At 33.0% G+C, this 137,386-nt stretch overlaps 5 protein-coding genes, 2 long non-coding RNA genes and 2 pseudogenes across 8 annotated transcripts; 6 read left to right on the top strand and 3 right to left on the bottom strand.

The window, feature by feature from the left end:
- The first annotated feature begins 15,821 nt into the window (after positions 1–15,821).
- On the top strand, positions 15,822–16,702 carry LOC107919512 (VQ motif-containing protein 17). The gene has a single exon (XM_016848960.2). It carries the CDS (start codon positions 15,994–15,996, stop codon positions 16,441–16,443), a length of 450 nt encoding a protein of 149 aa, XP_016704449.2. The 5' UTR covers positions 15,822–15,993; the 3' UTR covers positions 16,444–16,702.
- A 16,617-nt stretch (positions 16,703–33,319) lies between these two features.
- Positions 33,320–34,852, top strand: LOC107948286 (uncharacterized). Its single transcript, XM_016882778.2, has 2 exons — positions 33,320–33,928; positions 34,586–34,852. Exons 1-2 carry the CDS (start codon positions 33,548–33,550, stop codon positions 34,673–34,675), a joined length of 471 nt encoding a protein of 156 aa, XP_016738267.1. The 5' UTR covers positions 33,320–33,547; the 3' UTR covers positions 34,676–34,852.
- A 2,171-nt stretch (positions 34,853–37,023) lies between these two features.
- Positions 37,024–42,233, top strand: LOC107947789 (metal tolerance protein C2). Of its 2 annotated transcripts, XM_016882312.2 has the most exons (10): positions 37,024–37,720; positions 38,993–39,101; positions 39,591–39,630; positions 40,288–40,364; positions 40,507–40,595; positions 41,147–41,216; positions 41,326–41,364; positions 41,518–41,668; positions 41,765–41,854; positions 41,946–42,233. In XM_016882312.2, exons 1-10 carry the CDS (start codon positions 37,291–37,293, stop codon positions 42,045–42,047), a joined length of 1,197 nt encoding a protein of 398 aa, XP_016737801.2. In that variant the 5' UTR covers positions 37,024–37,290; the 3' UTR covers positions 42,048–42,233. The 2 variants fall into 2 exon arrangements, 1 of the variants encoding a protein (XP_016737801.2); XR_005927230.1 differs by lacking the exon at positions 41,946–42,233 and having other exon boundaries at positions 37,130–37,720; positions 41,331–41,364.
- Positions 42,234–42,953: 720 nt separating this feature from the next.
- Positions 42,954–45,367, bottom strand: LOC107948287 (probable L-type lectin-domain containing receptor kinase S.5). Its single transcript, XM_016882779.2, has one exon. It carries the CDS (start codon positions 45,132–45,134, stop codon positions 43,161–43,163), a length of 1,974 nt encoding a protein of 657 aa, XP_016738268.1. The 5' UTR covers positions 45,135–45,367; the 3' UTR covers positions 42,954–43,160.
- Positions 45,368–53,617: 8,250 nt separating this feature from the next.
- Positions 53,618–60,330, bottom strand: LOC107949261 (probable L-type lectin-domain containing receptor kinase S.5; annotated as a pseudogene).
- A 15,205-nt stretch (positions 60,331–75,535) lies between these two features.
- On the bottom strand, positions 75,536–77,656 carry LOC107949262 (probable L-type lectin-domain containing receptor kinase S.5). The gene has a single exon (XM_016883992.2). The coding sequence runs from the start codon at positions 77,625–77,627 to the stop codon at positions 75,690–75,692; it is 1,938 nt and encodes a 645-aa protein (XP_016739481.1). The 5' UTR covers positions 77,628–77,656; the 3' UTR covers positions 75,536–75,689.
- A 201-nt stretch (positions 77,657–77,857) lies between these two features.
- LOC121218131 (amino acid transporter AVT6E-like) lies at positions 77,858–84,883 on the top strand (annotated as a pseudogene).
- Positions 84,884–121,703: 36,820 nt separating this feature from the next.
- On the top strand, positions 121,704–122,867 carry LOC107930470 (uncharacterized). Its single transcript, XR_001693022.2, has 2 exons — positions 121,704–122,303; positions 122,554–122,867. It is a non-coding gene; the product is annotated as an uncharacterized lncRNA (long non-coding RNA).
- Positions 122,868–134,425: 11,558 nt separating this feature from the next.
- On the top strand, positions 134,426–135,786 carry LOC107930463 (uncharacterized). Its single transcript, XR_001693020.2, has 2 exons — positions 134,426–135,094; positions 135,379–135,786. It is a non-coding gene; the product is annotated as an uncharacterized lncRNA (long non-coding RNA).
- The last annotated feature ends 1,600 nt before the right edge of the window (positions 135,787–137,386 follow it).

The following is a 137,386-nucleotide window of genomic DNA, read 5'->3' as shown; positions in this document are numbered from 1 at the left end:
CAATGAGAGAATTGAAAGGATGGAAAGAGCTCAAAAGGAATTACAAGAGCAACTGGCCAAATCGTAACAAGAGACGAGAGACCTAATGGTGAGATCTCGAGAGGAATCACTCGAGCAAAGAGATCAGATGGCTAAAATAATGGAGATGATGACAACTTTGGTCAAAGGAAAATGGCCCATGCAGAACCCCGATGTTATGGAACCTCGGTCAAGAATTCACCACGATCAGGATCCACTCTATCCCCGAGATTCACTCCACCGCCCGCATATACAATACAAAGAGGGTATACTCAAGAGGAACCCACTGGCTTGGAACATCGACCTATGCCACCTGCTCCACCCACTAATTTAGGGCAAGAAATGTTAGCGTCGAACCCAGGGGCTAGTCTGCTAATCCACTAGTTCCAGATCTCGATGACCCAGCAGAGGTAGCCAAGTTGAAATTGGATAACCATGAAGCAAAATATAGGAGTCTAGAGGAAAGACTCAAAGCAATAGAAGGCACTGAAGTCTTCTCCGCACTAGGTGCCAAGGAACTCAGTTTGGTACCTGATCTAATTTTGCCCCCGAAGTTCAAAGTGCCTGATTTTGAGAAGTATGATGGGACAAGGTGCCAAAGCACATCTCATTATGTTCTGTCGAAAAATGACCGGTTATGTGAACGAGGATAAACTACTCATACATTGCTTTCAAGATAGTCTAACAGGGTCAGCTCTTCGGTGGTACAATCAACTTAGTAGAGAAAAGATTCGATCTTGGAAGGACTTGGCGTCAGCATTTTGCGAACAGTACAAGCATGTATCGGATATGGTGCCAGATCGTATGACCTTGCAAATGATGGAGAAAAAGCCATCAGAGACCTTTAGACAGTAGCGCAAAGATGGAGAGACGTCTCAGCTCAAGTGGAACTCCCACTAACAAAAACGGAGATAACCGTTCTCTTATCATACTTTAAAGGCACCGTTTTATGACAAATTAGTGGGAAGTGCCACGAAAGATTTCGTGGATATTGTAATATCCGGTGAACTCATAGAGAATGCCGTCAAGAGCGGTAGAATGGAAGGATCAGAAGGCTCAAGAAAGTAGCACCCTTAAGGAAGAAAGAGCCAAAAGCCCACATTGTGGGAACTGGGAGTCGTTACATTCCCAATTCGTATCCTAACCAACCCCGACCTCGAAATTATCCACCCCCGAATTCCTATTATCCCCCTCAAACCCCTTACTACCAAGCACCACATCCGTCCTGCCCCGTATACGCCACGAACAACCAAGACCCGTCACCACTTTCCCACAAAACACGGTACCCGCCCAAAGCCAATCAAGGCATAATCCCGAGAGACCGTAATTTACCCCCATCCCTGTGTCGTATGGGGAATTGTACCCAAAACTTTTAGAAAAACAGCTAATTTCTCCCCATTACATGGCACCCCTTAAACCTCCATACCCAAAGTGGTACGATCCAAACGCTAGTTGTGCATACCACGCAGGGAACCAAGGGCACTCTACTGAGAACTGTCTCGCTTTCAAAGGAGAGTTCAATGACTCATTGACGCGGGTATCCTACGATTTGATAGTGCTAGTAACGCTACGGGGAACCCGTTCCCTAACCATACCGAAGGGAATGTGAGCACAGTGGGGAAAGAGGATGAATGGAAGGTCAGAAGATGTGTATCAGAAATAAGGACGCCTCTACAGAAAATCTGGGAGGTATTGGTTAAGAAAGGATTGCTCTGTCACTCTGATAGAATTTTGGAGAAGAAGGTCAAAGTTTTTGCAATTTTCATGGGATTGTTGGACATGACATTCAGTCATGTGAGGACTTTAAAAGGTTACTTCAAGACCGGATGGATAATAAGGAGATCAAGGTCCTTAACAAGAGTGAAAATGCCAACGAAAGAGAAGTATGCGTCTCTGATAGCCAATCATCAGGGCCCCCTTATAGTGCTGATCGACCGTTGGTAATTTATTACGACGCGATGAGAGAGCCATTGAAACCACAGATGGTAATTGAAGTACCATCTCCTTTCCCGTATAAGGACAACAAACAGTACCGTGGAAATATGATGTTAATATCGTTACACCGGAAGTTGAAAGTCCAAAGCCATAACTGAAGATGTTGGGGAGGTAGGTCATTTTACTCGAAGTGGACGATGCTATTCTAAAGAAGTTGAACCGGTAAAGAAAAATAGCGACTCGAAGCAAACGGGAAAGCAGTGATGCACGAGGTCGAAGTCGAGCAAGAAATTCCACCCGTGCAAGAACTAAAAAGCCTGTGAATGAGGAAGAAGCTCAAGAATTCTTGAAATTTATTTAGCATAGCGAATATAGTGTGGTGGAACAATTGAGCAAGCAGCCAGCACGAATCTCAGTTCTATCTCTACTATTAAATTCAGAGCCACACCGGAACGCTTTATTGAAGGTGTTAAATCAAGCTTACGTGGCCAACAACACATCTGTCGAAAAGCTTGATAGGTGGGTAAATAATCTGAATGCGGACAACTTCATCTCTTTTAGTGATGATGAGATACCGCTAAATGGTAGAGGTTAGATGAAAGCGCTGCATATCACGACCCGCTGCAAGGGCTACATAATACCGAACGTACTCATCGATAATGGGTCAACGTTAAATGTTATGCCATTGGCTACACTTTCCAGATACCGATGGATTTGTCCTACTTAAAGCCCTGTCATTCCATGGTAAGGGCATTCGACGGGACGAGGCGCGAAGTCATGGGAAAGATCGAAATCCCTTTAGAAGTGGGCCCCTACATCTATGAGGTCGAATTCCAAGTCATGGACATTACACCCTCTTATAACTGCCTTTTGGGAAGACCTTGGATTCATTCTGCTAGAGCAGTCCCATCATCCCTCCATCAAAAGGTGAAATTCATCATGGATGGCTGTTTGGTCGCAGTCGAGGGCGAAGAAGACATCGTCGCATCTATCTCTGCTGATGCGCCATACCTGGAAGTAAACAAGGACGCAGTGGAATGTTCCTTTCGATCCCTTGAATTCATCAATGCCACTTTCGCCGCTGAGGGAAATAGAATTCCGATGCCAAAACTGTCGAGAAATACCAGAATGAGTGTCAAGTTGACCGTAGGAAGGGGAGCTCGTGCGAGAAGAGGTTTAGGGAGACATCTGCAAGGAATAGTGAGGGCTTTAAAGCCAGTGCACCACAAGGCCCGATACGGTTTAGGGTTCCAGCCTGACATGCGCTAAAGAAAAGACAGTGGAAGAGGGATCAAGAGAGAAGAATTGCAAGAACTTTGGGCCGAGAACCAGAATGGGAACCAATAGAGTACCCTCCTTTGTCAAAAACATTTACATCTGCGGGAATGATGTACCCTGGACAAGATGATCCACGAAACATGCTGGGATTAATTGAAAGGGATTTTCAGAATGTCAGTATAAATGTCATTGACAAGAAGCTGGTGCAAGTAAAGATGTCTCGAGGATACGCCCTTGCCCTCTTGGTTTCATGTTGAACAATTGGATTGCTGAGGAGCTTCTTGTAGTTTATAAGCCTTCAGAGTAATGCTAAACATCAACCTTCTATTGTGTCCTTAGATATAATGGAATTCTTTTGTAGGAGCTTGCATTCGCTCTTTATCATTTAAGTGAATATCAATGAAGATGCATTTTGTCACGATTTTTTCGCATTATCACTAATTTCATAATCATTTTCTCATTTCATAGCCTATCCTTACATTGCCTCATTGCCATGATATAACATTTGTCTGTTGTTTCCAATACTTGGATGTCCCCCTATAGCTTCCTTTTCCATTCAACTTTCAGGTGCTCAGATATTGACGACATGAATAAGCCCGTTATGAATCTTGAAATTGATTTGAGAAGGCTGTTTGCTTAGGAGAATTTGAAGCTGAAGAAAATGCTGAAGATTATGTCTCGTCTCCTGAATTGTTAAGAATGGTGGAACAAGAGGATAAACAGGTTCTGCCTCATGAAGAATCTGTGGAAACAATAAATTTGGGCACTGAAGAGAGGAAACAAGAAGTGAAGATTGGGACTTCTATTTCAGAAAGTACCAGGCATAGTTTAATCACTTTACTCCGCGAATACAAAGATGTTTTCGCGTGGTCATACCAGGACATGCCAGGGCTAGATGAAGATTTAGTGGTCCATAAGCTCCCATTAAAGCCAGAATGCAAGCCCATCCAGCAAAAATTAAGACGGATGAGGCCCGAAATGCTGTTGAAAATAAAAGAGGAAGTCAAGAAGTAATTTGACGCTGGCTTCCTACAAGCCTCCAAATATCCAGAATGGGTGGCTAACATAGTCCCGGTACCAAAGAAAGATGGAAAAGTACGAATGTGCGTGGATTACCGTGACCTGAATCGAGCAAGCCCAAAAGATAATTTTCCCTTGCCACATATTGACACGTTGGTGGACAACACAGCAAAACATTCATTGTTTTCTTTCATGGATGGATTCTCTGGGTATAATTAGATCAAGATGGCCCCTGAGGATATGGAGAAAACTACCTTCATAACAATGTGGGGAACGTTCTGCTACAAGGTGATGCCATTCGGGTTAAAGAATGCTGGGGCAACATATCAGAGGGCTATGGTGACATTATTCCATGACATGATGCATAAGGAAATAGAGGTCTACGTCGATGATATGATTGCTAAATCTCGAGGAGAAGAAGAACATGTAATGAACCTCAAGAAGTTGTTCGAAAGGCTGAGAAAGTTTCAGCTAAAGCTTAATCCAGCCAAATGTACATTTGGGGCTACCTCGGGAAAATTGCTAGGCTTCATTGTTAGTGAAAGAGGTATCGAAGTTGATCTAGATAAAATAAAAGCCATCCAAGAATTACCTCCCCCGCGCACACAAAAGGAAGTCAGGGGATTTTTAGGGAGGTTGAATTACATTGCTCGATTCATTGCTCAACTTACCAACCAATGCGACCCAATTTTTCGACTCCTTCGAAACATAACCCGGGAGAATGGAACGAGGAGTGCCAAGTGGCCTTCGATAAGATAAAACGGTATCTGTCTAATCCTCCTGTGCTAGTACCACCGACCCCTGGAAAACTCTTAGTTTTGTACCTGACCGTGTTTGAAAACTCAATGGGTTGCGTATTGGGGCAACATGATGAGTCAGGGAGAAAAGAAAAGGTGATCTACTACCTCAGCAAAAAGTTCACTGAATATGAGGCAAAATATTCGTCCATTGAGAAATATTGTTGCGCTCTGGTTTGGGTAGCTCGGAGACTCAGACAATATATGTTGTATCACACGACATGGCTAATTTCAAAGCCGGACCCAATAAAATACATGATGGAATCGCCGACACTATCAGGAAGATGGCACGATGGCAGATCCTCTTTCAGAATATGACATTGCCTATGTAAGTCAGAAGTCGATAAAAGGGAGCGCAATAGCTGACTTCTTAGCAACTCGAACGACAGAGGAATATGAGCCTTTAAGATTCGATTTCCCAGACGAAGACTTAATGTGCATCACAAAAATAGAATCCGAGTCATCAAAAAGAAGTCATGGAAGATGTGCTTGATGGTGCGTCAAATGCTTTAGGCATGGAATTGGAGCAATCCTGGTATCACCAGACGGGATCATTATCCGTTCACTGCAAGACTGAACTTCTTCTGTACCAATATATCGCAGATATGAGGCCTGTATCATGGGGCTTCGTGCAGCTATCGAACGAAACATCGAGTCTTGGAGGTGTACGGGACTCAGCCCTAGTGATTACCAATCCGTGGAGAATGGGAAGTGAGGGACTCAAATTGCTAGAGGTGAGTGAGCCTCAGGACACGCTGAGGTAATTTCAATTTCTGTTGTCAAAAAAATCAACTCATATTGCGAGAGGTGAGTTGAGCCTCAAGACACATTGAGGTATTTTCAATTTCTGCTTTTCAAGAAAATCAACTCATATTGCGAGAGGTGAGTTGAGCCTCAAGACACGTTGAGGTATTTTCAATTCCTGTTCAATTTATGTTTTCAAAAATCAACTCATATTGCGAGAGGTGAGTTGAGCCTCAGGACACGCTGAGGTAATTCAATTTCTTTTTTTCAAAATAACTATATTGCGAGAGGTGAGTTGAGCCTCGGGGCACGCCGAGGTATTTTCAAATTCTACTTTCAAAAAAATCAACTCATATTGCGAAAGGTGAGTTGAGCCTTGGCTCACGTGTTGAGTCACTTTCAATCTCTGTTTTTATGTCTGTTTTCTAAATCAACTCATATTGCAAGAGGTGAGTTGAGTCTCGGGGCACGCTGAGGTATTTTCAATTACTGTTTGGCAAAAACCAACTCATACTACGAGAGGTGAGTTGAGCCTCAGGACATGCTGAGGTATTTTCCATTTCTGTTTTTCAATTTATGTTTTCAAAAATCAATTCATATTGCTAGAGGTGAATGGAGCCTCAGGTCATACGCCGAGGTATTTTCAATAGATGTTTTTTCCAATTCCTGCTTCTCAAAAAAAAATCTTAACTCATATTGCGAGAAATGAGTTGAGCCTCAAGACACGTTGAGGTATTTTCAAGTTCTGCTTTTCAAAAAAAAATCAACTCATATTGCGAGAGGTGAGTTGAGCCTCGGCTTCACGCTGAGTATTTTCAATTTTTCGTTTTTTCAATTTATGCTTTTCAATTCTACTTTTCCAAAATCAACTCATATTGCAAGAGGTGAGTTGAGCCTCGGGCCACGCTGAGGTATTTTCAATTTTTGTGTTTTAATTTCAACTCATATTACGAGAGGTGAGTTGAGCCTCGGACACACGCCGAGGTATTTTCAATTAAGCCTTTTGATTTTCTTTCAAAAAAAATCAACTCATATTGCGAAAAGTGAGTTGAGCCTCAGTTCACATGTTGAGATATCTTTAGTTTTTGTTTTAATGTCTGTTTTTAAAAGTCAATTCATATTGCGAGAAATGAGTTGGGCTCAAGATCACATGCCGAGTAAGAATAAAGATTGAAGTGATGAAAGACACCAGACTTGGTCTCCCTGAAGCTATAGTGGAACCGGTCAAAAGTTGCAAGTCTTGTCTCCCTGAGGTCGCAGTGGAACTGATTGAGGATATCAAATCTTGTCTCGCTAGAGTTACAAAAGAGAAGATCACGAATCTCATCTCACTGAAGTGATAAAAGAGCAGATTGAAGCTGTAGATCTTATCTTTATGAAGCTACATGGAAGCAGATCAAAGCCACAAATCTCATATCCTTGAAGTTACATTGGAGTAGATTGAAGCTACAAGGCATATGTCAGAAGATGTAGTGGATTGAATCTAAAGCTACAAGATCAATGGACTGGAAGAAGACTATCTGAACAAGAAGAGCACCAATGAAGTCAAGACTCGCAAGATAGGGCAAAATTGGCCTTTCTTTGTGTCTTTGCTCTATTCTCGTTACACGACAATGAGCAAAGAGGGGCAGCTGTAGTAGGCCAATTTTGGCCCACTAATACCAAGCCCATTTCCCCCTCTTACAACCCAAACCCGATTGATCCATTTCAATACACTAAAACCCTGCCCAAACCTTAGCCCAACTACCCAAAACCCAACACTTAACCCAGGCCCAGAAGCCCAAACTCTAGACTTAGGGTTTCAGAACCTTAGCCTACTCAGCCGCAACCCTCCCCACTTGTACTTAGCCCATACACTGCTCACTATAGCAGCCCCATACCCCACGCGTCTGACACCATCTGCCGCTGCATGCTCCTCCTCCACCACCAGCTCCTCCATACCCTGCAAAGACAGAAGCAGACCAAACAAATAGGACAAAAGATAAACAATATTTCCTATTTTGTAGTCGGCTATAAAGCTGAGAAATAAGCATTGTAAAAGGGAGATTTTTGCTATGAAAACAAAGATTTTCTTTCAATATTAACAGATTGAATACAAGAACCATTCGAAAATACATATACAATCAGGGGCTCTAACACCAAATCGGAGAATCAAACCTAAAACCTAAGGTGACCTTTTTTTCTTTTTTTCTTTACTGTTTTGAGTTTGTTTTTTACATAAAAATTCTAAAAAATATCAAACATAAAAACATATGTATTATTAAGCAAAAAAAAAATTTACCTTTTCCGGCCACCGCACGCGGTGGCCGGCGCCGGCGCCGGCAACAGTCCGGCGATCGAACCGGAGCCCTCCCCCTTGGCCGGAAATCGCTCCGGACTTCCCTCTCCCCTGCCCCTTTTCTTTTTTTTCTCTCAGCTGTTTCAAATGAAAAAAAAACAAAAAAAATTTGGCTTATATAAGGGTCCAAAACGCACCGTTTTGGACCCCCCCTTAAAGCAGAAAACGACGCCGTTTTGATTCGGGTAGGGTCGACCCGACCCGTCCGGCCAGGGTCCTCGTGTTTTTGAAGCGGAAGGGCTAATTGCGCGATCGACCCTTCCGCATTTTTTCTATTTTACAATCAGGTTTTTAATATTTTAATTTGGCCCCAGAATTTTGCCCGTTCATCAATTTAGTCCCTCCGTGTTGCGCTGCGTTTTGGTAATAGAGAATATTGCACTTTTGGTCCTTGTTGTTTTCACGCGTGTCCATTTTAGTCCTTTATTTCTTTATTTCTTTTTAAATTTGCCCTGAAATTCTGTTCTTATTCCGATTTAATCCTTTTTCGTTTATTTTCCTTTTCTTACATATTACTAATATTGTTACTATTATATTTATTATTATATTATTTATTTTCACTATTATTATTATTATTTTCATCATTATTATACATATATGTATATATTTATGTAATATTATTAATAGGCGTCCCAACATTATTATTATGTATGTATATACATTTTAATATCGTGCATGTATATGATTCTATTTAATTGTTAGTTTTGTATACTAGATTCATACGTATATTTCTCATGTCATTTCATGTATCCATTTTTATTATTATATATGTGTACAGGTAATAATTTTTCAAAACTTCGTTTTAATCTTATGCATTATTTGTTTCGTTCCCTTTCATAATATTATATATTGGTATATATATGTTCTTTAGGTGCATGTGTTCCTCAATATTTATTTTATGTACATATGTAAATATTATGAATATATATTTAACATTACTAGTTATATATTTTTATTATCTTATATATCTTTCTAATACCATTAATATTTATATATACATATTTTACATATATACTCTTAATTATTTTCATGTGTATATTCATCATATTCTCTTTACGTTCTCGTATTCAATGCTAACATTGCATTTGATCTTGCACGCGCGGTTATTATTTTCTAATATTATTGTCATGTTTGTTATTTGTTTCAAATATGCCTAGCCCTATCATTTATTTATTTTTATTTCATATCAATTTACTTTGCATTATTTCGAAAATCATATACTTGTTTTGCTAATTAATTTCAATAAACAAGGAAATGTACCGATTTAACATTAAGTCATCGAGTTCATCGCTATGTTGGGTGAACGTCAATTGACTCGTGTTAAAACGGCATACCCTTCTCAAAAACCGGAATAAACTAAAATTTCTCGTTTTTTTTCGGATCATAACTAAACTTTACATTGAATTCGCATTTTTGAAAATTAAGACAACATGTGTTTATGAGATACCAATTTTTGGGCGTCGCGAGGGTGCTAATACCTTCCTCGCGCGTAACCGACTCCCGAACCCTAATTTTCCTCTGGCTTTTAACGTAGACCTAAATCCAGCCTTCCTTTTGTTTTAAAAAAAATGAATCTAATAGGTGTCCGATCACACCTAGGAAAAGGATCGGTGGCGACTCCCTCTTTATTTTAAAATTAAACTTCAGTTTTCAAACTTTTTCACTAGATTGCCACAATTAGCGACTCGAAACCAATTTTTACGTCGCTACAATTGCCAAAAGAAAATTATCTATATGTGAACATATGTTGTATATATTTTATATATGCTACCGTATATATTTTATATACACTAAAGAGTCATATATAATGAAATTATTTTCATGAATAAATTATAAATATATATAATTTTATAATACTATTTTTTTAAAATCAATAAAAGAATTTAGATGGAGCATATATAGAATCAACATTTATAAATGTAGATGTTTTTCCATATCCCTAATTGAATGTGTTGGGTAAAATCATCAAATAAACCTAAATTTTAAATACAATTTTATCTTGACTCAAAATCCATTTGATTAAGTTGAAATTTGATTGAAAGAGAAAATATTAAGATTAAATATGAAAAATAAGAGTAAAACATTGAAATAGCGAAACATGTTAAATTGACTCAAGGCTAGTTGGTCCACAGTTGTTAAATACAAGCAATGTACAAATATATGTCTGATCAATTATAATATAGAATTCAATTAATATAATACATAATAAATAAATAAATTGAACAAAAGTTAAATTAATCTATAAATAATTAACTTAAATTTTTACCAACAATACTAAAGTTTAAAAAAATTATATAATTGATGTATTAATTAAAAAAATCCAAATATAACCTCACAAAAAATTGATCCCACAAATTTTCTTTTAAAAATAATTATTTTATAGAATAAATTAATTTATATAAAAAAATAAATGAATTCCTCCCCAATCACTAAAACCCAAAAATCTCTTCTTTCTTTTTTACTATTTTCTTCCGACACTTTACTTTTTTTCTCAATTTTTTTATTCTCTTTTTCTCTAAAATTCTTTCAGGATAAGTGTTCAATTTTCCATGTTGGTCTCCTAATTTGGTAACAATTCTTCTTTTTCTTTTCGTAATTTATTGATTAATCTCTAAAAATTTAGGATTGTGGTTTTTCTTATGATAGATTAAGATTTTATGCAAGATTTAGGTTTTTTTTTCTTCATTGAATGATTTTTGTAAGAGATTCCTAATATTGTGAGTGGGTAATAATTTTTAGAAGATGATTAATACAAATCATTGAAGAAATTAGGATTGATTAGAAATTTAACATTTTTTTTAAAAAAAATTGGTGTTGCTAGTGTGATTATCGTGAATCTTGTGTTACTAAGTAATGTTTATTTTTGTAAAAAAAATTATTAGTGATTTGTTGATTTCATGAAAACTTAGATGTGTTTAAGGTTTAGACATATTTAGCCTAAATATTTAACAGAATTAGAAAATATTTTAAAAGAATGTCTACTAATGATGTAAATGAAGAAAAGAAAAAATATTATATTTTAATTTATATAACTTCTATAACCATTTTAATTTTTCTTAAAAATTTGACCCCACGCTCCAAATTTCCTAACCCCTTCAACTATCTAATTTTATCTAAGAGCTATTTTCTCCCTTAGCCCAAGAAGCTATACTAAATAAGGTCGGTTTTGAAATAATTATTTTTCAAAAAAAATAGCAGATAGAATTTGGTGAGAATAGATTGTATGAAACTATAATTTTACGTTATTCTTATTCCTTTTTAATAGGAGAATGACAAATCAGATTTTTTTCTCTTGATTTTTTAGCATTTTTAGTTAGATTTGAATTTTTTTAAGAGAAAAAATCTGATTTATCATTATCCTACATTAGAAAGGGATAATAATAACATGAAATCACAATTTTATACAATTCTTTCTCTAATTCAGAAATTTGGTTCGAAAAAAAAAATTTATGAAAATAATTTGATTCATTATTATATAAAATCTCATATGAAAATATATTGGGTGATCGTTCAATGGTTGAATTTGAAACATAGATGATCTATGAAGTAGATGAGATAAAATTTGAGAAATAAAAGGATTATAAAAATATACAAAATTACAAAAATTAGAAGGAAGAATTAACATTTGGTTGATTGATTGGATCCGAAATTTATTGATATCTAACTAGAGAAAAATTAAAAATAATACAAATAAATTAAATCGAATTAAAATTTATTAAATTGACAGTTAAACTAAATTTTATAATTTTTAATAATTTATCAAAGTAAACATCGATGATTTGACCTATCTGTTCCCATGTTATACGGTGAGCCAAGACAGCTGCAGCTTGATTTTTTTTCCAATTACCATGCTTTTTGAATTTTGACTAATTTTTTCTTATTTCACATCATATTAAGACAAGTAACATTGAATTCTTTTCTCTCTAAATCCAGTAAATAATTTTTTCTTTCATACAATTTCATTATATTTGTTCTTTTTTTATATAATATTTAGAATTATTTATAACTTTTCTCTAACTGATAAATAAAAAGATAATGCTTTTGAGTATATTTAACGTCATATTCTCTTATATTGACAATAATATCCATACTAATAAATTTTTTTAATTCATTTTAAATCAAAGAAACAGAGGTTAATAAACATGGGTGAATGGATATTTATCTTGATTTTATTAATTTCCATAAAACAAGACCACATAAATCTTTTTGTCTTAATTAAAACAGTAGTTAACATAATTAATAGTTCCACTTTAACATTGTATGTATAAAATAACTACTACCACCACCATATATAGAATAAAATATTAGTAAGCGAATGTTGGTGTTTTACTTAAAAAAATTGGTGAAAAATAATTAAATACATGTAGATTGTTCTAGAATATGATTGCTTTTTCTTTAAGGATATCTAGAAGCAAATATTAGATACCAGCTTGAATATCTTTTCCCCAAATCTATATTTAAGTAATATCCAAAATTACTTTTCTTGTAGGGTAGTTAGAGGTTGTGTAATAAAATAAACATAAATTTACAAGTAATAATTAATTAGAGCTAGGTATATTCATCCCACTTGAGTCTCTATGGGAGCAGTTCAAACGTCCAATCTAAGGACAGCTCTTTGTTAGATATGGGTATGTAAGTACTAACCTTTTTATTATATGGTATTTTAAAACAATGTTAAGATAAGATAAAACTTAGTTAGTTACAACTTATTTTACAACATACAACGGTGCAAAAAATTAAATATAAATATCTCTTGTTATTGTTTAAATTAAATGCCAAAATCTAAATGCTATAATACTACTATTGAACACATTGAACCACCGACGAAATTGTCAAATTTAACTGTGGGAAAAACAAAGAACTGTCAAGGTCTTCAAAGCACTCGAAAACTTCAATAAATTATTTTTTTTTTAAATTTTTTCGTGCCTAGGGACTTTATATTAGTTAGTATTTATAGTGATGATTCCCTATTAACTACATGTCTCACTATCACACATACAAAAGTGTAAAAGTGGTGGGAAACAAAATATGAGCATGTGGGAGTGACCCCACTAAACGTGGGAATGTGGGAGGCTTTTCCACGAACCAGTTCCAACAATATAAATTAGTTAATTAGTTATAATAGATTATAAAACTATAAATATATAGTGATAATCAAATAGTTATAGTTTTATAGATAGCAACCAATCTTATTTATCATGAAAGAACTAAATACATAGAGAAAGATTGATCAAGACACAATATGTTTCAACTAAAGAACATATTGCTGACATTAATTCTACAGCAGCATGAGTATGTTAGCTCCAAGCTGGGAATGAAAGAAATTTTTCATCTGTTAATATAGGATAGAAGTTAACTAGTTAGTTTAATAAAGCTATAAATACATAGCTTGTGTAAATAAACATTATGCAAAATAGAATAAAGATGTATTTTTCAATGTTACAGCTTGAGGTTCATCAGTTTTAACAAAAATAATACTATGGGTTTATAGGTTTATAAATGATAGAATTAGAGAGAGTAATAGCCCACACCATTTAGCAAAGCATGGCGCATACAGGCACCGAAAGAGACGAATAAAACATACCTAAAAACACTCATCCAATTAGCATAGCATACAAACTAGGACACCTCGAAGCAGGATAAGCATATTACACCACGTTAAGAGCAAGTTCTCTGACAGAGTACTTATGCTCTCTCCCACACAGGAGCGTCAATGCTCTTCTAAGCATCCTCATTCATTGTACTCAGCAAACTTCTATATTCTTTCCATTCAATTTAATCAAAAGAGCACAAAATGTACAAGGATCAAATTTGATGTATTATTTCTTTAAATCCGTATAATTGAATTAAAATTAAAGTTTTATATATACATTTGAATTACAGTCAAAGTTCCATATGTATAATTGTATCAAAATAAAGTTCATGTACCAAGTTACATACCGCATCAAAATTTATATATAATTTTGAAATTTATCTATTTTTTTTTATTTTATAGAGACTTGGCTTTTACATAAGGTATGCAATATATAAAAAGGCTAAGCCAACATTTAGCCCCTGAGTTTGGTATTTTTTATTTCAATTTGGTCTTCGAAATGATTTTTTTTCACATTTGTCTCTAAATTTGTTAATTTTTTTAAATTTTTTTCCTTATAAATAATGTGACACAATATTTAAGTACCACATCAATACCTCATCACATGGATCAAATTTTTAAAAAAAATATTATCAAATTTAGGATCAATGTAAAAAGTAATTATTAAGTTTTAAGAAATATTGAAAAAGAAAAAAATTGCCAAGCCCCTATTGGGTAAAACGCGGAATATGGAAGGCATGACATTGGTTTTTATTCCAACTATGTGGGCGGGTTGGTACTTAAAGTAGTGATATGGTCACTTTATTAGGAACAATGATTTTTATTCTTAGTGCAAGGTTCATGACCAGATCAGCGACCCAAGATTTTCCAATTTTGATTTTTTTTTAAAAATAATTTCTTTATAAATTTTGATGATATATATATTTTTTCAATATAATACTTAAAATTATTCATAATTCTTCCCTAATTTATAAAAATGAGGATAATATATTTAAGCGCATTCGAACTAATATTTCGCTGCATTTACAACAATTCTCATGCTAATCAAATTAAAACTCAATCAACTTTAATTTTTTCAATTTTGTGTTATATATGAACAAGCATATACTATCTCCTATACAATAATCAAGATGTGTTTCAATTGAATGTAGCTAAGTGAATGAATGATTTTAGTTTTCCTATTTATTTTAGCCAGGGTTTGGGATTTGTTTTTCTTCATTTCTCAAGTGAAACATTAATGTATATACTTGGGATTTATTAATACTACTCCAAACTCAATAAAAGATATATATTTAATAGAAGAAAAAAATCGGTTTAGTCGGTTTATAGTTTAATTCAATTAGATTGTATCAATTCACAGGTTAAATTTCTTGTTTTAGACTAATTATAATTAAATAAATTATTAATTTTTAAATATTAAATAAAATAATAAATATTTGGATTTCTCAAGTTTTAATTAATTTTTAATTATTATTAGATATAAATATGATTGTAATAAAATTTAATAATTTAATAATTTAATAATTTTTTAAATGTTAAATAATCTAAATTTTTTTATTATATACAAGACTTAACTAAATGTCATTAATAGTATTTATTATTATAAATCATTTTTAATTTATTGTCTTTAATAGTTATTTTCTATTTTCATCTCTTGCATTTGAATCCAAACATACACCTCACATTATTTTTAATCCCATTCCCACGTCTCCACTGTTTTTAAGATCCTTAGAAGTGTAAACACACTGCCTATCTAAAAAAGACCTTGATGTCTCTTGAGATTTTAGATTCAAGCCTTACCTCTAAATTTATTATATATATACACAACCGGCTACAAATATAAATGTAGGATCAAAACAATATAAAATATATCATATAAAAACCAAACAAAATTCACACATGAAATATAATATGCAGATGATGAGAACCACAATAAAACTTAAACCTGGATACACGAAGCCCGGTCATGTTAGACTTAACCAAGAATTTAAGATATTATTGGTAATTAATTAATGAATTTATGTTGGTAGGGACGGTTTAAGTCGTCTATATTATTTTATTGAATCTCTTCCATTTGGAGAGACAAGGATTCATCGAGTCGTTTGTCCCCAATTCTCAAAGACAGCTTGTCTTTTTGCATTACAAAATCTTTCCCATCACTTTCTCTCCTTATATAAGATTCCCCCATCGATCTTTACACACCAACTCATCCATCCTTTCTTTGGTTTTCCCTTTGTTTTTCCTTTGTCTCAGACATTGATTTTTTTTCCATGGAGAATTTGAGGATGATGAGGAACCAAACCAGAATGTCTCCTTCAAACTCATCACCATCATCATCCCTATCCATTCATAAAGATTCGCAAACAATATCAAAGCCAAAGATACGGATCATTCACATATTTGCACCAGAGATCATCAAGACCGACGCAGCAAACTTCAGAGAATTGGTGCAAAGACTCACTGGGAAACCACCTCAACAAAAGGGTGGCAAAAGGAAACCAAGAATCGGCAGAAAAGATGACAAGCCAATGGAGCTAAAAACTGGGTTTCTTGCAGGGATTGAAACAAGAGAAAGGGTTAAGGAAGAAGAAGGAGGTGGTTTCTTAAGTGGTTTTGGAGATTTAGATGGTTTTATTCAAGAGATGGGTGAATTCCCTTTGCTTCCTTTGGATGATTCTCATCACATGCATGGATTTGAAGAAGCTCAACTAATGGCATAAAAATTGATTCTGAGTCTTTTAATTTTGTAATTTTATGTTCCATCTTCCATGATTTTGGTTTTGGTATATATGGGGTTTAGATGTAGATTTTACTGAATTTTATGATTTTATCATGCATCTCTTTCTCTCTTTCTCTGTAAATATAAGAGATTAACTTAATTTCATACTCTTTTTTTTTTTTTGAACTTTCTTGATGCCTCATTTCAATTTGGATGTAATAGAATTAATCAACTGATCAAAACATTTTCAGTTTTTGGAATATGGAATGGATTTTTTTTATTTTTTTTTAATTTCACTTTCTTCTTACTTTGGGAAAAGAATAGGCGCTGTTTGGCAGACCAAACATGAACTTGCAAAAAAGAAAAAAAAATGTCTTACTTTTCTTGGAAGGCTCTCTTTAATTTTATAAAATTTCTACATAAATATAACAAATAAATTTATCCCTTCAAGTCACCTCCCACTAGTATGATGTTTTGTGCATATCTCATAAGCATCCCAAATTTGAGAAAAAACTATTGCTTTTGATTTTGATGGAAAACCGTCTTTCAAAAATGTTTAACGAATATCGGTCTAATTTGATATATAAATTTTGATTCAGTATAATTATACATATAAAATTTTGATAATAGGTAAATATAAATTGATGTTATATCGATAATGATATTAATAATTTGGTGAATTATAAGAAGAGAATAAAGTCCTAACAACAACTAGACTAGCACAACTTGAACCCAAATCACATCTTAACTATTAAACACTCTGACCATCAAATTAATACACAGATTTAAATTTTAATTATTATTAAATTCCTGATAATTACTCAACCAAATAAGTCAACCTGTTTTAATCATTTATCAGAAAAGTTTTGGTAGATAAAATGTTGTGTCCCTTAAATTAAACATAAAAACGTGTTATGCTTTAAGAAAGACAGAGATTTACAAATCATTAGGTTTTAAATAGTAGACTGGTTTTGTGAATAAAATATGTGTAAATGGGGTTGTATTTTAAAATTAATGTGTAATTTCCAGATAAGATGTTGCATTTTAAAAGGAATACATTCATCTAATTTATTCTTTTCAATATTTTATAATTTTAATAAATCCGACTAAATAGAATAAATGTGTAAACTTCGAAGGTTAATTTTTTTAGAATTGAGACTAAATTGACATAATATGTAAATATTTAGGGTTAAATTTGTTTAGCTATTTGGTAACTAAGAATATATAATATCGAATAGTTGAGTGATCAAATTGTCAACTTTTATAGTTGGATTAGAAAACTCACCTTTTTAAAATTAAAAGCTTTAAATATCCATAATTTTCTTTTGTTATTGAAATTATATATCTATACTCAGGGGTGAAGCTAGAAAATTTTTTTAGGGGGGCCGTATGAAATTTTAATTTTTTATAATTTATATTTTTATAATTTGTAAAGGATTAAATCGAATTTTTATAATTTTAGGAGGGCAAAGTGCAATTTTACCTTTATTAATTTAAAAGTTTTAAAAATTTTAAGGGCCTAAAATGTAATTTTACATTTTAAGGGGGGCCGAGGCCCATGCCAACCCCCTGGCTTCACCCCTGTCTATACTATATATTAATTATTTTACTAAATTGATAACACAAGTTAAATGGACACTAACTTGGGTAATGAGAAAATATTCTTTACAAAATAAATTATATTATTTTAAGGGTGATTTTATCATTTTATATATTTTATATAGAAAAATACACGTATGTAATAAGATTTAAACCTATGCCTCTATAATTTTTATCAGCTTAAGGGTGTAAAAAACCCTCAAACTTTTTCAAAAAAAGCAATTAATCTCTTTTTTTTTTTGCACTCATTTGAATACTTGAACTTCAAAATGCATAAAAAAGACCCTCAAACTTTTTTTAAAAAAAACAATTAAGCCCCTGCTTTTATTAAAAATTATAAAAAATTAAAATCAATAAAAGGTATAAATATTATTAAATTTTAATAAAAAAATCAAATATTAAAAATTAGAAAAAATAGAAAAATGTAAAAAAATAAAAAGTTGCAAAATTTTATAAAAATCGTAAAAAAATATAAAATATATAGAAATTTAAAAAAAGTATAAAAATTTTATAAAGTCATAAGAAAATTATACAAAATTATACCAAAAGAAGTATTTTATAATTTTTCTATAACTTTTATTGATTTTTTGAAAAATTTTGAGGGTCTTTTTTGAAAAATTTTGAGGGTCTTTTTAATTCATTTTGAAAGTTCAAGTATCCAATTGAGTGGAAAGAAAAGGTAGGGGCTTAATTGCTTTTTTTGAAGAAGTTTAAGGGCCTTTTTGGTGCATTTTAAAAGTTCAAATACTTAATTGAGTGAAAAAAAAAGGAGGGGCTTAATTGCTTTTTTATAAAAAATTTGAGGACTTTTTACACTTTTAAACCAATTTTTATCATTTATACTTTACTATTTAACCAAAGCCTTGTTTGTCATTTATATCTTTTTTTTTTTTATAAATATATTTGTCACATAGTTAAAATATATGACACATTTATAATGTGGGTGAAAATAAAATTAAGTTGATAGACACAATTTAATAAAGAATTTTATAATGACACAATTTATTATTTAACAAAAATATTTTTATATTTTTCTAATTAAGTTACACTCATTTAATTTTGGAAACCAATTTAATCAATTACTTAATCAAAAGACATATTTTTTTTAGATTTTTGGCATAAATTAATCAAACCAAATGATTCGATTTATGTTTCAAGTCATGCACATGTGTTTTACTTTTCTTTTTTCTTAGCAGTTTAATTTCCAATCGACATTATTGCTTGGACTTTCCAAATTGCCCATGAAAGCTCCTTCATCAATACCCCATTATTCTATGTTATTATTTTGGGATAATTCTAAAAAATTATATATCAACTTTTATCTAATATTTTATTTATATATATGAATTTTATTTTTGTGTAATTTTATACATTAAATTTTGATTTAATCTTATTCTCACAAATTGACACAATTATTAATATTATATCATTTTATGTTTATATATTACATACGCAAATAATTATATTTATCTAATATAAAAAATAAATTAATGTATTTTTCTTTAAACGATTATGATTGAATTAAAATTAAGGTTTCATGTATATAATTACATCAAATCAAAATTTATATATCGAATCAGAATTCATGTATAATTTTGAAATTTATCCCAATTATTTTTCAACCGATATGTAACCTTGATGACCAAAAGGATGAAAATCATGGAAGAAGATTCATAAACTTGATATAGTGCAAAAGGCCACTCAATTAGTCGCTTTCAAGCTCATGGATAAACTCTATCCATTGAATTAACCCCTTTTGAAGCACATGGGTAAACTCTATCAATTGAATTAACCCCTAATTATTAAGCTTATTTTAGTAGCACTTGTTTGAAATTAAGGAAGAATGGGAGAATTGTAGGCAGGTAAAAAAGATGACATGATTGAATTTGATTATGTGGCGGAGGAAATTGTAGAGTATAGAATATGATGAAACTGAGGATTATATGTTGAAATTTTAGTTATAAAGTATAAAAATGAAACCCACCATTGTAGCCAAAGGCTAGCCTTCATATTTGACTTTACCCACTTTATGTTTAAGTCAACATTTTTGGTTAACTTTATCACAAATTGCAATTAATATTAATTTACTTCCTTTGGACGGTATTTTATATATAATGAACCGTCTAGTTTTAGAAAACTGGAAACTAGCAGGATGAAAATTGATGTCTGAACCACCACTTTAGTTGCGGTTTTAGTATTAATTTAATTAGCATGAATATTGTTATCACTGCATAAGGATGTGGGCATTTAAGAATTGAGAAGAGATTATGAATAATTCTAAGTATTACGTAAAAAAAATATATATAATTAGAAGAGAAAAATAAAATTCCAACCATACCATACCAACTCGAGTTGTTATATTGACATTTACTAATTATTTTCAACTAATTAATCGAACAAATAAAAATTGAAGCGTTGACAAAAGATACACTTTTTTTTTTTGACTATCAAGAACTTGAAGATTAGGGTATTATTATAACTATTTATATACGAATGTGCAAAAATTATTAGGGAATTTTAATTACATTTCGAGAGTATAAAATATAAAAATTAAAGGATAATATGTACTTAAATATATTCATCAAATTTATATATTTTTAATTATTATAATTATAATGATATTAATTGAGAATTTTTAATATAAATTAATAATTAGAATTAAAACATTAAAATAGTAGCATGTGATAATGTAGTTGTAATTTATATTTTAATCCAATTTCCTGCGTTTGAGGTTTAGGTTCCTACTTTCATACAAAGATGAATAAAAGAAGGGCCAAACTTCTCTTTATTACAATTTGATTGAATGTAAAAAGGCTGTTAGATGTAGATGTGAGCCCACCATAACTCTAAGTAATTTATTAATACCAAATATCCCACTAATCCCATCAATATGATGTGAATGTGAAAGAGGGAATTTTTTTTTATCTATTAGTTCGATTAGTATTAATATTGTCAATATATGAAGATGTGAGTTCGAGTGTGTTAAAACGTATTATTCTTCTATTTAAGGATTAGAAGGGACTATAAATGATTCTAGACAGGGGCGAAGTTAGAAAATATTTTTAAGGAGGCCAAAATTAAATTGTAATTGTTACAATAATAAAAATATAATTTAACTATTTTAATAGCCTATCTGTTTTATAATTTTTAAATGATTAAATTAAATTTTTATTATTTTTAGAGGGAGTCAAAGTACAATGTTACCTTGACTAGGACCTAAATAATTTTTTTTTCCATTTTAGAAAAATTAGAGCCTGCTAACCGCCTAACTATGCCCTTATCAAAAAGAGTAAATATGTAGATTAATGTTAAAAAAATTTATAAAAAAAATCATATAAATTCTATTATAACACATCACCACATGTTTTATTTATTTATCTACTTTTAAATATTAATTATGCATGTCTATTAGTTTCTTAAATTACCTTTGGAAACTTAAAAAAATTATATTTAATGTATGAAATAATAATCTTTATATATACTAAAGTAAAATTATATTGATTTGTTAATCCACAATCCTAAATTTTATTAAGGTATAGAATTTTTTTTCTCTCTAACTTATAAAAAAATCATTTTAATCCTCTATTTAATTTTTTACTTTTTAGCTCTTAAATTTACATTTTAATAGTAAATTACCCCAAAATGAATAGAAAAATTAACATTATTTAACTTTGCTGGTATGCTACATATATATATATGGGGGCAAAGCCAGAAAATTTTTTTAGGGGGGGCCGGATGAAATTTTAATTTTTTATAGATTATATCTTTATAATTGGTAAAGGATTAAATCAAATCTTTATAACTTTAGGGGGGTCAAAGTGCAATTTTATCTTTACTAATTTAAAACTTTTTAAAAAATTTAAAGGCTTAAATAACAATTTTACATTTTAGGGGGCCCTTATATATATGGATTGTCACATGAATAATACCTCAACATCTAATTAAAATTTTCAAATTAAAAAAAATTAAAAATTATGAAAACTATTTTTCAAATTTTAAAAAATTAATTAAACATTGATGTGTCATCTATATGGCAATCCATGTGTAAGCCACATCAGCAAACTTAACAAACGTTAACTTTTTCATCCATTTTGGGCTAATTTGACCAAAAAATGCAAACTCAAAGACTAAAAGAAATAAAATAAATAAATAAAGAGCTAAAATAACTTTTTTTTTTTTGTAAAGTTAGAGAACCAAAAAAACTATTATACCGAGGTTGGATTCTAGAATGAACTTATAATCTACATGCAGTGGTGGAGTTTGAAAATTTTTAAGGGGAATCGAAATTAAATTGTATATTTTTAGTATAGTAAAAATATAATTTCATCATTTTAATAACTTATATCTTTATAAATTAATTTTTTATGATTTTCGAGAAAAGGAGTAAAATAATAATTTAAAATTTAATAAATTATAAAAGAAGTAAACTAAAAAATTATTATTTTAGAGTGGATAGTAATGCTCCACCACTGTCTACATGACAGCAAAAATGATAAATATTAGTGATTAGTTGTTAGTCAAACATTTAGGCGGTCAAACACGTTCACATTTAGACAAGGCAAATATCATATGATTATGAGTTTGAAAAATAATATATGGACTATGAATACAATAAAATTAATTGTTAATTAATTAATTTTATAAAATTACTATTGCATGCAACTTGCTTCTTCCCCTTCCCGGGGGGGGGGGGATATTATCTTTCACAATAATCTATGTGTGAATTCAAATATCATCCAATGCCCACACACCTCTTCAAACTTTGATTTTTATTAAAGTGGACTAATAATAAAAAAATAAAAAATATATAAATATTACGTGAAAATTTTTCGAGAAAAAAATTTATGGGTAGAAAAGGAGAAATTTACTAATGTTGAAAAATAAATAATACAAGAGGAGTTTCGGTTACATCTATTTAAAAGTTAAAAAACTTTATTCTGATCAAAGTCAAATAAAAAAAAGAATAGTTATAAACGGATTCAATATGTGCTATATAGCCTGTATCGCCTCGGTCACAATCACAAATCTTCTTATGTTACCATTATATTTATTTTTTCAACAAGTGACGGGATTCAAGTGATATGATCTCTGATATGACCAAATATAATAAAATATATTTACCTATTAACATTAATTTAATTTCATACATGCATATATATGAATTTTGTTAAAAGAGACTCATCAACAAATTCTTTTAAATATAGTTGTTGCATTAGTACACTAAAATATTGCAATAAGGTGTGGAATAATTTACTTTTAATAGCGATAGTTAAATACTAAAGATGTTTAAGTAGTTTGATGATAAGTCTTAAAAGAAGCATTAATTTAAGTTGAACGAATTAAACTTAAATTATCATAAAAGAAGAATTATGATAGTTTCTATTGAGAATAAATTAGTGATTCTTAAAAACAATTAGGTGATATTTTTTATTTTACATTCAAGGAATTGTGGTTTAAAATTGATAAATAGGTGAAACATAATTGATATTATTTTTTTCGAAAATAAAAAGGAAAAAAATTTACTGCTAAAAAGAAAACAGACGAGCTGAAAAAAAGGAGAATGATAGAAAAAGTTGTTTTGCCTGCTTCAAAATGAGTATAATGACTTGCTATACATGAGATTTATCAAAGGGGTAAAATGGTAAATTTATAATGTAAGTTTCCGAAAAATATGCAACGGAAACTAATCAGGCAAGGGAATTTTTTTTGAAAATAATTTATTTAAAAGATATAATTTTATCAAAAAAGAAGCACATATACGATACATATTAACACGAATTAAGTAGGCAACGACAAAAGCATTTAAGGCACGTATATGTTGAGTCTTTAGCCTCACTATATTTAAACTCTCTTAATAACCTTTTCTTAACTAATATAGGATAATCCACTTTACATTACCGGAATCAAGGTGGTAGATAAGAATGATGAAAATAGAAAAAGGTTAATCCCTTCGTCACTTTAGTCAATCTCAATCCCATAAATACTAGATTGACTTCATCTATTTTTCATTTTTAAAATTAAATTATTTAAGTTTGCAACCAGTGAAAGATAAAACTCCAAAGATTACAAGTCAAAATTATCAATAATAAAGAAAACTTGAATTACCCATAATGTTACAAGCACTGTTGCAACATATAGTGTAACATTCTATTTTCAAGCAATTTACGCCAACAATCACCCTTTAGTATTTTCTACTTACTCATCCATCTTAGCCCTATTCTTTTTTCTTCGAAAACACAAAAAAGAGAATCCCATCTTATCACTTGGGGTGTAAATGAACAAAACGTTTAATGAATTGTTCGTATAGCGTTCGTTTATTATGCTAAATAAACGAGTATGAAAAAAATTTATATTCGTTTAATAAACAAACGAACACGAACAAAGATATGTTCGGCTCGTTTATGTTCACAAACAAACTCGTTTATTGACTCATTTATTTATTAATGATATTTTCTTATAAAAATATTAAAATAATATCTCCCTCTATTTTTATATTTGAATTTCAACTCATTAATCTTGGAAATATATATTATATTTGCAATCACTATTGATAATTTCACAAAACAAGTTATGGGCAGTGTGCTCTAAATGCTTTACTCGATTGAAAAAAAAATAATATAAAACTTAAAAAGTAATGAGAAACTAAAAATATAATTTAAAAAAGCCTTAGCTGTCATTAGCTTTCTTTCTTTATGACTAAAATTGCAATTAAATTATTCTTGTTATAAAATAAAGAGAGATTGAGAGAATAAAGAATAAAGAAAATATGAAAGCAACAGGGAATGAACTTTATTGATCAAAATGGATAATTACAATGTTTCATCAGAGTCTCTATTTATAGGGATAAGAAGTATAAAAGAAATATAGATCTAATTCTAATAACTATTACAATTTAAAGTATATTAAAATTTTATCTTTATCATGATGGATATCCACTTAAAGTTATTCATAACACTCCTCCTTGGATGGCCATCAGTAGATAATGTGCTTCGTTAAAATTTTATTAGGAAAAACCCTGTGGGATAAAAAACCTAATGAAGGAAAAATAGTACACAATCTTTTATAGGAGTGTGCAAAATTCGAGTAAAATAGAAAAAATTCAGTTAACCGACCGAATTTGGTTAATCAGTCGGTTAACCAAATTAATTTAATTGGGGGTCGATTAATAATTTTTTGAATTTTCAGTTAACAGTTAATTCGGTTCGAAACCGGTCTGTTAACCGAATTTTTTCGATTAAAAAAATTAATAAATAAAAGCATAATATATAAATAACTTACTATTTACTCAAACCTAATCCAACATAAATTCAATCTAATATATATAAACTCAAGTACTCAACCCAACCCTATTACCCAACCTAATTATTCAACCAAATCATAAAAATTACAAATAATTTAATAAATAAAAATAAAAATCTAAAAGTAAAAGTAAAAGTCTAGTAAAACTAAAACATAGACACACTCACACACACAGTCCACAGACTACAAAAAAAAAATCCCTAACCTTTTAAGTTTCAAATCCTTAATTGAAATCTCCCAAAACTTTCAAAACCTTCAAAATCTTTTGTGTATTTTGTAGAAACCAGAAAGTATCATAGCTGGAGCTACGGCTGGCTGCTGGTGTTGTCGCCGAAGCAGCTCTGTTACCTGTACTGAATTGATGCTTTCTCTGTTTCTCCCTTCCTTCTCCCAAATGTAGGTATTTCTTATAGATTCTTTCAATATTGTTGCTCCCTCTTTTCAATTGGACATGCCTAATAAATTCAAACTTTAGCTCTACAGTCTGCTCCATGAAAATAGCCATTCGTAATTTATTGAAAATAAATTATAGCAGCATGCGAAGAATAGGATAAACCTAAATAAAAATAAAATAAAATATTAAACCTATATGCATTTCCTAAATGCAAGTACAGTATACACATTTTAAGGTAATGGATCAATTAGAGCTAGACTTATGAAATTAAAAAATTTAAATTTTACAATACTCAGAGTACTTCATCTGGATAACATCATAGACATTTGAATGATGCTGCATTTCATCCGGATTTCTTGCATACTGTTGTTTGTGGCCACCTTTTAACAATAGTAAATGTTGTCATTTTTTGGGTTAGTTGAGCCCTTTTTCATTTTTTGCTTTTGTTTTTTTGTAATTCGGTTAATTTTTATACTTATTTTAACCAAAAATAAAAAAAATATAATTTTCGGTTAATTCGGTCGGTTAAAAATGTATAATTTTCGGTTAATTCGGCTAACCGACCGAATTAACCAAAAAAATTTCGATTCATTTAATTTTTTTTGAAAAAATTTCGATTCGGTTAATGGTTAAAATTTTTAAAGGGTCGGTTAATTTGGTTAACTGTATTTCGGGGGTTAACCGACTGAACACCCCTAATCTTCTATTACAAGCTATCTCGTTAAAAACATTTACCAAAAAAACCCAATGGGCAAAATCTTGATTAAAGGAAAAGAGTACAACTTGTTTTTAAACTCTCTCTGATGGTAACATTACATTACATCTTTGAGTCGACGCATTCCAATCTTGTTTAGTAGTCTTTCGAATGTTAAAGTTGGCAATGCCTTAGTAAAAAGATTTGCTAAATTCTCACTAGAATGAATTTGTTGAACATTTATATCACCTCTTTTCTCAAGATCATGGGTGAAGAATAATTTTGGTGAAATATGTTTCGTTCTGTCACCTTTGATATAGCCACCCTTCAATTGAGCTATACATGATGCATTATCTTTGTATAAGATAGTTGACATTTTTTCCTATAAAGACAAATTACATACCTTTTGGATATGTTGGGTCAATAACCTTAACCAAACACACTCTCGACTTGCCTCATGTATTGTAAATATTTCTGCATGATTTAAAGAAGCAGGAGCTAATGTTTGCTTTGTTGATCACCATAATATGGCAGTATCCCCACATGCAAATAAATACATTGTTTGAGATCAACCTTTATGTGGATCCGGTAAGAATCCAGCATTAGCATAGCCGACTAATAGGGATTTTGAATCATTTGAATAAAATAACCCCATATCAATAGCCCCTCTAAGATATCTAAATACATGTTTTATTTTATTCCAATGTTTATATGTTGGAGAAGAATTGAATCTTGCTAACAAGTTTACAGCGAAAGCTATATCAGGTTTTATGTTGTTTGTAAGATACATCAATGCCCCTATGGCATTTAAATATGGTACTTCAGGACCAAGAAACTCTTCAGCATTCTTGCAAGGACGAAATTGATATTTATTCACATCTAACGATCATACAATCATCGGAGTACTTAATGGGTATGCTTTCAAAACAGAAGGATGAATAGCTAGAACAGAGGTAAAGGCCCTTTTTTCTTAGTATATATATATTTTGCGAAAATAAAAAATAAAATGGAATTTGAAACCAAGGAAAATACCTAGTTCTTTTCTTTTAAATCTTACTGATCTTTTTTATTCGATTTTGTGTGTAAAGAATTACATTGACTTGGTGATGGCTTTTTATAGTTGAAATTGATACAATATATTATTATTATTATTATTATTATTATGTTTTGTACTATTTGCTACTGTTTTATGTTGTCAACTTTTTCCTTTTCATTTTGCAGGCGTTGCGTGCTGGTTCCTCTTTACAGGTGGCAGAGATGTCAGAGGCGTACGGCGGTAGTGGCAGAGGCATACGGCTAGGGTTTCTTTTTCTCCTTTTTTTCTTTTCTGAAAGTTAAGGTTGTGGGCTAAAGAAATTGGGTTAGAGTTTTTATTTTTGGGCCTATATTTTTGTCGTGTTTGAGCCGTTAATATATTGTGGACTGTTTAGTTTATTTTGGTTTTAATTGTTTTTGGGTTATGTTTCTGGTTTTGGGCCCCGGGCAAAATGGGCCAGCTACAGAGTAATAAATAAATTGCTCTTCCGGAGCCTTCAATAAGTTTTGAACTACCCGAGATTGTATCAATATGAACATCACTTATTGTTAAATGAGAAAAATATTTTTTCTCTTTAAGTATCATATGTGTTGTAGCACTGTTAGCAAGACATATGTCTCCATTGATTTTTGATCTAACAAAATTTTGTTGATCATTCATATTCTTCATAAAAATAAAAAAAATATAACATTAGAAATGTTGCAAATATTTGATGAATATGTATAACTTGCAAAATAAGTAAAATAAATACACATACTCTTTTTTTTGAATCAAGAAAATGAACATATTTAAAATAACACAATAACACCAACTTATTACTTATGCAAGGAAATGAAACATACTTAAAAATAATATAAAATGCTAAAATAACACTAACTCTTCTAATGATTCTCAAAGAAATCTGTCACATCAAGGTGAGTTATCTCATTAAGGTCATGAATTACATCACCCTCCTTTTTTGCCTCCATTTTATCATTTTTGGATATAAAATTTGTCTCAATATTATTTTTCTTCCCTTTAATAGATGCTTGATAAAGTTTCACTAAATGTTCAGGCGTACGGTGCATTTTGATTTTTTTAATTTTGTGTGAATCTCTTTCCTTTTTACTTTACTTTCTTTCTCGGCCAAAAACAAGAAAGTGAGAAGTCAAAACCGATTCAACTTGGATTCAACTTAATTTCATCTTCAACTCAAGAATTTGTTGCATCTCTTGATAGATTTCATCATTCAACTTTATTAGTTGTCTCGATTTTTATTTCCCAATAGTATGCAAGAGAGTTTTCTTTTCCTTTTTTTTTGTTTCATATAGTAGCAATATGCATATCCTCCTAAGGCCCGACTCTTTCTAACAATCTCTCCAAAAATGATGTTCGAGGAGACCACAAAGAGTTCAGGAGAGACATTTTCAAATCTTTATTTGTGGTATACCATTCTCATTTATCTTGTTTAATCAATTTATTTTAGTATAAATTAATGTTGAGACATTTCAAGTTGGAATTATAATTTCGTAACTATTATTTTGCTATAATTATCTCCAAATTTAACTTTATGAGATATTGCTTTAAACCTGGTGCACATTGTTGTGGTTCATACTTTGATATTTTTTAAAGATATTTAATATTATTAATGGTAAAAGAAAACTATTTGAAATGGTGTTTAGCCTATATGTTTTATTACTTTTATAGAGCTTATTTATTAGATTTGGTGTTATCCATTAATAATTATTTAAGTTTTAATTTTTAGGTATGTCTTATAACTTGGAACAAGGCCATTATTCCTATTCGTGTATTGATTCTTCATCACTGATAGCTGTCATTGAAGCAAATAAAAATTTCCAGTGCTCGGGATACTACTCTTGAAAGACCAACCCTTGAGGAGGCTGAGTGTTTGGATGATATTGAAGTTGCCACTTATACGAGGAGAAATAGAAAGAATACATCAATTGTGTGGCAAGAACTGATCGTAGTTAAGCTTGTTGATGGACTAAAAAAGTGCAATGTAATCACTGCAAGATTAAACTTGCCATAAACAAGGATGGTACAACTACACAATATAAAAGACATTTAGATGGTTGTGTGAAACGTCAGGTATCTTTAAAGGGACAAGACAATCTTTTTCTACCACCGCAAGCACCTAGATTTGACAATGCGAGTGGTATCCAGACTTGGAAATATGACCAAGCTAAGATCAGGGAAGTTGTTTCTCACATGATATTGGTTCATTACTGAGTGTGAGTTTTTCACTTTGTTGATGAAAACTGCAAGTCTTCACTATGTAAGAATTTCTCGTGCTACGGCCAAAATTGATTGTTGGACAAGTTACGAGGTTGAAAAGAAGAGGTTAAATAGGTTGTTGAAGATAGTAGATACGATTAGCATTAAAACTGATATACAGAAGTTGGGTTAAAAGATTAAATACATGGTCTTGACAGCTCATTTTGTGGACTCAGATTGAAATTTACAAAAAAGAGTTTTAAAATTTGTTGATGTGCCTCCTCCGCATTTGGACTTGTTGTATATGACGCATTGTACAAGTGCTTACAAGACTGCGGTATTGAAGGAAAAGTATGCTCAATTTCCGTAAACAATGCTTCTTATAATGATGCAGTTGTAGCAATGTTGAAAGATAGTCTTTCATTTCATAAAAGGCTTCCTTTGAATGGGAAATTGTTTCATGTCCGTTGTTGCGCACACATCTTGAATCTATTGGTGCATGATGGTCATTCCGAAATTGAAAACATAATTGTTAATGTAAGAGAAAGTGTGAAGCATATCAAAGCATCCACAGTGCATTTGACTATGTTCAGTGATATTGTTAAACAACTTCAGTTGCCAAATAAAAGGTTGATTTTAAATTGTTGTACACGATGGAATGCAACTTATGCTATGTTGTCATGTGTATTGGAGTTTAAGGATGTATTTCCGCGATATGTTCAATGAGATGCAAGTTATAAGTATTTGCTAAGTATGAAGATTGGGTGAGGGTTGAAGAAGTTTGTTATTTCTTAGCACTTTTTAATGAAGTTGCTAACATTATCCCAGGTAAACAATTTAAATATATTTAGTTTTATTTCACTATTTCTTAATTTTCATTTATGTTACTTAATTTGATACATGGTAGTTCCTTTATAAATATTAGGTTCTGAATATCCAACTTCAAATTTGTTTTTTCTTGACATTTGGAGTATCAAAGAGTTATTGATGGAGAAATCTTTGAGTGAGGAACTTAGAATGAGACAAATGGTTGATAAAATACAAAGAAAATTTGATAAATATTGGGGTGAATTCAATTTGTAGATTTCTATTATTGCTATACTAGATCCTAGGAATAAGATGTAATTAATTGAGTTTAGTTTTCATGTTATTTATTCTAAAGAGGAAGCTCCTAGATAAATTCGCATTATGCGTGATAGTCTATATGAACTTTATCAGGAATATGTGGATGAATATGCAACAGCTAATGTTGGTACATCAATGGAAAATGATGTGCAAGAAAGTGGTGTCAGCAATGCTTCTACCACTAGTAGAATAGGCAAAGGAAAAGTTATGATTGAGAGATCCAAGTTTGAGAGATATATTAGGAGTGTTGACACAGTTGACAATGTTAAGTCTGAACTAGATATATACTTGGAAGAATGAGTGTTCATTTGTAAGGAAAACTGTGGTGATTTTGATGCTTTAGAGTGGTGAAAGTTTAACAACCTTAAGTTTCGAATTTTATCAAAAATAGCTTGTGAAATCTTGTCTATTCCTATTAACACAGTGGCTTCAAAATCTACTTTTAGTGCTGGTGGTAGAGTGATTGATACATACCGTTCTTCTTTAGGAACTAATACGGTGCAAATGTTACTTTATGGTTTCGATTAGTATCAAAACTTTTATGGTTTGAAAAAGAAATTCAATGTGAGTAATTTTCAAGTCTTTGTTCGATTTATTTAATATTTGAAATATTATTTAATTTGGTCATCTAATTTTAATTTATTATGTAGAGCAAAGTAGAAATTAAAGAGATTTCTTTACTTTGAAGTTAGAATTTTGAAGAATTTTAAAGATACTTAATTTTGGGGTATGTACATTTTGGGTGGTATTAATGAGAAGTTAGTGAGCATTTTAACTTGATTTGGTGCTTGTCCAGTAACTTTGTATGAATATATTTTTAACTTTTTTGATATGATTATCTTTGTAAGGAAATTTTACATTTTAACTAATTGTACCTTCTATAACCTTATTTTCTTTAATAAATAATAATAAGAATAATGGATCAAACAAAAGGTTTGTATGTTGTTGCCTTATTGAATTTGATGGGTGAAACTCATGAATTTTTTTATTTGATGTTTTCAGGATTTGGTATCATTGAATTCATTGCAAAGGAATGTGCTATTTATGTTGTCAACTTTTCTAGTTGGATTTTACTACAACATTTTTGGTGTTATCTTTTTGAATTGCTTCTCTTGTAATATGTTTTGTTTTGAATTGATCAAATAACTTTTTTTCAACTTAGTTTTTTATGATATTACAAATGCCTTCTTCAACTTTAAAACTCAACAATTCTCATGTTGAAATGTAAGTTTTATTAATTAGTTGGTTTTGTTTTATTTAATTTTATTGTTTGTTTGTTTAGTTAACATTTGCGAACGCTAAACGAATCAATCCTAAACACACCAAATAATAAACGAACCGAGTTTTAATATGATTTTAAAAATTTAAACAAATACGAACCAAATATGAACATGAACATGAACTTGAACAACTTCAAAAATAAACAAACGAACACAACCTTATTCGTTTGAGCCCGGTACATTAACACTTTTACTTACCACATTTTAAACAATACCAAATAATCATGTACTATATTCGTATGTATAGTTTTTTCCATGTATTCGTCCCTTCTTAAAAATGATTTCTTTGTATTTTAAATATGAAGAATATCAGTAATCTTAACACGAAACCAACTTTATCCTTTTCTTTTCTTTGTTTTCTTAAATCATGTTTTTTTCGAAATAGAAAAAAATCTATATACTATAAATAACATAGATAAATATGTAGAATGTGATACACCAAGTTTAAATTTGTGTTACACTTATATTTGACAAAAAAATTTAATCACCATTCCAAAAGAAAATAGTAATTAAACCCAATCATTTTAAATTGGAGACATTTTTAACTACTCATTTATTTTATTTAATTTCAAAATTAACATGGTATCGATGCTCACCATTTTCAAATATCAAGTGAAATTCGAAAAAAAGGATCTAAATAAAATTAAGTGTTTACGAGAATTTGTCACGTATATGATTATATTCTACCTTTTAAAAATTTTGTGCTATAATATTACCAACTTGAAAGCATTATTGTTAGTAGAGATAATCTTAAATATAGAACATAAAAAAGGTAAAAGTACTTATTAAGAGTCGGATTACAGTTTGTCCCTCTACTTAGAAAATGGGTAAGTTAGTCTATATACATTACATCAAAGAGCAATTTGATTTTTCAATTAAAAATGAGTCTTTGTACGTCAGAATGAGGCATATATGGCAATATCATATGTAATTGTTTAGTTATTCTATTAACAACGCTAATTTTTAACAATAAAAATGATAAAATTTTTATTAAAAATGTCCAATTTACCTTTTAATTTAACCAAGGTCGATGGAATTAGTCAGGGCCTACATGGGGGTCCTTTCATCCCATTTATGTGTGGATTTCTGTCGAGATTAATAATTTAAATAAAAGTGGTTAAATTTCAATCAGGTCCCCGTTTGTCTGGCAAGCTAACATGGGAGGAGCGCATTTTTTCAAGAAAATTGATTATTTTTGTTATAAGTAGATATCAAACCCAAATTCCCTTCACCCCTAAACCTAACGGCTATATTGTATAAATTATTCCAATCCTTAATTTCTTCACTAACCCCAACGGTCCATTCCCATTTTCCCACATTGTATTTGGCTGTTTCCCCACAAACCAACAAAAAACCAGCCTTTTCCTCCCCCCGCCGCATCCCTTTCCTTCCCCATTCTCCATTTATATTCCTGCCATTTTCTCATCTATACCGAATCTCTCTCTCTCTCTCTAAATTTCAACAATGGAAGCTGCTACTGCTAATCCTAATGATGTTCAAGTTCAACATGTTACTAAGAAATCGTCTGATGAGTTGCTGAGGAAGTTCGCTGAGCTCGATGATGATGATGGTGGAGGTAATAAGGGGGCGGCTTTTACGAAAGAGTTAAGGGTAATGGTGGTGAAACGGCGGAAAAGGAGTGGGTTTCCCAGGTCCAGAAGGGAATCATTAGGTCACTGTGAGAGTCCTTCCAACAATGGTACCACCGGCTTAGTTGAGCGGAAATGGCTTCTTCCTCCCCCCGCCACACGCCGGTCTACTTTTCTTAAGCAACTTGGGATCGGGAGGTCGCAGATAAGAGCTAGGGAAATCAGGAACAGGTCCATCTTTGGCACCATTGAGAAGGTACTCTTCGTTAATCCCTTGGTCAATTTATGGTTTTGGTCCCTCCATATTCTACTTAAATTTAAGATTTAGTCTGTTTTTTCTGTAATTTGGTATAATTTGATCACTCTTCTTTTATAATTGGGATAAAGTAATACGTAGTCCTTGAATTAGGTAAATTTCTCCAACTTGGTCCTTTAACTTTTTTTTTGTCCACCATCACCTAAAAATGCCACATCATCGCATAGACAAAAGTGAAAATTTTTCCCAAGTTTAGGACTAATATAGATAAAAAATAATTTAGAGACTAAATTAGAAAAAAATTAATAAATTTAAAGACTAAATATTGCTTTATCTCTTTATAATAGTATTATTATTTTTATATAAATAATATTATTTAATTCAAATAGTTAACATCTTTTCTTCTAATTAAAAAAAATCATAACTCTCGCCTTTATTTAATCAGAATAGTTAAGAATTTAATCATTTGTAAAATTAGAAAAATCAAATTAAAATCTATTTAACATTGTAAAGGGACCAAAATGAGAAATTGAATTGAATTTGTTATAAATTTCATTATTGTATGGTATATAAAATAATTTGCTATAAATTACATTGGTATCATATATAATATAATAATATTTAAAAAATAATAATTTGTTTTAATTATGGATGCAGACATGGCGCAAAACCATAGAAGGAGCTTCCAAAGTATTCATGGAGAAACATTATAATAGGCACAGGCGTTTGATTAATGATGTTGTCTAGCAATTTAGGCTAACCAATTTGTATATTGGCCATCATCAAACCATATCGATTACTATTTTAATATTTTTTATTCATTTATTTATTTTTGTTATCAACAAAATAAAATTAGTTTAATATCCAAACCAATCTTATTTATGAACATTATAATATGTATTTGATATTGTCTTTTAAGGATAATTCGCTTGTAACATATTTTTTAGGATTCAACAAATTTTTCTAAAACAAGAACTGGAATACCCAGAAATATTAAGCAAAGGAGAGAGTCATGCATGGGCCTAGAATTTCATGACTGCCCTAAAAGTTTTGCCATAAATCTCACTACACCATTCATAAAAGATGAAGAGTTTTGCTTATCTTTACATGTTTTATAGGAGGGACACAATTTTTATCATGCTCAATAAATGAACTAATGATTTGTTATGACCCATACAAACCCAATAGTATGAGTTGGGTTGACCAAATTCACTTTTGACTTCATATAATCAATTGATACAACTTCATATTTTTGTAATTCTTTTATCACATCATATCTTAGATAAATTATTGTTTTTTGAGTAAACCCTTTTGCAATTAATCTAGTTTTACATAGAATCACCACGTTTAAATTTCCTATTAGAAATTCATTTAAAATTGATGGGTTTGTGTCAAGAAGTATATCAACTAATATTTAATATTATTTTGTAAAATAAAATAAAATTATACTTTAATGTTGTTTTTTTCAAAAAAATAATATCAAATAACAAAATTACTTATTATTTTAGAAATACGCACAACATGTCATAAACCATAAGAATCAATTAAGTAAACAAAAGAATTAGCATTAATTATTTTAGAAATATTTTAGTAATATTTAATAGAAAAATTTATTAAATAAAATTTGAATTCAAATAAATTTAAAAGCAATTGGCTAATTACTGATTGCAATCGCTAGTTTAACTAAATGATTCTATTAACTGTTTATTTAAAAGTGGTTGGTAAAAACTTAATTTATAGTTGAAAGCTGATATGTGTAAAATGAAAAATAAGGGCATGATACATTTTATTGTTAAGTATTTATTTGTTTATAATACTTTAATTTTTATTGGGTGAAATTATTGAAATAAAAGACTATTAGCAAGGAATTAAAACATTTATTATGGAAATTAATTATTGAATATTTTTAAAATTTACTTTGGACTTTGGAGGAGAAAATGAAGATAAGAGAATATGGCAAAAGGAGTAATTTTTAAACAAGTATGGTCAGATATATCATTTCACATATCTCATTTCTAATCAACTGTGAAAAAAGTTACTAATCCATCTTTTTTTATTTTGGAGTTTTTAGCTTAACAAGCTTTTGCAAATCTTCATTCGCCGAATACTGCAATTATAGGGTTTGACTACTCAATCTTCCATTTATATCCAAATTAGTTAGAAAAAACCCAAAACTCTGTTTACCAAACACCCTCTATATATATATGCTATCAATAAATTATTTTATTTTTAACGGAATTCCAATTTAAATTATTAAATAAACCAGATACATAAATATAGTTGAATTGAAATAAAAGCCTACTAGTAGCATTTAATTATTTATCATGCACAAATAACTTTAATATCTCTTAATCTACATGTTGAGTCGCTTTTATTCTCCAAACTTGGGAGTCGATTCAGGCTGCAATCCAATTGAAAAATTTTCAAGCCCAATGGCATATTTTACTATTTATTTATTTATTAATAATATATTAAAATATAATATTTTAAATTAAGTTTATGTATTGATCACTAAATTTTAAAAAATTATAAAATGTCACTATATTATTCCACTGGGCTGTTAAAATTATTGTTGCATGGTTCTATCTCTTTACACCGTCTATATCAATCGAAAGCTTCTATTCCCTTTTTTTCTATAGTTCAATTTCTTTTTCATGAAATATTTTTGAACATCGTGAATCTGTTAATAAAAATTTAAACAACTTTCTTCTTTAATCTCTAACATTAACTATTAGATCAACTTAGATCTAACGTATGTTATTTTATTGGTCAATAGATATTGATTCATCGTACCGATTGTCAAATTGTTGCTTGGAGCTCACTAGCTAGATTTAAACTTAATAGCCCAATAATTTAAATAAAAACTTTTGAATAATTTGATAACCATTTGAGTGACCAAAATGTAAACTTATTAATAATTTAATCACTTTAGGTGCAATTTACCCAAAAAAAATAATTATCTAAATTCCACTTGACCAAAGTCTACCAAACTGAAGGAGCCAACCTAAGTTGGTGAACAGGTCCTTTAAGGCAGCCAATTGGTTAGAAAACGTGTAAAAATATGTATCATAAGCTCTATTGGTACTACCTTTGGATGATCCAATCAAGGATCGCAAGTTGTGAATCCTGTGGTGGTCCCAGCATTCATTTCTAGCTACTCTAGGCATTAATGTAGTGTAACCTAATCCCTCCGTTTACTTCGATCCGCCCCCCTCCCAAGTCCTTCTTTTCGGAAAAAAACAGACTTTCCCTTCCGTTTTTATTCGAACAATTGCAAAACGCTGAATACCTAAAATTTTGCACTAATTTCAATTTCCCCCATTTAGGGAAAAAAATCGTTTTTATTGTTCTTTTTTAAAAAAATGGAGAAAAACAAATCTTTCAAATACTCCTCTCAGGAGCCCGAATCACCTTATCCATGGAATGCCGAATTCGGAATCAGCAACGCAAGCGATCGGCGTTACGCGTTTTCGCGGCAATCATCGTTTAAACAGTCGATGAGAGATCCTCAAACGCCCAGCTTTTCCAATGGTTCCTCCAAGCCTTTCTTATCGAGGAATGTTTCAAGCATCGATATACCCCCAGGGTTTTACTCTGTTGACCATTCAACGGAAGGAAATTTCGATGCCAAAGGATCGGCTGATAAATTCTTGGTTTTCGATTCGGTTTTCTGGGTTTTTCGGGCTATGAGAACTGGTAATCGCCAAATGAAGAGGTTGCTGATTATGATTTCACTTAATGTGGCGTATTCTACGGCTGAGTTGGCGATTGGGCTCTTTACGGGTCGTATCGGTGAGATTCTGATATCTTTTATGCTTGGTTTTCGCATTTATATGCATAAATTGTGATTGTAGTTTTATCGGTTTGTGATTAAATTAGGATATTTATTTGTATACGAAAGAGTTTTGGCTAATAAATATGGACAAAGAACAGCTCAAGTATCAATTGGACATGCTATTTCTATGTAATAACGGTATTTGCTCGCTAATTAACTGCTTTTTAGCATTCTCAGCTATAATTTTCTTTCCTAGTTTTGATAGTTTGCAATTGAACTAAGCTTCTACCTGTGTTGACGCAAACTTTTATTTTTTTCCCCTCACTTTTTCAATTTTAAAATTTATTGTCGACTATAAACTAAAATGATCATATTCTATGGGTGCGCTTGGTTCAAGCAATGTAACATTCTTGGGGTAATGTGAGATTCCATAACAGGGTACTTGCATTTGGATTTCAAACATTATCCTGAGCTTGAGCTATTAATCATATTACATTTTGTCCATTGCATTCTGTCCAAAATATTACTTTTATAACAATTTACCATTTTTTTTGTCATTTTGGTCAAATTTGCTTTTAAAGCATAACAAGTAACATGTTTTAATAATAAAAGAACATATTTTTCTTATTTCTTTTCCCTGTCACTTTTAGTTTAAAGAAAACCCTAATTGCTTATCACTCCTTGATTCTAGTTTTTTTTTTTTTGAGAAAAGAGAATTGAAATTATTTTATTAGAGAAATGCATTCATTTATTAGTAAAATAGAATGCTATAAGCTTTCAACCTTTGTGTAGTAAACAATAAAAGAAAGCAAATTCTATAAGGATAATTTAGTAAAATATGCTTTTAGGTAATCTTACATTCCGTCCTGTCAATCAAATAGCAAAATCTTAAGTTCTACCCAAATAAACCAATCAGTGCAATGCAAAATACCCGGTAATATGTCAAGTAATCTCATTACCCAAGGTAATTTTGCATTCTGTGAACCAAACATCCCAAAGTATTACTATGGATGGCATGTATTCTTTATGGCTGTAAATGCTTTTATCTTCACAATTTTGTGATCCTATTTCTAAGTGTTCAATTGTTCTTTATTATTTTTTGAACAATTTGCTTTGAATTTGATGTCTTTAATTCTTTGTGTGAAATCGAGTATAATGCTTGAAAATATCATCCCTGGTTGAGTAAAATTCCTTGTTGATTTTAGTTTGTATCAGGTTTTTAGGATTCCTCGTTTTATAGTTACAGTTTTTTTCTGTTAATCATTTTGTTTCTATGCTTGTCTTTTCAGGTCTGGTATCTGATGCCTTTCATTTAACATTTGGCTGTGGTCTCTTGACGTTTTCATTATTTGCAATGGCTGCTTCTCGGAGAAAGCCTGATAGTGTTTATACTTATGGGTGAGATCATAGAGGTTTCAATATGTCATGAGATAACGTTGGTTCAGTTTATTGGTATTTCTTGGAGTTCTTGAGCTTATTAAAAATTTCCAGAAAGTATTTATTTCCTTGGTTCTGATTTAAGTTTAATTATTCTCAAATATGCTTTTTACTTGAAGTTACGCCTCTTACTAAGATTATTTCTTTTATCAAGCACATAGCCAATGTTAACACAGTTACATTCACTATTATTCACTGGCCTGACTGATTCATTTGCTGTTTCCCAGTTATCTATTATTTTCCTTTTTCATCAGTTATTTGTGGCAAAGGCATAATTTAATTGGTAGTCATTATCTCTCCTCTAAAAAGGGCATCTCAATTGCATATCGTCCAACCCCCAAAATCACTTATGAAATGACAAAGGAAAATTTTCCTTTTCAAATTATTTTCTGGAGATTATATTGATAGTTCTACATGAATGCTAATAACTGTAAAAAATTTCATTATCAGGTACCAAAGACTTGAAGTATTGTCTGCTTTCACCAATGCTGTAAGTATTTGTTTATTTGCAACATTCTTTTTGTCAAAATGTTGCGTTCAAGTTTTAGTCTCAGTTTGTACCATGTTTATGTTATGGTTTCATTTTAGTGAAGTTGAAGTGCAATAACTTAGGAAAAGGATGAGATAAATTGTCCCTTAAAATCCCAGCTGCTGTTTGCTAGAAATCACTTGGTATTAATCATGTTGGTATAGACATCCATCTCCGACATTTGAATTTCAAAGTTTAAATTGATAGTAGAACTAGATATTTGTTGTCTTTTGGATAATCCATATAAAAGCTAGATAAAATATACTTTTATTTCACTCAAAGCTTACCTTCACTGTTTAAGATGTAATAGAAAAAGTGAAAAATATTTACAGTCAATATATGCAAAATTAGGAAACTACATTAAATGATAACTCATAATTTAAAACTGCATGGGAAATGGTAAGTCATAAGTTTAATTGTTGGCTTGCACTGTTCTGTTGAGCTGCTGTCAAGTCCATGTAGCTATTATAATTGATTTCTGTTTCTTGTTCTCTTCTGCTTTACAAATAGTTCTAGTTCTTTTAAATATTTCAGCAATTTTATTTTGTTGATTCTGTTTTACTTACATAAAATGGGTTAACATCTTGATATTTTTGATTTTGCTGCATGTTTAGACAGCTATTTCTATTGTTCTTGTCATTCTCCTTAGCTGTGGAAGCACTTCACGCTTTTATCCAAGATGAATCAGAGCACAAGTAAGTCATCATTCCCTTGATTGGTAGTACGGTGGTAAATATTAGTAAGTTGTTAGATATTTAATCTAAATTTTTTTATGATTAAAAGGAAAAAAAAACTGAAAAATGTTTACTAACTTTTTTTTCTTTTTGTTGGTTATAGACATTATTTGATTGTTTCGGCTGTGACAAATCTTTTGGTGAATCTCATGGGTGTTTGGTTCTTTAGAAATTATGCTCGAGTCAATCTTGGTAAGTTAGATGTTACATTTGAAATTAAAATGAGAATGCTTATGAGGTTCAGGATGGAGCAATGGATTAGCCTTTTACTTTTAATTTAGGAAGATGGACCCAGCCATATGCAATTGCTTTTTAAAGTGTATATCAAATAATAATTTTAGCAAAAACCATCATCAGCTTAGTGCTTTTACGATGTTAAGGGGGTTGCAAGTAGTGCTCTTTGTTTTGGGGTTGATGAATGTGTAGAGTAGTGACTTCAGTCTGATATCAATTTATTGTGAACTTTATGCTAAGAAGAAACATTGTGGGGTTACATACAGCGATGATAGATGTTTGCCATGCCTGTATGATTTTTCACTTTGCTTTTGTTCATGCTAGTATGTGTGCTTGCTTATCTGTTGTCAGTGGAAGTGTTCGAACTGACACAACTATGTTATGTTTAAAGCATTACAATATGTTTTATCATGATATGAGAACCTAGAGCTTAATAAGGTTATGATTGCCACAATTTGAAATATGAGCTTGGGATTGTTTGTGTTTCTTATATGTATATTTTCTTGCAGTATACAGGAAACCTGAAGATATGAATTACCACTCAGTTTGCCTGCATGTTCTTGCAGATTCCGTTCGCAGGTGTGCCAGTTGTCCTGTCTCTATATATGCATTACTTTTTTCTCTCATCATGTAAATTGTCTTAAACTTCTGAACATTTGTTTTTCTTTTTTCTTTTTTTTTTTCTCAGTGCAGGTTTGATATTGGCATCCTGGTTTCTCTCTCTTGGGTAATTTCTTGCTTCAATTTTAAATTAACTGCTAGTGAAGAAACAAGCCAGATGTCAACTATTCTGCTCCTTCAAACAAAAACTTGGCTTGTTCCTCTGTTTTCCCCCTTGTTCTTTCTTCATTTTGTCTTATTTTTCTTCCCCATCTTGCAGCGTTAATAATGCAGAAGTTCTGTGCTTGGGACTAGTTTCGGTGGCAGTCTTTATGCTTGTCATGCCTCTATTTAAAGCTAGTGGTGGTGTCTTGCTTCAGATGGCACCACCCAATATTTCATCTTCAGCCTTGGCCAAATGCTGGTGGCAGGTGTTTGCCTTTACCTTCTCTATTTTTATGCAATTTCTTGTCAAATATACACACCTTTCTTTTGTGATCTATAATTTAATTTTCTATCTTGTTTAGATTAAGTCCCACGAAGATGTTATAGAAGTTTCTCAAGCTCGGTTTTGGGAACTAGTGCCTGGTCATGTTGTTGGATCCCTTTCACTTCAGGTATTTTACTGTTAATCTCATGCCTTTCCAAAATGTTTTTAATCCATTGTTGGATGTTTAATGCTACATTTCTTATCGACACTTTGAGCAGGTGAAGAAAGAGATGGATGATCGGCGGATACTAGAGTATGCGCATAATTTGTACCATGAATTGGGAATGCATGATTTGACAGTGCAAACTGATTATGCATGAACTTTATCCCCCTTTACGCTCGTTTTTTCATTGTATTTATGAGATTGGTGATGGGAAAAGAACCTTGTATTGTAGTCATTTTGTCATCCCAAATGGAAAGATTATGACTAGGGGGGGATCTTCTTCTTGGGTCAAATTGACCGTTCAAAAAGCAATATTTCATATTAATTTATATTATTTCTCTAATTAAGAAATTTTGTGGGGTTTCATCTGTTGGCTTTTATTATTTGTTTTTCTCTTTCTTCTCATAGATTTGGCTTTAGTTTTGGACTTAAGTCTTGCCATCAATTTTTCCTTATCTCAACTCCTGTTTATAACAATGGCATGTATTGAGCTTCAACTCGCTTATGATAACCCTTGTATAATTTTGTCTTGTGTGAGATCATAATAGTTAATTGAACTTGACATGTTTGTACGGGATTCTGAAGCTTCCCCTGTTTTACAAGTATGTATTGCAATTCCTTTAATCATATATGATCTTACAGTTATGATGGGGAAAGAGAAGAAATGATGAAGCTACATTATGTGATAGAATAATAGGACTGTTGCAGTTTAGATATAAAAAATGTTCTTATCTCAACTTCCTGTGTCATCAACCGCGTCACTTTCTTCCACTATTCATCATTTTTCTTGACAATTTTACTGTTATCACTAAAAATATTATGGAGGTTAAGAGTCGGATTATATTTTACTTTTCTATAAATCCATTCATTTTTACTGTTACAAAATTAATAGCATGAGGTGTATGCGACACTTCACGAATAATTGTGTAGTTATTCTATCAGTTACACCAAGTTTTAATAGTAGAAATGGATGAAAATTTTAACAGAAATGATCAATTTATTTCTCTTTAGTTTAATATATAGGGATTAATTTGTCCATCTATAGAAAACATGAGAGTGATAGTTGAAGAAAATCCTTGTGCACATGGATTTCTAAAAGGGAACATGAAGATATATACAAGTTAAGGAGACATTTGTATTTGAACATTTGATGAGATATAATCGAATAATAATGACAAAATAAAAGTACCCCATCGACAAAAAGAAAAGGTTGGAGTATTCTGGTATAGTAATATTGCAGAACTGAGTAACAGTGATTAGCTAAGGTGGATCATCTTCCATCGACCTCAGAAAATGTACTGAATTGGGATTGGGATCCGGTGAGAGAATAATCTGACTCGGTGAAAACAGGGGGCACTGCAGGCCACACAAATGAAGGCCTTTCTAGTGGCACCTGTGGTGGATCCATTTCCCCTGCAAGAACCGCCGAAACAGTCTTCATTGATGGCCTGAAATGTGGGTTCGGATGGCAACAGGCTAAACCCAATATAAGTGCGGATTCCACTTCTTTTTCCGCAAAGTCTCGATCCAAATTCGAATCCGCAGCATCTGTAATCCTTCCTTTGCTATAATATTCCCATAGCCAATTCACAATGCTGTTGTTATAATTACTCAACTCACTCTGATTACCAAGCTTCCTTCCACATACAACTTCAAGGAGAAGCACACCATACGAATAAACATCGGTTTCAACCGTCGCTCTGCTTATAAGAAATGTTTCCGGTGCCATATAACCAGGAGTGCCTGCGATCTCTATCGTTGAATGGTGCGTTTTTTCTCTTTGTTGAATCGTTCTTGCCAATCCGAAATCTCCCAATTTAGCATTGAACTCCGAATCCAACATTATGTTGCTACATTTTACGTCCCGATGAAGCACCCTTTTCTCACACCCATTGTGAAGATAATCAAGTGCCTCAGCCACCCCTTGTATAATGATGAGCCTAGTTTCCCAACTGAGATTTGGTTGATTTGATTCACCTTTCCCTGTTTTCTCATCATAGAATATGAACTTATCAAGGCTTCCATTCGGCATGTATTCATACACAAGGAGGAGTTCTCGGTTCTCATAGCACCATCCAATTAGCTTCACAAGATTCTTGTGGTTTAAGTTACCAATTGTGGTAACCTCAGCTATGAATTCTTGGTTACCTTGATGTGATTTCTTGGACACCCTTTTCACAGCTATTTCTTTTTCTTTCCAAACCCCTTTGTAAACTGTCCCAAATCCACCTTTCCCAAGCTTGTTTTTGTGATTAAAATTGCCTGTTGCTCTTTTCAGTTCTTTTAGTTTAAACCTTCTTGGAGCAGTAGAGCTCTTAATATGAGCTTCTATATTTGCATACCCTCTTTCCAAATCATCCTTTTTGGATCTCCTCCTCCAATAAATCCCAAGCCCCAAAATCAAACCCAGAACGAGAATTGGGATAACAATCCAAACCCACAATAGATTTGAATCATCCCCAACATCATCACCATGGAATTCCCAAGCTCTTACACAGTTCAACTCTGTGAAGTTTCCAGTTGAAGCTGAGAATCCCACATGAACAGTTTCAGGAAGAAACGAGGAGAGATCCACAGGCACTGATAATACTGGATTACTACTTTGGGTCTCGCTTCCATTAGAAACGAAAACAATCATGTTTTTGCCATCGTATTGAACAACGGCCCGTACATCGACCCCCATGGAAAGGTTAATCCCATAGCCACTCAATGATTGCTGTTCAATTGAATAACAGCTATTAATATCCAAGCCAACATGGTTACCGTCAGGTTCTTCTTCATAACTCTTCCTAGTGTCGAACTCCACGCCGACGATCCTAGCTCGAGAGGTTCCATTGGTGGTTGCATTGACTATGCCGAGCCATTGGCCGAAGCTCTCCTGTGGGACATTAGAATCTGCACTTAGCACAAAGGCTAAACCTTCCCCAACCTCTGGTGAATCTTTGTTACTGATATTAATAACGAAAGTTGTGTTGAAAGATGCTATTTTTCCTTTCTTTTTGCTCCACAGCTTGAATTTCTTCCCATAGAATGCCCTGCCTGGTGTGTTTTTAATATCACCATTAAGATCAGGTGTGATTTGGATGGCATCTCTGAAAATAGTTGAATTCTTACTCAGCAACAAATCTTTTCTGTTCTCTTCTTCGAAATCTGAAAACTTGAAATCAAAACACTGCACTTTAATGCAAGAAACTACGATTATGATTGCCAGAAGCAGCAGGTCGACTATCGGCAAAGTTGCCATATAGCATGTGAGCTCAAGAGAGATTGCACTGAAAATTAATGGAGGAATTTTTCTGGGATAAGAATTTGGTTAATTTCAGGGATGAAGACAAGATAGATGGTGTAACTTCCTAGAAATTTAATGCAACTTTGGTGAAGTTTGAGATTCTATGACTTTAAGGAAACCACTTGTTATTTGTCACCTGTATTCCACTAGGAAGAAAAAAGGCTTTATTTCATTTTTCCCTTTAATTTAAGATGTAATTTTATACTCCTTCAATAAAATTAGAAGATATCAAAATACTTTAAAAAGATCCCCCCAACTTTTTGAATTACAGCTAATTTTTTTTTCAAATGTGTTCACATTTTCTAAAATTATTAAATAGAGATAAGTATTTTAACGCGTTTAAACTCATATCTTCCTATACTAATAATAATATCAATATCAATCGAGTTAAAACTCAATCAACGAAAAATTTAACTTTTATAAAAGTAACTTCCAGATAAATCTTAATTTGGGCATTTAATGTTTTTAAAATAAACAATACTTTTTAATAAGAAAATATCATCTTTAATCATATATAAATTTACACAACATAAATTTAAACAATACTAAAATATAAATATTTTAAAATTACTCATAGTCTCTCCTCAACATATAAATAGAATGATAATGCACTTCAATACATTTGAACTCACATTTTCCTGTATTAACAATAATATACATGTCAATCGAACTAAGACTCAATTAACTATTATTATTAATGAATTTTAAAAAATAAATCCACTCATTCATTAATATTTGTTATGATGGGAGTTTGCACTTTTGTGGTTAATGATGGGCATTTAAAAAAGGAATATATGCAGTGCAAGGATATATCTAAAATTAAGGACTTGATTGACAAAGAATAAAGGCATCCTTTTCCTTTCATCAACACATTCAAATTTTGATTGCTGGCCGCCCCAAAACAACGCGTAATTGTTGGGGTCTTTTTCATTGTTAATGCCATATATTGACCCCTTTATTGGATTCACGTGTTTCATTAATCTATAAATAAGTAAAGACGACCAACTCTTCTTCTAATCAACCTCCAAATTTCGTTGCAAATGCCAATTTTCAAACTTAAAAAAAATCATTTTGACTGATATCTATAAAATGTTTTGGTGCGTAGTTTGAGTTTGACTCATATTAATTGCATCATTATTAGGGCTTTATCTTTTTTTTTGTAATTCTAAAAAAAAAAACCAATCATTTTAAAAAATTCAATTCACGATCATAATTAATTGAATTAAAATACGAAGAAAGTTGGTGCTTTCCATTGATTTAGTTTTACATGTTAGAAAGTTTATATTAATAGTTTGTAGGATTAAATTTAACAAATGGTTCTAATAATAATATATTGTTATGTAGTTTATAAGTTTGATTAGCGAAACGGTTCACTATCAGAGTAAGTATGACTATTAGAAATAGTCTAAATTGAGAATACATTTTACTAGACTCAAGTTAAATTTATGGATTTATTCACTTATGATGTTAATAGTCTGACTTACATTAATTCTAAATAAATGAATGATCATGTTTGTATGTTGGGCAAGTAGAATGTTGAGTATATTGAGTGCATGACTTTTGTATGGCATGACATAACTTACAAAAGTAGAATTCATAGCTTGAATAAAAAGTAAATAATATCTCTCGTTGACATTGTGTGGATTGTGAAAATGGAACATGGTCATGAGTCATTTGTCTAGGATGAATGATTAATCATTATTGATTGTAAGTAATAATAATTTTTATCACGGAAGATACAATCGCGACCATAAGATAAAATGAATTGAATTAGGTGAACGGTTTTAATCTAAAAGGATTACGGATTAGCTTTCATGATGGTATATAATAAGGATATTAATTATAACTTTTACTCGATTGACTCCTTAACTAAATAATTTTATAACTAATAGAAAAATAGTCAAAACTTAATTATAAATTATTTAAACTCCAATTATATATGCCCGATCGATCATTCTGTTAACTCATCGTAATTTCATCTTTATTGCATAATAAGAATTGATTGAATCTATAATGAAAATGATGTATGATAAATAAATTATATGAGCCACTCTTTATAATAAATTCATTTCTTAAGAAGTTAATAGATTATTTAGAAATTAATTTAATTTTTGAGTATTATTTAATTAATTAAATAATGGGTTTAAAGTGAGAATTAAATTATTAGTCATTGTAGTTATATTTCATGTAGGGAGTTAAATTAAATTTGCATAGATTGTAAAGTATTTATAATTTTAACGTGAATAGATTGGATTGTATAAATTATTTAATTGAATTAATTGATTTTAAAAATAATTATCTTATGGATAGAAAATCAGATTGAATAATTATATGAATTTGTTTTATTTTTTAATCTAAAATCAAGAAGGGATAGCACATATAATTAACTTCAGCATGAACTGGCTCGATTAACTCATCAAAGATTAAGCGTCGCAACACACGAGGGGAATACCTTTTTGTTGGGTATGGGTCCCACTATGTGGGAAAAACCCATATTTTCTGCCACAATATTTTGCCTTCTTTTTGGTTTTGTCAAAAGCCAATTTTTTGGCCTTTTAACGTGGGAGTGGGCAGCATTCTTAATTGAGAGCAAAATTCTCAATTACATCCAGAGAGAAACAGAGAGTGAGATTGAAGCTCGTTGGAGAAAAAGAGAGAATAGAAAAATCAGTTTTCAAGCTTGGTGCAGCAGTGATCAACTCTTCGATCGAAGGTCCATCCGTGGTTCGATTGAGCTGATTTTTGGACAGCAGCTAGGCGATAAGGTGTTCTTGACTTTGTACGGTCGGATTTTTCATCCGAGTCTTTTAGCGTCGGAAATACCCATTTTTCAGCAGCTGCGTTTTTTGGTGATGTTCTCTCATTTTTCTCTCTTTTGCTAAAGATTACATATTGTTAGCCTTGTCGGAGTTGGATGCTTGTTGTAGGCTTGATATTGTGATCTTGTAGCCGAACATTTGATGATAGTGGAGCTCTTTATCGGACTCTAAAGTCCCGTGGCTTTTACCCTTGATTTAGAGGGGTTTTCCACGTAAAAATACCGGTGTCTCTATTTATTTTTATTGTGGTTGCATTAGTTGATTTGTGGTTGATTAAGGTTGCTAGAGAACATATCTTGTGCTATTGTGCTTGCCATAATTTTTGACAGGAGTTATAGGGAGAGAAAGAACACCGGTTGTGCTTTCGCTTTGTTTCGGTTGTTCGGTTTCTTCCCAACACTTTTGTGCCGTCGAATTCCCCTTTTAGAGCCTTCAAAGGTCTTGATTTTTTATTAAATAATTATTTTTATGAACTCTTTTCAATTTTTTTCTATAAATATGTAATCGAATTTTATATGTTTTGTTTTGTTTTTTTTGTTAAAAGAAATATAAAACATATAAAAAAATAAATTTATAATGTTTATTTGATCGAATTAACCAAACTAATAATAGCCTAATACATATTGTATATAATATTATGGGTAATTTACAAAAATAGTCACTTTTGTTTGCCTCAGGTTACATTTTAGTCATTTATGTTTGAAATGTTACGTTTTAGTCACTTATGTTACTATTTTGTTACGAAGTGATCCCTCTACCGTTAAGTTCTGTTATCTCTCTAGCCATAATCCTACGTCGCAGTCCAACTAGATTTTAGATGCCAACTTAGATTTTTAAATGGGATGAAAATAGATTTTTAATTAAAAATTTATTTAATTAAAATTTTTAAACCTAAACCTTAACTAAAAAATCTGTTCATCTTTTCTTTTTAATTTTTTAAATTTTTTTCAGTCTCTTCTTTTTTTTCAATGGTTTTTTTTCATTTGATTGGAAAAACTATTATTAAGATCAAAATAGTTGAAATCAAATTGACTACTTCATAAAGATGGATTCAATGGATGGTTCAGGTATGTCTTCTTTGCATTCCTCTATCTCTTTTATTCAATAATGAGAAATAAAAGATTAGATTTTTTATTATTTAATGAAAACCCTAAATTAAAATTCTTAATATGAATATTAACAACTAAAAGAATTTCAAATCAGAAAAAAAAGGGATACCTGATAATACTCTAAAATGACGTGTTTTTATATATTAATCATGTGTTTATTTTGAGCTTGAGCCTACTAATTTGAGCTATTTATGTCTTTTTATCTTTTAGGGACTAAATTGGAGGTGAAAAGTAAATTCAAGGGAAAAAGCGTCAATTTGGAGATTAAATGGGCCAATATGCAACGTGGGACAAATATGGTGCCAAAAGTGCGAACATGGAAGGCACAAGGACTTAAAAGCAAATAGAAGAGATTTTATTTTGGAAGACTCTATTTTATTTTATTCTATTAGGATAATTAATATTAAGATAATTATTAGGATTATTCAAATTTAGGATTTTATTTTAATTATCTTTGTTTATCTTTAATTAAATGTATTTATCTTTTTAGAATTTAAGTTCAATTAGACTATCTCCCTAGCACTATAAATAGGGGGTGAAGTGACTCTATTTGGGGTATCTTTTTCTGTAAACACTCTCCCCCAAAAGTCTTTTGTTCTTTCATATTTCTTTTCAATAAAATTTCTTTTTCCATATTTTTATTTATTTGCTTTCCCTCCATTATCATGAGCCACTAAAAAACCCTTCTAGCCAAAAGTTGTCAATATTTCCCTAAAAAGGGTTCTTGAGGCCTAGAATCCGTACTTAGCCTTCTCGCCAAGTATTCATCGTTTCTCCGCACTACGGGCTGACGCTTCCGTCCATGGCCCTTAAGAAGTAAGCTTTTCAGCATATGCAAAGGCGGCCGCTTTGTATGTTTTGGAAGGACTGCATAGTCGGTTCGTTAACTTACTGCGTCAGAGGTTGGCGAGCCAAAGAGACAAAATGGCGTGGGATTCGCCATTGAGAAGCATTGATCTAGCATAGATTACTGGCTAGAGTCAGGTTTCCTAAAAATCGTAAGTCTAATCTTTGGAGCTGGTGGTCGTAGGCGTCCTCTTCCACTATAACTGGCTTACTCGAGTCGAGAAGGATCATCCAAAAGCCAAGGATTGAGCCCAAGGCGAAATGAGACAACCGGAGGCTGGAACTTTCCCATAAGAATTTCTTTTCACTTAAAACTCTCTTTATTATTTTTATTATTTTCGTAATCATAATTTCAGTAAACTTTAAAATCTGTTTTAATTTTATTTTCGCTTCCAAAATCAATTCTTAAAATCTATTTTTTTTATTTTTTCCAGGAACGCAGGTTTTCTTGGGCACAATTCTGCCCAGGATTTCGAGAAACAAGCATTCGTATAATCCGGTTCCTGAGGATTCGACCCTACTTTCCCTTTACTATTCTTTTTCTATTTTTATTATTTTACAGGGAATAGGTTATTTTTGGTGCTCTCAACGACCGCATCAAAACCTGATATGAAATGTGTAAGACTATGTTTGAAAGATACCATGGCAACCTGATATGAAATGTGTAAGACCATGGTTGAAAGATACCATGGCAACGTGACATGAAAAGAATAAGACCATGGTTGAAAGATACCATGGCAACATGACAGAAAATGAGTAAGACCATAGTTGAAAGACACTATGGCATCACGTCAAAGATAAATAAGATCGTGGATGGGAGACGCTATGACATCTGTTGAACAATTGATATTCAGGTAAAATGTATCAGATGACGAATGGTTATATGAAATGGTTGTGTGAAATGTTTACAAGAACTGGTCATATGGAAATATATGTACAAAAGCGTTGTATGAAATAATTATGAAAATGGATAAACGAAATAAGTATAAGTAAATGGAATATAATTTATGTTAAGTTTGATATAAGCTATTACCAGAATAAATATACATAAAATATATGGAAATGATGGATCATAAAATATTGATATAATGAAATGAATGATATATGCTTGTGAAGAAATGGTAAGAGCATGATATGTTTCATGACATGTACATATATGATTATCTTTGATATGTTGATACAAGGAAATTATGTAAGTTGAGACTATTATTAAACTCAAGTGCGACATGTCGAGAAAATAGATATATCAATGTTGAATTTATATGAGATATGTGCAAGTATACTAACAATGTTGTTGTTTGATGCTTATACAAGTGCCAAACTGTTGATTGAATGGTAATATATTTATTTTATATGATGCATTGAACCGGTAAGTATTTTAATTTTTTTAGGTGATCTGCAAATGGTAGTAATGCTCTGAAACCCTATTCTGGCAGCGGATACGAGTTAGGGGTGTTACATTCGTTCTTCCAATATGATCCTATTTTATCTCATGGTAACTATTACATCTTCCTTCATGAAAAGTCAATTACTATTAAATAGTAATCAAGTTGTTCGTCACAAAAATGAACGCCCCGTGACTATATTTACTTTTTATCAACTATGTAATGCCAATGAGAGGATATCATTTACCCATATTTTGGGTTATGAATTCCACTTTCTGAATGACACTACATATTGCAGAAGTCATATACCCAACGCACCAGCTTTCGATTCTTTATCTATTCAAACTCAGACTTTTTCTTACGTCAAAGTATACGAGTCACACATATATAGTCCGTCATCCACATTAGGTATGCCACACTATGAACTTCAAAAGTGAATAAATCCATAAACATATTTAATATATATTCTACTTGGGTCATGTTCGATGTCCAGTCAGTCACATCTATATGTCTATCTTCTGGGAGTCATCCGCTTCAATACCCAAGGCAAAGCATTTCCCCAATTGTACTTGATAGACGACATATTAGTCTTTCAATCGGTTTGTTCATTTTCGATTAAACTAAGGACATGTTTAGGTTTGTCTACTAATACAACTAATACGAGCTGTATTTTCATATTATGATCCAACCACATAATACCGTAGTATTAATTAAATATCAGATAACTAATGAGAAAAAATTGCTTCCCTTTTATTTTGTGTGCAAAAACCATATGAAGACAATATACAAAGTATTAATGAAATTCATGAATAATTTTGTTAACCAATATGTTCGAAAAATTACAAATGCACTTAGAAGAAAATACTACACTTAGTGCACTAGATCCAATAGGATGTTGATTGCCCTCTTTAGGAAGTTTTAATTTTTATCTCGTGTTTTGTTCTTTGAGTTAAATCCTCTTTAAGCATTTGAGAGTTTGAGAATAATAGAGAAGATTATTTGATTGAAAACTTGAAGGACTTGAAGGATTTGGACTTCATATTGGATTGTTTGACAAATCCGAACACCTTCCTAAAGCTTACCTTGCAATTTGCCCGAAACACAATTACTCTTAACAAAAAAATATACCATTTATAGGTGGTGTGTTAATTTACATTGAACACTTGATGGATTAATCTATATAAGTGTGAAGTGGAACTGTTTCTATGAGGCTTCTGGTAAAATCTCTAAAGCACTCATAAAAATCTAGTCATGCTTATAGTCTATTAGCGCACAACTATGTTGGAAAGCAAAATTATAAGTATAATATGATTAATGGGAATTTTAATTCACATGACAATTCTTATTTCATGAAAACTTAAAGTTTTACTAATTATTAAGTATATTTTTCTAGTTTTAGTTTACAATCTAAAAAAAATAGAAGCTTCTCTCCAAACTTTAAATAAGAGAATAATATACTTCAGCGCACTCAAATCCCCATCCTCATATACTGGCAACAATGTTAATATATTGACAACAATGTTAATGCTAATCGAGATAATATCCAATTGACAACTAAAGACTTTTCTAAATATATTTATATATAATATTTATAAATATAAAAAATTGTTAAGCAATAGTTTGTCAAAATCATTAATCCTCGAGGGAAAATTATGGGAAATAACGACTAATGTTGTAGAGAAAAAAAGAATGAGCTTTTCAAGTTAAGTCTTTTGGTCTATAAAAACTTAATTTACTGTAAGAAATAAAAGAAAAAAATCCATCAATTTACACTACACCGACCTTTTCGGCTCAATTTCATGCTGGAGCCATTCTTTTACCCCTGTTCTTATAAACCTAATAAACCATTATGGCTTATAAATAGACAGGAAAAGGTCTATATAAGTAATGTGAATAAATTATTTGGCATGCTTTTAATTTCTATATTTCAAAAGGACAATATAGATAAATTTTAGCCAAGTATTTTTTTCTTTAATATAATGCCTAGTTAATCAATTGATTATTTATATAAATTTTTTTGGATCGATTTTTCTATTTGATGGAATGTAAAGTTTCTAATCATGTGCGTATTGAATTATTAAAATGGTCAACTTGCAATCGAAGTTGCTATATACAGTAAACACTATTGAAATCTTATTATCTTAGACTTTCATCTTTAACACTTCTAACACAATATTTACTACATGATTGGACATCTAATTGAAAAAAAAATAGTATTCATTAACATAATTACAGTATGTTCAAGCTCAAAAGAACCAGCTTGCGGTTGACTTATGACCTTACCTGCCCGCGAGGTCCGTAAATGGATTGAGTTGGCTGCCTTTAAGAGAGTACTCCATTTGAGTGAAAGATGGGGGCATAGCTGGCCAAACAAATGAAGGCCTCTCTTGAGGCACCTCTGGTGGATCAATTTCCCCCAAAAGAACCTGTGAAACAGTTCTCATACAAGGCCTGTAATGTGGGTTCAGATGGCAACATGCCAATCCTAGAATCAGCACACGCTCGGCTTCATTCTCGACGAAGTTCCCATCCATCCTGGAATCCACAGCGGCAGTGATCTTCCCATTCTTATAGTGTTCCCATACCCAATTGACGATGCTATTATTGTAATTCTTTTGCTCGCTTTTGTTACCAGGTTTCCTCCTGCAAACAACTTCCAAGATGAGAACGCCGAAGGAATAGACATCGGTTTCCACCGTTGCTCGGCTGGTAAGAAAGGTTTCCGGAGCCATATAACTAGGTGTACCAGCAATCTCTATGGTGGAATGATAAGCCTTCTCTTTTTCATGAATGGTTCGAGCCAACCCGAAATCCCCTAGCTTAGCGATGAACTCTGAGTCCAACATTATGTTGCTGGCTTTTATGTCACAGTGAAGTACTCGGTTTTGACAACCATTGTGAAGATACTCGAGTGCTTGAGCTGCCCCTTGTATTATATTTTGCCTTTGCTCCCAATTCAATCTCGATTCCACAATGCCTGCTTTTTTATCACAAAATATGTACTTATCAAGGCTTCCATTTGGCATGTATTCGTATACAAGAAGGAGCTCACGCCTTTCATAGCACCACCCGATTAACTTCACGAGATTTTTGTGGTTGAGGTTGCCAATTGTTGTTACTTCCGCTATGAATTCTTGCTTGCCTTGATTTGATTTCTTCGACACTCTTTTCACAGCTACGTCCTTGTTTCCCCATGGCCCTTTGTACACAGTTCCGAATCCACCTTTCCCAAGCTTGTTATTGGGGCTGAAGTTGCCAGTTGCTTGTTTCAATTCACTGAATCGAAACTTCTTTGGAGCAAAATCCGAACGTCTAATCTCATCTTCTATATTTTTTTGCGCACCTTCAAGATCCTCCTCAATGGGGCCTGTTCTCCAATACAAGTAAAAAAGAACCCCAATAAACAACACCAGAATCACTACTGCAATCATTATCCAAGCTACCCACAACAAGTTCCCCTCTCCTCCGATATCGGTTCTGAAAAACTCCCAGGATTTGACACAGTTCAGCTGAGTCTCATTGCTTGTTGAAGCAGAGAATCCAACAAACACCTCCTTTGGAAGATACCTAGAAAGATCAAGACGCTGAGAAAGCACAAGAGTCTCGTTTACCCTCACAGTCAAGTTTTGACCATCATATTGAAGAAGAACCCATAAATCACGACCTCCTGAAATATTAAAACCAAAGCGAGTTAAAGAAACAGATAATTATGGAAATTAATACGAGCAAGATGATTATGTTGAATGGCACAAATTATCAACTTTGGCGGAATAAAATGAAGGACTTGTTGTTTGTGAAAGCTTTGCATCTTCCGGTCTTTACTACTCAAAAACCCGATTCGAAAAGTGATGAAGAATGGGAATTTGAGCATCAACAAGTGTGTGGCTTTATTCGGCAATTTGTTGAAGAAAATGTTTACAACCACATTGATCAGGAGACACATACTCGAACATTGTGGGAGAAGCTTGAAAGCTTGTATGCTTCGAGGTCGGGCAATAACAAGTTGTTTTTGCTGAAGAAAATGATGGCGCTGAAATATAAAGAAGGAATGTCTATAGCTGACCATGTTAGTGAATTTCAGAGTGTGATGAATCAGTTGCATGGTATGGGTGTCAAATTTGATGACGAGATTTTAGGACTTTGGTTGCTTGCTACTCTACCAGACTCTTGGGAGACCTTTCGAGTCTCACTCATTAATTCTGCCCCACAGGGTATTATTACTTTGGATTTGGCTAAGAGTGGTGTGTTGAATGAAGAGGTTAGAAGAAGATCTCAGGGTTCTACATCACAGTCCGAGGTGTTGGTTATCGAGAACAGGGGGAGAAACAGAGACAAAGATGGAAAGGGTAGAGATAAAAACCGAAGCAAGTCAAGATCGAGATACAAGAATCTTGAGTGTCATCATTGTGGTAAGAAAGGTCATATTAAGAAATATTGTTTCAAGTGGAAGAAAGAGAACAAAGGTGGTGGTGATAAACACGATCGGAATGACGATGAAAAATCCGAGCGTGTTGCTATTGTTACTCGTGAAGATCTGTTAGTTATTTGTGATGAGAATTTGGTCAACCTAGCATGCGACGAGACTAGTTGGGTGATTGATACTGGTGCATCACTTCATGTCACGTCGAGGAAGGAATTCTTCACATCTTATACTCCTGGTGATTTTGGGGTATTGAATATGGGTAATGATGGTTTGGTTTCGGTTATTGGTATGGGAGATGTTAGCTTGGTGAGTAACAATGGAACAAAGTTAACTCTCAAGGATGTCAGACATGCACCGGATGTCCGTTTGAATTTGATTTCTGCAGGAAAGCTTGATGATGAGGGATTCTGTAACACCTTCAGTAAAGGGCAGTGGAAGCTGACTAAACGCTCCTTGGTTGTGGCTCAAGGAAAGAAGAGCTCAAATTTGTACTTGATGCAAGCTTTGACTTCTCGAGAGACGGTGAATGTGACACTGAATGACAACTCAACTGAGTTGTGGCATAAACGACTCAGTCACATGAGTGAGAAGGGGCTTAGCTGTTTAGCGAAGAAGAATCAACTTTCGGGTTTAAAGAATGCTACACTGAAGAATTATGCTCATTGTCTAGCAGGAAAGCAGAGAAGAGTTTCATTTAGAAGCCATCCTCCTCATAGGAAATCAGAGTTGCTAGAGTTGGTCCATTCAGATGTTTGTGGTCCGATAAAAGTAAGATCACATGGTGGTGCACTTTACTTTGTGACTTTCATTGATGATTGTTCAAGAAAGCTATGGGTTTACACTTTGAAGTCTAAAAATCAAGTCTTTGAGGTGGTTAAACAGTTTCAAGCATCAGTTGAAAGGGAAACTGGGAAGAAGTTCAAGTGCATTCGTACTGATAATGGTGGCGAGTACACAGGGTCGTTTCGTGAGTATTGTCTGCGACAGGGAATCAGACATCAGAGAACACCACCAAAGACTCCACAGTTAAATGGGTTAACTGAAAGAATGAACCGAACATTGATTGAGAGAGTCAGATGTTTGTTGTCAGATGCAAAGTTACCAAGATCGTTTTGGGCTGAAGCTTTAAATACAGTGACACATGTGATAAATCTGTCTCCTAGTGTTCCTTTGAAAGGTGATGTGCCAGATAGAGTTTGGTTTGGTAAAGACGTGTCATATGATCACCTACGTGTGTTCGGTTGTAAAACATTTGTTCATGTTCCAAAGGATGAAAGATCCAAGTTGAATGCCAAGGCTCGACAATGCATTTTTATTGGTTATGGTCTAGATGGTGAGTTTGGTTATAGACTCTATGATCCAGTTCAAAAGAAACTCGTGAGAAGCAGAGATGTTGCCTTCATTGAGGATCAGACCATTGATGACATTGATAAGACGGAGAAAGTGGATTCACAAGGTAGTGGTGACTTGATCGATGTGAATCCGGTTCCCCTAGACTCATCACCAGATCCTATCCAGGATGATGTGCATGGTGATGTTAGTGGTGACCATCAGACTATAGGTGACTTTGTACTCCCATGGATGATGTTGTGAATGATCAACAACAAGCACCTATAGCTCCACCAGCAGTTCCACTTCGAAGGTCTTCCAGAGATCGACGATCTTCTGTCAGGTATTCTCCTGATGAAAATGTTCTTTTGACTGACGGGGGAGAACCTGAATGTTATAAAGAGGCTATGGAGAGTGAATGCAAAGATCAGTGGGTTGAAGCGATGAAAGACGAACTTCAATCCTTGCATGAGAACCATACTTTTGAATTGGTGAAACTGCCTAAGGGCAAAAGAGCTTTGAAGAATCGGTGGGTTTACAGGTTGAAGCAAGAAGAGAAGTCTTCATCTCCACGATACAAAGCTAGATTGGTCGTCAAGGGTTATACTCAGAAAAAGGGGGTTGATTTTGAAGAAATATTTTCTCCGGTTGTGAAGATGTCCTCTATCAGAACTATACTGAGTTTGGCAGCTTGTTATGACCTAGAGGTTGAACAAATGGATGTGAAAACTGCTTTTCTTCATGGTGACTTGGAAGAAGAGCTTTACATGGAGCAGCCAGAGGGTTTTGTTGCACAAGGGAAATAGGACTATGTGTGCAGATTGAAGAAGAGCTTGTATGGTTTGAAGCTAGCTCCAAGGCAATGGTACAAGAAGTTTGAGTCTGTTATGGGGGAGCAAGGCTACAAGAAGACTACTTCTGATCATTGTGTGTTTGTTAAGAGATTCTCTGGTGATGATTTTATTATTCTTTTGCTCTATGTTGATGATATGCTTATTGTTGGTCAGAATGCTTCTAGAATTGAGAAGTTGAAACAAGAGTTGAGTAAATCCTTTGCAATGAAGGATTTGGGGCCAGCAAAGCAAATTCTTGGCATAAGACTGACACGTGATAGAAATGCCAAGAAATTATGGTTATCACAAGAGAGGTACATTGAGAAAGTACTTCAAAGGTTTAGTATGGACAAAGCTAAAGCGGTGAATACTCCCTTTGCTATGCACTTTAGATTGAGTGTTAAGCATAGTCCTTCCACAGAAAAGGAGAAGGAAGAGATGCAGAAAAATTCCTTACTCTTCAGCCGTGGGTAGTTTGATGTACGCAATGGTTTGCACGAGACCAAACTTGGCTTATGCCGTTGGTACAGTTAGTCGGTTTCTTTCTAATCCAGGCAGAGAGCATTGGAATGCAGGGAAGTGGATTATGAGATATCTTCGTGGCACTTCCAACATGAAACTTTGTTTCGGCAATGAGAAACCTGTTCTTGTTGGGTTTACAGATTTAGACATGGCCGGAGACATTGACTCGAGGAGATCTACTTCAGGTTACTTAATTACTTATGCAGGGGGAGCTGTGGCATGGCAATCGAGACTGCAAAAGTGTGTTGCATTGTCCACCACCGAATCAGAGTTCATTGCAGCAACCGAAGCGTGTAAGGAGATGCTTTGGATGAAGAAGTTTGTGCATGAGCTTGGTTTTACTCAGGAGAAGTATGTCCTGTACTGTGATAGCCAGAGTGCTATTCATCTTGGTAAGAACTCAACTTTTCATGCTAGATCTAAGCATATTGATGTGAGGTACCATTGGATACGAGATGTTCTTGAAGTTAAGCTGTTAGAGCTTGAGAAGATACACACTAATGATAATGGTGCTGATATGTTGACGAAGGCCTTACCAAGAGGAAAGTTTGAAGCATGTTGTTTGACCTCCGGCATGGAGGCATTCCCCACATAGTTGGAGGGGGAGATTTGTTGGGTATGGGTCCCACTATGTGGGAAACCCATATTTTCTGCCATAATGTTTTGTCTTTCTTTGATTTTGTCAAAAACCAATTTTTTTATGTGTTGGATGTGGGCAGCCTTTCTATTATTATTGAGTGTCAAATTCTCAATTTAAAAGAAGAGAAAAACAGAGAGTGAGATTGAAGCTCGTTGGAGAAAAAGAGAATAAAAAAATCAGTTTTTCAAGCTTGGTGCAGCAGTGATCAACTCCTCGATCGAAGGTCCATCCGTGGTTCGATTGAGCTGATTTTTGGACAGCAGCTAGGTGATAAGGTGTTCTTGACTTTGTACGGTCGGATTTTTCATCCGAGACTTGTAGCGTCGGAAATACCCATTTTTCAGCAGCTATGTTTTTGGTGATGTTCTCTCATTTTTCTCTCTTTTGCTAAAGATTACATATTGTTAGCCTTGTCGGAGTTGAATGCTTGTTGTAGGCTTGATATTGTGATTTTGTAGTCGAACATTTGATGATAGTAGAGCTCTTTATCGGACTCTAAAGTCCCGTGGTTTTTACCCTTGATTTAGAGGGGTTTTCCACGTAAAAATATCGGTGTCTCTATTTATTTTTGTTGTGGTTGCATTAGTTGATTTGTGGTTGATTAAGGTTGCTAGAGAACATATCTTGTGCTATTGTGCTTGCCATAATTTTTGACAGGAGTTATAAGGAGAGAAAGAACACCGGTTGTGCTTTCGCTTTGTTTCGGTTGTTCGGTTTCTTCCCAACATGGAGTTTATGCTATTTATGTCCAAGCCAATATGGTTATCATCCAAGTCCTGATCATCGCTCTTCCTTGTGTCGAACTCCATCGCCACCACCTGGGAACCATTCGGATTCGAGTTCACAATGCCAAGCCATCTCCCTTCGCTGTTGGGTGGAAGAGTAGAATTCCCAGCTATTATAAACGCTAGGCCTTCACCCCCAGGAGATGTTTTTTTTTTCGATATTGAGGACAAAGGTTGTATTGAAAGAAGCAATGGTGTGACTGTCTCTCCACAATCTAAAAGGTTTCTTATACACGGCTCGACCCGATTTATTTTCAATGTATATTCCATTAGAAAAGTCGGGGGTAACTTGGATGGCATTCTGTTCTATGTCAGTAGTGTCCTCGCTCAAGATAAGCTGCTTTTCATCATCTTTCTCGAAGGTTGGAAAATTAAACCTAAAGCAGCTTACTTGAATGGAACAATGAATGAGGAACACAAGTAGGATTAAAAAGTAGGGGGGTAGTGGTGAAGAACGCATGTTGGTAGCAAAACAACGGAATAATGGATTCAGCTTTTCATAAAATGTTTTATGATGAACGACAATATGTAAATCGAGGGGAATTTCTGTTTTTTTATAAGTAAAATGAAATTAAATGATGTTCGGTCAATCATCCAATTTCCTTGTATTTTCTCTTTTTCTCCCCCTCATTCTACACTTAATTTTGATTAACATTTTTCAACTCTTTGAAATAGTTGGAGTACCAACTTTCCCCAAAATTTCCTTCTTAAGATTTTTCAAAATTGCACTTGCTCTTTACAAATAATTGATTTTAGGTAAGATTTAATTTCAAATATCTTTTAAGTTGGGTTGAATATTTTTTTTAAAATAATTATTTTAAAAAAAAACTTCATTAATCTGTATCAAATAATAAACCTATTACATGTTGTTATAATATTCCTTAATTCGAAGAAATAAATCCAAGTATGTTTATCTTTGCAATGCTACTTTTGTTATCATTGATGATTATTCACTAACAATCAAACACATATCATTGTACAATTAAACATTATTTTATTTTAAAAATATTTTTTTATATTATGTTTTCTTTTTCTTTTTCAATTATCATCTCCCTCAAATTAACCCTATCTCTCTTTACATCTGAAAATTTCTAATTAAGTTTGCTTAAGTCTCACTTTTTTTTTCTTCTTTTGTAAATTGTAATAAGAATTTCCTTGTTAAGTGTATTTAAAAAAAATTCGCCAAGGAAATATTTTCCATTGACCATTTAAATTAAACAATAAATACCGTCCTTTAATTTTCTTGATAAATCTCATTTTGAACTTAAATTACACCTACGATAATGAACGCCTTAACCACTATACTAATAAATTTAAGTCAAAATTTAATTTTAATTTTTAAGATAAAAAAGTTATATATAAATATTGAAAGAAAAAAATGGAAAAAAATAAATGGAGGTTTATATATAAATTTTAGAATGATGCTAAACTTATCCTTCAAAAAATAAAAAATTAACTCAATATAAAAAAATGATTTAATAAAAATGAATTCATATTTAAATTAATTAATTAAATTAAAATATAATTCATATTTTAATTGTAATTTTTCATAAAATAATATAATTCTTGTAGACTTAAAATTCCAATAATAATCAAATTTCATAGCTCTCTAAAATTTAGGAGAAAAATATAAATGAATAATTGTAATATTTGAATGAAAAGTTTAATTTACTGCTATAAAGACAAATTTGATGTCACATCTAAAAAATTAGGTTAGTAGAATTGGATTAATGAATTGAATACCAAAAATTAGGTTCGTAGTAATAATTAGGTAAAAATATTAAAATAATAATAGAGACTAAAAATTTAAGTATGAAAATTAAGATTAAGTGTTTGATTATTAGTTAATTCAAAACGGATTTTAATATGAAGCTGGATTTGAAAATAATTGAAGAAATGAATTTTAATTAAATTAGGTCTGATTTAAAAGGCAAATGGTTCAATTTTTAAAAATTGGTTGTCTATTTAAGCAACAATCCGTCACTTCCCTCCATCTTTTCCATTTGAAAAATTTCCTAAATTTTCGATCTAAGTTTTTCTCTCAAATTAGCCCAATAAAGATTTTTTAACCTCCTGAACACCAAATCAACTCCCAATTTCAAAGAAAATCTATGTTTCCTTCACCCATTTCTTCAAATCTCTTCTCACGTTCATCATCGGATCTACAGTTTGTAGATTTTCAAAATCGAGGTAATATTCTTATTTCTATTATTAAAATTAAGCATCTTGTTATTTCAAATTGAGTTTTAATTGATTATAACGAGATTTTAATAAATCTAATGCTTTCTAATCGAAACATGATTTACAAATGATGAAATCTTAAATATAGTATACCTATTGTTTTAGATTGATTTTAGACTTATTTTGAACTAATTAGAAGGTTTATAAACTCAATTTTATAGATCGTCAAAGAAATTTTATGAATCAAACATTTTCCCTCTTTTAAATGATCTTGAAAGCTAAGTTTTTCGAAAAAGTTAAATCCGATAAATTAGATGAAATTGATGGCTTAGATATGTAATTACATGACATTTAGGATGTTTAAAATCAAATTCGAGGATTAAAAACAAAAATTAAGTGTTACAACCTCTTATTTCGATAAAATGAGTTAGATTTTGGTATTGAGAAATGAGACTATAGATCTGCGATTTTGCTATGGTTTGAATGCAATTAAGGCTGTAAATAATGAGTGTGTTATGTGTTTATTATGTATGAAAAGTGTCTGATCAATCGGGAGCTTCTACAAGCAAGGAAAAGGGCAAAGAAAAACTTACCTAGCCTTTGACGTTTAGGCGAAAGCAATTCGGTGAGTGATTAGAATTGCTACTTCTAGGCGCAATTCATTGAGTTATTAGGGAGCTTAGGTTAGCCTAAACACCTATCCTAAATTCCGAGTGTAAGCATCCTTATTTGATCTATTATCGTTATGCAAATCATGTTTAGAGATGTGATATGTTATGCGAGTTATCATGAAATGTTAATGAAAATGTTAAGTGTTTATGATTGAATATGATATGAGTCTTGTTGATTTTATGAACACTATATGATATGGATTTTTTAGCATTTTGTGAGTACTTGAAAGTGCATTATATGAGATTTGATTATGTGATATGAACATGAGTTATATGATATGTGAAAGTGTGCATAAAATAGTAAGTATATGTGCTTAAAATGGATATATTGGCATTGCGATCTCTTAGAACCATTGGATATAGTTGGCATACCATAGTATTGTGAGTACTCACCATTTTATGTTTATGTTTGGGCGTTGAGGCCCAAGATATGTTGGAAGGATAAAGGAATGTTGAGCCTAGCTCCATTCATCGGGATATGCTGATTATGTTTGGAGAGTATTAGCAACATGCTACATTTCACGGGATATGTTAGACTCTTTAAGTCCTTGGTTGTGTTTGGAGATCAATGTATCCTATACTTTATATTTTATACATGTTTCATGGACACTAAATGCCAATATATAAATAAGAAATGCCAAGGATGTTGCTTTGTGCTATGCCATGTAATAATGTTATAGTATGCTCACCATTCAGCTTGATATTGTGGCTTGTTTGTGGCATTCATGTGGACTCACCGAGCTTAATTAAGCTCACACTCTTTAACAAATATGTTGCAAAAAAATAGTTGAATCAAGAGGAGAAGTAAGCCTTCCAAGTGATCCAAAGCAAGACAATATAAATTTGATCAGTGATATGTTTTCAACTTCAATAGGGAAGGCAATGTGGGACCTTACAATATAACTGTGACATTCATGTAAATGGACTTTTTGTGGACTGTTTAAGGACTTCTATAATTGGTTTTTGATCATGTGAATGCTTGAGAATTTTGATTGTGATGATGCAAGTTATGTTGGTTTGAGTTGCATGTTAAATTTGTACCACCCCTAACCCACATCCGTTGCTAGAACAGGGTTACAGAATGTTATTGGAATTTACAAAATAATTACACATAATTCCACTATTTATTTATGTTCATATCAAAGCTGTCCACTCGAGTCATAGTCACTAAATTATTTATATATTGAGCTACGAAACTCCAAATTAAGATCCTCTAATTTTCCCTGAAACAAGATTCATATATCTTCTTACCATAAAATTTTCAAAATTTTTGGTCAAGCCAATAAGTACAGTTTATTATTTAAGTCTCCCCTGCTTTGTTGTCCAACAGTTTCGACCCCTCTTCACTAAAAATTAATTATCTCCTCATACAGCATTTGGATGATGTTCCTGTTTATTTCTTTTGAAAATAGACTCATTAAGGATTTTAAACATATAAATTATATCTCATAATTATTTTTTTAAAATTTTTAATGATTTTTCCAAATCAGAACAAAGGAACCCGAAATCATTCTGATCTTGTCTCACAAAAATTAAAATATCTCATAATATGAAATTATTTTTCTTACACCATTTTTCTATGTAAAACTAGACTCATTAGGATTTAATTTCATATTTTATTCAATTATAATTCGATTTCCATAATTTTTGGTGAATTTTCAAATTTGGATTACTACTACTGTCCAAAACTGTTTTAGTGAAAAATGTTGATAACTAAGTTTATAACACCTTCACTTCCTTTCAATTAAACCCTATACATGCCATATAAAACTTAAGATGCACAATAAAATTTACCAAAGTAATCTGGATAGTATATGCCTTGATGTGTTGATCCGATCCACCGATATCACGTAAATCTACAGAAACCATTATTAACACACAAAGTAACCATTGGAAGCTTAGTAAGTTCATTGGCCCAAAACATAAATCTTCCCAAAATACCATAACAATTCAATAAACAAGTATTATACACATATCTCTTGTCATCCACAATTTCACATGATGGATTCATTTAGTTGAGCTCAATACCCAAATATCAATTCATAATTCAACACTTAGCCTCATCTATCACTTACCCACACATGTCAAATTAATGGACGACTTACGGATTTGAGTACGTCGTTTGCTCAGTGCGACGATTCACAACTCAGTATGGTTAATACTGTAATGCCCCCTTACCCGAGACCGTCGCCGGAGTCGAGCACGAGGCATTACTAAACTTATTTGAGCACTTAAACAAATTCGAACAAGCTGTCCAATTGCGTCACAGTTGCTTAAAAATTCATATCTCGAGTTTTAAAACTCGAAATCCAATTCCGTAAATTTTTCCTTAAACTAGACTCATATACCTATTTACTAATTTTTTTCTAGAATTTTTGGTCAGGCCAATTAGTACAGTTTATTAGTTAAAGTATCCCCTGTTTCAAGGTTTGACTGCTCTGACCTCTGTGTATTATGAATCAGATATCTCCCTGTACAGAGTTTCAATGACTATGCCGTTTGTTTCTAATAAAACTAGACTCAATAAGGAACCTGTACATATAAATCATGACTTCTAATTATCTTTGTACAATTTATGGTGTTCAAATTTCAAAATTTCACTTTTACCCCAAAATTTACAATTTTTACAATTTAGTCCCTGCTCATTTCACCCATCAATTGAACTAATTTTTTTTTCTCAACTAACATTTTATTTTATCATTATAAATTATTTCACAACCTTTGATATTCTGAATTTCAACACTAACATCTAATTCACAACTTTTTCACAATTAGGTCCTAAATACCATTTTCTATCAAAATGACCTAATAAAACAACCTTAATATGAAATTAGAACTTCAATTTCATAATAATTCATCATATACTGCCCTTAGTTAGCCAGGGTAACTTCCAATTTCACCCACCAAATCAAAAACTAATGAATTAGATGATTGGACCTAATTGCAAAAGTCTTAAAAATACAAAAAATATAAGAAAAGGGCAAGAAATAAACTCACATGCAGTGAAATTGTGCAAAACCAGCTTAAAAGCTCTCTCCCATGGCCGTCTGGCCGAAATTATGAGAAGAATGGCCTAGAAATATCTTTCAATTTCAATTTATTTGTTTAATTTTGTAAAATTTACCATTTTACCCTTAGTTCACCTGATTCCAGATTTTTTTCTTGCTTATGTCGTCTCATCCATTCCCTTTAGGCTAATTTGCCTTTTAAGTCCTCCCTCATTTAACACTTGAGCCATTTAATCATTTTATCAAGTTTTGTACCTTTTTCAATTTAGTCATTTTTAATTAATTGACTATCCAAACGTTAAAATTTTCTAACGAAAACTTAATACTAACTTATATACACTCCATAAATATTTTTAAAAATATTTATGGCTCGATTTATGAATTCGAGGTCTCGATACCTCGTTTTTATTCTGTTTTATCTACAACTTCCTATACTACATAATTTCATTTAATTCAAAATTATTTCTAAAACCACACTTAACATTTACTTACTAATATCTAAACTCACATGTCAGATTTAGTGATTTTAAATCACTGTTCCGATATCACTGAAATTTGGGCCGTTACAACTCTCCCCCCTTTAAGGATTTTCGTCCCCGAAAATCTTACCGGAAAAGTGGTCTTCACTTAGATTCCTCAATTTCATATTCGGTGCTGAAGAACTTTCACTCAGGCAGTGCCTCCAATATATCTCTTTAATTTCTCATATATTCTGAAAGCTTACGGACTCATCTCTTAATTGTTCTTAAATTTTCAACCCTTCTCAGTTTCCCATGATATCATGACATAAAACCCGTATCTCAACTTGATTTAATGGAGACCGGAATTCCAAGAAATCCAACAATCAAAGAGATCTGAAATTCCATGAATCTGATGAGTAGGAATTCATTCAATACCGATGTGATTTATAGATCTCGCCAAACCTTTAAGAATAGGATACATCACATTTTCCTCTTTCCGCCATAGAAATAATTCTGATATGTTCTCAAGAATAATCCTTCTCATTTACATCCCAATATCAACATTGGCAAGGATAATTTTGATAGATCCCAATGCTCGGCTTTAACCCCTTTAACAACTCAGATTTTATGTAACATCGAATGCTCTAAACTATCACATTACCTTACTGTCTTGAAACACATCACAATTCATACAACAGTACATTACTGAAAGTCAGGAAGTCTTTGCTCAATGTAGACTAGTTTAGTTCAGACGCTTCGGTTACCAATATTCTCATCTATCCGAACTCTGTCAACATGTAATAAACTTTTCAGCTTTCACAAGATGAAAACCTTCTCATTCGTAGTGACTTTAACTAATATCCAACTCTTTCTAATAAATATACACTTCTCGTTCAGACTATTTACTCTTTTATCAGTACAAAAATGAAATTCTATTATCAAACTCGAGAAAAATAATCCTGACATAATTGTCACATGAAATCTTTCAAATAAATAATTCACCATACCGACTGAAACTCGCGCTTTTATCACCTATGCCTTTACTGATGTCAAATCCTTACACAGAAATTAGAAAAAATCCCAATACTAAAATCATCACATTACCAAGACCAAATTAGAAGTATAGTCATATTTGACATTATTATCACGAGCTGAAGAACGTACTTTGAACATGAGTCATAATTAACAAATTATGGAACAAAGATAACAAGAAAATCGAATAAAGAAATCCAAGATAGAGAAACCCAGAAGAAAGAGATCTAGGATAAAGAAACCCAAGATACGATACTATGCTGGAGAATCTAAAACCAAACTCATAGAGAAAATACAGAATACCTCGATAATTCTTCAAAGAAAGAAAGTCCAAAAGAAAACATCATTTAATCCCACTAGAATCAAGTATAACAAGAACAATATATCTTCCCATACATATATATCACATGAAGCATCAAGTAGAAGAAACAGAAACATAATATCATACGTATTCTCTCATCAATTCTTATCAGTCGAAATGAAATAGAATACCCGATGAAATAGAGCAATATAAATTATAACCCAGTCAGACTACCAATGCTTTCATCCAACACCAGGATTAAAAGACATTCCCATATAACAAGAATTTCTTCAGAAGATCAATAGCCATAGAAATATTTTTGAGAACAGGTAAACACATAGAACATCTCAAAAGAGACTGCTAAATCTGTCCAGTCATAACTATCACACTCAGATAGTTGACATTTCAAATATCATTTCCCTAACTAGTTCTGCCGTCACAAATTTCATATTAAACCATTCACTAAAGAAGGCCAGTTATGAATAAATTTCAATTTACACTTTTCTCGACCTCGGACCTGAGTAATTCGATTTACCAAAGAGAATTCCTTCTCTAACTGGGACAGTGCATAATTCCAATAATCTTTATATCAATCCGATACTTTACTGGCTCTGACTTTACTTATCAGCTCATTTTCAATCTCTGATCATACTTATAATTATTCTATCACTAAACTCTTTGGGTTTTCAACCAGAAACTTATTCAATACAAATCTCATGAAATTCCATTATAAGTACCACTTCGGTAAGGGGGAGGGGTTGTAGGACCTCTGACTCGACTTTCTTATACATACACATATGACACAACTTCCATCATCATAGCAACATCATCAAAATCATGTCATTCATTCAGGCAATGCAACATTCATGTTGGCTTACACAAATTTTCCTATTGTCCCATTTAGACAATATACTTATGCATACATTCTATGTTTTCTAGATAGCTTTACTTATCCATTTATTTAATTAAATTAATTCATGCTCATGACATCATATAAGGCCAAACAAACATAGATATTTGTATCACAATCACAACTTTCATTTCGTACATCATCATGTACATATCATTACAATCATATAATTTAGTCCAACAATTTAACATAGATAAGTTCATTTCATTATAATCCTTTATCTCATAAAAATTATATATCATTAACATTCAATGTCTAATCGAGACAATGACATTTTCATTCGTATCATGATATTATGAACTTTATTCATACCTCTATTACTGTCTATTTCTTCTGTTCATCTTATCAAGTAAGCCACATACACTACATCATATGAGCATTAAGCAAATATGGATATTTATCACAATATGAACTTTCATCTCACATATTATCACATATGTATCATAAATTTTTATTCATACTTTTCTGAACCGAGACTTATCATAATCATAACTTTACTCAAATACCTTCACATAACATTGAACATGGTCAGCGCAGCTCGGTTGGAGAGTACAAAGTACCCTATCTAAATAAGACGGTACTTATACGCGTCGGAAGACATCACACTATCACAGATCAGTGGCATGTATAGCTAAACTTTTACACATGCTAAGTTAGTCCGAGAACCGACTAAACCTGCTCTGATACCACTAAATGTAACTTCTCCTTACCCGAGACCGTCGCAGGAGTCGAGCACGAGGCATTACTAAACTTATTTGAGCACTTAAACAAATTCGGACAAGCTGTCCAACTGCGTCACAGTTGCTTAAAAATTCATATATCGAGTTTTAAAACTCGAAATCCAATTCCGTAAATTTTTCCTTAAACTAGACTCATATACCTATTTACTAATTTTTTTCTAGAATTTTTGGTCGGGCCAATTAGTACAGTTTATTAGTTAAAGTATCCCCTATTTCAGGGTTTGACTGCTCTGACCTCTGTGTATTATGAATCAGATATCTCCCTGTATAGTTTCAATGACTATGCCGTTTGTTTCTAATAAAACTAGACTCAATAAGGAATCTGTACATATAAATCATGACTTCTAATTATCTTTGTACAATTTATGGTGTTCAAATTTCGAAATTGCACTTTTACCCCAAAATTTATAGTTTTTACAATTTAGTCCCTACTCATTTCACCCATCAATTGAACTAATTTTTTTCTCAATTAACATTTTATTTTATCATTATAAATTATTTCACAACCTTTGATATTCTGAATTTCAACACTAACATCTAATTTACAACTTTTTCACAATTAGGTCTTAAATACCATTTTCTATCAAAATGACCTAATAAAACAACCTTAATATGAAATTAGAACTTCAATTTCATAATAATTCATCATATACTGCCCTTAGTCAGCCAGGGTAACTTCTAATTTTACCCACCAAATCAAAAACTAATGAATTAGATGATTGAACCTAATTGCAAAAGTCTTAAAAATACAAAAAATATAAGAAAAGGGCAAGAAATAAACTCACATGCAGTGAAATTGTGCAAAACCAGCTTAAAAGCTCTCTCCCATGGCTGTCTGGCCGAAATTATGAGAAGAATGGCCTAGAAATCTCTTTCAATTTCAATTTATTTGTTTAATTTTGTAAAATTTACCATTTTACCCTTAGTTCACCTGATTCCAGATTTTTTTCTTGCTTATGCCGTCTAATCCATTCCCTTTAGACTAATTTTCCTTTTAAGTCCTCCCTCATTTAACACTTGAGCCATTTAATCATTTTATCAAGTTTTGTACTTTTTTCAATTTAGTCATTTTTAATTAATTGACTATCCAAACGTTAAAATTTTCTAACGAAAACTTAATACTAACTTATTTACACTCCATAAATATTTTTAAAAATATTTATGGCTCGATTTATGAATTTGAGGTCTCGATACTTCGTTTTTATTCTGTTTTATCTACAACTTACTATACTACATAATTTCATTTAATTCAAAATTATTTCTAAAACCACACTTAACATTTACTTACTAATATCTAAACTCACATGTCAAATTTAGTGATTTTAAATCACTGTTTCGATATCACTGAAATTTGGGCCGTTACAACTACCATATCTACGTTTCATCGCTTAGTATGGACAATACGATACCTACGTTTCACAACTCGGTATGTGAAATACCATACCTACATATTATAGCTCGGTTTGGATAATACCATACCTACGTTTCATAGCTCAGTATGGACAATACCATACTTACGTTTCACAACTCGGTATGAGAAATACCATACCTACGTATTATAGCTCGATATGGATAATACCATACCTATGTGTCATAGCTCAATATGGACAATACCATACCTACGTGTCATAACTTTGCCATGGATTAACCATGGTCTTATCCATCAATTCATCACTTGTTACTGAACATACGCACTCAATCCTACATATCCCCTAATTTTGAACTTTCAATTCGATTTTTACATTATTTCAATTTCATAATTTAATAGCAATATATGAAGTAATACATTATATCATTCTCACATTAACAATTAGTCACAAAAGTTCAACCATATGAACTTACCTGGTTAATTTGTAGAAGCTATAAAAATTCAGGGACTATTCAGCAACTTTTCTTTCTCCTCGTTTATTCTCGGATTCTTGATATGAAGCAAAATTATGAAAAACCAGCTTAAGAGCTCTCTCCCATGTCGTATTGGTTGTCCATTTTGAAGAAAATGTCTAGATTTCTCTTTTAATTAGATTTTTATCTATTAATCTTTTTCTAAAATTCCAATTTTATCCTTGTTTCTTAAATTTCCAAATTTTTCTCTGCCAATGCCGCCCAAAATATCTCCCTTGGGCTATTTTTCTCTTTAAGTCCTTTCTTGTTTGACAATTGAGCTATTTAATCCTACTAGTAACTTTTACACAATTTTCAATTTAGTCCTTTTTATTTAATTGACTACCCAAACATTAAAATTTTCTAACAAAATTTTAATACTAACTCAATAACACTCCATAAATATTTCTAAAAATATTATGGCACAGTTTATGAATTCGAGGTCTCGATACCTTGTTTTCAGCCCATTTTTCTAATAAATTCTTTTCAATCACAAAATTCACTAATTCAAGAATATTTCTAAAATTCACACTTGACTCATCAATATCAAATAGTAGATTTTTAACTCACTTGTTAGATTTTAGTGGTCTCGAACCACAATTTCTGACACCACTGAAAATCGCGCTATTACAAAATTGGTATGTCTATTGATGAATAAGGATTTGGATGATTTTATTGCATGCTAGTTGCTGAGGCAAGTTTTAAATAACCTATTTGGAGGAAATAGACCTATAACGCACCTAGAAATACATGTGATGCAAAATTGGTATGTTAGTAAATGGTTTGTGGAGTTAGGAAATGCATGCTAGTATAAAAAAATTAAGATGTTAAATATGGTTATGGCATGTTATAGTGCGAATGAGCATGTTGTGTATTATTTATGTATGCTATATCCCATGCTGAATTAGAGAAATTAGGCTGAATGCACAAAATGGTATGCTTGGTAATGTGTCAAAGTGTCGTATGTAATTGTTGGGTTGTTTTTTTTCAGAATTTGTAGACGATGTCACTATAAGGGATCAATGTCGGGATGCCACAAGTCGCGTGGTCGCAACGTGACATATTGGGTGTTTGAATCATGTTTTGTTAGTTTTGCTAATAAGTCCTAATTTTTATGCAATGAAATTGGAGACCTTAAATACCATAAAATGCTTTAAAAATTTGCATGATTAAGTTTTAATGGATTAATTTCATAATTTAATTTTCAATTTTACAAAGAATTTTCCAAACATTTTTCCATTTTTACGTTTTAATCCTTAAACTTTCGTATTAAAATTGAATGAGTTCCACTTATCGTTTTTAAATGATTCTTTTGAATTTCATCATAAATAAAATGGTATGAGCTGTATGTATACCAAATTTATTTATTTATGAATGTTATTGCTTGATGCATGTTTTAGGGTTTATATGTTTAGCTTGTACTATATGAGTGACTCATATGCATGTATTCATGTTGTGAGGTGTGATTGGTGGTTTGTAGTCACACAAGTGACTAGTGTGATGTTCTGAATTCGGGTTGGACCGTCCTGGCGAGGTTTGGGGTATCACATTTGATAAATCATGAAACTTTAAATTCAAAGGAAAAATGATATATATTTTTTAATTTCTTTAAATCTAGTATTAGTAATTTTATATATGACAATATATATCAAATTTTGTGTCTGAATTATTTTTCAACAAAAAATACTAAACAATAATTAACAAGAATAAATAATTAATAAATAATAAAATACATGTAAGACAATAACGTTGTAATTTCTTAAATATTTGTTTTTTTTCCCCTTTTTCCTTTCAAATTTATAAAGTGAGAGGAAGGACTAATCGAGAAAGACGATAACTATGGAAGGAAAGGAAATATAATAGAAAATGTAATTTTAAAGTAAAATAATATTTAATTTTATTCATAGATTTAATTTTGATTAATTAAGGGTTAAAAACCGTAAAACTCACACTAAGTGAATTCCTCGTCTTTATTTATCTCATATATAATATTTAAACTCCAAGTCTGTAAAAAATAAAAGCAATCCTAAGTGTAATTTAACTTGAAAATTTACTAAGTGCCATGTATATATTTTTTATGATTCTTTCCGCTGAAAACCAATTAAATGAAAAATAATTTCTATATAATAATTATTCAATTTAATGATACTTATATCACAATTAATCTATATATCACTTGTATGAAGATATTGAAAACAAAAAATGGAAAATATTGAAATTGAAATGTATATTTTTATAAGTTGAAAACTCTAATGTATACGCAATACATTAGTTACTTCAAGTAATATAAGTGTGTATATATATATATATATATTTATATATTTGTTACATCCTAACTATCTGGACTAAGTAATAAACTCATGAATAGTGTGAGTATAACCAAACGAATCCTACTTATTAACCAACACAATAAATTCTTACCACAACGTCACATCTAAAGTGACGTTAAACACACTATAGTACCATCCTAATTAGATTTATATCATCAAATCATTTGCTCACTTGACTCTAACCTATCAATAATAGCTTAACACGTGATGCCTAGATATATATAAGTCCTGGAGCAACCAAACAACAAGGAAATCCTTGTTATTCACTTACTTTCTCATCCTCATCTCTATCTTACCTAAATTACTATAAACAAAATTAAAAATGAAAGAGATTAAAACACATATTCACGGAAACATATATTAGATAAATTTTATATTTTCAACATATATATCAATAAGTCTTGCACTCTTGATTTGTTTTATAATAATTTTTTTTAGTTAATGTATTTATATTGAAATAGTCTGAGTCGATCTGACAACGTAATATGATGCTATGCATTTATATCTGTAGATCAGGTTAGATATGGGGTATCACAAAATATATATTATGGGTGCCAAAATTTATTATGCAATATTGAGGGAAACTCTATTTAAATTTAGTGAAAATTTATTTGAGTTGTCTTTTCAGAACTCAAATAAATTTTATTTTCTTGTTCTAAATTTGTGAGATTATAATCACTATCACCCAAGCAATTATAATGCAAATTTAAAAGTTGAATTTTGATTTTGGACCCCTACACATAGGAAGTTGATTGCCTTTTTTGGGAAGTCTTAATTTTTATCCTGTGTTTGGTTATTTGAGTTAAAATCCTCTTTAAGCATTTAAGAGTCCGAGAATAATACTGAAGAAGATCATCCGATTAAAAACTTGAAGGATTTGGACTTCAAATTGAATTGTTTGACAAATTTGAACACCTTTCCAGAGCTTACCTTGCAATTTCTCTAGAGCTTGGAATACATGTACTCTTAATCAAATGTATACCATTTATAGGTGGTGTATTAATTTGCATTAAACATTTGATGGATTAATCTATATGAGTGTGAGTTGGACTGCTTCTATGAGGCTTGTGGCAAAATCTCTAAAGCACTCATGAAAATCCAGGTATGCTCATGGTCTATTAGGGAGACTACAACTTTGTCGGAAAGCAATATTATAGGTCTGATGTAATTAATGAAAATTTTAATTTACATGATAAATTCATGAAAACTTAAAGTTTTTTAATTATGAAGTAAATTATTTTATTTTTTAGTTTCAATTTATAAACTAAAAGACACTAGAATTAATGTATTATATATCAAAGAACATATATTGTTTTTTCGAAATATGTAGGATGTTAGGAATTAAAAGCATTTTAAAACAATTTATTCACATTACTTATATAGACCTTTTCCTTTCTATTTATAAGCCATAAATTAAGTCCAAAAGATCGGTGTAGTGTAAATCGATGGATCTTTTTCCTATATACAAAAGTATGGTGCTTGCTATTTCTTGGAAGTGGATCAATGCAAGAAATAGTTTATTATGAGTTGTTGAGGGATTTTTATAAGACGTTCATCGTGAACCTCTCAACATGTTTAGTAAGAGTTTACCACTTGAGTTAGTGAACCGAAGTGATAGCTATTGTCTTATATGTTAAAGGATATAGGTTTAAATAAATATAAATGTTAGAATTTTCTTTGTAAGTGATCATATATACAATCGTATGGTCTGTCTTTTTAGACATTTGATAAGACATTCTTATCTTATTAAACCATTTGATTTCATATCGATGATACTATTTTATGGCCATTTACATTTATCATGTATATTTTTTAATAATGTGCTATTTATTGAGTTATTAAATTATTGATTGCGTTTGTTGCTTCATGCTTAACACTTATGTTTCGAGTTATTGTTTTGGTCAAATTGTCATCAATCTATTTTTTTTTTATTTTCCAAAGCATTCACTAGACTGGGGCCAATTTCTGATCGTTCATGTTTTGTAAGCTCATTAAGGGAGTAAATCTTTGATATAAATTTTAAAATTGCTCCATATATAGGGTGGGTATGAAACTCTCCGCCATAGCTTATTATTTTTATCAACTTGCCATCAAAGTTATTATATACAGATAACACTATTGATGTTTTATTATCTCCACCTTAATCTTAAACACTTCTAACACAATATTTAATACCTGATTGGACATCTAATTGGAAGAAAATAAAATCCTAAAGTTGAACGTACAAACTCATATTCATTAACACAATTACAGTATGTGTAAACTCAAAAAAAAAAAAAACCAGCTTGCGGTTGACTTGCGACCTTACCTACCCGCGAGCTCCGTAATTGGATTGAGTTGGCTGCCTTTAAGAGAGTGATCCATTTGAGTGAAAGATGGGGGCATAGCTGGCCACACAAATGAAGGTCTCTCTTGAGGCACCTCAGGTGGATCAATTTCCCCTAAAAGAACTTGCAAAACAGTTCTCATACAAGGCCTGCAATGTGGGTTCGGATGGCAACATGCCAATCCTAGAATCAGCACACGCTTGGCTTCATTCTCGACGAAGTTCCCATCCATCCTGGAATCCACAGTGGCAGTGATCTTCCCATTCTCATAGTATTCCCATAGCCAATTGACGATGCTATTGTTGGAATTGTTTTGCTCACTTTTGTTACCAGGTTTCCTCCCGCAAACAACTTCTAAGATGAGAACGCCGAAGGAATAGACATCGGTTTCCACCGTTGCTCGGCTGATAAGAAAGGTTTCCGGAGTCATGTAACCTGGTGTGCCAGCAATCTCTACGGTGGAATAATAAGCCTTCTCTTTTTCATGAATTGTTCGAGCCAACCCGAAATCCCCTAGCTTAGCGATGAACTCTGAGTCCAACATTATGTTGCTGGCTTTTATGTCATGGTGAAGTACCCGCTTTTGACAACCATTGTGAAGATACTCGAGTGCTTGAGCTACCCCTCGTATTATATTTTGCCTTTGCTCCCAATTCAGTCTCGATTCCACCATGCTTGTTTTTTCATCATAAAATATGAACTTATCAAGGCTTCCATTTGGCATGTATTCGTATACAAGAAGGAGCTCACGTCTTTCATAGCACCACCCGATTAACTTCACGAGATTTTTGTGGTTGAGGTTGCCAATTGTTGTTACTTCCGCCATGAATTCTTGCTTGCCTTGATTTGATTTCTTCGACACTCTTTTGACAGCTACGTCCTTGTTTCCCCATGACCCTTTGTACACAGTTCCAAATCCACCTTTCCCAAGCTTGTTATTGGGGCTGAAGTTGCCAGTTGCTTGTTTCAATTCACTGAATCGAAACTTCTTTGGAGCAAAATCCGATCGTCTAATCTCATCTTCTATATTTCTTTGCGCATCTTCAAAATCCTCCTCAACGGGGCCTGTTTTCCGATACAAGTAAAAACGAACCCCGATAAACAACACCAGAATCACTACTGGAATCATTATCCAAGCTACCCACAACAAGTTCCCCTCTCCTCCGATATCGGTCCCCAAAAACTCCCAGGATTTGATACAGTTCAGCTGAGTCTCATTGCTTGTTGAAGCAGAGAATCCAACAAACACCTTCTTTGGAAGATAGCTAGAAAGATCAAGACGCTGAGAAAGCACATGAGTCTCATTTACCCTCACAGTCAAGTTTTGGCCATCATATTGAAGAAGAACCCATAAATCACGACCTCCTGAAATATTAAAACCAAAGTGATTTAAAGAAACTGAGGCGTTGGAGTTTATGCTATTTATGTCCAAGCCAATATGGTTATCATCCAAGTCCTGATCATCGCTCTTCCTTGTGTCGAACTCCACCGCCACCACCTGGGAACCATTCGGATCCGAGTTCAAAATCCCAAGCCATCTCCCTTCACTGTTGGGTGGAAGAGTAGAATCCCCAGCTATTATAAACGCTAGGCCTTCACCCCCAGGAGATGTTCTGTTTTGGATAACGAAGACAAAGGTTGTATTGAAAGAAGCAATGGTGTGACTGTCTTTCCACAATCTAAAAGGTTTCTTATACACGGCTCGCCCCGAAGTATACTTAATGGAACTTCTTCCAAGATCGGGGGTAACTTGGAGGGCATGCGCTACTATGTAAGAATTGCTCAAGATAAGCTGCTTTATATGATCTATCTCGAATGCTGGAAAATTAAACCTAAAGCAGCTTACTTGAATGGAACAATGAATGAGGAAGACTAGTAGGATTAATAAGTAGGGTGGTAGTGGTGAAGAACTCATGTTGCTTGCAAAACAATGGAATAATGGGTTCTGACAATATGAAAATAGACGGAAAATTTGATTTTCTATAAGTAAAATGAAATTAAATAATATATTTGGTCAATCATCCAATTTCCTCGTATTTTCTCTTATTCTCCCCCTCATTTTGATTAATATTTTTCGACTCTTTGAAATAGTTGGGAGTACCAACTTTCCCAAAATTCCCTTCAGCTAGGAGGGATTTAATGTCAATGAGGATGCAGGCAAAAGATAGACTTCTCCTCATTTGTTTTCTCTGGTTATTGATCTATCAGATCTGACTTAACAATGGTTTAATAAATAATTTAAACAACAAAAGTGGGGATTGTTGTCTATTCACTACAGGAAAATAGGGCTTTAGCGGCGTTTTTAGTGGCATTTTATTAAAAAACGCCGCCAAAATTTTAAAATTCAGAGCAATAGCGGCGTTCCAAAAAAACGCCGGTAAAAACAGAGCATTCGCGGCGTTTTTTTACTAAAACGCCGCTAAAAACAGAGCATTAGTGGCGCTTTAGGTAAAACGCCGCTAAAAACCAGAGCATTGCGGCGCTTTAGGTAAAACGCCGCTAAAAACCCCATAACCCCTAAACCTCAAAAAGAATCATAAACACTAATCTCTAACCTCTAAAACAATAATTATTAAAATTTATGATTATACAATATATTGAATATTTTCTTATATAATCATAAAAGAGATAGTATTGAATTTAAAATATTAAATTAATTATCATTATATTTTAATGATTATGGTTTAAGATATATGGTTTAAGCAGGTTCAATCATGATCGTTAACTATGGTTTAAGGTTTAGGAGTTAACTAATATTTGAAGGTTTATGATGAATTCGGGGTTTATGGATTATGATTTAGGGTTTAAAGGTTAGGGTTAAAGTTTAGAGTGGGACAATTATTATTATCTTCTTAAGAGATAATTTCCTTTCCAGATTCTTACTTGGGATGCTATATATTAAGAAAGGGTGATTTTGAATGTGGAATTAGCATTTGTTGAACTATGTATAAATTCCAAGCTTATATAACATAGAAATATCTTACAGAGTGGACATTATAACTAGAGTGTTCCAATAGAGAATTAATTGTTTTATTAAAGTTATGTAACTTTGTATAAATAATAATGCTATTGTGTATTTTTAATTATCTATTTTTTTGTTTAAATATATTTAGATTAAATAGAATGTCTGAAATAAAATATGTTAAAAATTAAGTTTAGGTTAAGGGTTTAAGGAAATGATACTATTAGCTAGATATTAACTGAAGAACATAATTTGGATTTTACTAAGATTCATGTTATTTTGTATATACGTACTCATAATATTATTTAATATAAGAATATAAACATATATATATGTGTTTTAATTTGTACTACACTAACATTGGCCACACGAATTCCCAAAAATATGTTTATTATGGTTTAAGGTTAACAGTTTTTTAGAGTATATATACTTTATAGTTTGGGCTTTATGGTCCAGGAGTTATGGTTGGTTTAGGGGTTATCGAATGGTTTTGGGTTTAAAGTTTGGGGTGAGGGGTTTTTTGTTTGTGGTCTAAGGTTTAGGGTTTAGAGTATCAGGTTTAGGGTTTCAAATTTAGAGTATAATTTTGGATTTTAATTTAGAAGATAAATGTATATAAGATAAATATATATAAAATATTATTTTAAAATATATATAAATATATATATGGAAAGTGGTTTAGTGTGCAATTGTGTACATGAACTGTAATTTGATCTAGATCTTGTAAAATATTAATTTACACATTATTGATATAATAAACAACATCATGTTTTTATTTAATTAATTAATTTATATGCATACATAATATGTATTTTAAAATGTGTATTAAATCAAAATTAAAGTTTCAACTATAGTTAGGGTTTTAGGGTTTATATATATTTTAAAAGAAATTTTAAATATATAGTTTTAAATTTTGATCAATTTCTATAAAATATTCAGGTATTAGCGGCGTTTATACATAAAACGCCACAAAAGATAGAAAATAGCGGCGTTTTTTTAGAAAACGCCACAAAATTTCATTATACATTACAGTAAAACGGCGTCGTTTCCTCTGAATAGTAGTGGCTTTAGCGGCGTTTCTATAATAAATGCCACAACGCATATTAGAACGGCGTCGTTTTATTGTGTATATAAAATAGGTATTAGTGGCGCTTTGCTGAAAACGCCGCAAAAGGTCTTATTAGCGGTGCGTTGCTAAAAACGCCACAAATTTTGCTTATTTGAAACGGCGTCATTTTTTCTCTCCTAAGGTTTATGCCTTTTACCCGAAATCGGTTTCATTTTTTTGCTAAGTCCTTTTCCCCCATCTCGTCTTCCTTCCCCAAATCCCTAAAACAAAACCTCTTTTTTTTCCCCAAATCATCCCCTAATTCCCCAAACCTGAAATCCCTAACATTTTCCCCAAGTCCCATTTTTTTCCCTTAATCTGTTCCCCCCATTCCCGAAATCCCTTACTTGTTTTCCCTTTCCTGTCGTCGACGGTCAGATGGTTCATGGGTTTTAAATGGTTAGTTTTTTAGTCCCCTTTAGATTAATGTGTAGTTACTGTATTAGTTGGCTTTTATTTTTTTTGGGATTTTAGATTAATGATGTTGATACTGATGTTGATGTTGATCTCGATGATTATACCCTTGTTTTAAGTAAACCCAATACCGGGTCTGGTGTTTCTGGTGCTGTTTTGAACTGAACCACCACAATTATTGGTGCTGGAATCATGGCTTTACCTGCTACTATGAAGGTTCTAGGGCTTGTTTTAGGGATTCTCGATCAGTGGTTAGGACTGGTTCGGTTCGTAATGTCTGGGTGATGTTATGTCTGGTTCGGTTCGTCATATTGGGGTTCTCGATCAGTGGTTAGGACTAGTTTTGGGGATCATAGGAAGTTATTGGTTTTGGTTGTTATGGTTGTTTTTCTTGCTCCACTTTGCGTGTTAGATAGGATTGATTCATTGAGCATGACTTTGGCTGCTTCGATAGCTCTTGCTGTTGTTTTAATTGTGGTTTGCTTTGCTGTTGCATTCATTAAGCTTATTGAAGGGAAGATAGAGGCTCCAAGGAGCCTAGATTTTGGATCGAAAATGGCAATTTTGGATTTACTAGTAGTTATCCCTATTATGACTAATGCATATGTTTGCCATTTCAATGTTCAACCTATATACAATGAGCTCGAAGGTGATATTTTGACCAATTTTGATAGGAATCTGGGAATTCGTTTTAGCACTGCTTTGAATTATATTTGGTCTTCATTTGGTTCTAGTTTTCCCTGTTATTCACTTTTCTCTACGGCAAACTGTGGATAACTTGGTGTTTGAGGGATCAGCTCCTCTCACGGAGAGTAAAAAACGGTCTTTGGCATTAACAGTAATATTGTTAGTGCTTATATATATTTGATCTACTATGTTCCCAAATATATGGACAGCTTTCAAATTTACTGGAGCAACAACAGCTTACTGTCTTTTAATATGTATACAATGTAACTTACTGTCTTTTAATGGTATTGAGCTTGGTCCTATTTCTCCTGTTAATGTTATACCATATTGCTGGTTGTTTTTTAATCATTTTATTTGTTTATTCCCACCTGTTATTATGCAATATAATTAATATTATACCAATCATTAAATGTTGTTTATTTTTAGAACTCATTTGATTGTTTTGTCGACCAGAAACAGACTTTTGTTCTTCAAATGCAATGAGTAGGGAAGTCTCTCGACATTATTAGAGATCAATCCCAAGCATCTCTAAATAAACCCTCCAGAAAACATTTCCATTTCAATCAAGGTAACATTTTTTCCTAACATTTATGTTTCTTTCAACATGTTTTTCCTTTTATGTTTTCAATGTTTAATTAACATTTAATTACATTCCTAAAGTTTTAATGTTTTTCCTAACATTTAATTAACATTTTAATTACATTCCTAAATTTTTAAGCTTATTTCATCCACTCTTTTTTGTGTTTTGTCTCGATTTGGCTTCCTTCGTTAAGTTTCCTGTAGAAGCTTACTTATCTTTTATTTTCAAGAAACAGATTTAGGTAATGGAAGATGTATGCCTGTGTGTTTGTGTCTCTATATATGTATGTATTTGGTACTAGATGAAAGCTTTATTCCAGTTTTGAAATATAGACCAAGTTTTGCATACATTGATCAATTTCTGGCTCTTTTCCTTTGAATACATGGTTCTCTTGATACTAAATACTCAGGTACTTTCTGCATATTCTGTGATTCTTATTAGATAAGTTATATATCAACAGTTATGTTAGTTTCCATCAAGGCCTCTGTAAATATAAAGTTGGTATTCTGGTTAGGAGAAGTTAATGTTTATGAGTTTTGTGGAGTATGATTCTGCACATGCAAAGTTGGTTTGTTTCAATCTGTGCATTTTCATGTTTACATAATAATGGTGATTCCATTTTGGTTATTTAGATGTTATTTTGGTCTGTTTTCATGTTTCTATCCAACTTATGTGTTTAGTGTGGACTTAGATTGATTTAAGAGTTTATTGCTGTCTTGTTGCCCACGTTTTATATAATAAAATTGTTATATTTTGGTTATTTAGATGTTCTTTTGGTCTGTTTTTCATGTTTCTATCCAACTTATGTGTTTAGTGTGGACTTAGATTGATTTAAGAGTTTATTGCTGTCTTGTTGCTCACGTTTTATATTGTTGAATTCCTCTATTCATTTTCTTTCAGTTATGTGAAGAAATTGGCTGTGCTTTGACTGCTTTCTTATCCATTTGTTTATTATTTTTTATTGTTTGAATTGGAATTGTCCTGGGGTAGTTCTGCATTTATTTGCCTGGTACTGAATGTTAAAAACTGCATTTACTGTTCTGCGTCCTGGAAAGGGACCTTTTCAGTTTTGAGCTTCTTGGGCTGTTGTTTGGTTTTTCAATCTCTGCAGTAAAACCAGGTTTATATGAATTTATAGTTTTATTGACATTATGTTCTATTTCACCATTCTTGAAATTATGTGAAGATTCTTTCTAATTTTCTCCTTGGCTGTCTCTAGAGTCTAGCCTAATATTGATTTTTCCTTTTCATGCATTTTGAATCAAATAAAAGAATTTTAGCATGCAAGAAAAAGACACTTTACTTGCTTACGAGAGTAATTTTTCATGTTCTTTTGGGAACCTACACATTGGGTTGTTAACCTGTTCATGTCTAGTTCTGTGTCAATCATTTTATCCTCACTTGTTTCCCGTTGGATTCTTTTTAGTTTCATACCCTCCATACTACCAAAAAGGAAGTGCTCTGTGAGACAAAGTCAAAAGTTCTAAGATATTTTTTTCATTATATTGTTTTTGTTCACCAAATCTAGAACTTAATAAAAATGATGGTTGTGAAATTTTATAAATAATGTTCCTGAAATGTTGGTAATGAACCAAAAAAGAAGAGAATTGCCTGCCATGCTGAAAATTCTTGATGAGAGTCAAGAGAACAAGAGGTGGCTGTTGTCCTTAAAAGAAATTGTTAGTATTGGAGTTTTTTCTTATGCTTTCTGTCTTTAGAATATTGATATTATTTCCTATGATGCTCTGATTCATGTGTGAGTGGGAATGAGCATGCTAGTATTTGCTTGTACTTATTTTGAAACCTGTTTTCAGATGTAGGATAATGTGTTCGATTTAGGCACTTTAGGAAAGTCAAGGTTTGAAGAAACAGCTGACTGGATTTGCTAATTGTGTTATGTGCCTTGTATTTACAATTTTTTTGCAGAGGTGGAAGTCATTTGTATGCTCATAAAAGATTTTGTATTTTTTTGCAGAAATGGTTTGAAAAGATGTGCAGTTTTGCCAGATTTTGCTGAGGGGTACAGCTTCATTTACTGCTTCCTGCTCCTCCTGCAAGTATTGGTTCAACTGAAGCTGCCATTTAATCTTCGAATTAAAATTTGGTACTGATATAGATAAAGTTTTTATATTTTCTTAAACTGAAATATATTTGGTGCAACTAAATACACCACAACCATTGACATTTGTTCTTGGTACGTACAGGCCGTTTAGTTGCTAAATTTTTTTCCTTATTTCTATGCATTTTCACTTTAAATTACTTAACAAATATTACTTTTTGGACTCCAGCCTCTGTTTGCTGGTGATAGTGGAGTAGACCAGGTACGTTTTATTAAGGTACGTTTTAAATATTTTAAATATTCAAAGTATATAGGCTGGAAACCTGACCTTATAGTATTACTTATTTGAAGTATGAATAAGTATGAATTAATTTTATTACCATATATGTAGCTTGCTTGTCCATTATAATTACAACAATAGCTGACCTTCTCTCCAACCTTATTTTAAATATTTTAAAGATTCAAAGTATATAGGCTGGAAACCTGACGGGTTGCCTTATATCGAGCTGCAAGATATAATGGATCCTCCCTAGGTGTAACAACGCCACGTATGATGAATCTTAAAAAATTCAAAAAGAATTGCAAAAAGTTCTATCGCTATTGAATATTTATATAACCTTAATTTATTTCCACTTTAAAAGTAAACTACGATTCTTTCTTGATATTATTATATTCAAATTACTATTTTGTTATATTAAACATGTTTGATTTTAATATTTATTATTTTTAAATGTCTTTAAAATTTATAACTAATTTTTTTCAAAATAGTATTATTAATTATTATTTGAAGTATGGATAAGTTTTTATATTTTGGTTCAACTTAAGTATTATTTGATTCAACTTAAGTGTGAATTAGTGTGTTTGTGTCTCTAGATATGTATGTATTTGGTACTAGATGAAAGCTTTACTCCAGTTTTGAAATATAGACCAGGTTTTGCATACATTGATCATTTTCTGGCTCTTTTCCTTCGAATACATGGTTCTCTTGAAATTAAATGCTCAGGTACTTTCTGCATATTCTGTGATTCTTATTAGATAAGTTATAAATCAACAGTTATGTTAGTTTTGATCAAGGCCTCTGTAAACATAAAGTTGGTATTCTGGTTAGGAGAAGTTAATGTTTATGAGTTTTGTGGAGTATGATTCTGCACATGCAAAGTTGGTTTGTTTAAAGCTGTGCATTTTCATGTTTACATACTAATGGTGATTCCATTTTTGTTTTTTAGATGTTCTTTTGGTCTGTTTTCATGTTTCTATCCAACTTATGTGTTTACTGTGCAGTGTTGCCATATTTTGCTAAGGTGTATAGCTTCATTGGCAGTGTCTTTGATCCTGGTACAAGTGGGCACTTGCAAAATTGATATAGGTAAAGTTTCTATATTTGCTTAAACTGGAATATATTTGGTGCTACTCTTATAATCTTACATCTGTTCTAGGTACTATCGAGCACCTGAATTAATATTTGGTGCAACTAAATACACCACAGCCATTGGCATTTGTTCTAGGTACGTACAAGTTTCGTTGCTAAAATTTTTCCTTATTTCTATGCATTTTCACTTTAAATTACTTAACAAATATTACTTTTTTGACTCCAGCCTCTGTTTGCTGGTGAGAGTGGAGTAGACCAGGTACGTTTTATTAAGGTAGGCTTTATTTCAAAATTCTAATCAATAATAGTTTTATCATGATGATTTTGGAAAAATTAATATTTTGGGGTTGCGATTTTGTAAAGATTTATTTGCTAGTTCTGTTTGGAGTAGAACTATTTTGTTTCCAAATTAATTTTAAATATTTGGTTCAACTTAATTATTATTTGATTCAACTTAAGTATGAATAGGTATGAATTAATTTTATTACCGTGTAGCTTGCTTGTCCATTAAAATTACAACAATAGCTGACTTTCTCTCCAACCTTATTTTAAATATTTTAAAGATTCAAAGTATATAGGCTGGAAACCTAACGGGTTGCCTTATATCGAGCTGCAAGATATAATGGATCCTCCCTAGGTGTAACAACGCCACGTATGATGAATCTTAAAAAATTCAAAAAGACTTGAAAAAAGTTCTATCGAGCTCATTTACTATTGAATATTTATATAACCTTAATTTATTTCCAATTTACTTATAAAAATTAAACTACGATTCTTTTTTGATATTATTATATTCAAATTACTATTTTTTTATATTAATAATGTTTTATTTTAATATTTAATATTTTTAAATTTCTTTAAAAGTTATAACTACTTTTTATCAAAATTACAACAATAACTGACTTTCTCTCCAACCTTATTTTAAATATTTTAAAGATTCAAAGTATATAGGCTGGAAACCTGACGGGTTGCCTTATATCGAGCTGCAAGATATAATGGATCCTCCCTAGGTGTAACAACGCCACGTATGATGAATCTTAAAAAATTCAAAAAACTTGAAAAAGTTCTATCGAGCTCATTTACTATTGAATATTTATATAACCTTAATTTATTTCCAATTTACTTATAAAATTAAACTACGATTCTTTTTTGATATTATTATATTCAAATTACTATTTTTTATATTAATAATGTTTTATTTTAATATTTAATATTTTTAAATTTCTTTAAAAGTTATAACTACTTTTTATCAAAATTACAACAATAGCTGACCTTCTCTCCAACCTTATTTTAAATATTTTAAAGATTCAAAGTATATAGGCTGGAAACCTGACGGGTTGCCTTATATCGAGCTGCAAGATATAATGGATCCTCCCTAGGTGTAACAACGCCACGTATGATGAATCTTAAAAAATTCAAATGTTTCAATTTAATATGTCCCATCTAATATACAAATATTTAATAAAATATTTTATATAGTTTTTAACTTAAATTTAAATTATTATTGAAATATTCTCGTCCGTTTTATCACAAATATTATTCTCCGTTTTATTACAAATATTATCGTCCGTTTTACCATTTAAGTTAAACTTTTTATTCAAACTAAATCATAGCTTTTAAGCTAAATAGGGATGTCCACACAGTGCTTTAATATGTACTTAAGAAAAGATGACTTGTAAAACATAAATTAAATTAAGTGTGGACTATTTTAACTGCACATGTGATTTGTCAAATAAAAACGAACGACATGTCTATTATTTAATTAAAATAATTTTTATAAATATTATTTAATTAAATATTATTTAATTCCGCTACTTACCTGTAGATACTTGATATTTGATATGTATTATCCATGTGATTTTCCACATCGTGAAATAAAAAACTTACATAATACATAAATATATTTGATATCATAATTTACATAACTTATATAACATATATAACTTACATAACTTATATAACCTACATAACTTATATAACTTATATAACTTAGATAAATACATAACTTACATAACTTACATAATACTTAAATATATTTTATATCATAATTTACATAACTTACATAACTTATATAACTTAGATAAATATATAATTTACATAAATATATATCATATCATAAATTACATAACTTACATAATACTTAAATATATATCATATCATACATAACTAGTTTACAAAATTTACTTAACTTACATAATACATAAATCTATAGTCGAAAATCCTGCAACTTGCCTAAATTAGTTTATACCCATTAGAGACTTGATATTTAGTATAATGATATGATTTAAATCAATTGAGAACATTTAAGTAACTGTAATATGTTGTCAACTTTAGATTTCAAGAACTACAAAATGGATAGGAGTTGGATGAAATTGTCAAGGGTAAGCAATGCCTATCAAAATGGAGTACAAACTTTTCTAAATTTTGCATTTCAAAATGCAAGCCAAGAGAATATGATTCTTTGCCCGTGTAAGAAGTGTGGCAACATCTATTGGCATTTTCGTGAAGTTGTCTACGAACATCTAATTGTTGATGGCTTTATTCGGGGGTATAAAAAATGGATTTTCCATGGAGAGTGTACATCTAGTGGAACTTCTTCAACGATTAATCCGACTTATCCTGATACTGATTACCATCAGTATGTTAGACAAGATGACATGGAAGATATGTTGCGGGATGCATTTAATATGCGTAGTCATGGTGAGCAATCGTTTCCACCTGACTTTATTATATCTGAGGATTGTAATATTGGTGGAAATGTTTTTTGCGAAACGGGAACAAGTGCACCTAATGAGGAGCCAAATGAAGAAGCGGCTAAGTTCTACAATTTACTTAATGAAATGAATGAAGAACTTTACGAGGGATCAAAATATTCGAAATTGTCCTTCTGCATTCGTCTATTTCATTTAAAATGTTTGGGAGGGTGGACCGGAAACTCTTTTACAATGCTGCTAGAGTTTCTAAGAGAGATGTTTCCATTTACAAAAATTCCCCAGTCTTGTCAAGACCTGAAGAGACTAATAAAAGATTTGGGCCTTGGGTACGATAAAATTCATAGTTGCCCAAATGACTGCATGTTGTACTGGGGTGATAAAAAAAACCAACAATCTTGTCATGTTTGCGGTAAGTCTCGTTAGATGAATAGTAATACAGAAGATGTGAATACGGATGAAGGTGGGGCACAGTTAAGAAAGAAGCCAGTCAAGGTTTTGCGATATTTTCCCCTGATACCAAGACTTCAAAGGCTTTTCATGTCCTCAAAGACAGCCGAATCTATGACGTGGCATAATGATCAACGGACCGATGATGGATTATTAAGACATCCTACGGATTCTTTAGCTTGGAAATCATTTGACAGTAAATTTCCAAGCTTTGCAAGCGATCCTCGGAATGTGAGGCTTGGGCTAGCAGCTGATGGCTTTAATCCATTTAAAATCATGAGTACTTCGTACAGTACTTGGCCTGTAGTGCTTGTTCCTTACAATTTGCCTCCATGGATTTGCATGAAGCAATCTTCATTTATTTTATCAATGATTATCCCTGGAGAGAAAGGTCCCGGAAATGATATTGACATCTATTTGCAGCCACTTATTGAAGAGTTAAAATAATTATGGTCGGGTGTTGAGACATATGATGTATTGAGAAAGGAGAACTTTAATTTACGTGCAGCTTTATTGTGGACAATTAATGATTTCCCGGCTTATGCTAATTTATCGGGTTGGAGTACTAAAGGACGTTATGCCTGTCCTTGTTGTGCTGCGCAAACTTGTTCGAAGTGGTTGTATAATGGGAAGAAGTTCTCTTACATGGGCCATCGTCGGTGGTTAGATGAAAATCATAAATTTAGATTTCAGAGGACTCTATTTGACGGTACTGAAGAGTACAGAGGAGCTCCTGAGCAGACCGTTGGATCTGAAATCTTATTTATGTTAAAAGATATCAACTTTAGTTACGGGAAGATGAATCAACCACCTATCACGCAAACGAGGAGAAGATCGAGGGATGAATCTGATGATGAATCTGACGAAGAGGATGATCCTAATGAGGCGGAGTTGTGGAAGAAAAGGAGTATTTTTTTGAGTTGCCTTATTGGGAGCACAACATTTTACCCCACAATCTTGATGTCATGCATATTGAGAAGAATGTCTGCGAGAACATAATTGGGACAATTTTAAATGTCGATGGAAAATCAAAAGACAATCTTTAGAGCCGACTTGATTTAGTTGACATGAGAATCCGGCGTGATCTTCATCCTCAAGTACTTCCGAATGGGAAATATCGGTTGCCGCCTTCTATTTTTTCAATGTCAAAGAAAGAGAAAGAAGTTTTCTGCATGGTGTTGAAGGATATAAAGGTCCCAGATGCGTATGCGTCAAATATATCTCGATGTGTGAGTTTCAAAGATAGAAGATTATATTCATTAAAATCACATGATTACCACATCTTGATGCAAGATTTACTCCCAATTGCTTTACGGTGCTGTATGTCAAAAAATGTAACGTCCTGTATAATTGAACTATCCAATATAATGAAAGCTATCTGTGGCAAAGTTTTGGATGTCGAAGAACTTGAGAAAGTACAGGATCGAGCGGCTTTGACTTTATGCAATTTAGAGAAGATCTTTCCACCTTCCTTCTTCACTATTATGGTGCACTTGGTAATCCATCTCCCTCACGAAGCAATCCTTGGTGGACCGGTTTTTTATCGATGGATGTATCCTATAGAAAGGTGCTAATTTATTTCTCAAGTATTCATTCATTCACCTCTATACATTTAGTTACAGCTTTTGATAAATATTGTATATCGTGTTTAGGTTCCTAAGCAAATTGAAGTCATATTGTCGCAATAAGCGTTATCCAGAAGGATCAATTGCTGAAGGCTACTTGGCAGAAGAGTGCATGACCTTCTGTTCTAGATATTTAGAAGATCCTGAAACACGATTGAATAGACCAAGTAGAAATGCTGGGCTCAATGATAATGACTTGGCCGAAACTTATTTATTTCAAAGTTATGGAGAACCAATCGGCAAAGTTGAAATTGTAGAATTAGATGATATATCGTGGATACAGGCACATCGATATGTACTTTTTAACCACGATTCAATTGAACCGTTGCGCAAGTAAGTTATAAAATTGTCTTACATATTCGTCGTTTTGATTTGTTTATCTTCTAACCAATTAAACTTGTTTTTAATATAGTGAGTACAAACAAATTTTGAGATCTCGTGCACGCTCTCGAAGATTACAACATCGAGAGATTAATAAGTTATTCACAGAATCTTTTCATGAATGGTTAAGTCAAACGGTATGTAACTAAAGTTAATAAGTTACATATAATCGCGAAATTTAGTTAATCAAATAAGAATGTTTTTACATAATACATTTTTAATTATTTAATTTACTTTCGATTCAATAGGTTTGGAGTGGGAAGGACGTCAATGACGAAGTTAAATGGCTTTCCCAAGGTCCGAACAGAGTAATAAAAAGATATAGTGCCTTCCTCATCAATGAATACAGATTTCATACAAAGTATCGCGAGAGAATGAGGAGAACTCAAAATTGTGGAGTTGTTGTTAATTCTTCAATTACAAGTTATGCTAGTGCTAGGGATAGTAATCCGGTTGAGGGTAATGTGGAGTATTACGGACTTCTTACCGACATTATTGAGTTGGATTACTATGGCAGATGGAAAGTTATCTTATTTCGGTGTGATTGGGCAGACGTTAATACTGCTCGAGGAATTAAAAAAGATCAATTTGGGTTTACAATGGTGAATTTCTCTCGCTTGATTCACACTAGACAACAATTGATGGACGAGCCATATGTATTTTCCTCTCAAGTGAAACAAGTTTTTTATTCGAAAGATCCAACTGATGAGGGTTGGTATGTTGTACTCCGGAACACCTCTAGAGACTTGTTTGACATGGGTAATGGAAGTAGAGATGACATCGTCGAAAGATCAGAAACATTACCTTTTCCAGAACAAAACTTAGATGAAAATATCCCTAGTACTAATTCACAACATCAATGGGTTCGACATGATGTGGATGAAGATATTTACGAATAATGATGTAGTAAGATTTTACAATTTTTTAATTATATGTAATATTATAATTTTAATCTTTGTCATGTTATATAATTTAACTATTTTATATGTACTACTATTGTTGTAATTTGTTACTAAAACTTTAATTATTTTATGTGTATTGCAGGAAAAATGCGTAGAAGAAGAGTACGAGATTTAAGTATTGTCCAGAATACTCTAAATTTGGAAGAAAGAAATAGTGAACAGCAGATAGTTGTTGGATCTTCGAATGTGCCGGAGACACTTGATGAGCCTGAAGAATTTCAAAGTAATATTATGTTCATTTTACATGTGTTGACTTTTATTATTGAATTATTTGTCAATTTTACTATAATAATAGTATATCATTTTTCAGCTGAAAGTGGTGGGACGCGCAGAGTTCGAGGACGTACGCTACTTATAGATTTATACGACTTAGATCCTGTTGAGCGTGTTAAAGTAAGTAGAAATACTCATGGTCAGCCTGTTGGATCTGAAGCTCGACTTTTAGCAGGCTATTTGGGCATTTTAGCACGAAATGCAAATATGTTGCCCATCAACTACGAATCATGGCATCACATGCCTGATAGCAACAAAAATCAGGCTCTCGCTAATATTAAGGTAACAAAATGTGAATGCAATTTATAATACTTTGGTTTAAGTTTCATTTATATTTACATTCTAAACTTATGTTTTTTTAGGAGAGATTTGCTTTAGAAGTCTCCGATGATTATATCAAGAAGGCATTAGGTAAAAGATGGAGAGACAATAAAAGCACTTTAAAGAAACAATATTTTAAGAAAGACATAAGCCTCGAGGAAAAACTGAGAAATGTTCCGCCAGGAATGCTGAGGTATCAATGGGAAGATGCGGTTAGATTTTGGAATTCAAAGAAAGGAGAGGTATTGTGTATTTCCAAACTCTTATATATAGTGTTTACTATATACGTAATAATAATTTTATTATGTAGGACCGTGAGCGAGTTTGAACAAGCAGCAGGCAAAAACAAAAATTCACGTACACGGCAGGGTTAAGAAGTTTTGCTTCTGTAGCTGAGGCCGAGGTATTATGAATTTATTAATTCTTTCAAATATTAATAACTTTCTATTATTAAATAATATTCTTACTACTATATTGTAGGAAGTCAAATCCGGACAAAAAGTTGGACGCCTTCAGCTTTTTGAGATTACGCATAGGAAGAAAGATGGATCTCCTATGACATCCGAAGCTGGAGAAATTATGGTATATTCACTTAATAATATTTGATTTATTCTAAATATTTATAATCTTTAATTATAATTGTTTAATTCAATTCATCATTAGTAGTTTTAAAAAATGTTAAGTTATGTTGCATTTCTTTTTATTATATATTTCGTTTCTAACTCTTTAATTGATTTTTTAGGAGAAACTAAAGGAGAAGAAGGCGGAATATGAAGCGATTGCTTCGAGTGATAGTTCTGTTAATCTTGAGAACATTGATAACAGAATTATCACTGAAGTTTTGGGTCCTGAAAGGTACGGTCGGGTTCGATTTCAGGGATTTGGTGTTACCCCGACCCAATATTTTGGATCCGGCTCCCAGCAATACATGCCTTCCGGAAGTCAAGCTCAAGCTGAAGTTCAGAGGTTAAGAGACCAGATAGCTTAGATGCAAGCGAACACGGTTGAGCAAATTGCCGAGGTTCAACGAAAATATGAAGAACTCCAACAATAACTTAGAGCAGAGGCAGCAGAGAGGGAGGCAACGGCTGCAGCGAGAGAGGCAGAGGCACGAGCGATGGTAGCAGAACAGAGCAAAAAGTAAGATGACCTCCAGCTACAGCTTCAGCAGATGTGCATATGTTTCAACAATCGCAAAAGCCGCCGTCTTAGACATTAGTTTTCTTATTGTAAGAATGTTTTTAAGTTTTGTCACGTTTAACATTATTGTAAAAATATTTTAAATTATACTTTATTATAAATTATATCATATATCTTTAGTTAAATTTGAAGTATCATTTAGAATTAATATTTTTGGTTGTATTTTTTATGTTAAATTTGTTGTTTTTGGCTGCATTTTATATTATATTTGTTGTATTTGGTTGGATTTTAATGCAGGAAGGGCTGGATATTGGTGAAAAAAATATTACAAATCTGCAAAATTTAGCGGCGTTTGTAAAAAAAGCGCCGCTAAAAGCCTTGACGTTTAGCGGCGCTTTTTCCACAAACGCCGCTAAAAGCCTTGACCTATAGCGGCGCTTTTACCACAAACGCCGCTAAAAGCCTTGACCTTTAGCGGCGCTTTTCCCAAAAACGCCGCTAAAAGCCTTGACCTTTAGCGGCGCTTTTCCCACAAACGCCGCTAAAAGCCTTAACCTTTAGCGGCGTTTTTTTCCAATAAACGCCACAAAATTTTGTGGCGTTACATATAGCAGCATTTTTTGCGGCGTTTTAGAAAGCGCCGCTAAAAGTTTTAGTGGCGCCTAAAAGCGTCGCTAAAGGCTAAAAAAAGCGCCGCTAAAAGTCTATTTTCCTGTAGTGATTTCAACTGGATTATTATTATCTTTCTTCCATGGTTGAATTGAACTAAGGTTCAAGGTAATTTCGTAAGTTAAGTTCCAGGTGTAGATAGAAGCGTAATAGAAAAGCAATAAAAATGTTAGTTTAATATTGTCTCTGATATATGCCTTGAAAATTTTACTCATCTTCCACGAAATTCATTTAGATCAAGCTAAGTCGATGCTCCAATAACATCAGTATAAATAGAGTCCTCTGCTGGAAAATAATGAAAATATATTTTAAGGTTACTTAAATTATCTATATTTTTTCTATTTTTGACCTTTAAATTTTAGATTTTAATAATTGTTTGTAACCTTTATAAATTTAATTAACATAAATTTAATTAAAAGGGTTAAATTATAAGAATATCTTATTTTTTTATAAAAATTTATAGGTCATTTTTTATATTTGACAGAGTAGGTCTTTTTTGGAGAGAGAAAGTGAAAATGCGTCCTAGAAGGCACATTTTCACTTTCTTATAAATTGTTTTTCTTTCTTTTTCTTTTTCTTTTTTTTGCTGTTGGAAATTAGAGTTATGGTTTTATCTTTGCTTGTGTTTGAGATAGACATTGTTATAGTTTTAAGGTATGTTTGAGATAAATTTGATCTGCCATGTGAGTATGGAGCCATTACCCGAGAAGCTGGATCACATTGCCACTTAAGATCCCAATTGATGCTGATTATACTGTCACGAGTTGAATTGTAACTAGGGCTTCAAATTTACAAAAGCTATGCTACCAGAGGATGGAGTATAACTGAGGCCCCCAATTGACAGTGGCTATACGAGCACGACAATGAGTTTTATCTCATCAAAGGAGGATGCTTTATAAAACTCATATAGAAGTCTAAGATTATAGTCATAGTGAAAAACACAAGGGCCTTCCAGTATAATCAAATAATTCGTTTTATCCATCACAACCAAAGGCACTAAGCCCATTACTATAACCTATACAGAGTTGGGGGCAACAAGAAACAACAGTTGCCACCCCGATTCGCATTTCATCTTTTCTGCTGGAAATCTTGTTGCCGCCAACTCAATCACACATTATGTTGGAAGCTCATATTTGAAAAACGTTGTGGAAAATAGGTTTAAGGGAAAAACTAGAGTTTAATTTTTTTTTCAAAAACTTGGTTGTATTATCTAAAATAGTGAACACTTAATCAAAAATCATACATTTAGAAAAAAAAAATTCTTCAATTCAAGTGTGTGAGAATAAAATGACCAGACTCTCTTTATTCAACTAGGATTAGTATTAATCACATTAATGTTAAATTAATAAAATATTATGTAGATAAATATTAAATTAAATTTAATAATAAATTCATTAAAATAATATCATCTTTGAAAACTTCGAGTGTTTTCTTCAATTTTCTCTGATGACTCCTTTATGTCTTTTCTAATTAGTAATTATAGACATTATAATGCTCAGAAAGCCTAAAAATTGGGTTTTTTCTGCATATTTGGGAATCAGGGTGCGAGGTTAACATGAGCTGGCACATGGGCGTGTGTCCTACCTATGTGGAAATGCCCAGGCCATTTGGCTCCTGAAAACAACTTTATTTGTCCAATTTTGGCTCATTTTTCGCTCCTTTTCTCTCCAAAATGCTCTCCTAAGTATAGAAACATGAATTTGAAGGATTAGGAGCATCAAATTCACTAATTTGCATAATTAATCATCCAAAAACGCATTAAGAATGGATTAAAATATGTTACTTTATAGCTTATTAGAGCATTACCAGTCAATCGGAAAACAGTTATTGCCATAACATTCAATAATTTAATCTCATTCAAAATATGTTAAACATAAGCATTTGGTCTCTAAATCGAGCCTTTGAGGCCCTAAAAATTACTTATATGCAATTCAGTACTGATTTGAAACAAACATAATTTTTAAGAAAAAGTTGAAAATTTTCAAAAATGGGGGACACACGACTGTGTGGAATGCCTCAGGCCGTGTAACTTTCGAAATTGGGCCACAAGGCTGTGTCGCAGGCCGTGTGCCAAACTGTGTAACTCTCTGAATTGTGACACACGACTGTGTCGCAAGTCGTGTGCTAGGCCGTGTAACACACTAACTTAATACACACTTAAATTTTAAGTTTACCATTTCAAGATTTCTTGGACACTAAGTAACCCATTTACCAGCCATTAGACCTATTCAAAATGACATTAAACAAGCTCAAATCATCCTAATTCGACCATTCTAAGTGCCTAACTAATGTACCCTCATTGGTACCACAAGTATACATACTTATACAACAATATAAATCATCAACCAAAACATGTCAATTCACACAACTTCTAACCAATATGCCTAACATAGGCACCTCAAATCACAACAATGCAAGAGAAACCTTTTAATCATACATTCACTACAACTTAATATCAAAAACACCTTCCATCATTCATAATTCATAACAAGTCATTACTAACCATTTGTCAAGCAAATATCAAGCTCATTATAGTGATACTCATATTATAAGCTTGCAGATAGGCTTATTTATTATATATACACATACCAAAACAAAAGTAATAACAAAACAAGCCAGTTACATGCCATATATAATCCAAAACAAATGTTTAAGAGCTATCGAAATTGGATGGATAGTGTGATTTGAGCGTTGATGTAACACCCCTTACTCGTGTTCAACGCCGGAATAGGGTACGAGGTATTACTAGACTTGAGTACTTGTAATCATTTAAAACCGAGACATAAAATTTCATCAATTTTAAACTTCTCAAACATATTCAAGACTATCTACATTAAATGACTTTATACAATAGAGACCTTCAAATAACATAGGTCAGTATTTTAGGCCAAGTCCTAGAATTTTAATAATAATTAAACGAGTCCCCATACATGCCAAAGACTTAAAAATAATTTAAAACCTTTATATATCGATCAATAGTTTGATAGTGTGATTTAACCTCCGGCGACCTCCAACTCGAGCTAACATCTGCGACACTATAGGAAAAAGGAAAGGAAGGGAGTAAGCATTATAGCTTAGTAAGTGAATATGTAAATATGTAAATATTAATAAAAAATACATTATCATACATTAAACAAAGTCACAATATGTTCCCGGAATATTACCATCACAAACACACATACTTTCACTATTACAATTATAAACAGGTTCAAAATAAGTTGTCTAGCAAAGTACCAGCAGCTAAATTATTTATTTATAGAGCTAAAAAACTCAAAATTACAAACCGTTAATTTTTATTGAAACTAGTTTCACATATATTATTACCATAAAATTTTCAGAATTTTTTGTCTAGCCAATTAGTACAGTTTATTCATTGAAGTTACCCCTATTTCACTGCTCAATTGCCCTGACCACTCTTCACTACAAATAAATTTTCTCTTTGTACAGAACTCATATGATGTTATCGTTTATTTTATTTGAAACTAGACTCATTAAGGATTTCAAAAATATAAATTATATTCCCTAATTATTTTTGTAAAATTTTTAATGATTTTTTCCAAATCAGAACAGGTGATTACGTAGTCATTCTGAACCAGTCTCTCAAAAACTTAAATATCTCATAATGTAGAATTTATTTGCTTGCTATGTTTCTGTTATATGAAAATAGACTTATTAAGGTTTAATTTGATATCTCATTCAGTCTCTAATTCAATTTCTACTATTTTTGGTAAATTTTTAGATTCTCGTCACTGCAACTATCCAGAACTGTTTTATTGTCAATTTTGATCTTTCACACTTCAATTGTATTCATCACTTACCCATAACAATCTTTCCAATTTCCAATCACATATCAAGCATATTACTCATAAGTTACACACGTATATACTTACACTTATCTTCACAAAGTCATACACAATTTCATTTAATCAATTTCCCAGTTGAACGTTTCGGAATAATAACAAATACGCGATGGTATCGCACACAGCCCACCTTTAAAATCGAAGCTCTCTTGTACACATAGTGGCCTTCACTTAGCACCACTCATGTGACCTAGCTTGATTGTACACAAAATTTTGGCTCTTTTGTACACATGGTTAACACTTAGTACCACCCATGTGACCTAGCCAGTTTATCTCGTAGTTCTCTTGTCTGCATGGTGTCCTTCACTTGGAACCACACATGCGACCTAGCTACATATATCCCGTAGCTCTCTTGTCTACATGGTGTACACATAGTATCACCCATGCGACCTAGCTACATCATAATGTCTCGTAGCTCTCTTGTACACATGATGTGCACTCAGCACCATACATGTGACCTAGCTACATACCATCTGTATCATCCAATCTTTCCGAAGGTTCAACCGGGATTTCTCTATCTTTCTAATACTTGATTCCATACTTCCAATAGTCAATTATGATTCAAAAATCAGCTACAATACATAAAATATGCTGAAATACAAAAACATAATAAAGATAATATATTATTTACATACAAACTTACATACTTTCTTATTTCCATGTCGAATTAATATTGAACATTTAAATCATCAAAATTATACTTACTTTCAACACCTCGGCAATCATAGTAAATATATCAATTTTACATTGAAACATGCATAAATTAATGCTTATTATACATATGAACTTACCTCGATACTAAAACGGCCATTTTACCAACTTTCCCGATTTTCGATTTTTCTCCCATTCTAGATTCAAATCTCGTTTTCCGGAATCTAAAACATCATATTTTACTTATTTAATTAATGTACTATTCAAAACAGTCCTTAACTCAAACTTTGGCAAAATTACAATTTTTCCCCTAAACTTTTGCATATTTATACTTTTGCCCCTAGGCTCGGGAATTAAACTTCATCCCTTATTCTTATGTTTTATGACATGCTGATAATTTTTCCCTTCTATGGAAACATCAAATTCTCACTCTAACACATAGTTATGAACAATAACAACTTTTACCGATTAAGCCGTTTTACTCATTTTTGCTTAAAACCGCTTAGCAAAAGTTGTTTAACATAATTTCAGCCTTCATTTTCTACCATAAAACATCAAAATAAACACATTTCACCTATGGGTATTTTTCCAAATATGAACCCTAGCTTAAATTATTGCTAGAATAAGCTTAATCAAGTTACCGGGATTCCAAAATCGTAAAGAACTTGAAAAACGGGGCTAGAACGGACTTACTATTGAGCTTGGAAAGCTTGAAAACCCTACCCATGCTAATTTCGGCCTCCATGAAAAGATGGGCACATTTTGTCATCTTTTTCCCTTTTTTAATCCTTTAATTACCAAATGACTAAAATACCCTTCATTAAAACTTTTAGTTATTTTTATCTATGTATGTCCATTTTTGTCCATGAAAACCTAATGGTCTAATTGCTATTTAAGGACCTCTACTTTAATTATACTCTTCAATTTAATCCTTTAGCATCTAAAACTCATATTTATCGACTTTTGCAATTAAGCCCTAGTAGGCAAGTTAAGCATGCTATCTATAAAATTTTCCATCGATACTCTAACACATGCATCTAATCACTCGGTAAATTATAAAAATTAATCAGAATAAACTTTTCTATCTCAGATTCATGGTTTCACAACCACTGTTCCGTTTAGGCCCTATTTTGGGATGTTACAGTTGATCCAATCATCCAACCTTTAAAAGTATCTACAAGAAACAAAAATTACACAAGTAAGCTTATTAAAGCTTAGTAAGTTCGACATATAGAAACTATAAATCTTACCAAAGTAAATATAACAATTTAATCAAAAATAACTCAGCAACAAGTTTCTCTTGCCATCCACAAAGTTGAACTGGTGAACAAATGGTAATTTCCGGGAAAACATATATATTCACAATGAAGTCAATTCAAGATATTCAAAATTATTAAATAAGTTGAACACAACAATTTACGACCTGATAAAAGACTTACAAATATGAGTACATAAGTAATCCAACTGAAAACATACAAAATGCTCATAAGAGTTAATCCAATCGATAACACGCCAAATGCTCATAAGATCTAATTCAACCGATAACATGCCAAATGCTCACAAGAGCTAATCCAGCTGATAACATGCCATGTCACTAAGTGCCTAGCCTGTAGGCTATACATCCACCCCCATAACACGCTAGAACATGATAGCATAACATGTGGGTTTGCAACAAATGCTGAACCTCGATATACTTGAGAAAAATATATAAAGCACACCACATCAATCTCCTCTCTAGTCACCGTATAACACACCGTCATTTAGTTGTACTCTATCTTGCGTTCATCCGGCCCAAGTATCGAAATTCAATATCATTTTCTCAAACAATTTTACATCATCAATAGAGTAATTAATATCCACTATTTCATATTATATCATCATACAATTCATACAGATATTAAATTACAAATCGAACGAAGTTATAGGACTGATTTGCAGTAACTGTCCAGAGTAGCTCAATTAGTGATTGATGTTGTGTCAATTCATTATTTCCATTTTCAATTACACGCATCAACATAATCCAACATTATGCAATTAAGTTCATATAACTTACCAGACTATTTGGTAATTTTCTCTTCTCCTCGATTTTCCACTTGTTCTTGATCTAAAATAATAATTTCATTCAATTCACTGATTCTAAAGAAAAAATCAATTCATTTTATACAATTAAGTCCTTTTTAAATTTTTTTATAAAATTGCCCCCAATATTTTACTTTTATAAAATTTAATCCCTAAGCCCGAGACATGCAATTTAACCATTTTGTTCTATTTCAAGTTTACCTGAATTTTTTGCAACCCTATTACAACCCATATTTGATGTTATTTCACATCAATTCATTGTACTTCTACTAAATTTACTTTTTAGTCCTTAAACATTAAAATTACCAAGAATTACTTTACAAAATAGTTCTATCTAGCAACCAAGCTTAAGATTCTACCTAAAATTTCAAGAAAATCTCTTATTCATCAATGGCACATTCCATAACATTTGATATTTTTACAAATTAGTCCCCGATTTAGATAGATTAAGCTAATACGAGCTCAAAAACATAAAAATAACTAAAAACGGGCAAGATTTACTCACCCAATCGAAGAACACAAGCTTGCCCAAAGCTTTCTCCATTCTTCCATGGCTATTCGGCTTGTCCAAAAAGGGTAAGAATGAAATTTGATAATATAATCTTTTAAGTCTTTTAATTTAACTTATTCTTTAATTATTTACAAAATTAACCTTTAATTTATAACTTATAAATCACTAAAACATGTCCAAAAATGTCCATTATATATAAATATGGTATAATTACCATTTAAGGAAGGTTTAATTACACAATTAGTCCTTCAATAAATTCCAACTAAATAAACTTGATTACAATTTAATCCTAAACTAATTAAGACTAAAAGAGAAAATATCCCAAAACCTAGTGGATTTAATCATATCACCACCGCTTGGACTTTTTGACCATGGTTTAATGACCATTTTGGTTCTTTTAGCATTTTAAATCTATAGCAATTAACTTTTACCTATTTCACAATTTAATCCTTTTACCTTAATTAAGCAATCGATCATCAAAATTATCTAACCAAACTTCAATTCACATATAATACGACCCTATAAATATTTAATAAAAATATTTACTACCTTAAATTATGAAAATGGGGTGCTAATACCTTGTTTTGAAATACCACTTAACTTTTGAATCGAACCACTTATACTAACTTTTAACTCAATTAGTTCAATTCATCAAATCAGAATTCAATATAAAAATTATTATTGAATCGTATAATCTAAATATTAATTATACGAACTTACTCATTGAATTTATGGTCCAGAAACCATTGTTTTCGACACCACTAAAAAACGGGCTGTTACAACTCTCCTCATTTTGGAAATTTCATCCACGAAATTTTTACCTAGCAATACCTGTTTATTTTGAAGTTTACCCATGAATAGAATCTTCACTGGTTCATCCGAATATGAAAAATAACAATCTCATAACCATCTCGAATAACACAACTTTATCTTCGATTTCACTACTCAAATCTATCTCACTATTTAATTTTCGCCCAATTCAACAAGTATAACGGGGTTCTACATTTCCCAATTATCTCTAAACTCGGGTATGCAACATCTTAACATGTCTTCTAGAATCCGTATTACCCACTTTGATTGCCCATCTACCTACGGATGAAATGTTGTACTAAAATCAATTTTAATGCTCAGAGCCTCACAAAGTTGACCTAAAATTTTAGAAGTAAGTCTTAGATCTGTGACAGCCCTAAAGTGACCTTAGTCGGAAAGCGGTCTCGGGACCGCTAGACCGAGTCACCAAATTATTTGAATGTGATAATTATTGCCTAAAATATGTGAATATAAATGTGTGAAAGTTTTAAGCTTCGATTTAGTTAATTGCATGTGAATTTAGTTGATAGGACTTATGTGAGAAAATTTAGAAATGTGCTAGGCAAATGCTAGTGGCCTAATAGTGCATGTAATCAAAGGGGTGGACTTGCATGTCAATTCCCCCCCCATTTAAGTACTAGTGGCCGGCCATGACAAGGGATGATGGGCAAAACATGTCATGAAACATGTTGTGTTAATGGAAAAATAAAATAAGAAGCACAGGCAAAACATGTCATGAAACATGTTGTGTTAATGGAAGAATAAAATAAGAAGCATGGGCAATAAACTAATAAGAAATTGAAGGAAGAAAACAAAGAGAAAAAAAATGTGTTCATCATTCTCATGCATGACAAAAAAAAAGAAGAGAAAAGCTCTCATGTTGTTCTTGGCCGAATAGGAGAAAGAAAAAGAAGGAAAAAGAGCTTTGAGGAAATCGGCTATGGTGGTTTGATAGACTAAGGTATGTTTGATGATGTTCCATGAGATGCATGCATGTTTTAGTAGTTAGCTTGAGTTCTAAATAGCCCATGGTTCAAATCTTTACTATGTCATGGAGATGATATTCGGCCAATGTGGATTGGTGTTGATATCATTTGCATGCTAAAAGTGAAGCTTTGTAATGGTGCATGTGATGGTGGATTGATGATTCTTGAATCTTCTTTTTAGCATTTTTGAGTGAGACATTAAGTTCTTTGTTTAACCATGACCAAAAATTGAAATGGTATGGTGTTGTGATGCAATCGGCCCCAACATAGACATGTATGTTCGGCCACATGAATAAGTACATAAGTTATGTGTATGTTCGGCCATAGGTAGCCTATTGATGGCTTTAGCTTGACTTAGAAAATTCGGCTAAGGGGAAATATTAGCTAGTATGTTGAATTCGATTCGTGATTTCGTACATATGTGACTCTAGTGTCTAATGTATATATGGGCTAAGTACCTTGAGCTTCTCTTTTGATGTTCGAATGAATTGTATTAAATTGCTAGATGTGATTAAAAATGCGTATGACCATTGTGTATTTGAGCTAAAAGGTGGCCATATGACCTATCAAACTCCTTGTCATATTCGGCCATAAGCTAGCAAAATGAGACTTAATGAGTTAAATTTGTTTGAATTAAGCTCAAGAGCAAAGGGGAACTAAATCCGATAAAGGGAAGGAAAAAGTGGTCGAATAGCCGTCGAAACCATTCGACAACATCCGAGGTAAGTTCTTGAGTAATAGAGCTTAAATTATGATTTGATTAGATCATGTTTTAAGCAAATCAAAATCGTGCTCTTTGTGTGTGGCTATTGAGCCGAAATGGCAAGAGTGATAAGTGTCTTGTGTTTGAGTTTTGCTAATGAAAATGAAATACGAATGTGTCATGATTTATTGTTAAATGTGTATGGTTATTCGAATGATGTCCGGGCTAAGTCCCGAAGGCTTTGTGCTAAGTGACCATATCCGGACTAAGATCCGAAGGCATTTGTGCGAGATACTAATTCCGGGCTAAGCCCGAAGGCATTGGTGCGAGTTACTAAATCCAGGTTAAGTACCGAAGGCATTTGTGCGAGTTACTAAATCCGGGTTAAGTCCCGAAGGCATTTGTGCGAGTTACTATAACCGGGCTATGTCCCGAAGGCATTTGAACGAGTAGCTATATCCGGTTAAATTCCGAAGGTACGTGATTTGGGAATGAATGATCTTGCTGTAAAAATTTCAGTTAATACGCTTGTAACATCCCAACATTGAGGTATGTTTTGTATGTGCTTTGAATTAGTTGAGCCCTTACAAATGAGTATTCGCTCAGTTGATAAATGAGCTACCGGCCTTTGGCTAAGTTGATCTTTGTGTATGAATAAAAGGGTTGGTAATGTGAAGTAAGTATGATATTGAAAATTTGTGCATATGAAATTATCCGTTTAGCTACATGAATGCTATACTTTGGTTGTGTCTAAATTCTTTGCTCAAAACTTACTAAGCATTTAATGCTTACTCCGTTTCTTTGATTCTCTGTTTTATAGATTTTGGTTCTTCAGCTATCGGACTCGGGATTTTGAAGTCGAAGTCGCCCACACTATCAAAGCCCCCTTTTGGTACAATTTTGGTTGAACTTCGAAATGGCATGTATAGGACTACCCTTTTTGTTGTGGGTCATGGACCCTTTGGATTTGTATAATTTTGGATAGCCATGCGAAAATGGCTTATATATGTTTGAGCACAAAGGTTATGCTCATTTGGTATGGATATGCTTAACAAGGATTGGCCATGGGAATGGTTAATCACTATCATAATTTGTGCTATTTATGCTAAAAGGGCTAGTTGAATCATGGAAACTATGAAATTGGTAAAGTCTACCTTAAAGGCAGATGCTGACAGCAGCAGTGATGTAGATTTGGAAAATCACTAAAAATATTAGGAATGGAATTAAATAGTGAATAAATTATGCAAACGAACCTTGATGAATCTATTTTCATAGGAAAGTAACGAAACGTTCATATGAACAGTATATTATGAGATGCTAAAGTTTTCGTGAGACAGGGCCAGAACGGTTTCTGGATTCCCTGTTCCGACTTTGGAAATTCATTATAAATTAACCAGAGATAATTAGAAGTCATGCCATATATGAATAGATTCCTTTTTGAGTCTAGTTTCTATAGAAACAAACGACATCAGTATTGAAGCCCTGTATAGGGATATATCCAAGTCGTAATGCGCAAAGTTCAGTGTAGTCGATCCCTGTAACATGGGAGATTTTGACTAATAAACTGTACTAATTGGCCTGACCAAAAATTCTAGAAAAAAATTTGTAGATGCATATATGAGTCTAGTTTCAGGGAAAAATCACAAAGCTGATTTTCGAGTTGTGAAACTCAAGATATGATTTTTAAGGTGACAGTGACGCAGTTAGCCAGCTTGCCTGGAAAATTTAAAATGGATTGTGCAAAGAAGTGATTTAAGTCTGCAAACCCCTCGTGTCCGAATCCGGCGACGGACTCGGGTACGGGGTGTTACAATTTTATTGGTATCAGAGCTACGGTTTAGTCGATTCTAGGACTACCGTAATGCGTTGGGTCTAGCTATACATGCCATTTTATGTGATTATTTGATAGTGTGGTGATTTCTGACATTTGCAAATGTGTTTATTTATAGTAATGGATCCCAATCCCGACCGAGCGGTAGCTGATGATCTTGAGACTGTAGCGCCTGCTCTCGCACAAGGGACAGCGCCGGTGGACTCTCAACCTAATGCTAGTAACCCGAATGATGAAGCTAGACAAGCTTTCTATAGCGTGATGAATGATTGGTTCAACCAATACATTCGAACTAATACGGCTGTTCCACAACCTCCATTCCCGACAAATACCACCCCCGCACCTACCATACCTCCGGTAACTGACCAAATAAGGTCAAATAAGCCCCCAGTTGACAGAATCCGAAAACACGGGGCTACTGAATTTAAAGCCACGGACAGCGATGATGCCGAGCAAGCGGAATTTTGGTTGGACAACACTATCCGGGTACTAGATGAACTATCTTGCACACCCGATGAGTGCCTAAAGTGTACTATCTCCTTGCTACGTGATTCTGCCTACTATTGGTGGAATACGTTGACTTCTGTTGTGCCTAGAAAGCAAGTAACTTGGGAGTTTTTCCAAATCGAGTTTCGAAAGAAGTATATCAGTCAGAGATTCATTGACCAAAAACGGAAGGAATTTCTTGAACTCAAACAAGGTTCCATGTCGATTACCGACTATGAACGAAAATTTGTGAGGCTTAGCCGGTACGCACGAGAATGCATTTCCTCAGAAGCCGTGATGTGTAAACATTTCGAGGATGGGCTGAATGATGATATAAAGCTGTATGTAGGCATTTTAGAAATCCGAGAATTTGTGGCACTTGTCGAGCGAGCTTGCAAGGCCGAGGAGCTCGGTATGGAGAAAAGAAAAGCTAAGGTGGGAGCAAAGGAGTTTCGTAAGAGGTCTTCGGGGAAGCGCTTCCCACAGTCATCGAAGAAATTTAGAGATGGCTTAGGCCGATCTAGAGACACTTCAGGCTTTTCTAGACGAGATCGCGATCGACCCCCTGTGGGTGCACGAGTCACTTCGGTCGCTAGTGTTGGAAATGATCGTCGGGACAGAGCGGAGTGCCAGTATTGTGGTAAATGGCATTCGGGGAGTTGTAGATTCCATGATCGCTCCTGTTACAAGTGTGGATCAGCTGACCACTTCATTAAGGATTGCCCGAGGTTGTCTGAACAGAATATAAATCAAAGCGAGAAACCGGGTGCTACCACTGTTCGAGGTAGACCATCTAGAAATACGGGCAATGCTAGGGGTGGTCGGAGAGGATCTAGAGATGCTACGACCAGATCCGAGGCTCGCGCTCCTACTAGGGCTTATGCTATACGCGCACGCGAGGATGCTTCCTCGCCAGATGTTATTACCGGTACTTTTAGTCTCTTTGATACTAATGTGATTGCTTTGATTGACCCTGGTTCTACTCATTCTTATATATGCGAAACCTTAGCATCCAGTAAGACTTTACCTATTGAATCTACTAATTTCGTAATTCGGGTGTCAAATCCCTTGGGTCGTTACGTGCTTGTCGACAAAGTGTGTAAGAAATGCCCCCTAGTAATTCGAGATTCCTGTTTTCCGGCGGATTTGATGCTTTTCCGTTTGATGAATTTGATGTTATTCTTGGTTTGGATTGGTTGACCGCGCATGATGCGGTTGTGAATTGCAAAAGCAAGACTATTGATTTGAGGTGCGCAAATAACGAGATAATCCGAGTTGAGTCTACGGACTTAAGGGGGTTGCCAGCTGTAATATCAGCAATGTTGGCCAAGAAATATGTAAGAAAAGGGTGCGAAGCATACCTCGCGTATGTATTTGATGACAAAGAATTAGAAAAGAAACCCGAATCTGTGCCGGTGGTTTGTGAATACCCGGATGTTTTTCCTGAAGAATTACCGGGTTTACCACCTGTTCGGGAGGTAGAGTTTGGTATTGAGCTTGTACCTGGAACTACGCCAATTTCGATAGCTCCGTATCGTATGGCACCAACCGAGTTAAAAGAATTGAAAGCTCAGTTGCAAGAGTTGACGGATAGAGGTTTCGCTCGACCAAGTTTCTCACCTTGGGGTGCACCAGTATTGTTCGTGAAAAAGAAGGACGGAACCATGAGGTTGTGCATTGACTATCGTCAACTGAATAAAGTGACGATAAAGAATAAATATCCATTACCGCGTATTGATGATTTGTTTGATCAACTAAAGGGAGCCTCAGTGTTTTCAAAGATAGATTTGAGATCGGGTTATTATCAGTTGCGGATTCGAGATTCAGACGTACCCAAAACTGCTTTCAGAACGAGGTACGGTCACTACGAGTTCTTAGTGATGCCGTTCGGGCTCACTAATGCCCCTGCGGTATTTATGGATTTGATGAATCGGATCTTCAGACAGTATTTGGACCGGTTCGTAGTTGTGTTCATTGATGACATCTTGGTCTATTCAGGAGATGAGACCGAACATGCTGAGCACCTCAGATTAGTGTTGCAAATTTTGCGGGATAAGCAATTATATGCTAAGTTCAGTAAGTGTGAGTTCTGTTAAGAGAGGTTAGCTTCTTGGGTCATGTGGTATCCGCATCGGGTATTCGAGTTGACCCGAGCAAAATTTCAGCCATACTTAACTGGAAGCCTCCAAGAAATATTACCGAAGTTCGGAGCTTCCTGGGGCTCGCCGGTTATTACCGACGATTTGTAAAAGGTTTCTCGATGATAGCCACACCAATAACGAAGCTACTTCAAAAGGATGTTAAGTTCGAATGGACGGAGAAATGTCAGAAAAGTTTCGATCAACTGAAAACTTATTTGACTGAAGCTCCAATTTTAGTGCAACCCGAATCAGGCAAAGAGTTTGTCATTTATAGTGACGCATCCCTACTTAGGTTGGGTTACGTATTGATGCAAGAAGGTCGAGTTGTGGCCTATGCGTCGAGACAATTGAAGCCACACGAGAGAAATTATCCGACCCATGATCTCGAACTAACTGCCATCGTATTTGCTTTGAAAATATGGCGACATTATTTGTTTGGTGAGAAGTGCCATGTATTTTCGGATCACAAAAGTCTCAAATATTTGATGACCCAGCGAGACTTGAATCTGCGACAAAGGCGTTGGCTTGAGTTGTTAAAAGATTATGAGCTTGTCATTGATTACCACCCGGGAAAGGCTAATGTGGTTGCGGACGCCTTAAGCCGGAAATCACTGTTTGCTTTACGAGCGATGAATGTACACTTGTCTGTTCTACCCGGCAATGTGTTAGTAGCTGAATTAAAAGCCAAACCATTATTGATTCATCAAATTCGTGAAGCTCAGAAAGTCGATGATGAATTGGTTGCAAAACGGGCTGAGTGTGTTCCGAACAAGGAATCGGAGTTTCAAATTGATGATGATGATTGTTTGAGGTTCAGAAGTCGTTTGTGTGTTCCAAGGAATTCGGAACTCATTCCGATGATGCTGAACGAAGCCCATTGTAGCCGAATGTCAATTCACCCGGGGAGTACGAAAATGTACAACGATTTGAAACGTCGGTTTTGGTGGCATGGTATGAAACGAGACATCTCCGACTTTGTTTCGAGATGTTTAATATGTCAACAAGTGAAAGCAGAACATCAAGTGCCTTCAGGATTACTTCAGCCGATCATGGTACCTGAATGGAAATGGGATCGAGTCATGATGGATTTCGTATCTGGGTTGCCAGTATCAGCAAGTAAGAAAGATGCGATTTGGGTTGTTGTGGATAGACTGACTAAGTCGGCTCACTTTATCCCCGTACGTACGGATTTTTCATTGGATAAACTAGCTGAATTGTATGTTTCTCAGATTGTGAGATTACACGGGGTACCGATTTCTGTTGTGTCGGATAGAGATCCGAGATTCACCTCGCGATTTTGGAAGAAATTGCAAGAAGCTTTGGGTACCAAGCTGCACTTTAGCACCGCTTTTCACCCCCAAACCGATGGTCAATCCAAGCGGATAATTCAGATACTTGAGGATATGTTGAGATGTTGCATCCCCGAGTTCAGCGGTTCATGGGAACGGTATTTACCTTTGATTGAATTCGCTTACAACAACAGTTTTCAATCAAGTATTAAGATGGCACCTTACGAGGCTTTGTACGGTCGTAAATGCCGTACACCATTGTTTTGGACCGAGCTCGGTGAAAGTAAAATTTTCGGAGTTGATTTGATTAAAGATGCTGAACAGAAAGTAAAGGTAATCCGTGAAAGTCTGAAGGCAGCCACAGATCGTCAGAAATCGTATGCGGATTTGAAACGAAAAGACATTGAATATCAGGTGAGAGATAAAGTGTTTCTTAAAGTTTCGCCTTGGAAAAAGATACTCAGATTTGGCCGTAAGGGCAAGTTGAGCCCGAGATTCATTGGGCCGTACGAAATCTCCGAACGAGTTGGTCCGGTTGCGTATAGATTGATTTTGCCCCCTGAACTTGAAAAGATTCACGACGTCTTTCATGTTTCGATGCTTCGACGTTATAGATCCGATCCGTCACATGTGATTAATCCCTCAGAAGTTGAAATTCAATCTGACTTGAGTTATGAAGAAGAACCGATTCGTATCCTAGCTCGTGAAGTGAAAGAGTTGCGAAACAAAAGGGTTCCGTTAGTTAAGGTGTTATGGCTCAAACACGGGATCGAGGAAGCTACTTGGGAAACCGAGAGCTCGATGAAAGAACAATACCCAAACCTATTTACCGGTAAGATTTTCGGGGACGAAAATTTCTTAAGTGGGGGAGAGTTGTGACAGCCCTAAAGTGACCCTAGTCGGAAAGCGGTCTCGGGACCGCTAGACCGAGTCACCAAATTATTTGAATGTGATAATTACTGCCTAAAATATGTGAATATAAATGTGTGAAAGTTTTAAGCTTCGATTTAGTTAATTGCATGTGAATTTAGTTGATAGGACTTATGTGAGAAAATTTAGAAATGTGCTAGGCAAATGCTAGTGGCCTAATAGTGCATGTAATCAAAGGGGTGGACTTGCATGTCAATTTCCCCCCCCCTATTTAAGTACTAGTGGCCGGCCATGACAAGGGATGATGGGCAAAACATGTCATGAAACATGTTGTGTTAATGGAAAAATAAAATAAGAAGCATGGGCAAAACATGTCATGAAACATGTTGTGTTAATGGAAGAATAAAATAAGAAGCATGGGCAATAAACTAATAAGAAATTGAAGGAAGAAAACAAAGAGAAAAAAAATGTGTTCATCATTCTCATGCATGACCAAAAAAAAAAAGAAGAGAAAAGCTCTCATGTTGTTCTTGGCCGAATAGGAGAAAGAAAAAGAAGGAAAAAGAGCTTTGAGGAAATCGGCTATGGTGGTTTGATAGACTAAGGTATGTTTGATGATGTTCCATGAGATGCATGCATGTTTTAGTAGTTAGCTTGAGTTCTAAATAGCCCATGGTTCAAATCTTTACTATGTCATGGAGATGATATTCGGCCAAGGTGGATTGGTGTTGATATCATTTGTATGCTAAAAGTGAAGCTTTGTAATGGTGCATGTGATGGTGGATTGATGATTCTTGAATCTTCTTTTTAGCATTTTTGAGTGAGACATTAAGTTCTTTGTTTAACCATGACCAAAAATTGAAATGGTATGGTGTTGTGATGCAATCGGCCCCAACATAGACATGTATGTTCGGCCACATGAATAAGTACATAAGTTATGTGTATGTTCGGCCATAGGTAGCCTATTGATGACTTTAGCTTGACTTAGAAAATTCGGCTAAGGGGAAATATTAGCTAGTATGTTGAATTCGATTCGTGATTTCGTACATATGTGACTCTAGTGTCTAATGTATATATGGGCTAAGTACCTTGAGCTTCTCTTTTGATGTTCGAATGAATTGTATTAAATTGCTTGATGTGATTAAAAATGCGTATGACCATTGTGTATTTGAGCTAAAAGGTGGCCATATGACCTATCAAACTCCTTGTCATATTTGGCCATAAGCTAGCAAAATGAGACCTTAATGAGTTAAATTTGTTTGAATTAAGCTCAAGAGCAAAGGGGAACTAAATCCGATAAAGGGAAGGAAAAAGTGGTCGAATAGCCGTCGAAACCGTTCGACAACATCCGAGGTAAGTTCTTGAGTAATAGAGCTTAAATTATGATTTGATTAGATCATGTTTTAAGCAAATCAAAATCGTGCTCTTTGTGTGTGGCTATTGAGCCGAAATGGCAAGAGTGATAAGTGTCTTGTGTTTGAGTTTTGCTAATGAAAATGAAATACGAATGTGTCATGATTTATTGTTAAATGTGCATGGTTATTCGAATGATGTCCGGGCTAAGTCCCGAAGGCTTTGTGCTAAGTGACCATATCCGGACTAAGATCCGAAGGCATTTGTGCGAGATACTAATTCCGGGCTAAGCCTGAAGGCATTGGTGCTAGTTACTAAATCCGGGTTAAGTCCCGAAGGCATTTGTGCGAGTTACTAAATCCGGGTTAAGTCCCGAAGGCATTTGTGCGAGTTACTATAACCGGGCTATGTCCCGAAGGCATTTGAACGAGTAGCTATATCCGGTTAAATTCTGAAGGTACGTGATTTGGGAATGAATGATCTTGCTGTAAAAATTTCAGTTAATACGCTTGTAACATCCCAACATTGAGGTATGTTTTGTATGTGCTTTGAATTAGTTGAGCCCTTACAAATAAGTATTCGCTCAGTTGATAAATGAGCTACCGGCCTTTAGCTAAGTTGATCTTTGTGTATGAATAAAAGGGTTGGTAATGTGAAGTAAGTATGATATTGAAAATTTGTGCATATGAAATTATCCGTTTAGCTACATGAATGCTATACTTTGGTTGTGTCTAAATTCTTTGCTCAAAACTTACTAAGCATTTAATGTTTACTCCGTTTCTTTGATTCTCTGTTTTATAGATTTTGGTTCTTCAGCTATCGGACTCGGGATTTTGAAGTCGAAGTCGCCCACACTATCAAAGCCCCCTTTTGGTACAATTTTGGTTGAACTTCGAAATGGCATGTATAGGACTACCCTTTTTTGTTGTGGGTCATGGACCCTTTGGATTTGTATAATTTTGGATAGCCATGCGAAAATGGCTTATATATGTTTGAGCACAAAGGTTATGCTCATTTGGTATGGATATGCTTAACAAGGATTGGCCATGGGAATGGTTAATCACTATCATAATTTGTGCTATTTATGCTAAAAGGGCTAGTTGAATCATGGAAACTATGAAATTGGTAAAGTCTACCTTAAAGGTAGATGCTGACAGCAGAAGTGATGTAGATTTGGAAAATCACTAAAAATAGTAGGAATGGAATTAAATAGTGAATAAATTATGCAAACGAACCTTGATGAATCTATTTTCATAGGAAAGTAACGAAACGTTCATATGAACAGTATATTATGAGATGATAAAGTTTTCGTGAGATAGGGCCAGAACGGTTTCTGGATTCCCTGTTCCGACTTTGGAAATTCATTATAAATTAACCAGAGATAATTATAAGTCATTCCGTATATGAATAGATTCCTTTTTGAGTCTAGTTTCTATAGAAACAAACGACATCAGTATTGAAGCACTGTACAGGGAGATATCCAAGTCGTAATGTGCAAAGGTCACTATAGTCGATCCCTGTAACATGGGATACTTTGACTAATAAACTGTACTAATTGGCCCGATCAAAAATTCTAGAAAAAAATTTGTAGATGCATATAAGAGTCTAGTTTCAGGGAAAAATCACGAAGCTGATTTTCGAGTTGTGAAACTCAAGATATGATTTTTAAGGTGACAGTGACGCAGTTAGCCAGCTTGCCTGGAAAATTTAAAATGGATTGTGCAAAGAAGTGATTTAAGTCTGCAAACCCCTCGTGTCCGACTCCGGCGACGGACTCGGGTACGGGGTGTTACAATTTTATTGGTATCAGAGCTACGGTTTAGTCGATTCTAGGACTACCGTAATGCGTTGGGTCTAGCTATACATGCCATTTTATGTGATTATTTGATAGTGTGGTGATTTCTGACATTTGCAAATGTGTTTATTTATAGTAATGGATCCCGATCCTGACCGAGCGGTAGCTGATGATCTTGAGACTGTAGCACCTGCTCCCGTACAAGGGACAGCGCCGGTGGACTCTCAACCTAATGCTAGTAACCCGAATGATGAAGCTAGACAAGCTTTCTATAGCGTGATGAATGATTGGTTCAACCAATACATTCGAACTAATACGGCTGTTCCACAACCTCCATTCCCGACAAATACCACCCCCGCACCTACCATACCTCCGGTAACTGACCAAATAAGGTCAAATAAGCCCCCAGTTGACAGAATCCGAAAACACGGGGCTACTGAATTTAAAGCCACGGACAGCGATGATGCCGAGCAAGCGGAATTTTGGTTGGACAACACTATCCGGGTACTAGATGAACTATCTTGCACACCCGATGAGTGCCTAAAGTGTACTATCTCCTTGCTACGTGATTCTGCCTACTATTGGTGGAATACGTTGACTTCTGTTGTGCCTAGAGAGCAAGTAACTTGGGAGTTTTTCCAAACCGAGTTTCGAAAGAAGTATATCAGTCAGAGATTCATTGACCAAAAACGGAAGGAATTTCTTGAACTCAAACAAGGTTCCATGTCGGTTACCGACTATGAACGAAAATTTGTGAGGCTTAGCCGGTACGCACGAGAATGCATTTCCTCAGAAGCCGTGATGTGTAAACGTTTCGAGGATGGGCTGAATGACGATATAAAGCTGTATGTAGGAATTTTGGAAATCCGAGAATTTGTGGCACTTGTCGAGCGAGCTTGCAAGGCCGAGGAGCTCGGTATGGAGAAAAGAAAAGCTAAGGTGGGAGCAAAGGAGTTTCGTAAGAGGTCTTCGGGGAAGCCCTTCCCACAGTCATCAAAGAAATTTAGAGATGGCTTAGGCCGATCTAGAGACACTTCAGGCTTTTCTAGACGAGATCGCGATCGACCCCCTGTGGGTGCACGAGTCACTTCGGTCGCTAGTGTTGGAAATGATCGTCGGGACAGAGCGGAGTGCCAGTATTGTGGTAAATGGCATTCGGGGAGTTGTAGATTCCATGATCGCTCCTGTTACAAGTGCGGATCAGCTGACCACTTCATTAAGGATTGCCCGAGATTGTCTAAACAGAATATAAATCAAAGCGAGAAACCGGGTGCTACCACTGTTCGAGGTAGACCATCATGAAAATATGTGCCATGACAGGATGTAATAATTCCTACGGTACTTGATGTTCAATTTTTACCCGAAGAATAGAATATGCGCTATTGTGAGTCTTAGATAAAATGTCTCGTTTAACTCTAGATTATTTAGAACACACTTTCTGTTACGAAAATACATCATACTATCAATATCCACAGTAACTCCTATAGATAGCTCACTCTGGATTTGCTCTCGTTAGGTAATAGCTTCAGTCATCATCCTAAAATTTTTGGATTCCGTCACCGAAATAGGGTTACAGAGCATTACTATACAAATAGAATATTAAATCATTCAATTCATACATCAATGCCAACATAATCAAATTTCATTCTTAATGTCCCTTAATCGAGCCCTTGAGGCCCTAAAAATACTTTAAAAACAATCCGGGACTAATTTGGAAACATACGAAAAGTTTAAGAAAAAGTCAGAAAAATTGGACTATAGGGGACACACGGCCATGTGGCCAGGGCGTGTGCCTTACACGGCTGAGAGACACACCCATGTCTCAAGCCGCGTAACCTTCGAAATGGGGACACACGACCGTGTTCCAACCCGTGTAACTCTCTGAGTTGGGTCACATGGCCAAGCAAGGCTGTGTAACACTCGAAATAGCCTCACACATCCGTGTGCCAGGCCGTGTGTTAGGCTATGTAACTACCTGACTTGTGAGTTTTAAACCTACAGGGGACACACGACCATGTCGCATGGTCGTGTGTCACACACCCGTGTCTCAGGTCTTGTAGATTTAAAATGAACCTTAAACAATAAGTTTACCATTTCAAGCTTACTTGGACCTTGAGAAACCAAAATACCAACCAAAATACCTATTCAAAAGGAAATTAATCAAGCCAAAAACATACTGAAATCAACTTATTAAGTGCCTAACTAATGTACCCTCATTGGTACCATAAGTATATACAATTTTATATCAGAATAAAACTTCAAACATAACTTATCAATTCATCCAATCGAACATCTAACCAATGTACCTTTCCTAAGTACCTCATTTACAACACATCATTAATTTATATCATTCATAATAGCATTGGAACTATACCTCATTCACATATTTCATATAAGTCGATAACTTACACATAGATCATACTTAAAATATATATCTCAAACATTAGAATAATAACACAAAAGCTTAATACATGCTATATAATCCAAAATGAACGTTCTAAAAACTATCGAGATTCAGGAATAGTATGACTTGAGTGATGATCCGTCCGTCCAACCTTTCGAGTATCTACAAGAACAAAGTTTAACACAAGTAAGCTTAAAGAAGCTTAGTAAGCTCGACGTATTAAAATAATAAATCTTACCAAAGTAAATATAACAATTCAAAAAGTATTAATACAACTATGAATGTTCCCTCTCATCCACAATCTTAACCAATAGATCACAAAAGTTCAATTTAAAATCAAATATATGGTAAATTCATCAAAAATTACTCATCAAGTTACCTTACCAAGATTTTCAATCCGATGAAAGACTTACGAATAAGAGTACATCGACATACCACCAAAATACACTAGATGCACGTAAGAGCCAATCCACCCGAAACACACCAATTCTTATAAGAGCTAATCCCTCTAAAACACACCAATGCTAATAAGAGCTAATCCCTCCAAAACACACCAATGCTTATAAGAGCTAATCCCTCCAAAACACACCAATGCTAATAAGAGTTAGTCTAACTGAAACACACCAAAAAATTATAGTATAACCCAAGAATTCGCAATAAATGCTGAATCTCAGTGTACTTTGGAAACATATATTGATGAGTCACGAAACTAACTAATATTTCGACGAAGGCAAGCGCACCTATCGAATAGTAGTATAGCTATGGTGAATCTGAAATATCATATCCATAAGGACTAAAAGTACTAGTAATAACTATCTTTCTATTATTTAGCCTAATAATTAAAGGAGGTGTTTTAATCTAAAATTAAACTAATTAACTATGAACGCGATAGAGATCGAATTGGGAAAATATTTAAGAAAACCAATGAGAGAGACAACACCTAGGAAAGAACCCACTTAGACTTCACTTATTATTCTGACTTTGAATCAAACAATTTATTCACTTGTCTTGATTCCGTAGAAATCCCTAAATTATGTTAATATCTCTTTTGAGACTAAGAACAACTAACTCTAGGTTGATTAATTGAAATCTCTTTCTAATCAAAACCCCTATCGTCGCATTAACTTGATTTATGGATTCCCCTATTAGATTTGACTCTAATTTGGTAGATTTATGTCATCCTATTTCTAGGATTGCAATCAACTCCATTCAATTATGCTAGATCTACTCTTAAACAGGGACTTTTGCTCCACTGAATAAGCACATCAAACTTAGATTAATATCCTGAAAATATTAAGGCAAGGATTAAGAACACATAATTAAGAACAAGAATAATTATTTATCGTGTAATTTAGAAAACTAAATAATAAGATCCATCGTAGGTTGCATCCTCCCTAGGTATTTAGGGAGTTTAGTTCATAATGTAAAAGGAAAACATCTCAAATTTAGAAAAACAACAAGACGTAAAAAACCCAAATAAACTTTGACAGAAATTTGAATGGAGATCTTCAATCTTGAAGTGGATCTGCTTCCGAGATGATTCCAACGGCTTTCTTCAAGTAATTTCTGCTTTCTACTTTGTGTGCCCCCTTTAGATCCTCTTCTAGTGTGTATTTATAGACTTTAGAATACTCAAAAGCCCTAAAAATTGGGTTTTTTAGCGTAATAGGGAAGCAGGGTGCGAAATCGACACGGACTGGCACATGGGCGTGTAGCCAACCCGTGTGGCTCAAATAGGCGTATGGCCAGCCCGTGTGGAAATGCCCAGGCCGTGTGGATCTTGGAAATAGTTCTTTTTGACAGATTTTATCTCGTTTTTCACTCCTTTCGCTCTCATATGCTCACCTAAGTATAAAAAAATGAATTTAAAAGATTAGGAGAATCAAATTCACTAATTCACATAATAAATCATCTAAAAACACATCAAGAATAGGATTAAAAACATTTTACTTTTATGGCTTATCAAATATCCCCACACTAAAGCATTTGCTTGTCCTCAAGCAAAATCCTCAACTCACAATTAAAATTAATCTTTCTCAACTTGTAATTCTCATAAATAATGTTTTGTCATAATTCACAAATAATCACACATTGATAATTCAACTAAAAGAGCCCTAAAGATTCAAACAATCCAAGTCACACATCTTTTTAAGACATGAAAACATAGGTATCTCCCCTTATCTAAGTAATTACCTTTAATTCAAAATTGGAAAGATTTTGCATCGTCACTAAAGATTCACTCAAATCACTCAGAGTGTTTAAGGTTCAAAAATTAAGCACTCAAAAGTCAATTATGAAAAGTCATTACAGTAGACTTGCTTAAAAATCAAATCTCCACCACTATAAAATGATATGATACACAAATCAAAACGTCTTTAAAGGATTGTGACGGGGCTTGGGTTAAAGATGTCGATAAAGGCTGAAAAAGAAGGTTAGAATCGAGATCGAATTGATAAATTACCTAACTAGAAAAAAACTAATACTGAATAATTACATCAATTGAAATTATTAAAGAATAACATGAACTTCTTATCAGAATATGAAATTAACTACTTAAGTTCAGAAACATAGAACTAGTAATAATCAACATAAATGTTTTTTTTTTCAGTTTTCTTTTCCACTATTTTTTTGAGAAAAATGAATAATAAGAGAAAATTTAACAACTGAAATAAAAGAACATAGTTAAGCAACTAACCAAATCAAATCTCGACAAAAAAGAGGGTCAATAAAATTGGGAACAATTCTCAATGATTCAAAAATGAGTTATGGGTTAATATTAATGGGTAAATCAAGAAACGGTTTGTTAGGCTTAAAGGGGTTCACTAAGGGTTAATTATGTAGGTAGGCTTTTTATGGGATAAGTGAGTTAAACCCTAAGTGTCTTTATCATCTCAGTATATCAAATCAAAGGTGTGGTCTCGACATGCATAATTGAAGCAAATTCTAGACTAACAATTCAATATTGACACATTCATAACCAATAATAAAATGAGCAAGAAAAGTGTATGCTCTAAAGGCTCAAAATCTCACAAAAAATTATGGTTTTTGATGTTAATCTTGCAAATCTCAAACTTCAAGATAATACTGCAATTTAGGGAAACAACCTAAAAAAATTTTTAATTCTGAAAATAGACTTATCATGCTTGATTCTCTCATGTCTTAAAGTTAAACAATCAATGCACAAATATGTATGAATTTAATCTAAAACATATCAATGATAATCACAAATCGATAATAATTCATTCTAATAGTAATATGAGAAAATTACTTAAACACAAGACATAATTCAGAGATTTTCTAATAATCATATAAATAACCTCCCCACACTTAAGATGTACATTGTCCTCAATGTACAAACCAAAATAATCACAGTAAAAATATAATATCATAATAGAGGGAGAGAATTGAAACCACCCTGAATATTGGATGAAATTTCCAGAATAGTGAAAAGCGAAATTGTACCCAAATCTAAATGTAACTCATGATTCCAAGCAAACTAATCAGAAAATAAACACGAACAATAAAGAAGATTAAGGGGTTATAACTCGATTAGAAACAACCATATATATTTCAGAGGATAATAATGAAAATAAGTCGAAGAAAAGGATAAAAAAATAAAACAACTAAAATGAAATTAAAAAGAAAGATAAAAAAATAAAACAATAATAATAATAAACTCAATGATACCAATTATAATAATAATAGTAAAAAATACTAAAAAATAGAAATAGCAAAAAAAATTAAAATTAATTTAAAATATAAGTATAAGAATAATAAATAAAAAATTAGTAAAATAAAAAATATACAAATAATAATAAATAAAATAAAATAAAAATGGGATGATTAACCCAGTTTTCACATGGCCATGGACATACCCATGTGTCCAGGCCGTGTGGGTCACATAGCTATATGCCAGACCATGCGTGTTTTCCTTCGCTTCTCCCACGCCCATGTGAGATCCCACATGCCCGTGTGGGTCACACAACCATGTCGCCAGGCCTTGTAACTCTCTGACTTTTAAAAAAATTAGCTCCAAGTTTCACATGGCCTAGGACATACCCGTGTGTCCAAGCCATGTGGGTCACATGGCCATGTCGCTAGGCCGTGTGTGTTTTCCTTCGCTTCTCTCACACCCATGTGAGATCCCACTCGCCCGTGTGGCCAAGCTGTATGGGTCACACAGCCATGTTGCCAGGCCGTGTAACTCACTGTCTATTACCTTATTTCACACATGGTCTGAGACAGGCCTATGTGTCCAGGCTGTTTGCTCGTTCACGGAGTCGAAACTCCTCTTTCTCCCTATCAATTCTATTATCAACATAAGGTTTTAGCCAAGTAATATTTACATTAAAACTGCCAAATTTAGAATGATTTACCTCGACTGTACCGTATGGGAAAATATTCAGTACCGTAAAAGGAGTTGCTTTTTTGCATTAAGCTTTGGAGTGGCAATTCGAGGGTTCGTTTTATCCAACAATATCTGATCGCCAATCTTAAATTGGTTCGTCCCATCCTTAAGCTCGTCATGGAGTCACTTTGGTTCATCGTGTATGTCGAAACCATTTTTTTTATTTGAAAAAAAAAGGGATCGACTAAAACCAAATGTGGATTCGCCACCAATCTTTTTGTTTAGGTGTGATTGGATCACCTAATGAAACATTTTAAAAAAATTTTGGTCCGCGTAAATTTAAAAATGGGTTCGGGAGTCGGTTATGTATGAGGAAGGGTCAGCACCCGCACTACGTCCAAAAACTAGTACCAGATTGATTAAGTGTTGTCCTTATGTCTAGGGTTTTTTCAAAAAAAAATTTGAAATATGATTCCTCTTAAAACATTTGAATGGTTTAAGTTGATCGTCAAAACTTTCTCGTTTCAAAGGTATAAAGCATCACATCTAGCACGATAAGACACAACCTTTTGTACTTTTGAGAACACGATTGCGTTTTGATTTCCAAAAGCTCTTAGGCCAAAAATTATAAAAGGATGTCCAAATATTTAGTCCTACGAAAAATCGAAACCTAGCACAGTAGGGCACAATTTCTCGAGTTTCTAAATACTGAACATTGCCTTATTTTAGGATTTTTTTTAAAAAGAGCTGTAAACTCAAAAATATTAATTTTACTTGAAATAAAAGGGAATAATTGATTTTAAGGAGTTGGAAATTATGGAGCGATATTTGTAAACCAAAAGGAAGAAAAAAAATCCCTGGGATAATATGCATGCATAAAATACAATAATTAGTGAATAAAGATAACATAACTTCATTTGACCAACTTTCAAAACAAACAATTAAATATAATTAATCCAAAATATAACCAAATTCACAAGCATGGATGCACAACAATTAATTTAATAATACATAAAAACGAATAAATGTGGTATAACAAATGTACACGAAATAAAAATAATTAACACATGAAATACCAAGCAACATAAAACTAATATGATACAAAATCAATTTCTAAAAATAATGGACGAGCAAATAGCATATGCTAGAACTTGAAATAATTTATATGGATAAAAATACTACATAAATAATTATTAAAATAAATGTTATAAAAAAATTGAATCAAACAACATGCAAAATTTAAAGTTGACAATATACATACAATAAAAAATAACTTAAATAATACATAAAATATGAAAAGGATAGCAAAAATACATAGTAAAATATAATCTTAGGTATATACATAATAGATCTTAAAAACATATATATATACATAAAAACGAATAAATGTGGTATAACAAATGTACATGAAATAAAAATAATTAACACATGAAATACCAAGCAACATAAAACTAATATGATACAAAACCAATTTCTAAAAATAATGGATGAGCAAATAACATATGCTAGAACTTGAAATAATTTATATGGATAAAAATACTACATAAATAATTATTAAAATAAATGTTATAAAAAAATTCGAATCAAATAACATGCAAAATTTAAAGTTGACAATATACATACAATAAAAAAATAACTTAAATAATACATAAAATATGAAAAGGATAGCAAAAATACATAGTAAAATATTATCTTAGGTATATACGTAATAGATCTTAAAAACATATATATATATGTGTGTGCATAAATAGATTTAGCGGCAATTATATATAAAAATGACATGGAATTAATAATGTATATGGGAGCAAATTAATTTTATCATGTATTGTGTATGTAATAGATTTAAAAACGTGAATATGTATGTGAATAGATTTAGAAGAAAATTACATGTATAAGATAACATATATTTAATAACGTATATAGAATAAAGTTAATTTTATCATGAACAATATATATATAATAATATATAAAAACATTTATACAAAATATTATACAGAATATTAGAATAATATAATATAAACAAACTTTACAATAATAATTTAAAAAAAACAAAATAAAATTATCAAAGTCGCTAAAAATATAAAAATAAATAATCAAGAATTAAAAATTAATGCTAAGTGGATTTTAAAATAATAAAGAATTATACAAAATAATAATAAAAACTCAATTAAAATAAAGTTAAAATGAACAGGATAATTAATAAATTAAGCCATTAAAATTGCAAAAGACTAAAGCGCAATGCGCACGAATGTGTAGGGATTAAAACTGAAAATATTCCAGATCTCAAAGCACAGCATTTAGGTGCGGGCTAAACTGAAATGACACGCAAATTCTAAGAAAAAATTTAAAACAAATAAAATGTGAATAAGGACTAATTAAAAAGTCAGCGCGAAGGGAAAGGACTATCCGCGTAAATTAACCATTTGAAACGCCAAAGCGCGGATCTCCCCCAACTTACATTGCACCGTTTTGAATTCTGCACAAAATCAAACCTAAAAAAAACCTAAAATCAAGCATTTGACCATTTTATCAAAATCAAAATAAAGAAAAAAAAAAACTAACACTTCTCCTATCCATTCTGCTAAACCAAAATCCCTCATTCGAACGCCCTTACGTTTCTCTTCTCGACGGATGGTGTCATATAATGGCCAATCAAGGCCTTATTCAACCATAGGTCTGCGAGTTTCGCTCACCAACCTTAAAATCGTCACCTAGCTTCGATTGCAACGAATCAAGTGAGGATTCGAAAGAGCCAACTCTCTGGTAAATCCCTTTCTCTTTACTTATTTTTGTTTTTGTACACAGTAACAAGGATTTGTGAAATAGGAGCAGAATCGAAAAGGAAAAATAATCTAAATCACCTTAGTTTTTGATTGCTTTTCTTTGTATCTAGTATTTCGTAAAAAAAAAATCAGTGTCTACAATGGCTTTTTATAGCCAAAATACATCAAGAATATTCAAGAAAAATAAATAAAAAATCTTTATTTTTTTGCTGTATTGTTGTTATCTGCAGTTATTTGTGTGCTGGCAATCTGTTTTGCAAGTATGCACGGCATAGAGAAACCGTTCGTGGTGACGTGTCGAGGCTTGGGACTCAGTGGGGCTGGAGACCCTCGCTGAGGAGGCTGCAATATTGGTCCTAGGGTCTTAGTCCCTAAAATCGAAAATTGGGCCATATGGGTCGGGTTTCAATTGGGTTAAATTTTTGGGCTGTGATAGTTTTCTTGTAAATAGGATATGTAATTAAGTTTATTGGGTCTGTTAGGCCATAAGTGTAATTTGTAAATGGTCTGGACACTTATTATTGGATTTTATTTTGTTTTTTCATTTTGGTTTTGGTATGGGCTCGGGCGAAATGGGCTTATTACAGCTACCCCTCTTTGCTTATTGTCGTGTAACGAGAATATAGCAAAGACTTCAAATAGGGCCAATTTTGCCCGGTTTTGCTAAATCTTGACTGTAACTTTAGGGAAATAGGACTGGTGTCTTAAATCTGCTTCATTGCCGATACATGGAGATAAGATTCGCCATCCTTAATCTACTCCACTTCTTTTGGGAAATAAGATCTTCAATCTTTAGTATGCTTCCTTACTACCTCAGGAAGATAAGACTACAATCGCCAACCTGCTCTCTTGCTACCCCAGAGAGATAAGGCTGGTGGCTAAAATCTGCTCTATTGCCAGTACATGGAGATAAGATTTTCCATCTTCGATCTGCTCCACTACTGCTTTGGGAGATAAGATCTTCAATTTTCAGTCTGCTTCCTTGCTACCTCAGGAAGATAAGACTACAATCGTCAACCTGCTCTCTTGCTACCTCAGAGAGATAAGGCTAGTAGCTTAAATCTGCTCCATTGCCGATACATGGAGATAAGATTCACCATCTTCGATTTGTTCCACTACTGCTTAGGGAGATAAGATCTTCAATCTTCAATCTGCTTCCTTGCTACCTCAGGAAGATAAGACTACAATCGTCAACCTGCTCTCTTACTACCTCAGAGAGATAAGACTAGTGGCTTAAATCTGCTCCATTGCCGATACATGGAGATAAGATTCACTATCTTCGATCTGCTCCACTACTGCTTAGGGAGATAAGATCTTCAATCATTAGTTTGCTTCCTTACTACCTCAGGAAGATAAGACTTGTATATTGAGCCTGCTCTACTGTAACTTCAGGGAGATAAGGCTAGTGGCTTAAATATGCTCCATTGCCAATACATAGAGATAAGATTTGCCATTTTTGGTCTGTTCCACTGCAACTTCAGGGAGATAAGACCTGTCACTTCAACTTGCTCCACTGCAACTTCAGGGAGATAAGGTTTGTAATCTTCGATCTATTTCACTGCAACTTCAGGGATATAAGATCTGAATTTGCCGATGTTACTACATCATCCTCCTAGACATGTCCTGTAAACTCGGTTTCATGTATCATGCTTATGCCAAATAATTAGGAAGTTATGATCAAAATGAATCAAATACTCCTAACTAGATGTGATGCTTATGACAAATAATTAGGATGCTATGATCAAATGCTCCTAACTAGATGTGATGCTGATGTTAAATAATTAGGACGCTATGATTGAAATGAATCAAATGCTCCTAACTAGATGTGATATGGATGATATATGAATGTAAAAATGAAAATGATCTTTTTTAAATGATCTTTTTTTTTAAAATGCTTAAGGTATCATTGCCCGTTGTTCACCAGAGCACTATCATTGATTTATTATGCTGTCATCTTGTTCGGCTGGTATTTTTGACAGAAGACCCAAAGAAATAATCAAATTCTGCTCAGCAAGCTTGCCCCGCTGTAATTTTAAAGTCCCTTACACTGTAACTTTTGGGACATAAAGTTTGAACTTCCCATTGCAACTTCAGGGGAATAATCATTTGATTTCTTCTATCCATTCTGTGGCAACTCGGAGGTATCGGATTTGCATCATCTTCAATTAATTTGATATGTTATACTATCCCCTGGGTATATTAAACAGATGTATATGCCTGATATCTGCATGAATATAGAATACCATCTTCTTTTTTCGAGAACAATCCCATTGTTCATTCTCTGTCGGGATTATAACACTAATTAATATCTTTGACAGAAAATCCAAGGAGATAATCTCAATTTGGGCTTAAATATTTCCAACCCTTAAGCTTGGTGAGTTTTAAACAATATTCCTATTTCAGGCTCCTGTATCATTTAGAAACTTCCCAAAGTAATATGCGAAACTTCCTTTATGAAAGTATTATTAGTCTAAAAAATCATTATTTCAATGCAAAATGCTTCAAAAAGATCATAGCCATGGACAAGAAATGAATTAATTGAGAACATAGCTCGTAACGAACAAGCAAATGCAACTAAGAAAGAAATTTATCGGAACGTGACTTAAAAAGAATAAGGTAATCAAAGATTAACAAAAAATGGGTAAAAATGGAAAGCTAGATGCCCCAGATATCGCAGCTTGAGCTTCTCTGTACCAACTTCTTGAGGACCATTCTGAGCTTAATCTGTGTTTAAGGGATTCGGAGTACTTTGTCGATACCCCAAGACGTAACATACTTCTTTCATTGTTAATTCAGACATAGCAAGACTACTTATGCCCTATTTTGATCCAAATTTGAGTCGCCCTTTTCGGGTTTTCAACTCAAATCCCCTTTGGTCTCAAAGTGCCCTTTGCGGGTTTTCACCTTGGCATTTCCATTTTTTTTCTTCTTTTTATTTATTTATTTTATTTTTTTAATTTTTAATTTTATTTTTTTGTTTTGATTTTGATTTTTTTTATTTCGATTTTTTTAAGGTCTCAAGGTGCCCTTTGCGGGTTTTCAGCTTGGCATCTCCCATTTTAGGTAGAATACTCTTTGACTGCATTTTGAACTCCAAACTAGGCAAATCCTTTCGGTCAATATCAATGCTCCTCTAGAATAGGCCTTCTTTACTGCATAAGGTCCCTCTTAGTTTGGCATATTTCTTCCTTTGAAGCCCTTTTGTATAAGAAGGATCTTCTTCAATATCAAGTTCCCCTCATGGAATTTTCTCATATCTATAACACCCCTAACCCGTATCCGCTGCCAGAACAGGGTTTCGGAGCATTACTACCATTTGCAGATCGCTTAAAAAAAATTAAAATACTTACCGATTCAATGTATCATATAAAATAAATATATTACCATTCAATCAACAGTTTGGCACTTGTATAAGCATCAAACAACAACATTGTTAGTATACTTGCACATATCTCATATAAATTCAACATTGATATATCAATTACATAATTTCCTTGTATCAACATATAAAAGATAATCATATATGTACATGTCATGAAACATATCATGCTCTTACCGTTTCTTCACAAGCATATAACATTCATTTCATTATATCAATATTTTATGCTTCATCATTTCTATATATTTTATGTATATTTATTCTGGTAATAGCTTATATCAAACTTAACATAAATTATATTCCATGTACTTATACTTATTTCGTTTATCCATTTTCATAATTATTTCATACAACGGTTTTGTACATATATTTCCATATGACAAGTTCTTGTAAACATTTCACACAACCATTTCATATAACCATTCGTCATCTGATACATTTTACCTGAATATCAATTGTTCAACAGATGTTATAGCGTCTCTCATCCACTGTCTTATTTATCTTTGACGTGATGGCATAGTGTCTTTCAACTATGGTCTTACTCATTTTCTATCATGTTGCCATGGTATCTTTCAACCATGGTCTTATTCTTTTCATGTCACGTTGCCATGGTATCTTTCAACCATGGTCTTACACATTTCATATCAGGTTGCCATGGTATCTTTCAACCATGGCCTTACACACAGGTTGCCATGGTATCTTTCAACCATGGTCTTACACATTTCATATCAGAGAGCACACTCCCGCGAACCTCATCCTTACAGTGGGATTACCAGTCCAGGCTAAATCCCCTGTAATATAAACTCATAGAGTATTGTCGGGATTACCAGTCAGGCTAAATCCCCTGCAACGACAATTACTCTAATGAGCTTGGATCTGAATTACCAATCCAGGCTAAATTCAGACCCTAATTCGAATTACATGTCCGGGCTAAATCCGTTTTACACATATTCTTTGGGAGGGCTATATCAGGATAGGATCACCCGTCCGGGCTAGATCCTTTTTACCGTCAATTCCTTTTCAGAGATCCATCGAATTTTCCTTTCATTCAACCGAGATTTCTTCTCCTTTTATCAAATTTATCAATGTTTCATAAATTTTCATACAATGAACATTCAAATCATATTCACATAAATAACATACAATCTCAAGCATTTAAGAATATAATTCAAGTTACACGAACTTACCTCATTGCTTGTTTGTGTTTATAATTTCATTAATCTGATATCTTTTCTTTTCCACGATCAAGTTTCATATTTGAGTCGTCCGGATCTTTATAAATAAATTTGATCATCATTTTCATTCATTTCATATTCTTATGCATTTAATTAATGCTCTAGGCAAAATTACCATTTTGCCCCTAAACTTTTAATTAATGACGATTTCATCCTTAGGGTCAGGAAAATAAAATTCTTGCAATTTAATCCTTATTTCCAGCTATTATTCTCATATATATTGATAAAAATCCATGAATTCTATAAAATATCAGAATTTTTCATAATTTTAACACTTTTCAATTTAATCCCTAAAACATGTTTTCCCCGATATTGAACTAAATTAATAATTTCATTCAATTTTGTAATTTAAATAATAAAATAATCCATTTCATGCAATTTGGTCATTTTTGACATGTTTACAAAATTTCCCATAAAGTTTTACTTTTATTCAATTTAGTCCTTGAGCCTAAAATATGTAAATTAGCCATGCTAGATGAATATTCATACATATTTTTCCTCCTCCTCCTCTCCATTCCACATCCTTAATGTAGATAACACACTTGTAAGTAACATTATCCATAATTTTTATTATTTACTTTTATGAATATTCAAGCTGTCTATCTGCATCATAGTCACTAAATTATTTATATATGGATATATAGAACTACAAATTAATATCCAATAATTTTCCCTGAATCTAGACTCATATATATTCTTCCCATAAAAATTTCAGAATTTTTGGTTCAGCCAATAAGTATAGTTTATTCTTTAAAGTTACCCCTGTTCTGCTGTCTGACAGTTCTGACCCCTCTTCACCAAAAATTAATTATCTCCTCATACAGGATTCAAATGATGTTATTGTTTGTTTCTATTAAAAATAGACTCATTAAGGATTTTATAAATATAAATTTAAGCCCCTAATTATTTTTATTCAATGTTTTATGATTTTTTAAAGTCAGAACAGGGGAACCCGAATTCATTCTGACCTTTTCTCACAAAATTCATTATATCTCCAAATTTACAAATCCATTGCTTACACTATTTCTTCTATGAGAAACTATACTCAATAAGATTTAATTCCATATTTTTTTCATATTCTAATTCGATTTCTAAAATTTATGGTGATTTTTCAAATTTAGTCTACTACTGCTGTCCAAACTGTTTTTGTGCAAGCTATTAATTACCATGTTATAACACCCTTATTTTCTTTTTCTACACCATTTCTTATCACTTTCTCTTATTTTCTCTTCACTAACATATCAAAAACATAGGACCTTATGTAAGAAAACTTAAAAACATATTGAAATCTTGATATACTTACCTTGTTCTATTGATACTAATCTTTAACTTGATTTTCTCTCTCCTCCAGCTTCTATTTCTTCAATCGAACTTGATATTCTAACTCCCCATGCTCTCCTTAACATTTTTGTCTCTTGGTAGCTATGGAAATTCATTTGATTTTTGGGTGAAAATGGTAAATTTTTGGTAAAAGGACCAAATTGTAAAGAAAGCAAAACTTTCTTTCTTCCTTTCTTTCTCTCACGTTAGTGCATGGGAAAATATGGATGAGAATTTCTCATCTTTCTTTCTTTATATACTAATAAAATAATAATAAAATATCTTTTTAAAGTATTAATAAAATAATATTTATCTAATTAAATAATTATAAAATATCAAAATATCTCTAGCATCATTATTACTTTCTAGATTTCTCTCTCTTCCGATTGACCATTTTGCCCTTCATTATCTTTTAAAATTCCATCCTTGATCATCATTTAATTTGGTAAAATTACAATTTAGTCCCTCATAGTTCTTCATCTATTCAATTTGGTCCTAATTCATCCATTTTCCTTAGTTTCTAGATCATTCCACTCTTAAATTATTTACACTATTGGTCCTTCAACTTTTTCATATTTACACTTTAACCCCTCAAATTATGAATATTACTCTTGTGCAACAAAACTTTTCTCACTTTTACAATTTAGTCCTTTCTTGAAATAATATATCATAATATACTTCTCAATATTGAAATAACTCAAAATTTCCCTTTTTGTCACTTTATTTCCTTATTTTACTATATCAAGGATAATATCTTACTGTAAAAATTTTCAGGGTATTACAATATCATTCATTTCTAGTGCATTGAACCACGATAAAATCTCCTCTCTTTGAATTCAATTGATCATATCAAGCTTAGATCCATTCTGCCCTATTCAATTCAACTCTGACAAGACTCGGAGACAAAGAATCTCGTCTTCAAAACTGTTTCTATCACATAAACCAATGAGCAATGTGTTGCCTCAGCGAAGGTCTTAGCCAACGTTCGATAAGTACAGAGGGTAAATGATAACTTCTTTATGTCAATCCTTACAAGGTTCGGTCATCTTTCACTATGACTTTTTTTTATTGTTTTACTACTTTCCCTTTTCTTTTTTTCTTTTTTTGAACTTTTGTTTTTCTTTTTGGATGCCTTTACTGCACGGTAATATGGTATCTGATCTTTGAACAGACTGCAAACTTTTGACATTGTGTAGTTGTATTAGAAATGATCCTTTCTGACATTACTTGTCAGCAACCCTCTTTTTTTTTTAGATTTGATGACTATCGATCTTGCAATATTGGCATATGAAGCGACCTTCACCCTCTTCATGAAGCAATCAATGACTACCAAGATGAATCAATGTATATTAGACGAGAATGGCTTGATAACATCCATGCCCCACATAGAGAAAATCTGTGAAGAAATGAATGAGGCACATGAATCTTGTCTCCCTAAATACAGCCTAACTAATGCAATCCCCTTCCATGGTGGATCAATAGTACCCAACCTCATGATTAGCGTGGCTACCATGAAACCATTAACATGTCCTTGTGACACCTGTGTAGACATTTTTAACGTCCACAGGTCTTAGTATCCCAAGTATATCTGCCAGGAATATGCGATAACATCTTTGAATTCTTGGAATAACTCAATGACGATTTGCTTTGTCTTTGTAATGACTCAGGCTTCGATCCCTGCCCCTTGCTCACAATGTTTACTGACCCTTCGTGAAGTACGATCCATTTTCATCTTGTTCTACCGTCCTTAAAAAATAAGGAAATAAGTCACAATCTTTGTCATCTTCAATGTTCTGAGATCCATTTAAACACATATCTCACCTCAAAAGGGAGTCAGTTACAGCGTTGCTCATGTCGTTTATATCTGGGGACCTATTGTAGGTACAAAGGCAAATTCCAAAGAATAAATGATTCTAAGGATAATTATTTGTATGGTATGATCATGAATGAAGAATGAAAGTATATTTAAAAAATAGTCCAAAGAACAAAAGAATATATAAAGAATGAAAGAAAAAAAATGTATTTTATTGAAATAAAAAATTTTGGACACAAGCCTATTTCACAAAGGGGTTCTTATTGCCCCTAGGCTTAAAAGTAACAAGCGCGTTTTGAACATTACTCTAGATTAGCTCTAAAAATACAGGGATCTCTTCCACAGTCCCATTACTTAAAATACCCCAAGTACATAAGGGTTTGGAAACTTTTATTCCCTAGAGCTCTCTTTGGATATGTCATTCAAATTCTCTTTGATAACTAGTGGTTACAAACCTTGGCTCGCCTATGTTGACCAATTTGGAAGGTATGCTCATTATGTTCACTTCATTTTCCTCATTTCTAGGGGTTGACCTTTTGACGCTTTCTCTCATATCTATCTTCCCATTTCTTATCGTATCTTCAATCATTTCATCGGACTTCACTATATCTGAAAAACTCAAAGTAGCACTTCCCAACATATGATTAATGAACGGAACTTTTAGAGTATTAATGAAAAGTATCGTGGTCTCCTTTTCCAGAAGAGGCAGTTGGACTTGTGTTGCTACCCCTCTCCATCTTTGGGCATATTTCCTGAAACTCTCATTTTGCTTCTTTTCCATATTTTGCAGGGTAATTATGTCGGTGCCATGTCTGTTACATGGCTATACTGCTTCATAAAAGCTTGTGCTAAGTCTTTCCATGAATTTGTTTTAGCACAACTCAACTAATTGTACCATTTAGCTGCTAACCTGATCAGACTATTTTGGAAGCAATGAATTAATAGTTGGTCATTATTAACATATCATGTCATCCTTCGACAGAACATTGTGATGTGAGCTTCAGGACAACTAGTCCCATTGTACTTTTCAAACTCTAGAGTTTTAAATTTCAGTGGGAGTACTAGATCGGGGACCAAACTCAGATCCTTGGCGTCAATCCCACAATAGAAGTCTACACTCTCCATTGCCTACAATTTTTCCTCCAACCACCTATATCGATCCTCAAGTTGTTTTGGCAATTCCCTATTTGCTTTTTCCTTTTCATCCAGATTAGGAACTTCAAGATTGGTTGGGTTGTCCCCCGGATTGGAGCCTGAGCCTATCGAGTAATCCACTGGTGCAGAAGCACTGACTTGATATTGAGTTTCAATAATAGGTACATCTTGCGGACATGTTTGAGCATTTGTCGGGGTGAAACCCGGAGGGTAGAGAGACCCTTATTGTCCTCCCTAGCATTAATCATGGAGCTTTTCCCTTTTCCTAGCCCTTTAGTTAGCAATTGGGACAACCAATCCATCATATTCCTTTGAGACTCTAGCACTTGGTCTCTCATATCTTACCGGATCTTAGCTAGCTGCTCTTGCATCTGTATTTGTAACTGGTCTTGCATCTCTTTTTGAAGTTGTTCAAGTCTTTCCAATCTTTGGTCCATATCTTTTGTCTTAGCATGGGTACCGTAACGACGCTTGGTTAGTAAGTTTTTATTGGTTCCCAGATTAACTAAAATAATTTCAACTAATTAGGGACCCTTTTATGAAAATCTAATGCAAATGATGCAATGATGCAATGCAATACAAATGCATAGGATGAATGCAAAAGAAAGAAAGGCATTGATTTTAAATTCAATTCAATTAGAACAACTTTTCTAGAAAACAAATTCCTTTACATAAAACGGATTACATATACGGCCTTACTTTCATATTCCAGGCGAAAACATCGATCCCTTTTCTTCATGAAAGTCAAATCTCGCAAGTTTCCAATAAATGCCTCAACTAGCTCCTTTTTGCTTGATCCAGGCTGCGACTTATTATCCTCGCTATGTTGATTAGCTTCTTTAAGGTAGTCGGGACATGATAGCTCTCGAACAATCTTTATTGGCTAGAATCCTCGGGCAATAAAACAAGGTCTTGTTTTCCTTCACAAACTATTAGCCTTCTTCCGTTGTATGTACTTGGACCATATTCAGACAACCGTATTATAATCCACTTTATCAAGAACTTCATTTTCTTATGACAAACTGTTCTATTTAGCAATCAAATATGAATAAACCCCTCATTTCTATGATTATGTAATGCAATGCAATTATAAAAAAAAAAACAAAAACAAAACATGTTAGTACAGAAGAAATAAATAACAAATAAAGTACCTACTCGGGTGATCACTAAATTTGGGTAAGGTTCTACTTAGGGTGGACTCTTAGGGTTCACTACATGTAGCTCGGCCCTAGAGAAAAGGTACTCGAGCCAGCAAATTTCTCAATCCTCACCCATTATAGGCTCATATGGATCGAGTTCGGTTCAGGAGAATACATTTCCCTATGACCATGCGGAGATAAAAATCTCACAAAATCATAGGTACAGATGTCTCCCCGAAACAATCGACTAGCCCATGCGGAGGTGAAAACCTCACGAAGACATAGCCTTTTACTCCCACTTAAAAGGTGTGACTGCAATGGTCATGCAATGTAATGCAATATTATTCTACAAGACTTGGACTACAACGGTCATGCAAACACATGCAACAAAGAATCATGATTTTCAAATTAAATTTTCAACTTTAGACAAAAGGACAAAAAATAATCAATTTTATGGCTTGACTTTCTTGTTCAGTCCCCTGTGGAGTCGCCAAGCTGTCGAAACCATTTTTTTTATTTGAAAAAAAAGGGGATCGACTAAAACCAAATGTAGAGTCGCCACCAATCTTTTTGTTTAGGTGTGATTGGATCACCTAATGAAACATTTTAAAACAATTTTGGTCCATGTAAATTTAAAAATGGGTTCGGGAGCCGGTTACGTATGAGGAAGGGTCAGCACCCTCACTATGCCCAAAAACTGGTACCAGATTGATTAAGTGCTGTCCTTATGTCTAGGGTTTTTTCAAAAAAAAAAATTTAATATGATTCCTCTTAAAACATTTGAGTGGTTTAAGCTGGTCGTCAAAACTTTCTCATTTCAAAGGTATAAAGCATCACATCCAGCACAATAGGACACGATCTTTTATACTTTTGAGAACACGATTGAGTTTTGATTTCCAAAAGCTCTTTGGTCAAAAATTATAAAAGGATGTCCAAATATTTAGTCCTACGAAAAATCAAAACCTAGCACAGTAGGGCACGATTTCTCGAGTTTCTAAATACTGAACATTGCCTTATTTTAGGATTTTTTTTAAAAAGAGTTGTAAACTCAAAAATATTAATTTTACTTGAAATAAAAGGGAATAATTGATTTTAAGGAGTTGGAAATTATGTAGCGATAATTGTAAACCAAAAGGAAGAAAAAAAAACCCTGGGATAATATGCATGCATAAAATACAATAATTAGTGAATGAAGATAACATAACTTCATTTGACCAACTTTCAAAACAAACAATTAAATATAATTAATCCAAAATATAACCAAATTCACAAGCATGGATGCACAACAATTAATATAGTAATACATAAAAACGAATAAATGTGGTATAACAAATGTACATGAAATAAAAATAATTAACACATGAAATACCAAGCAACATAAAACTAATATGATACAAAACCAATTTCTAAAAATAATAGATGAGCAAATAGCATATGCTAGAACGTAAAATAATTTATATGGATAAAAATACTACATAAATAATTATTAAAATAAATGTTATAAAAAAATTGAATCAAACAACATGCAAAATTTAAAGTTGACAATATACATACAATAAAAAAATAACTTAAATAATACATAAAATATGAAAAGGATAGCAAAAATACATAGTAAAATATAATCTTAGGTATATACATAATAGATCTTAAAAACATATATATATATATGTGCATAAATAGATTTAGCGGCAATTATATATAAAAATGACATGGAATTAATAATGTATATGGGAGCAAATTAATTTTATCATGTATTGTATATGTAATAGATTTAAAAACGTGAATATGTATATCAATAGATTTAGAAGAAAATTATATGTATAAGATAACATATATTTAATAATGTATATAGAATAAAGTTAATTTTATCATGCACAATTTATATATATATAATAATAAATAAAAACATTTATACAAAATATTATACAGAATATTGGAATAATATAATATAAACAAACTTTACAATAATGATTTAAAAAAAACAAAATAAAATTATCAAAGTCGCTAAAAGTATAAAAAAAATAATCAACAATTAAAAATTAATGCTAAGTGGATTTTTAAAATAATAAAGAATTATACAAAATAATAATAAAAACTCAATTAAAATAAAGTTAAAATGAACGGGATAATTAATAAATTAAGCCATTAAAATTGCAAAAGACTAAAGCGCAATACGCACGAATGTATAGGGATTAAAACCGAAAATATTCCAGATTTCAAAGCACAGCACTTAGGTGCGGGCTAAACTGAAATGCCACGCAAATTCTAAGAAAAAAATTAAAACAAATAAAATGTGAATAAGGACTAATTAAAAAGTCAGCACGAAGGCAAAGGACTATCCACGAAATTAACCATTTGAAGCGCCAAAGCGCCGATCCTGCCTATGGATCGGGTTTGCGTGCACGGATCTCCCCCCACTTACACTGCACCGTTTTGAATTCTGCACAAAATCAAACCTAAAAAAAGAAAACCTAAAATCAAGCATTTGACCACTTTATCAAAATCAAAATAAAGAAAAAAAAACCTAACACTTCTCCTATCCATTCGACTAAACCAAAATCCCTCATTCGAACGCCCTTACGTTTCTCTTCTCGACGGAAGGTGTCATATAATGGCCAATCAAGGTCTTATTCAACCATAGGTCCGCGAGTTTCGCTCACCAGCCTTAGAATCGTTACCTAGCTTCGATTGTGATGAATCAAGTGAGGAATCGAAGGAGCCAACTCTCTGGTAAGTCCCTTTCTCTTTACTTATTTTTGTTTTTATACGCAGTAACAAGGATTTGTGAAATAGGAGCAGAATCGAAAAGGAAAAATAATCTAAATCACCTTAGTTTTTGATTGCTTTTTCTTAATATCTAGTATTTCGTAAAAAAAAAAAATTAGTGTTTACAGTGGCTTTTTATAGCCAAAATACATCAAGAATATTCAAGAAAAAGAAATAAAAAATCTTTATTTTTTTGCTGTATTGTTGTTATCTGCCGTTATTTATGTGCTGGCAATCTGTTTTGCAAGTATGCATGGTGTGGAGAAGCCGTTCGTGGTGACGTGTCGAGGCTCGGGACTCAGTGGCGCTGGAGACCCTCGCTAAGGAGGCTGCAATTTTGGTCCTAGGGTTTCAGTCCTTGAAACCGGAATTTGGGCCACCTAGGTCGAGTTTCAATTGGGTTAAATTTTTGGGCTGTGATAGTTTTCTTGTAAATAGGCTATGTAATTAAGTTTATTGGGTCTGTTGGGCCATAAGAGTAATTTGTAAATGGACTGGACACTTATTATTGGATTTTATTTTGTTATTTTGTTTTTTTTCATTCTGGTTTTGGCATGGGCCCAGGCGAAATGGGCCTATTATAGTGTATTCTAGGTTTCTCTTTGATGTGTGTCCGCCATTCATCTAATTCATTGATTTGTAATCTTCTTTCTTCATGATTTGTTCTGTTTTTGTCATGTAAATTGGACTACGACTCTCTCATGTTTTTCTGAGGTGTTTCCTGCAAAGAATGTTGAGCCACAAGGTTATTTACATTAACAGAACTCGTAATACCATTTCGATCAGTAGATATCCTGACAGAATCACGAGCTTGGAGTTTAATCATGTCATCACCTATACGAGTACCAACATCTATGATAGTTTTAGCAGTTGCTAAAAAGGGCCGTCCTAAAATCAATGGTACGTCACTATCCTCATCCATGTCTAGAATAACAAAATCAACTGGTAAAATAAATTTATCAATTTTGACGAGTACGTCTTTAACAATACCCGTAGGAAATCTAATTGTTCTATTTACCAATTGAATGCTCATCCTAGTTTGTTTGGGTTTCCCAAGACCTAGTTGCTTAAACATTTTGTAAGGCATGACATTAATACTAGCCCCTAAATCGGCCAAAGCATTATTAACACTTAAACTACCAATTAAATAAGGAATAGTAAATCTCCCTCGATCTTTCAATTTGTTGGGTAGTTTATTCTGCAAAATGACTGAACACACTGCATTTAGCTCCACGTGTGACGAATCATCTAACTTCCTCTTATTTGCTAAAAGCTCCTTTAAAAATTTAACGGAATTTGGCATCTGCGAAAGAGCTTCAATAAACGGTAAGTTAATATGTATTTTTTTTCAACAGTTTAAGGAATTTATCTAATTTTTCGTTTGTGTGGTCTTTCCTTGCCGTATTTGGATATCGCACACAAGGTTTATATTCCTTACCAACCATATCTTGCTTATTTTGGCTTACCTCGACCTTGCCATTACTTACCATAGTTTCTTGCCTCGGTTCAGATTCAGATTCAATTAACCCTTCTTCAACTTGAACAGTGATCGCATGAAGCTGCTCTCTTGGGTTAGTTTCGGTATTTCTTGGCAAACTACCCTGTGGTAGTTTTGAAATCATCATTACCAATTGACTGCTTTGATTCTCAAGCCCTTGAATCGACGCTTGTTGATTTTTGAGTGCTATTTTGGTGTTTTGGAAACAAGTTTCTGACACCAAAATAAACTTCGTCAACATCTCCTCAAGGTTCGGCTTCTTCTCCTACTGGTAAGGTGGTTGAAAGCTTGGAAGGGGTTGTGGTAATTGATTTCCTTGACCACCCTAAGAGAAGTTGGGATGGTTCCTCCAACCTGCATTATAAGTGTTACTATAAGGATTATTCTGAGGTCTAGAATTATTTCCCATATAGTTGACTTGTTCGTCTTTTGTGCTTAGGTTGCAGAATCAATTTTCTTGATGGTTCTCTACTCCATTTGTATCGTATTGCATCACCGGCTGTACCTGCGTAGAACCATATAGACCATCAATCTTTTTATTCAAAAGTTCTGCCTGCTTTGACAACATGGTGACCGCATCAACGTTAAAAACACTGGCTGCTTTCATCGGCTTTGTCCTCATGACTTGCCACTGATAATTATTCAATGAAATCTCTTCTATAAACTCATAAGCCTCCTCAGCTGTTTTATTATTTAGAGTCCCACCGGCAGATGCATCGATCAATTGCCTAGTTGAGGGGTTCAAACCATTGTAGAAA

The sequence above is a fragment of the Gossypium hirsutum genome, chromosome A01 (assembly GCF_007990345.1).
Source record: "Gossypium hirsutum isolate 1008001.06 chromosome A01, Gossypium_hirsutum_v2.1, whole genome shotgun sequence".
Classification (NCBI taxonomy): domain Eukaryota; kingdom Viridiplantae; phylum Streptophyta; class Magnoliopsida; order Malvales; family Malvaceae; genus Gossypium; species Gossypium hirsutum.
Note: the sequence above shows the minus strand (reverse complement) of the source record. Positions and strands in the feature narration are given on the sequence as shown.

Excerpts from the sequence above, each read along its gene's own strand:
- LOC107948286 (XM_016882778.2), top strand. The coding sequence starts at position 33,548 with ATGGAAGCTGCTACTGCTAATCCTAATGATGTTCAAGTTCAACATGTT. Across the intron at positions 33,929-34,585 it reads TCTTTGGCACCATTGAGAAG|ACATGGCGCAAAACCATAGA; the intron begins GTACTCTTCGTT and ends TTATGGATGCAG.
- LOC107948287 (XM_016882779.2), bottom strand. The coding sequence starts at position 45,134 with ATGGCAACTTTGCCGATAGTCGACCTGCTGCTTCTGGCAATCATAATC.
- LOC107949262 (XM_016883992.2), bottom strand. The coding sequence starts at position 77,627 with ATGAGTTCTTCACCACTACCACCCTACTTATTAATCCTACTAGTCTTC.
- LOC107947789 (XM_016882312.2), top strand. The coding sequence starts at position 37,291 with ATGGAGAAAAACAAATCTTTCAAATACTCCTCTCAGGAGCCCGAATCA. Across the intron at positions 39,631-40,287 it reads TGTCTGCTTTCACCAATGCT|CTATTTCTATTGTTCTTGTC; the intron begins GTAAGTATTTGT and ends ATGTTTAGACAG. Across the intron at positions 40,365-40,506 it reads CAAGATGAATCAGAGCACAA|ACATTATTTGATTGTTTCGG; the intron begins GTAAGTCATCAT and ends TGTTGGTTATAG.
- LOC107919512 (XM_016848960.2), top strand. The coding sequence starts at position 15,994 with ATGGAGAATTTGAGGATGATGAGGAACCAAACCAGAATGTCTCCTTCA.